We start from the raw sequence: 144,179 nt of genomic DNA, 5'->3' as shown, positions 1-144,179 counted from the left end.
GGGGTGAGCTGGGGAACCCGGCTGACTTCTTAGTTGCTTTTCCCTCCAAGCAATAGTGCTTAGTGGACCATCACAGTGTCCTCCCTGAGGCTCCACTCAAACCAGGGATTAGTTGCAGAGTGTGCCCTTTCCTCAGGTAAAAAGCTTTTGTAGTACCATTTCTCGGGATTGCAGACAATGTGCCCTGCACCTTGTTACAAGGGGAGGGAAGGCAAGCTTTGGAATGTTAAGGGAAAGTGGCCAGGTTCCGTGGCTTTGTTTCTGTCTGAAATGCCAAATGCCAGACAACCATGACTGCACCTCTGTGCTTTGTTTCTGCCCAGGTCACTAGGCTAAGCATACATAATCTTACACTGCCCACTTCTGTAGAAATGCTTATTAAATCTATTTGTTCCCCACAGCCGAAGGGGATGCCATCAATAACCTGTTTCTTCCCCTATCCAGGTTGAGCACTGCAGTTAGCTCCAGGCTGCAGTGTTGTATTCATGGGTGTTTTGAACTCTTCTCTTCTCTGCAGTTTGCCTCACTTGCCCACCTTTAGATGTTTAAATGCACAGATTTCTCAGACGTGTTTGTGCATTTAGTAAAGAACCCTTTGTTAAATTATAGCTGTTCAAATTATTAAAACTTCAAGGGAATGGACCCAGGGGTTCTCTCACACCACCATTCCTCTCATCAGGGATTTTCTAATACCACTATTTCTTCTACATCAGTAAGTTGTCGTTCTAACAGCATGGTTTATGAATTTTCATTTTTGCAGTTGCGTTATTCAGTGGTTTTAGTCAACTTCTTATGCTCGTGACATATTCCGATGCTCAGATTGTTCTATATTTGGCCAGTGGGTCCTCCTTTATACCAGCACTGTAACCACTTTTGACACATTTCAATCATTTTTTGAGCACCTCCCTATTTTCTGCCCCCACAAAATGTTCCAACCCATTTGTGTTTTCTCTGCTCAACACGGGTATATGGAGCCCTCTTTCTTTGGAGATCAGTGCTGGATAGTCTCATTGGTACTGGGATGTTATTGCTTCTATATCCTCCCAACTAGGAAACAGATATACCTGTATATGTTCATATATATATATATATCACATTTCTTCCTTTTTTCCAAATTGCAACTTCTTTTTCCATATTCTTCTCCAGCAATGTTAAACTTGGCTCCCATTATATTTACTTACTCCCAGATATTTACTTTTTTCCAGAATACATGAAGTAGTTTCAGAATTGTTCATCTATATCACTGTGTAAATCAATCTTACTCATTGAAATTATTTATTTACCGAGTTTTTTTCTGTCAGCCTGAGGGAATATGTCACATTGTTTTCAAAAGTTAATTAAGTTAGGGATTTTTTTCTATTTTTACTGTGGGGAAAATATTTGTTTTTGCTTATATTCCAACTTAGGGTCTCTCTCTTCTTCACTACTTTAAAAATATGAACCCCATAGTGAAAATTATACAAAAAGTTATACTCAGAAAAGTGTCACTTCCCCTATCCTTAGTACTAAAATTTATAGACTTTCTGTTCTATTCCACTGGTCTTTCCATGCATGAATGCCACATCATTTTGATTATAGTGACCTTTTAGTGTTTTAGGCCTTTTAGTATATTAAAATATCTGATAGGTCTAGTATTTCTTTGTGGCTTTTCTCTTTCAGTGTTTTAACCTGGTTATTGTTGTGTGAAACCTGTACTGTTACCACTATGAATGAAATGACTGACTGAATTGTTGCCCTCCAGTAATTCACCTTCCCACCATCTTTTTGCTTCATAGCTCTTATCAGTATCTGAAGTTTTCTTAGGTACTCACTGGTTGTCTGCTCTCCAGATGTTCCTGGAGATTGGGGATTTTAATATTCACTAGCATATTGTTGAAGCCTTGAGTACTCTGGCACACCGTAGGTATGCATTAGCCATTCTGATGGGTATATAGAGGTGTCACAACGTGGTTTTAATTTTTCTATTTTCTTGATAATTAATGAACTTGTGCACCTTTTGACATCTATTCTGGCCATTTGTATATCCTTTGAAAAAAAATGGTTGAGATTTTTCTGAATTTCCTATTCACTTGTCATTTATTGATCTGTAGGTATTGTGGATAAGTCCTTGGTCAAATATATATATGATAAATAATGAATATATTCTTCCACTCTGTGGTTTGTCTTTTCACTTTTCAAATGGTATTTATAAAAATATATTATTTATTTTTAGTGAGAGAGGAAGGGAAAAAGAGGGAGAGAAACAGCAATGCAAGAGAGAAACACCAGTTGGTTGCCTCCCACACACCACCAACCAGGGACCTGATCTGCAACCCAGGCATGTGACCTGACAGGGAATCAAACTGCTGACCTTCCAGTTTTCAGGATGATGCTCAACCCACTGCACCACACCAGTCAGGGCTTAAATGGTGTTTTTTGATGAAAATATATTTTTTAATTTAATATGGTAAAACTTACCATTCTCTCCCCATATGGTTAGTGCTTTTTGTGTTCTGTTTAAGAAATCATTGCTACTTTCAGGCTAGAAAGATAGTCTGTTTTCTTCTAAAACCTGTATCTTTTATCATCAGATCACTAACATATCTGGAATTGGAGTGTAATGTAAGGTAGGGGCCAAGATTCATTTATGAATACAAATATGCAACTGATTCGGTGCTAATTACTGAAAAGACCACCATTTCCCAACAACATTGCAAAAGAACTTTTGTCATGAGTCAAACGACCACATATTGAAGGGCTCTTTATTTTGTTTCATTGGTCTATTTGTTCATTCTTGCACTAATAACATACTTTCTTAATGACCAAACTACAACTTACCACATTAACAAATTCAAGAAAAACATTATATATTAATGCGCCAAAATGGCATCTGACAATATTCAGCAGGCATTTCTGATAAAAAATGAAAAGTTAATTTGGGACAAAGGAAACAATGGAGTTGCATAAAGCCTATTTACCTCAAATCTAGAGCAAACATTACATTAAGTGATTTCCATTAAACTGGAGAAAACAATTAGAAGCCTGCTATTACCATTAACCCTAAATCTTGTTCTGGAATTTTTCTCTATTGCAGTAAGATTATTAATAATAACTAAATATTCAGAAAAGAACAAAATTATATTTATTTGAAATTGACATAACTGATGGCCTAGAAAACCCTAACCCAAGTAAAAATAAATTTAAAATATTATTGGGTAATAATGAATACTATGATTATGTCCATATTTTCAATTTTAATGACAATATCACCATAAATTCATATATAAGCTAGGTCTGGGATAAGGTTAGTTTATCATTTATAATACTATGTAAAGGGTTATTATCTAAAATGGTATTATTTTTTAAAAATCCCACAATTCTTATATAAACATTCTTTTAAAAAATGGGGTAAAAACATGAAATAGCATATTATAGTGTTTACCAATAAACATGTAAAAGGATGCTCAACTCATTATTAACCAGGAACATTCCAGAAGTGGAGTTATAAGGAAATAATTTCTCCATGTTGAAGGGGTTGTAAATTAGCACCACAGTGATATATATTCTCCACTTCTCCAGGAAAACCTAATGAGCTTGCAAGTAAATATAACCTGTGACTGAGCAATCCCCCTTTTTGATAGAGAAACTTTTGCTTGTGTATAGCAACAAACACAAATAATCAGTAAGATATTTTTCAGTGAGAGATTGTATATAACTAAAAATTACCAGTAAAAGGTCTAACTACTTATGGTGTATTTATCTAAATAACAGGCTAGAAATTTTTTATTTTATTGAAAAGAACCATTAAAAAAATCTTTTTAAAAGAATTAGCTAGTTAAATAGCATGTTGAATTGCTTTCCTCGCTATAAAAATACCACCTGTCATAATGCTGACATCTCTATCCTTGAAGCCACCCTTTTTGGTTACAATAACATCTACCAAAGTAGAATCACATCTGCAACAGGTATTGGGAATGAGAGTGCTATACTAAAGTTTGAGATACATTGAATTAGATAAAATGAAACATTTTTGATAGTCTTTTGATAAAGATTTAATGTTAATTTTTCCTCAAGAAATATAGTATACATAGCTTCCATGCTTATTTGACCACAAAATCACTTTCAAGTACCATTATATACTATTGTTTTGTGGAACATACTTTCAGAAAGTTTGCATTAATGTACTGTCTCCAGAAGACCCCCCACATAAAAAAGTAACCATGGAGGAGAAACAAAATGATCTACTAGTAAAAGTTAATTTTATCATAGCACTTATGATACTCTTATTGACATTACATTTCTGAGCAAACATTATATGTACTGTTTACAAATGAAAAAATTTGAAACCATGAGTGGAAAATGTTTTATTCTAGATGGTGAATGATTTATTCAATGACATCTGCCCAGCCTGTCCATTCTGAGCAAAATGAATTTGTAAGTACAAGTCTTAATGTATGTTTGACTACAAAAACATTACAGAGATTTGGTTCAAAATGAAGTGTGTGGCAACACTCAGTTTTATTTATGGAAAGTTTTTAAAGGTTGAATAACTATTTTTTATATCTACTCTTCATTCCTTTTTTAATGCTGATAAAGATAAATGATAAGACTAACAATCTATTAGATATTAGGGCTGGATTATGTCACTTTTTCCAACTTTCTTACATTGCTTGTTAGGAACCCTAAAATCTGGATACCTAATTAAATCACAAGAGATCAGACCTCTGGATATTTCTGGTAGATCATTTTATGTTTCATGATCACTTTAATAGACTTTTGAGTTTAATTTACTAAACTCTATTTGGAATGCTTACATGTATCTTAATTGATACTGGTCCAGACTTTGTTTCTTAGGGGTTATTCTCATCTATTCAGATATTGCATTATAGGATGATCTGGCAAAATTTTGTTAGTGGTTATCTTTCTTTAAAACATTTTACTGCCTACAGAACTATTGATTCTGGTTTTCAAAAAACCAAGATCACAACTACATTAATTTTTTCCCCTTTGTTTATAGTCCCGTTCAGGCTTTTTATAGTATCTTGAGTGGACTTTGAGCATTTAAGTTTAAAACAACAAACTTTTTATTGTTTCTCATGACTTTGTGGGTCAGGAATTTGGGCAGGGGCTCAGTAGGACAATTCTTCTGTTCTACATACCATTAACTGAGGTCATTCAATGGCAATCTGCTGGTGTTTGATCTGGAGGATCCAGAACTATTTCATTCAACTGTCTGGTGTCTTAGTGGGCCTGTCTGGTAGACTGGGTACCTCTTCCTTTTTATGTGGTCTCTTCAACAGAGTAGCCAGACTTTTTTTAATGTAGCAGTTCAGGATTTGAACTTGAGAGAATATCCCAAGAGAAGTAAAATGTACCAGTAAAGTCTGGGTCCAGAACTGGCACAGCAGTACTTCTATATTCTACTGGTCAAAGTCAAAGTCTGCCCAGATTAAAGAGGAAAAAATGTAATTTCCACCTCTTCATGGGATGAATATCATTGAATTTGCAATGATTTTACTCTGCCTCAGAATTATATTACCATTTTACAAATGAATAAATTATAACAGTGCAGTTAAGCATCTTGTTCAATATAACACAAGTAAAAAAGTGGTGGGAGAGAGATAAGTGTCTTTCCCACATTTTTTATATTAATAAGATTAGTATTTAGAATGAACGTGAAGGTTATCAGATTTGAGTGATGGTAGAAGACAATAAATTGCCTTATTCTTTTAATCATATAAAACCTCTTATACCAAGTCAGTTGCATGTAAAAAGCATTACTTACTGTTGTACATTCATAGAGTGTTCTACAACACAGGACTGAAAAAGACTTACAGTTTTACATTATGAATTTTCAGATGATGGGTAAGGTGTGAATGTTGTCTAAAGGCCTTTTTACATTCCTTGCACTCATAGGGTTTCTCACCAGAATGAATTCTCAGATGTTGAATAAGGGATGAATTAAGCCTAAAGGCCTTCCTACATTCCTTACATTCAAAGGGTTTTTCACCAGTATGAATGCTCTGGTGTAAAGTAAGTTTTTGGCGCAATCTAAAGGACTTCCCACATTCCTTACACGTATAGGGTTTCTCACCCATATGAATACTTTGATGCTGCGTAAGTTGTGAGAGTAGTCTAAAGGCTTTCCCACATTCCTTACAGTCATAGGGTTTAACACCAATGTGAATGCTCTGATGTGAAATAAGTTGTGAATAACGACTAAATGCTTTCCAACATTCTTTACATTCATAAGGTTTCTCACCAGTATGAATTCTGTGATGAAGAATAAGATGATAACCACGACTAAAGGTCTTTCCACATTCCCTACATTCATAGGGTTTCTCACCAGTATGAATTCTCTGGTGGAGTGTTAGTTGTTGTCGCACTCTAAAGGCCTTCCCACATTCCTTACATTCATAAGGTTTCTCACCAGTATGAAGTTTGTGATGTACTCTAAGGCCAGAGCCACACAAAAAGGCCTTCCCACATTCTTTACATTCATAGAGTTTGTCAGCAATATTAAGCTTCTGATGTCGAGTAAGGTGTGCATACTGTCTAAAGGCCTTCCCACATTCTGTACATAAATAGGGTTTTTCACCAGTATGAATCCTCTGATGGAGAGTAAGTTGTCCACGTACTCTGAAGGCCTTCCCACATTCCTTACACTCATAGGGCTTCTCACCAATATGAATTTTCTGATGTACTCTCAGGTCTGGGCCACATATGAAAGATTCTCCACATTCCTTACATTCATGAAGTTTTTCAACTGAATGAAGTCTCTGATGTCGAGTAAGGTGGGCAGTCTGTCTAAAGGCCATCCCACATTCCTTACATTCATAGGGTTTTTCACCAGTATGAATTCTGTGATGAAAAGTAAGTTGCTGGCGTACTTTAAAAGACTTCCCACATTCTTTACATTCATAGGGTTTCTCAACAAAATGAATTCTCTGATGTGGCATAAGAGATGTGTGTTTTTGATAAGATGACATTTTTTGAGATGTAATCTTCACTTGATCAAAATATTCTACTTGTCCTTCAAATTTTCTTTTGGACTCCCAATTATTTTTTAACATAAGATTCTTAAGGCCATGGTTGTTAATTCTTTCCATTATCTTATGCTGGAATAAGTGCATTTCATGACAGTCATTTTCTAATGATAACTTCTTATTCTCACACGTGGTCTCTGAATCTGAAAGAAAACAAGAGAAAAAACATGTAGTTCCTTTTTCTAAAAGTAGTAAAATTTCTAAAGTAAAAATAAAAGATAATTAATACCCAATGAATCTGCAGAGTTATAAAATTTGAGGGCGAAAAAGCATAAAAAACAGCTGGAAAAATGAGAATTCATGTAAGAAAGTAAGAATGAAGATTAAGTATAGGCATATCTCATTTTATTGTGCATCACTTTATTGTGCTTCCCAGATATTTTTATGGCAACCCTGCATTGAGCAAGTCTATCTGTGCCATTTTCCCAACAATATTTGCTCACTTCATGTCTCTGTGTCAGATTCTGGTAGTTCTTGCAATATTTCAAAGTTTTTCATTATTATTATATTTGTTTTATTGATATGTGATCAGTAATCTTTGATGTTACCCTCCACCAGCAAAAAAATTATGATATGCTAAATGCTCAAATGATGGTTTGTATACTTTTAGCATAAATTTTTTCTAATTTTTTTAAATTATTGATTATGCTGTTACAGTTGTCCCAGTTTCCTTCCCCCATGCACCCCCCTCCCTCCAGTTGTCTCCCCCTTTAGTCCACATCCATTGGTCCTTCATATAGTTCTTTTCAACATCTTCCTGCCCACTCCACTGCCTCCCACTATGATTCCCAATTCCTGCACCATCTCCCTCCTTCTCCCTCCTCCCCCTCCCTGCTGACCTCCCCCCAATATGCTCCCCTTATCTATAATTCTTTTTCCCTTCTCGTTGCCTACTTAGTTTGCCCTTGCCTCAGTTCCCTAGCTTCTGCTGTTGGTTGTTGTAATACAGTTTTCATTTTAATGTTCATTGCCCTGATCCTCCTTCTAAACAAGTCCCTTTAACATCTCATATAACAGTGGTTTGGACCTAACAAACTCCTTCAGTCTTACTTTGTCCTCGAAACACTTTCTCTGCCCTTCTATCCTCAATGAGAGCTTCGCTGGATAGAGTAATCATGGTTGTAGGTTTTTGATTTTCATTACTTTGAATATTTCTTGCCAGTCCCTTCTTGCCTATAAAGTCTCCTTTGAGAAATCCGCTGATAGTCTAATTGGGACTCCTTTGTACATGATTCTTCTCTTTTCTCTCGCTGCTTTTAAGATTCTCTCTTTAATCTTTGACATTTTGATAATAATGTGTCTTGGTGTGGTACTCCCTGAATCCAGCCTATCTGGAACTCTCTGTTCTTCTTGGACCTGTAACTTCACCTCCTTCCCCAAGTTAGGGAAGTTCTGCTTCATTATTTTTTCACATAATTTTTCGATTTCTAATTCTTCTTCACCCTCTGGCAATCCGATAACCCGAATGTTCATTCTCTTATAGCTGTCCCAGAGGTTTCTGAGCCTCTTGTCATATTCCTCACTCTTAGTTTCCTCTTTCTGCACTGGTTGACTGTTTGTTCCCTCCCTATGTTCCAATTTGTTGATTTGACCCATGGCTTTCCCTTCCTCACCACTTGTTTTGTATGTATTTTTGTTCATTTCAGCAGGGCTAGCCTTCCTTCCTTCCCTGTCTTGATTCAGCCCCACTGTTAGGTCTGTAAGCTGTCTTATAACTATGGCTCTAAACTGAGCTTCCAAAAGTTTCACTATTTGTTCCTTGGTCAAGGCTTTTATTTGTTTTTTCGTTAGCTGTGTGATTGGTATTTCAATCATTAATTCTGCCATTCTGAATGTTTGGTTTATCTTTCCCTCTTGGGCGGGGTGCTGTCACACCTCTTATGCTGTATTGGGTGGAGCCCCATGGTCACAACCTGGTGACCTTTCTCACCACCCCATGGCACTTTGCGTGGGGGCAGGGGTCCAAGGTGGATTCCCACTGTTACTCTCCGCTGGCAAACAGGGCCGCCTCCCAATGGGGTCTGCCCTCTCCGCTGTTGGAATCGAGAGCCGAAGGATTGGGTCTGCAGCCGGGGCGGCCCCCAGGCGCCTCTCTCCTCCCCCCAAACACAGGCGTCTGCTCACCAGGTCCTGCCGTTTGCCACTTTGGTTGCCATCTCCAGCACAGTTCGATCTCTCTCAGCCACTGGCTCGCACTTTCTAGCCGTCCAGACGAGCACCACTTGTTTATGACTTCATATGTTAGACTTCCATGTAGCTTTATTTTCAGGAACTTCTTATTATTTTTAGTTTTGCATTAGCTGTAATCCTTCTCAGTTGTAGAGGGAGACAGAGCGTGTTGGTCTATGCCTCCATCTTGGCCGAAGTGTCCTAAAGTAATTTTTAATTAAGGTATGTACACCGTTTTTTAAATATATAATGCTATTGGATACTTAATAGACTACAAGTATAGCATACACATAACTTAATATGCTCTGGAAACCAAAAAAAAAGAGTGTGAATTTCTTTATTGTGATATTCACTTTATTTCAGTGGTCTGAAACCAAATCCACAATATCTCTAAGATATGCCTATAAACATTTTAAATCAATGGTTCTTAGGTTGAGACATGAATCTGAATCACCAGGAAACTTATTTTGAAGTTTAGATATCACCTATATCTCCCTGATTGAATTCTATAGTCCTGGGAAGTCCTGTTTTGATATTCTCCACATGATTCTGATGATGAAAGGAAAATTCATACTTAACTGTTTTTCAACAATTTCTCTGTATTCTTATAATAAAATCAAGCTCACTGTGGTTAAAATGCTTCTGCTTATAACACATTATTACCTCAACACTGGCCTCTTTACTGCTTCTTGAGGAGGCCTATTCAGATTATAGAACATGTCCCAAATTACTTCCACCTATTAGGACTTTTCAGTTTGCCCTATCTCCCACAAATTTTTGAATTGGGATTTTGCAAGGCCAGTTCCCGCTCATCCTAAGCTTAGATTAAAAGTCACTTCCTTTAAGGCTAGCTCTACCGATAGTATCTAAATTTATGTTGTTATTACATATTGTGTTGTCATATATGTATATATAATACACGAGGTCTGTCCAGAAAGTATCCAGCCATGTAATATGAAAAAAAGACATTGAAGAAGATTCAAGATACAATAAACATTGTACATAGGACAATGATGCCTTAGTCCCCTTCAAAGTAGGCACATTGGGACCTCACACAGTTCTCTCAGTGTCTCTTCCACTGTTTAAAACACTGTAGATTCCAGTAAAAAGGGCAGCATAGGTAGACATGCTTCGCCACCTTGCTCAACCAAAAGAAGGATCACAACTAACATCAAAACAAGCTTGGAAGATGGTGGCAGTATACTTAGCAGCCTGGTGGGTGTGCTCCTATTGCGGAGGGGACTTGGAGGACAGGGAGAGAGCAGAGAGCGGATGAGAGCAGCTTTCAGATAGGGCAAACAGTGACAGCAGTGCAGGAACAGCACAGGAGAGAGGAGGAACCCCAGCCTGCACTATCTTTTCTTTTTTTTAATATGCTTCATTGATTATGCTGTTACAGTTGTCCCAATTTCTTTTCCCTTTGTTCTCCTCCACTCAGTGACACCCTCCCTCCAGCTGCCCCCAACCCTGCTTAGTCCATACGCATTGGTTGTGCATATAGTTCTTCTCAACATCTTCCTATCTACTCCACTCCTTCCTACTATGCTTCTTAATTCCTGTACCATCTCCCTCCCTTTCCCTACTTCCTCTTCTCTTTTGACCTCCCCACCAAATATTCCCCATACCCATAATTCTTTTCCCACTCTCAATGCCTACTTAGTTTGCCTTTGTTTCGATTCCCTAGCTTCTGTTGTTGGTTGTTGTGATACAGTTTTCATTTTAATGTTAATAGTTTTGATTCTCTTTCTCCTAAATAAGTCCCTTTAACATTTCATATAACAGTGGTTTGGATCTGATGAACTCTTTCGGTTTTACTTTGTCCTGGAAGAACTTTCTCTGCCCTTCTAGTCTGAATGACAGCTTTGCTGGATAGAGTAATCGTGGTTGTACGTTTTTGCTTTTCATTACTTTGAATATTTCTTGCCAGCCCCTTCTTCTCTTTTGCTGCTTTTAAGATTCTCTCTTTATCCTTAATTTTTGACATTTTGATTATAGTGTGTCTTGGTGTGGTCCTCCCTGGGTCCAGTTTGTTTGGAACTCTCTGTGCTTCCTGGACCTGTAAGTCTATTTCCTTCCCCAAGTTAGGGACGTTCTGCTTCATTATTTTTTCACATAACTTCTATTTCTAGTTCTTCTTCTTCACCTCTGGCAACCTTACAATTCAGATGTTGGCCCGCTTATAGCTGTTCCATAGGTTTCTGAGACTCTCCTCATTTTCCTCACTTTTCATCTCCTCTTTCTGCACTGGTTGACTGCTTGTTTCTTACCTATGTTTCGATTCGTTGATTTGATCCCTAGTTTTCTTTCCCTCACCACGTTTCATATGTGTTTTTGTTCATTTCAGCAGGACTAGCCTTCATTCCTTCCCTGTCTTGTTTAAGATTTGCTCTTAGATCTGTAAGCATTCTTATAACCAAAGCTCTGAGCTGTGCCTCAGAAAGATTTCCTATCTGCTGCTCCGTTATATTAGATATTTGCTGTCTGGTCAGCTGAGTCACCAGGATCTCTATCATGATCTGTGCCATCCAGACAGTTTTGTGTTTACCTTTGCTTCCTGGGCAGGGCTGTCACACCTCCTATGCTATAGGGGGCAGAGCCCCATGCACTCGTCACAACCGGGCAACCCTTCTCACCACATTATGGCACTTTGTGTGGGAGCGGGGGTCCAAGATGGATTCCTGCCGTTCACTCTCTGCTGAGAGACTGGGAACCTCCTTCTCCGTTCCCATGCCCTCAGGCCCTTACAGTCAGAGGCAAGCAGGGTCTGCCTTCCCTGGAATTGGAATCACAAGCTGATGGGTTTGGTCTGAAGCTGGGGGTGCTCCCCAGGCACTTCCTGCCTCCCCTTAAATACGGGTGTCTCTGCTTACCGCCGTCCTGCCGCCATCACCGCAGCTGCTGCTGCCAGCACAGCTTGACCTCTCCACCTCGGCTTTGTCCCTCCTATCCGTCCGGACAAGCACTACTTCTTTATAACTTCATACGTTAGACTTTCATGTAGCTTTATTTTCTGGAACTTCTGGTTATTTCTGGTTTTGCGGTAGTTCTATTCCTTCTTAGTTGTGGAGGAAGATGGAGTGTATCAGTCTAGGCCTCCATCTTGGCCAGAAGTCCAGCCTAAACTTTCTAAGCGGAGTTGCCAGGGCCCTTACCCCAGCCCATCACCTCGGGCTGCACCAGGAAGGGACACTGGTGGGCCAGCTCAGTAGCTGGGGTCTGCAGGAATGAAGAGTGAAGATGGGGAAGTACAGAGGCCTGAAGGCTGAGCTCCCACCATGGGAGCCCTGCCCATCGATATCCGGGAGAGACTCAGTGAAAAGGTGTGCTGGCCTCATCCCAGGTCTGGAACTTAGGCTTAATTATTGAGAAATTACATGTATGATCAGCTGAACACTGGCTGGAGTTGAGCCTTGTGGCTGCAGGCAGACACATGAGGCTGCTTCATAGTGACCTGTTGGGTGTCTATCATGGAAGAGACACCGGCAGGAGTCCTGCGAGTGCCAGCCTGGTGCCCGCGGGCAGGAGCTCTGTGTGCGGAGAGGTTTTACAGCTCCCGGAAGATTTTCCCTGAGAGGTTTGAGGACTGCAACTCAGGCTGGGCACACTGGAAGAGCTGAGAGTAAGCCAAGTGGGATCTGGCTCTGAGAGGCATAAAATAACATTTTTTTGTTCATTTGTCTTCCATGACCTGGGAGGAATGGCTGGAAGTGTGGCAATATTCTTAAGGGGAGCACAGGCACCGGAGCATGGGAGTGTGCACTTGCCCCAGGCTCCAGCAGAGGTAGGGCAAAGTGGACTGGAGACACTTGAGCTGAGACTGGGGCAATGGTGTCAGTGAAAGAGACGGGGGAGATGATGAAACAGACCACAGTACAGACTTATTCCCAGTGCTGCGGGAGAAATTATTTAAGCAGATCACTCCCCTCCAAATGGCAACAGCCAGAAGAGAAGCAGTAGCCCTGCCTGAAGAAAGTACTCCGCCCTGCCCTATGGTGCTTAAGCCTTACTGAGGATTACACAGTGACTAAAGTAAAAAGTGAAAGAGAGAGACACAGGCAGAAGAGCACTGATAGTAACCATCAGGCTGCCTACATACAGCCTTGGCAACAAGCTGAGGTCAACAGGGGCAGATTCAAAAAGAGAAGAAGGTGGAAAATCCAGATACTATGGAGACAAGTTCCACTGTGATCTTCTACAGAAGTTGTCTCCTGCATATCCTCTCAAGTCATTTTTTTGTCCTCCCAGTATATGCATTGTAAGTAACAAGTCTATATTATAGTTTATTTTAAATCTCATATATTGCTCCTCCCTTTTCTCAATCAATTTTACCATCTGATTTCCTCCTTGTATTTTTGTTTTAAATTCTATCTTTTCTCTTACTACAACTAGTTTCCAACCTGCACTCATTATTTCTCATCTCTCCAGCCTCTCCATCCCATTTTTCTTGTCATTAGTCACCTCACATCTTTTTCCCATCATAAAATACACTTATTCTCCCTCCACCTTGACCAATCTGTGACATTCCTGCAATTTTATTCATAGATCTTCACTATTCTGGTATTTCAAATCTCAAATCTTACTGTTCCCTTCTCCTAATCCATTTGTACCTTCCTCCAGCCTTTTCCTTTCATTTTAAATTTGAATTTTTCCCTGTCTTAACCTTGTTTTCATTCCTCACTCTAAGTATTCCTTCTCCCTCTGTCATCTCAAATTCACTTCCCTTTCCTCCAGGCATCTCATAAGCATCTCTTTATTCCTTTTTTTACCTCTTACTACCATCCCTCCTATATTAATCATAGCTCATAGGTTACTGTTAGTGCTGTGGTTAAACTTTTTCTCTAATTTGGTGCCTATTTTTTTCTTCTCATCCATCTTCCTTAGTGTGTGTGTGTGTGTGTGTGTGTGTGTGTATTCTCTCACTCACACACACTATGTACATTTTTATAAATTATGTTTAACCATAATACTACACGTTTCCCCTCTCTCAATTGATTCCACCTACTTCTCTGTTTTTTATATAAGACATAAATTTTACTTTCTCTCATTGCCTTGTCCCTACTTGCTACTATTATTGCCCCTCCTCTTCCTCTCTCCAAAATCATTTTCCTTTCATTTAGTCAACCTTATTTGTTTTTCCTTTCTTAAAATAGTCTTAATCTTTTACATTCTTACTAAAAATACTGGCTCATTTGCAGTTGATTCAGTGATTGAGGGTGGGGGATATCTTTGTGGGTGTGGGATTCTTGCCTGGGCAGGTGGCTTTGTTTTAGCAGCAGCTCAACAACTGTTTATAAGATGAAGTAGGCTGAGTGGCTCTCAGGCACCAAAGAGCAACAAATACTATCTGAAATACTATCAGACAACCCAACTAAACGGCATAAAGTGCATACCAGGTGCATCAAGTTCAGGAGATTAAGGAGTCTGTACCACTGAATCTCACAGGACACCTACCACGTAAGGTCACATCACAAATGCAGGAAGTCAAAGCTGATGAATCTAAGAAGCAGAAACAAACAAAAGAGCCACATAAAATGTGGAGATGAAGAAACAGCAACCCATTGAAAGGAAAAGAGGAATTCCCAGAAGGAGGGAGAGATGAAATAGAAGCAAGCAAACAATCAGAGGTGGAATTCAAAACAATGGTAATAAGGAACTCAATGAACTCAACAAACTCAGAGAAAACTACAACAAACTCAAGGGGAACTACAAAGAATGCAAGAGAAACTCCAAAGAACTCCAAAGAAGCTACAAGGAACTAACTGAGAACTACACCAGCATTAAAAAGGACATAGAAACTATCAATAAGAGCCAGAAGGAAATGAAGAATACAATTTCTGAACTGAAGAATACAGTAGAAGGAATCACAAGCAGGCTAAATGAAGCAGAGGATTGGATCAGCGAGCTAAGAACAACGTAGAAAAAATTCCCAGACAATGCAAAAACAATAAAAAAACTTAAAAAATGAAGAGGGTTTAAGAGAGCTGCAGAACAACATGAAACATAATATCTGTATCATAGGGAAACCAGAAGGAGAAGAAGAGGGGCCAGGGATAGAAAACCTGATTGAAAAAGTAATGAAAGACTACTTCTGGCCAAGATGGAGGTGTAGACAGACATGCTGCAACTCCCTCCACAACTAAGAAGGAATACAAATACAACTACCTCAAACTAGAGACAACCATAAGTTCCAGAAAATAAAGCTGCATGGAAGTCCAACAAAAATATAGAGAAGAAATACTCATCAGGACAGGTAGGAGGGGCAGAGCTGGGGCGGAGAGAATGCAGTGTGGTGATAACAGCAGCGGCAGTGGCAGACCAGAGAGAAACACAGTCACATGCTTTAAAAAGTTGGGAGGGACAATTAAGGAGTGTTCCCAGCCCCAGACCAGACAACAGAGCTCACAGACCCAGCGCTGGGGAAAATCAAGCCTCATTGTTTCTGACTGTGCAAACCAGTAGTGGTTGGGGCGGAGGAAGAAACTGCCAATCTCTGCAGAGTCCACTTGTTTGCAAGGCCACCTGGGTCCTAGAATGTCCGCAGACCCACCCACTCTGAGAACAACAGCAAGAGCAACAGCTAGAGGCACCAGTCCCATAGAGAGGTGGGAGAAGAGCCTGGAAAAGGGGCGAGTGCAGAGCAAGGGGCATTGTCCCTCCCCCACACATAGTGCCACAACATGGTGAAATGGTTGCCCCATACTGATGAATATTTAAGGCTCTGCCCATTACAATGCATAAAGAGTGACAGCTCTACCTAAGACACAGAGGCAAACACAGGAGCCTGACAAGATGAGGAGACAGGGAAGTATGGCCCAAAAGAAGGAATGGATCAAGGTTCCAGTGGAAGAACTGAGCAACGAGGAGATAGCCAACCTAACAGATACAGAGTTCAAAACACTGGTGATAAAGATGGTCACAGGCTTGACCGATATGCTTGAGTATGGCATACGCATAAGGGAAGAAGTGAAGGCTATGATAAATGAAACAAAGGATTGACATAGGAATGTCTGGGATACCTTTAAACGTGCCAACATCCAAATCATAGGGATGCCAGAAGGAAAATAGGAAGAGCAAGAAATAGAAAGTTATTGTAGAAAAATAATGAAGAAGAACTTCCCAAATTTGGTGAAGAAAATAGACATACAAGTCCAGGAAGAACAGGAACTCCCAAACAAGCTAGACCCAAAGAGGACCACACCAAGACACATCATAATTAAAATGTCAAAGGCTCCAGGTAAAAAGAGAGACTATTAAAAGCAGCAAGAGAAAAGCAGAAGGGGGATAAGTAAGGGAAGGGTTTAATTAAAGAGCCTGTATAAAAGACTCATGGACATGGACAACAGGGAGGGATACGATTGCGGGAGAGGGGGTGGGTTGGGTGGGGGAGAGAAATTAGGGGAAAAGGGGACAACTGTAATTGAAAAACCAAAATAAAAAAATAAAATAAAATAAAAAAAAGCAGAGAGTTACCTACATAGGGATCCCTATAATACTCTCAGCTGATTTCTCAAAAGTAACTTTGCAGGCATGAAGGGACAGGCAAGAAGTATCCAAAATGATGAAAAGCAAGGACCCACAACCAAGATTACTCTATCCAGCAAAGCTATCATTTAGAATGGAAGGGCAGATGAAGTGCTTCCCAGACAAGGTAAAGCTTGAAGAGTTCATCATCACCAAGCCATTATTATATGAAATATTAAAGGGACTTATTTAAGAAAATCAAGATCAAAACTATGAACACTAAAATGACAACAAACTCACAACTATCAACAACTGAATCTAAAAAAAAAAAAAAAAAAAAATCCGAATAAGTAAACCAGAATAGGAACAGAATCATAGGTAGGGGAATCATTTGGAGGGTTATCAGCTGGGAGGGGGAAGGGGTAAAAATGGGAAAATGGTGCAGGGGTTAACAAGCATAATTGATGGGTAAAAAATAGACAAGGGGAAGTCAAGGATAATATAGGAAAGGGTGAAGCCAAAGAACTTACATGCATGACTCATGGACATGAACTAACGGGGGTGGGATTGCTGGAGGGAACAGCGGCACTGGGAAGAGAGGAGCAAAGGGAAAAAAATTGAGACTACTGTTAACAACATAATCAATAAAATATACTTAAAAAAAAATGACAGAAAACTTCCAGAATGAGATAAGAGGAAGTGTCACAAGCACAGAAAGTACAGGGAGCCCCAATGAAGATGAACCCCAACAGGCCCACTACAAGACACATCATAATTAAAATGGCAACATTCAAAGACAAAGAGGGAATCCAAAAGGCAGCAAGAGAAAAACAGCAAATAACATACAAGGGGGCTCCGATAAGGCTATCAGCTGATCTCTCAACAGAAACATTACAGTCCAGAGGGAATGGCAAAAAAAAATACTTCAAACAATTAAAACCAAATGCCTACGACCAAGAATACTTTACCCACCAAGGCTCTTTCAAAATGAAAGGTGAAATAGGGGGTTTCCCAGACAAAGTAAAACTAAAAGAATACATCTCCACCAAACCAGAATTGCAAGAGATGCTAAAAGGAATGCTTAAGAAAAAGAAGAAGAGAGAGAGGGGAACACAGGTACTAAAGGAAAAAGTCACAATGAATAAGTACCTATCAATAATAACCTTAGCTCTAGCTCAGTGGATTGAGCACCAGTCTATGGACTGAAAGGTTGCCGGTTCAATTCCCAGTCAGGGCATATGCCTGGGTTGCAGGCCAGGTCTCCAGTTTGGGGCCTTTGAGAGGCACCCAATCCATGTATCTCTCACACATAGATTTATCTCTTCCTTTCTAAAAACAAATAAAAGTATTTAAAAATAATAATAACCTTAAATGTAAATGGATTAAATGCTCAAATCAAAATACACAGGGTAGCTGAATGGATAAGAAAACATGACCCACATATATGCTGCCTACAAGACACCTACCTCAGATCAAAAGATCTACACAGACGGAAAGTGAAGGGATGGAAAAAAGTATTTCAAGCAAATGGACTAACACACAAAAAGCTGGGGTAGTAATACTTACATCAGACAAAATAGATTTCACAAAAAAAGGCCATAACAAGAGACAAAGAAGAACATTTCTTAATACTTAAAGGAACAATCCATCAAGATATAACTCTGGTTAACATATATGAACCCAACATAGGAGCACCCAAATTACAAGGAAAATCTTGGAAGACCTCAAGAAGCATATAGATAGCAATACACTCATAGTAGAGGACTTTAACACCCCATTGCGAACAATGGACAGATCTTTCAAGCAAAGAAACGCCAAGGATATTGAAGCATTGAACAACACTCTAGATCAAATGGACTTAATTGATATATATAGAATCTTTCACCCCAAAGAAGCAAAATATTTTTTTTTCAAGTGCACATTGAACATTTTCAAAGACAGACCACATGGCAAAACACAAAACAAGCCTTTAAAAATCCAAGAAGATTGAAATTATATCAAGTATCTTCTCAGATCACAATGGCTTGAAACTGGAAATCAACCTCAAGAAAAAGTCAGAAACATTCAAATTCATGGAGAACAAATAACATGCTATTAAATAATGAACAGGTTAACAATGACATCAAGGAAGAAATCAAGAAGTTTCTGGAAACAAATGATATTGAACATACAATAGCCCAAAGCCTATGGGACAGAGTGAAGGCAGTCCTGAGAAGGAAGTTCATACCAGTACAGGCATACCTAAATAGGATAGAAGAATCTCAAATAAACAACCTAACCCTACAGCTATGGGAACTTTAGAGGAACAACAACAAATAAAGCCCAGAGCAAGTAGAAGGAAGGAAATAATCAAGATCAGAGCAGAATTAAATGACATAGACACTAAACAAATAATTCAAAAGATCAGTAAAACCATGAGCTGGTTCTTTGAAATAATTTAAAAAAAAACAAAAAACTACAAGCCTTTAACCAGATTAATCAAGAAAAAAAAAAGAGAATCCAAATAAAATCAGAAAGGAAAAAGGAGAAATCACAACTGATACAATAGAAATACAAAGGATTCTAAGAAATTACTATGAACAACTGTATGAAAACATATTTGACAAGCTGGGGAAAACAGAGAAAATTTTGGAAACATATAATCATCCAAAACTGAATCAACAAGAGGCAGAAAGCCTGAATAGACTGATAACAACTAGTGAAATTTAAGCAGTAATCAAAATCTCCTGGCACACAAAAGCCCTGGACTGGATGGCTTCACAGTAGAATTTTACAAAACATTTAGAGATAACTAACTACTATCCTTCTCAAATTATTCCAAAAAATCCAAGAAGACAGAAGACCCCCAAACACTTTCTAGGAGGCCAGTATTATCCTAATTCCAAAACTGGGTCAAGACGCAACAAAGAAAGAAGACTACAGGCCAATATCGTTATGAATATAGATGCTAAAATCCTCAACAAAATTTGGCAAACCAAATCTAGCAACACATTAAAAAGATCATACACCATGATCAAGTGCGATTCATTCCAGGGATGCAAGGATGGTTTAATATTTGCAAATCAATAAACATAATACACCACAAAAACAAAATGAAAGACAAAAATCACACGATCATATCAGTAGATGCTGAAAAAGTAGCTGATAAAGTACAACACCCATTTATGATAAAAACACTCAGTCAAGCGGGAAGAGAGGGAGCATACCTCAACATAATAAAGGCTAAATACGAAAACCTGCAGCCAACATCAAACTCCACGGGAAAAAACTAAAAGCTTTCCCCTTAAGATCAGGAACAACACTTATATACAACATCGTTTTGGAAGTTCTAGCCACAGCAATCAAACAAGAAAAAGAAATAAAATGCACCCAAATTGGAAAAGAGGAAGTAAAACCATGATTACCTGATATTAAACTATACTACAAGGCCACCATAATCAAAACAGTCTGGTACTGGCATCCTCAACAAATGATGTTGGGAGAACTGGACAGGGACACACACAAAAATGAAACTAGACCACCAACTTACATCATACATCATAGTAAACTCAAGATGGATAAAACACTTAAATGTAAGCTATAACACCATAAAAGTTACAGAGGAAAATATAGGCAGTAAAATTTTAGATATCCAATGGAGCAATATTTTCATCAGTATATCCCTAGGGCAAGGGAAATAAAAGAAAGAATAAACAAATTGGACTACAACAAACTAAAAGAGTTTCTGCTCAGTGAAAGAAAACATCAGCAAGATGAAAAGGGAACCAACGGTACAGGAAAACATATTTACCAATGATTCCTCAGACAACGGTTTGATCTCCAAAATATATGAAGAACTTATACAACTCAATACCAATAAGACAGACAATCCAATTAAAAAATGTGAGAAGAACCTGGAGGACATACAGTAGCCCATAGGTATATGAAAGAATGCGCAACATGACTAGCCATTAGAAAGATGTAGATTCAAACTACAATGAGATACCACCTCACACCGTTCAGAATGGCCACTATTTACAAATCAACAAACAACAAGTGCTGGGGAGGCTGTGGAGGAAAGGGAATCCTAGTCCATTGTTGGTGGAAATGCACATTGGTGCAGCCACTATGGAAAATAATATGAAATTCCTCAAAAAACTTAAAATGGAACTTTTGATCCAGCAATTCCATTGCTAGGATTATACCCAAAGAATCCTGAAACATCAATTTAGAAGAACCTATGCACCCCTATGATCACAGCAGTGCTATTTACAATAGTCAAGTGCTAGAAACAGTCTTAGTGCCCATCAGTGGATGAGTGGGTCAAAAATCTGTGGTACATTTACACAATTGAATACTACGCAGCAGAAAGAAAGAAGGAACTCCTACATTTTGTGATAACATGAATGGAACTGGAGAGAATTATGCTTAGTGAAATAAGCCAGGTGGCAAAAGACAAATACCATATGATCTCACCTAATACAGGAAACTAATGAACAAAACAAACAAATGATCAAAATAGAACCAGAGGCATGTAAACAAGGAACAGACTGACAGTGACCAGGGACATGGGGGAGGGAAAGAAGGGGGGAAAGAAGGGGAAGGATCTAGTCAAGAAACTAGTACAAATGACACATGGACATGAACAACAGTGTGGAAATTGACTATGGGAACAGTGGAGAGCAATGGGGAAAAAATGGGACAACAATAATAGAAAAATAATTTTAAAAAAACAAAAATAAATAAAAATAAACTAACAAACAAAACAGAAACAGAAGCATAGATATACAGTAGTCCCTCTCTATATTGCAGTTCACTTATCGTGGCCTCACTGTATCGCGGGATTTTTAAAAATATTATATTTAATTATTTATCACAGATTTTTCGCTATATCGCGGGATTTTGCGGTACTGTATATGTATGTTGTTAAAGTTACATAGGTTTAAGAGTGTAGAATATGTTTAAGAACATAAGTAGTGTTTATAAAAGTGTGGAAAAGGTTAACAAGGGAGTGGGAAAGGTTAATAAGGGACTGGGAATGGTTTATAAGTGTGTGGGAAGGGTTTATAAAGCCTTAAAATATATATAAATACTAAAATAAATGTAGGGTTCCTATTTCGTGGATTTTCACCTATTGCAGGGGGGTCTAGAATGTAATACCTGTGATAAGCGAGGGAATACTGTACAGAACAGAGGGACAGGTGTCAGAAGAGAGTGGGGGGGACTGGATCAAAGATGGTGGAGGAATTAGCCAAAGAACATATATGCATGACCCACGGACAAGGACAAAGATATGGGGATTAACTGAGGGAGGGGATGGTGTGGTGCTGGGTGGAGGTGGGCAAAGGGAGAAAAAGAGGGAACAAGTGTAATAGCATAAACAAACAGAAAAAGGTATGGATACAGATTTAGTTTGAAGGTCTGCAATATGCATTTCAATTATGGGGACAGGGTACAAAGATCTGAAAATAATAAAATCTGATACCAAGGACTACTTCTGAGAACCAAAATTAATCACATCTTGTATAAGGCCACATCAAACAAACCTCACATTATAGTAATAATCATTTTTCTTATTTCACTCAGAAAATAGCAACAATAGAAGAATATGCTGTCCTCTCTCCACCACACTGACTAACTTACCTGGCATTCATAAATACAATGTTTTTTAATTTTATTCTCTTGTTTCCTGGATCCTATGTCTTTGATCCATCCTACCTCACGGATAATGCTCTTACAATTATGCTCTCTTTTGTACCAATTTCCCCCACCAGTAGAGTCATTCTCATGAACACACAAACATGCTCTAAAATTTCCTATTGTAAGAAACAAGGACATAGTGACTCCCAAACCAGTAGAAAGTCATTAGTAACAAAGGGCAAATGTAATTAAAGGATCTTAAGGGCAAATGTAATTAGAGGATCTCTGAGAAGGGAGTTGACAGCATTAGCATATTTATAAATCACAATAGGGGCATTTAGATGAATGCATTAGATTATAACTCTGGAGTAACCAGTAATGGAGAAACAGGGAAGGAGGAGAAGGGAGGGGGAGCTAATCCCGTTAGGGTGGGGAAGTTAATCAATTTCACTTTAGGGTGGCAATTTCAGGGTGGGGAAGCTTAAGACTATAAAACCAGCCATCTTTGTCTACTTGGCACGCACACTCTCCTGGCTGTGAGGGTGTGCCCGGCTCTGCAGACTCCTGAATAAATGCCTCGCTTTACTGCTCAAGTCCTGTGTCCCAGTTTTTACTGTGAGCATTTCTCACACTATCATAAAATACATTACTTTTAACCCATGTTTCCCAGCTTCCCTTCATATATAGTTCCTCTAAAGAGCTGTCTTACACTCATTCTTACCACTGCCTCACCTACCCTTCTCTTTAAGTCATTCCAGTCATGTTTTCACTCTGACTCCAGCAAAATCACCCTTGACAAGGTCACCAGCATTCTCCACCCTGCCAGAACCTGGAGTCAATCTCAGTCCTCATTCTCTATTTCTCTCATTTTGAAACATTTTCTTTTGTTTTTATCTTATATCAGTGGCTGTTCCTTCTCCGTCTCCTTTGTTGCCCCCTCTTTCAAAAATCTAAATGTTGGAGTGCTCCATTAATCAATCCTCAGGCCATTACTTATCTGCTTTCTTCTATCTGCATGCCTTCCTAGACCCATGAATTTGAATTCCAGTCGTAAAGACACCAGTTGTACATAAGGCCATAATCTCTCCCTGAGCTCCAGGTGTACATGTTCAGCTGCCTACTCAACATCTCAAACTTAAAATATACAAAAATGAAACTTTTAATGTCTATATCCCAACCTGTTCTTCCCCACCCCATAAACTGTGCTTCCATTCACCAACCTGCTCAAGTTAATACCCTTATCTCCTCTTGTGATATCACTCTTTCCCACTACTCCACTTACAATTCTATCAGCACATTCTTTTTTCACACTACCTTTATATGAATCTTGAATCTAACATCTTTTTTTTAATCATCTGTATATTGTATTGTGTATTTACCACCCTAAGTCAAGTCTCCTTTCATCACCATCTCTAACAGCTCCTTAAAAAAAATTTTTTTTTTTAATTTATTGATTTTAGAGAGAGGGAGGCAGAGAGGGGGACAGAGAGAAACATCAATTTTTGTTGTTCTACTTATTTATGCATTCATTGGTTGATTATTATATGTGCCCTGACTGGGAATTGAACCCAGAACCTTGACATATCTGGACAACACTAACCAACTGAGCTACCTCACCAGGGCTTTTTAAAAAAAATTTATTAACAACTTTTTACTACCTCCTATAGTTGCCTTTTTAGCCAAACCATCATTACTTCTAGTCCAAACAGCTGAAATTGCCTCTAAATTGGTTCTTCCATTTTTGTATTCAACCAAAGGGATCATTTTAGAACATAAAGCAGACTCCAGCCCCCAATTTCTCTTAATGATTACATTATCTCTGATCTCTTGCCTAACTGATCTCTCATTACTTTTTCCCTTCTCCTCCTCCCTGTTCTAGCCACAATAGCTTTCTTGTTAGTCCTCAAACATGTGAAACTAACTTCCTCCTTAGGTCTTTTCTATATGCTTGGAATGTTCTTCCTTTAGAGAGTCGCATGGCCTCAGTATTACTTCATGTCTCACTTAATATATTACCTCTTCGAAAAAGCCTTTCTTCACCTGTCCAATTTTCTGTATACATGTCATACTTCAATAAAATTTAAAAGGAAAAAACAAAAGAAAAAAAAATGATTTTCTTTAAAATGTCTAATTGAGTCGACAATTGTTATTTTAGCTAAAGATTTCCTAACTAAACTGATATTGTCATAATCACTTGGAACCTCTGCATTTCATTGCTTTTTTTTTTTTAGTATTAGTAGTTGTAAACATCATTTAATTACCTAAATGTGAATAAGTAAATAGGTTAGGATTAGGAAAAAATGTTTTTCTTTCCTTTGGTAGAAAGTAAGCCAGAAGATATAATATTTAAACAGTGTGGGCATTTAAATGGCCCTATTGTTACAAAATAAGAACTTTTAGCCTAAAATGAGACTTCTATATTCAGACCTGAATATACATAGGGTAAAATACAAAATGACAACACACATATGTCTCTGTTTAAAGGAATTTAAGGATATTTTTAAAATAAGAAATTCAAAGAGAGAGAAAAATAGAAGTAGAAGCTACACCAAGGGATCATTCTTCCTATAGTCTATCACATTCATATTTCTTCCTGATGCGAAGGCATATATATGAGGGGGACCCTCCAAAACCGAATTTCTTTATACAAAATTGCATATTTATTCTTACATGTTTAAACTTCAGTCACCTTCAAAGTACTCTCCATTTGATGCAATACTCCTATTGAAACGCTTTTTCCACTGCTCAAGACAGTTTTTGAACTCATTGATTTTGATGCCTTTTAGTGCTTCTACTGTTTTTTGTTTCACCTCTTCCACATCAGCAACACATTTCCCTTTGAGTTCTCTTTTTATCCAGGGAAACAAAAATAAGTCACACGGGGTGTGACTGGGTGAACAGGAAGGTTGGGGCATGGGGGTCATGCCACTTTTCGTCAAAAACTCCTGAACACTCAGTGCAGTGCAGGCAGGTGCACTTGTAAGTCACCCATCATGAAATGGGCAAACACGTTGAAAGAGTCTTCACAAAATTCAACCACAGCTGATGTGGTTCAATGGATTGAGCACCAGATTGCAGACCAAAAGGCTGCCTGTTCATTTCCCAGCCAGGGCACATGCCGGGGTTGTGGGCCAGGTCCCCAGTTGGGGGCATAAGAGAGGCAACTAATTGTTGTTTCTCTCATACATCATGTTTCTCTCCCTCTCTTTCTCCTTCCTTTCCTATCTATCTATCTATCTCTCTATCTATAAATAAATAAATAAATAAATTCACTAAAGCTGAATGCAGCCTCTCACAATGATACCAGCTAGTACACTAATACAGATGGATTCCTAGAACACTAACATAGCGGGGAAAAGCCTGTACTAGAAGGGACCTGCCCTCCAGAAGATAATTCCGGTTTTGGGGGGTTCCCTTTCATACATGCACAAATAAGAATGATATACTATGGGCCCTGGCTGCTGTGGCTCAGTGGATTGAGTGTCGGCCTGCGAGCTCAGTGTCGCTGGTTCGATTCCCAGCTAGGGCACATTACTAGGTTGCATGTCAGGTCCCCAGATGGGAGCACGAGTGAGAGGCAACCACACAGAGATGTTCTCTCCCTCTCTTTCTCCTTTCCCCTCTCTCTAAAAATAAAAAAATAAGTAAACAAACAAACAAATAAATAATTAAAAAAAAAAACATATACTTAAAAAAAAAAAGAATGATATACTATGATCTATGGATCTATCTTCTAGAGTGTTAACCTAAAAATAAAAGGCCAATGTAAGAAGCAACTAAGATACAAAAGAATAGTTATTTTGGATGCCCTGATTCAGGCAGAAACCCAAATAGTGTGAAGGCAAAGGATATTTATGAGAAAAGGAATAGGACAATTACATCAAAAGAAGAAAGAAGGAATTTTTATTGGTTCCGATACGCTGAAATAGTGATGCTAAATATAAAGAACATCTTCAATTTTTAGTCATAATGTCTGTTTTTTGTTAGCTTTGCAAACAGTTGTATGGAATACAAGGCTGCTTTAGACCCAGTCCAAAGGTTTGAAGAGTAATAGGTCTAAGGCAGTTCCTCTGGGATGGCAGCTTTGACACCATTTTGAAGTGGCTCCATTTATATTATTTTATATAAGAGTAAATTCATATGAAACCTTAATTGCTGATAAAACATACAGTATTGCAATGTCAAGTATATTATTCTTTATAGTCTTTTATTTCCCACTTAAAAATTTATGAGAAAAGTTAAGGGAAAAAAACTTGCCCCACCATAACTAAAACAGCCTTCCCATCTCTGTTCCCTTACTTTTCTTTTCCTTTTTTTTTTTAATCCTCACCTGAAGATATGCTTAGAGAGGAAGCGAGAGAGAAAGAGAGAGAAATATTGGTCCGCTGCCTCCCGTACACACCCAACTGGGGATCAAACCCACAATTTTGGTGTACAGAATGATGCTCCAACTGACTAGGCCACCCAGCCAGGGCTACTCTGCTTACTTTTCTTCATAGCACGTATTACCTGACATTATATTTTCTATTTAGTTACAGTTACTATGTTTCAGTAAATTCCATAGAGACAGGGGCTCTATTGGTTTTGTGCTACTGTATCAATAGTGTCTAACAGAGTGCCCAGCTCAGAGGTCCATCGGTCTCTCTTTCTATCTATCTATCTATCTATCTATCTATCTATCTATCTATCTATCTATCTATCTATAAATACAAAAGAAGCAATGGAATCAAAACAGATAGAATGGTTGTAAACAGAAAACAGAGAGAGCACCTCTCTATCCTTTACCCTCTTTTTTCAAAGGGGAGGAAAATTGGAGAGAACAACAACAAAAAAAATTGGTAAATGAGATAAAGAAGTAGTTCTATTAGTATCCCCAGCTAAGAGGTTAATTTGCTCCCCAGGTCTCAGACCTTTTCTCTTCAGTCCATGAACCTTTAAAAAGAGGACTTTCTAAACAACATCAGAACACTGTGCTTCTTCCAAGTAGTTGAGCAGTTTCCTCTCATGATGGCTTCCTACTCACCTGAATATAGTGTTATTTCTTTCCTCACAACTTTCCAGGGCTCTTTTCCTTGTTCCAATAAGAAAATCACATCTGGTTTAGAAATGAAGCATCCTAGTTAGAAGAGAAAAAAATAAGTAAGGTAATATAAAAATTAAAACTAAATTCAAAATTACTTTGATTTAGTCTTGGCTAAATTTGACTATCAGTCAAATGGTAATTGATAAAGCCTTTAGAATAAAAAAGGACAACAGTTTAAAAATATACACATTAAGGTTACATAATAAATAGAGGAAAAGGTCTTATTTTAATTTATATTTCATACAAATACTTCTTCTTGAGAGCCTATAGTAGTTGAGAGCACAGAATGCCTGGGTTCAAATTCTGCTTCTGCCACATCCCAGTTGGACAAGTTACCCACTTTATTTTCCTCATCTATAAAGTAGGCATAATAATAGTATCTATCTTACACAATTGTTGTGAAGGTTATATTAATACATATCTATTTCTAAACATTGCCTACAATATATATACTAAGTGCTATATGTATTTTATTAGCTATTATTTATTTCTATCTCTATTCTGCTGAGAGAAAAACAAGAAGCTTATTATTGAGGCATTTATTGTTATTAGGATATTCATTAAATGCAAAGTTCTCGGATATTTGACTTTCAGTCATAAAAGTAGGTAAAAGTGAATCTGTTTAATAATAAAATAATGTATTCTTGATTTGTAAAAAATTGTTAAATTGATCCAACTTATCACTACAAAAATTACCTGTGCTTTTGATAGCCAGAAAAAAAAGAAGAATCAAAGCGTAGCTATTTTCCTGAAAGATACAGCAACAAATAACAATATACCTATAGCAATTCTTAGTTCAAACACAAAATGAAACCTGATTTCTTTGACACTGATAAGGCTATAAATCACCCAGCTCTTTGATGATTAAAAAAGACCTAAAGGCCACTTAAGGAAAAGAAAGACGAAACGCTTAATAAAGGTGTTCATTTCCAAACAACTAAAGCTCAAACCATTCCTGTGAGAACAGGGAGCAGAAATTTAGATACTTTCTTGAAAAAAATACTGCTGAAATTTTCAGAGAAGAAAGCTGCCATCACAGAGAACAGGGTCTGTAATCACTACAGGCAGATGACCTTACCTAATGAGACCAAGTTGCTGTAGTTCTCCAACATCACGTCTCTGTACAAGGCCCTCTGGTGCAAGTCCAGGCACTCCCACTCTGCCTGAGAGAAGACTATGGACACGTCACTGAATATCACTGATCCCTGAAATGACAAACAATATAATACAAATGACAACCCATATAATACAATTAAAGAAGAAAAAAATTAAGATGGAAGGAGAAAGGATTGAAGAGATACTGAAGGAAATGGGCCAAGCAAGCAAACAGGCTTGAGCTGGAAGCCTATAACATAATTAGAAAATGATTGTGCTGGAAGTAGCATGCCTGTGTGTTCTTTGCTACAGACACAACTTCTTATATACTCTGGCATATCTTAACTATTCAAACATGTCTGGGAAAGAAAACAACAACCAGTTTTCCAATTAAATGAAATATACATAAGCCTTCTGCCTGCTATATGTTCTACTTGTGAATTCTCAATAATGTGAGTCCTTCTACCCTTTCTAAGAACAGACTTAAAAAATTTCCCTATAGTATCTATTAGAAAAGAATCTAAATGCAATTAAGGAATTTCTTCCAAGTTCATTGCTGAATATGATCATATCGTAAGCATTTTGCCATTAATGGCAGATCCTTCAATAAAATTAAAATAAAACTGGTTGTGTAATAGTCTATGCAATGGATATATGAGACTTAATCATTCTTCTCTACTTAAATGTTTTTGGTCTATACAAAATATTCAATATCCTCCTCAATTCTGAGGGTCTACAACTACTTAGGGCCTATATGATCTTCTTACCTGCTATCATTTTCCATCCCTTATTATATATTCTTTGTTCCTGAGTTAGAGGATCTTGATATAGATTCTGGATACTGGTGATCCAGAATTACAATGATGTCTTTCTAGATAAGCACATCCTGTTCCAGGTATACAAATCTTAGGGATTACCAGAAAAGATTCCTGACCTCTGCATGCAAGACCCAACCACATTCCAACCCAGTCCTAAATGAGATCTCACTATATACTGAGGCTAAGGCCAACCAATAGCAATTCTTATCTCATATACATGGAAAACTCAAGTATGAAAAAGTTCCGTTTTTTCATTAGTCAAATGTGCCCATTCTCTCAGCAACTCACTACACATGGTCAAACATCTCCCTCAAGGGATTTCATTTCTGCTCCATTGCATCTATTAGCAGGAGACTGGGCACATATAAGTGATGCTGAATGTTTGTTCAATGAATACATGAACAATGACTGGAAAAAAGAGGACTCATAAGATAGGCATTGCTCTATTTAGCCTCACCTGTCACTCGATTTAGAGGAACTGGGAGAAGGTTCTTAGATAGGTAGGAAGTTTCTGGATAAAGAAATGTTCATAGGACCTTAACATAACATTATGCCAGAAGAGAAAAAAAAAAGTAACTTACATGGGCCATAGTTTAGAAATTCAAGAACTGGTCAGTACTCCTTGGGGTATACTTGCATGGAGAACCAGAGTTCACAGAAGTCAGAGCTAGGAGGAGGAAAAGGAGGCCATGAGATCAGATAAGCCTCAGAACTCCCTAAATGACTCAAGTTAATATGTCCTTTGCCCCTCTTTAACTTCCCCACCACAAACACACACACATATGGATTTGAAGGAATCTGGACAAATCTCATCCACATATGTAAATTCCAGGGCTGATAAGGGGTCACATCCTCTAAAGCAAATCTCTTTCAAAGTCTTGTAGGCATGCTTTGCTTCATTTGATACAAAGTGAAATTCATAAGAACCAACCCTGGTAATCACCACTGTCAAACTGCTGTACTTGCAGTCCTGCATGTCTGCTGCCAGAACATTAACTTCCAGAACCTTCTGGATTCCTATTTTCTGTCAGAATCATCCATATCACTTTCCTGCATGACTTCATTGTCATTCTCTTTCTTACAACATAGGTAAAAGAGGTATGGATTTATATTCTCAGCAGGTAGATAACAGCATATCTGTTTATCAAGAACTTTCATGTGGTTTGTTTTTTATATGCATTAGCTATCCTCAGGATTGCTATGAAGTATAATAATTATCCTATCTATGCAGCAAATCAGAAAATTCACACTAAAAGAAGTGAAATCACTTGTAGAAATTCAGTTAGTAAGTAGCAAAGCTGAATTTGAAATCCTTATTTTTCTAACCACAAAGTCAGCTCTCATTCAGTGATAGCTCTTGCCTCTGAAACCCAGAATCTCTAGTTACAATAAAAGAAACATGAGCATGCATGACTGAGTAAAAAGTAGAAACACATCAAATCACCGAAAGATATTAAATCTTACTTTAAGAGTATTGATGCTCATATTAGCAAGTTTGTGAGGAAATGGACATTCTAACCTGCAAAGGATGTAAATTTAAAAGTTTGTACAAGAAGTATTCAAACCATGCAAACTCTCTGACTCAGAAATTCTACTTTGGGGGTTAAAGAAAATAACTGTGTATGTATACAAAGATGTAAGACTGTGCTGACAGACATTATGCTTAATGGAAAAAAGCTGGAAAGGACCTAGATGTCCTTCAGTAGAAAATAGATTAAATTATAAAGCATCCAAAGGGTAAAAATACTTGCCACTTAAAAATGATGATGTAGATCTTTAATTGGAAAGATAGAAATATGTTTACTACTTGTTGCTAAGTGAAGAATGCTAGTAACAACAGCTGTGGGTAGTGACATCTTGTATGGCAGGACACACACACACATATGGGCATAATAATCACTAAATGCTAACTTTACAAAATATTCTTTAGAAAATAAAATAAAATGGGCATCATGACTACATTTGTAAAGTATACATATATTAGCATAAAGAGGCATCAAAAGGCATCAACAGATTTAAAAATCTGCAAAAACTGCTTATTTCCACATTGCAATCTTTTTTAAAAATTATTTTAGAGAGAAGGAGGAAGGGAGAGAGAGAGAAAGAAACATCAGTTTGTCACTCCACCTATTTATGCATTCATTAGTTGACTCTTGTATATGCCCTGAACAGGGGATTGAACCTGTAGCCTTTGTGCATCAGGATGCTCCAACCAACTGAGCTACTTGGCCAGAGTCTTCACACTGTAATCTTAATTTTCTTTTTGCTTACATTATTTTTTATATGGCCATATATACTCTTAATATATATTTTTAATATTTTGCAAGTAGGAAACTTTTCTTCAAATAGGTAAAAAAGACTTGCTTTTTAAAAGTCCTTTAAAATTGGAGGGAAAAAAGCTGCTATGTTTTTATTTCAGCTCCCAATATGTGAACCAACTAATAATTTTCAAGTTTCTTCATATATGTTAGAGTTTGGCCTCAAAAAGAATGTTTGAACATCCGGCAACTAATGCTTTATTTCACTGCTTGTTGCCACTCATAACTTCCTGATCTTAGTTCTGAAATATTAATTTTAGCCATGATGACTTCCAAAGAGCTACTGGATCTTCTTGTTCTGTTGGTCTCAGTTTGCATCAATATTATGAGAAGAAAAAATTACGAGGCATAAAGCTTATTATATAAAATCTATTTACCTCCAAAGAAAGCCCATGGGTTTGGGTGTTTTTTGTTTGTTTGTTTTTTGTTTTGGTAGAGAAATTTTTTTTTTTTTTTAATTTTTCAATTTGAGTTGACAGTCAATATTATTTTATATTAGTTTCAGGTGTACGGCATAGTAGTTAGACATTATATAAGTTATGAAGTTTTCCCCCAATAAGTCTAGTACCCACCTGGCACCATATATAGTTATTACATTATTCCCTATGCTGTACTTAACATTCTATGATTATTTTGTGACTACCAATTTGTACTTCTTAAACCCTTCATCTTTTTCACCCACATGGGTTTGGTATCATTTGGTCACAATCTGACAATGCATGCTAAAATCAGATGATATCTCCTTTTTAGAAACTCCCATACCATGCCATCTGACCATTTTTTGTTTTGTTTTGTTTTGTTTTTTCCCCAAGAAGCCAGTACATTTATGGATACTTGTTCAAGTCCCCCAGGTCCTGCAGGCTTCTTGATCTCACCTCTTGTGGGGGAAGGAAGTCCAGACAAGGCAATACAGACAGTAGATAGTGCCTCCCAGACATGGCACCATGATCAGTCAGTACAGGATGTTGTTGGTTTCTCCTACCCCCCACTTCAAATGCACCAAGAGGTCATTGTCCTCCTGGAGGAGTTTCTGTTTCTCAGCTACTGGGTTCTCCAAGCGATTCCAGGCAACTGAGCTGAAGGAGCAAATCAGTACCTGGGAAACCTACAGGGGCTTGAGCTGGAATCACTTCCCCTTTGCCCTAACTTCTTCAGTGACCTTTATCACACTTATCTTAGTCCTATGCCTGTAGAGGTTTATCCACCTTGATAAATATTTAGTAAGCAACTTAAGGATAGCAACCATGTCATTTTAGTCACCGTATTTCCCCCAAGTACTAGCACGGGATCTGGCATATTGTATGTTATACATGTCTGATAATTCAACCTGGAAATTCCATCTCTAGGAATTTATCCTTAGGAAATATTTGTAAAAGTACACAGAGCTATGTAAGGAAGTTCCTCAAAGAATAATTTATAACCAAAAGCCAAAATACCTAATACAGGCAACAAATCTAAATAATGCTCCTCTATATGGTAGCATATTACACAATATTAATAATGATGATACTGGCTCATATTAATTAATGAAAGAAAAATATCCAAAATAAATTGCCAAGTATGACAGGCAGATTAAAACTGAACAATGTTGGGAAGTGGTCGACTCTCATATATGAAGAACACAGGCTTCGTGTCAGGATCCAGGACATGATTCTAAGCTCTGACAATTACCAACTAGGATTTTGGACATTTACTTAATTTTCAATGCCTCTGTCTCCACCTAGATAAACTGAACTATGGGGAGAGTAATAACAGTATCTATCTTACAGGAATTTTGTGAAAGTTAAGTAATATAATACATATGAAATACATACAGTCCTGGCCAGGTACATCAGTTGGTTTTTGTCTTCCTGATATGCCAAGGTTTCGAGTTCGAGCCCTGGTCAAGGCACATACAAGAATCAACCAATGAATACATAAATAAGTGGAACAACAAATCAATGTTTCTCTCTTTCTCTCCCACTTCCTCTCGCTCTAAAATCAATAAATTTTAAAAATGTTTTAATAAAAAAGTAAAAATAAAATACATATACTTAAATGGCTTATTTAAGCACTTAATAAAATAAAAAACATTACATGACCCTTGTCCTATTTATTAAAGAAAATTATCTTTAATAATTTTTAATTTAAGTGTTTAAACTTTTTTGATAAGTTAGCTTTAAAAACTTTCTTTAGTAATTTTAATATTAGGATACCTATCTCTTTTTTCTTAAGAGTAAATTTGTTGAGATTTTCAAGACTGCTCTTGTTTAAAACAACAAATTTTAGAACCAGGCTTGAGAATGTAATTTTTCTTAATAATATTAGGGGAAAAAATGTACAAAAATCAAGAAACAAAGCAAGGCCCACCTTGCTCTCCAACCCTAACAGCTCCAAAAGACACCATCTGGCATCATTAAACTTAGGAAATTTGATTTAATAAAGTGTGCTGAACGCAAAAAAAATTTGACTAAGTTCTTTTGTATAACATGTCTGAATATTTAACACTACTATCACTTTTTCCCCATTATTTTAAATCTGTATTTAGAAGTAATCTTGAACCACTAAAAACTCTAATTTTTAAGGGATATCTTACTTGATAATCTGTTTCCCTGAGGTGTAAATTCTTTAAAGACTTTTCAAATTAGAGGGGAAACCATTGCACTCCCTTTTACTCTGTACAGGAATAGAAATATAATAAATTCCATGACTGCTCTGGATTCCTTGTTCTAAGTGTTGGACAGTCTTTATCTCCTCAAATAATCTTTTTTGTGTGTGTGATTCTATTTTGCAAAGTAAACATGTACACAAGTGCACAGAAAAATATTTGGGGCTATGGGTAATTTAATTGTTCTTCTTTATAAGTTCTTAGGTCTCTGCATTTTTCTTTCTAAAATAAAACCTGCATTAATTTTATCATCAGAAACAAAAATTAAACTATTTCTATACAAATAAAATAAAAAACAGAGTTGGGGAGAGGAAGTACCTTCTAGTTTTTTAGATAAATGCGAGTCTATAGGCCTGTGACATGAATGGAGTATGACTTATTTAATAATTTCCTATTGTTAAACACTAATTTATATAAGATTATTTCAAAGAATATTCTCAGATATTATTAGTCTTTGATTCTAGGCCAGTGGGTCTGAATCTTTCTGGATCATATTTGATGACCTCATTAAATTATAATTTCTTCACAGAAAAATAGCACACATACAACAATTTTACATACAATTTCAAGGAGTTTCTGGTTCCCTGAAAGCCCCAAACAGATTTAAATTACCTATGGTTACAAATTACTGTTCTAGACCATTTGAGTATCTCATTTTTTTAAACTAGGAAATACCCAACACAATTAGCTTAATATTTTCATGTTTCCTGATCCATTGGAACAGATGGGGGAATTGCCCAAAATTATCATATAACAACAAATAGCTAATGTTTATTAAGTACTTAGGAAGAAGTATCAATCACTTTTCTAAGAGCTTTACACAGTTATAAAAAGAAAGTAACAGAAATTATCTCCAAATGAATATGTGCATATAGGTACTAAGGAGGGGTCCTAGGTATCAATTCAAAGAAGGAAGCAAATGCTACCATGTCCTAAAATATAAAAATGCACTTCACAGAACACGAGGAAATATCCACTAGCCTTGATCTTGACTTTTAAATGGGCAATAGAAATTCATTCCTCCTCCTTCTCCCCAGAGCCTTTTCTTCGAATTTGATAAGACTGAGGAAGCAGGGAATCTTAAGACAACAGGCTTTTTTCGCAGCCCAGCCTGCCTAAGTCAGAGTCCATCACAACCACACCTTTATCCACCAGCCACCATCTACACAAATTCAGAGTGAAGTAAGAGGGCGAGTACTTATTACCCTTAGAGAAAGGCCAAACCACGGATGTGCAGGACTGGAAACGTCATAGCAATTTCCTGGCGGGAACTCCATGGTACTGAGACCTGCAGTTGGGCCCCTCAGAGCTATAAGTGTCTGTGTCCGCGGGCACCAGAGGACGAAGTGTAGTAGGATTAACCCAGGGCCAACATTCTTATCCCACGACCGGGTCTTTTTGCTGGAAATCTTTTCACTGGCGCTCAAGTATCTGACTTGGGGGGCAACTTCTCTGCGGCTGGGCTCCTGCGGCTACAAGGCAGAGATTCAGCTGTGACGCTGAGAGCCGTAGTCACCCAGGCTGCGCCCACCTTCCGTCACACAAGAAGATCTGAACCCAGTTCAGCCACACAAACATCATCACGCACTGAACACTAGCTCACAACCGCACGTAGTGCCGATGCCACACCGGCCCTGTCTCCACAGTTCCATCACCGTGGTTCTCACGCACACTCGGACCTGACATGCGGAGCTCCCAACGCTCTGCGGTGCTGCGGCCCCTTCCCCTTCATCATCATCCTTCCGCAACGCTTTTCCTGCGGGAGGCCGGAACCCACCTTCCGTGCCAGGGCTGCTCACCTGGGGATCCGAACCCGGTTAACAGTACTGCCCAGTAGAAGCGAGGGCGCCACAGCCGCAGGAGCCTACTGGGCCTCACGCAGGGTTTGCTGGGAGCTTTGGCCGCACTCACTAAGTGCGCAGGCGTGACCAGCTGCAGCGGGTGGAGCATCAGGCCTTCCCCGGGTTGAATGAGCCAGGTATCTTGTAAGCGCCCCAGCAAAGGCAGGGAATACCACCTTTTTCTCCTAGGTATGGAGCGGTTTTGAGCGATTTATTTTCATCTGCAGGCCTTGGGTGTGAATCCCTTATTGTGTCTCTGAAAAACAGCCCACTTGATTGTATGATGAGTATATATGCGCTTCTAATATGTTCTTGCCGAACTGTAACAGTTGGCTGGATGACTTACGTGAACCAGAGCCTCCCTCTCCACAACGCTGAAGTGGAGAAAAGAATGTTGCATCTAGAAGTATAAACCTTACTTAAGGAATTGGTGAAAAAAATCTGATTTTTCTGGATAATTATGTATTTGTTTAACTTTTAATCTCAGGTTTATCGTGGAGAAAAATGTAAATAAGTATAACTTTAAAGATATGTTTTCAAATGGAATTCCTGCTGAGGAGTAGTTGATTTTCTTCTGCCCCAGATTCCCGTGAGTGGGCTTACCTTCTTAGTATTGAGGGGATTTTGTTGGGAAGATTTAAAAGTCCTAGACTAAGAGAAAAATATCTTTACATAAAAAGAAGCAGTATGACTTTTTCCCAGGTGGCTGCGAAGACGGTGGACATTCAGATGGAGCGTGCCTACCAAAAGCAGCCCACCATCTTTCAAAATAAGAAGAGGGTTCTGCTGGGAGAAACTGGTAAAGAGAAGCTACCACGATACTACAAGAACATCGATCTGGGTTTCAAGACGCCCAAGGAGGCTATTGAGGGTACCTACATTGACAAGAAATACCCCTTTACCGGTAATGTCTCCATCCGAGGGCGCATCTTGTCTGGCGTGGTGACCAAGATGAAGATGCAGAGGACCATAGTTATCCGCCAAGACTACCTCCACTACATCCGAAAGTACAACCGCTTTGAGAAGCGCCACAAGAACATGTCAGTGCACCTGTCCCCCTGCTTCAGAGATGTCCAGATTGGAGACATTGTCACCGTGGGTGAGTGCCAGCCCCTGAGCAAGACTGTGAGCTTCAATGTACTCAAGGTCACCAAGGCTGCTGGCACCAAGAAGCAGTTCCAGAAGTTCTGAGACTGGATACCTGTTCACCCCCCCCAAAGGAAATAAAGTTATTTTCTAAAAAAAAAAAAAAAAAAAAAGCAGTATGGCTATGAAACTGCAAAAGTCGGTGTTTGTGCTGCTGGCCACTACCACAACCAATAAGAGATAGGGATTGAATCTTTCTGGGTGCTTTATTCAGATGGCCTGCAATCTGAGAAAAAGGCAGGTTATGTACTCTAATAGATCATCTTAAATTTCCTTTCAAGCCAGCCTTTTTTATAAGGAGGAAAAACTGTAGGTAAGGGATTTGGAATTCAAAGGGAAAAATTGTAGGTAAGGGATTTAGAATTCAGGAAAGTGGTTAATCAAAGTTGCAGTTCCACAATTTCCCTAATATTCTTTCATCTGCTGACTGGTGATTTTTATCTGGGTCCTGTGTCCTGTGTCCTGTGTCCTGGGTGGCTGCCTCTCCCTGGAACACAATGGTTCAGATACCATCTTGATTGCCTACCGTCTCTTCTGGAGCATAAAGGTCTCCTGGAGTCAGGGTGGGCCTTACCTTCAGTTCCTGAAACAATAGCTTTTTGTATGCATTAACTAATAGGATTATTAATGATTACCTAAAACAAAGATTTCCCAACACTTGAGTTCTGCCATCACCTAGAGCAGACAATGCAGGATTAAGGGAATCAAATATCCTGGGTTCTAGATCTGGCAATCTTTTTTCTTTGTTAAAGGAGGGCAAGAAACTTGTTTAAGACTTAAAACATAAGTTCATGCTAACATTACTGGGTTTTATTCTTACCTTTTCTTTTTTATTTCTGTCTCTTTAACAATTTTTTTCTTTAAAAATCCTGGTACTAGTAATATTAACGTTTACTTCTTTGCATTAGCCTAGAGTAACCATAAAATAGTTTATAATTTCATTGCCAGTATTATTTCTAACAATAATGCTAGCAAATAATTTAATTATAGTTCTAAACCAGGGTTGGCAAAGTACAGCCTAGAGGCCAGATAGTAAATAACAGTGTCTATATTTTTAAATGGTTAAAAAAAATCAAAAGAAGTATATTTTGCGAGGTATGAAAATCATACAATTCAAATTTCAGTATCTATACATAAAGTTTTAAAAGTATATTTTATTGATCGTGCCGTTACAGTTGTCCCAATTTCTTTTCCCTTTGCTCCCCTCTGCTCAGTACCACCCTTCCCTCCAGCAATGTCCCCCCCACACACACCGTTAGTTCATGTCCATGGTTCATGCATATAAGTTCTTTGGCGTCACCCTTTCCTATATTATTTTTAACTTCCCCTTGCCTATTTTGTACCCACCAATTACACTTCTTAATCCCTGCATCATTTCTACATTTCTCTTCCTCCCTCCACACCGCACCCTGCCCCCCCCACCCTACCCCCCAGCTGAAGACCCTCCAAATGATCCCCTTACCTATGATTCTGTTCCTATTCTGGTTTGCTTAGTTGGATTTTGTTTTTATTTTTTATATTCAGTTGTTGACATTCATGAGTTTGTTGTTCTTTTAATGTTCATAATTTTTGTCTTTTTTTTTCTTAAATAACTCCCCTTAACATTTAATATAATAAGGGCTTAGTGATGATGAACTCCTTTAGCTTTACCTTGTCTGGGAAGCACTTGACCCGCCCTTCCATTCTAAATGATAGCTTTGCTGGATAGAGTAATCTTGGTTGTAGGTCCTTGCTTTTCATCACTTTGAATACTTCTTGCCAGTCCCTTCTTGCCTGCAAAGTTTCTTTTGAGAAATCAGCTGAGTGTCTTATGGGAACCCCTTTGTAGGTAATTTTTTGCTTTTCTCTTGCTGCTTTTTAGATTCTCTCTTTAGTCCTGGCTTTAGTGTGGCTCAGTGGATTGAGTGCCAGTCTATGAACCAAAGGGTTGCTGGTTTGATTCCCAGTCAGGGCACATGCTAGTGTTGTGGGCTGGGGCACATGAGAGGCACCCACACATTGATGTTTCTCTTCCTCTCTTTCTCCCTCCCTTCCACTCTCCCTAAAAATAAATAAATAAAATCTTTGAAAAAAATGATTCTCTCTTTATATTTAACCTATGGCATTTTAATTATGATGTGTCTTGGTATGGTCCTCTTTGGATCCAACTTGCTTGGGAATCTGTGCTTTCTGGACTTGTATGTCTATTTCTTTCACCAAATTTGGGATGTTTTCTTTCATTATTTTGTCACATAAGCTTTCAATTTCTTGCTCTTCCTCTTCTCTTTCTGGCACCCCTATGATTCGGATGTTGGTATGTTTAAAGTTGTCCCAGAGGTTCCTAATCTTCTCCCCATTAAAAAAAAAAAAATTCTTGTTTCTTCTTTCTGTTTCAAGTGAATGATTATTGCTTCCTTTTGTTCCAGATTGTGGATTTGAATCCCAGCTTCCTTTCCATCACTGTTGGTTCCCTGTATATATTTTTCATTTCACTTTGTATAACCTTCACTTCTTCCTTTATTTTATGGCCATACTCAATCATTTCTCTGAGCAACCTGATCACCAGTGTTTTGAACTCTACATCTGATAGGTTGGCTATCTCCATTTCATTTAGTTCTTCTTCTGGGGTTTTGTTCTACTCTTTCATTTGGGTCATATTTCTTTGCCTCCTCAATTTGGCAGCTTCCTTGTGTTTGTTTCTGTGTATTGGGTAGAGCTGCTTTGACTCTGTGTCTTGGTAGTATGGCCTAATATAGCAGGTGTCCTGTAGGATCCCGTGGCACAGCCTCCCCTATCACCCAAGCTGGGTACTTGAGGGCACCCTTTGTATGGGCTGACTACACCCTCCTCTTATAGTTGAGCCTGTGTTGCTGTTGGCAGATCAATGGGAGGGACTTACCCAGGGCAGTCAGATGCAAGGACTGGCTGTGACCACTGACCACCAACCTCCACCCTACATGGAGGGTCAGCTGTGCAGGGGCATGGTGGTGGTGCTCTAACATGGTAACTGTGCACTGGCTGTGCTGGCCCTGGGGTTCCCAGGTGGCACAAGTCAAAGTCAGTCCTCACCTGTGTTTTTCTTGGAGCACCCTGTCTAAACTGTAAAGCAATCTGAGATGGCTGCTACTTGTGCTGGACTTGGAGATTCCCAGTCCAAGCCAAGCTATGAATCTAAGCTAGTGCTGGGCCTGAAGCTCACTGAGGCCAGCTATTGCTTATTTGATAGGATTTAGGAAGTTGTGAAGCATGAGCCAAGACCAGCCATTCATATGGAAAAGCAGCTTGAGTGGGCCCATAAGTTGGGTGGGATGGAGTTTCTGGGGATCTCCAAGGCAGTTTATCCAGGTTGATGGAGTCTCAGATATGACACTGAATCTGTGTGTGTTTAGAAAAGAGACAGTGGTCTCTGCTTGCCTTGGTGCCAGACACTTCAGTTTCTCCCTGTATACCACTGGTGCCTTTTGAGCTTCTACCCTGGTATTGGCGCTCAGAGGGAATGAACCTGACTGGGTGAGTCCCAGTAGATGAGTCTATGTGTGGGTTATTTTAAGAAGAATTGCTTGAGGCTCCAGGAGTTTCTTCCTCCAACTCACTGCCTGCTGTTTTTGCAGTCAGAAATTGTGGGGACTTACCTTCCTGGCATTAGAAACCTGGGCTGGAGGGCCTGGTGTGGGGCTGGGACTCCTCACCCCAGAGGTATTCCTCTTGAATTTTTATCCACCATATGTAGGTGTGGGACCAGCCCATTTCTCACCTGCACCCCCCTACCCGTTTCAATGGATGTGGTTTCTTTAATTCTGTAGTTGTCAGACATTCATTTAACTCAATTTCTGATGGTTCTGGCTGATGTTTGTTCCATATTCTAGTTGTAATTTTGATATGGTTGTGCAAAGAGGTGAGCCATGTCTGCCCACCCCACCATCTGACTCTTTATATAAGTTATTTTGATTTGGTGACTCAGGATTCTTAGAGTATATTCCCAGCAGGAGAATCACTGGGCCAAAAGGTAGTTCCATTTCTAATATTTGAGGAAATTCCATACCATTTTCCACAGTGGCTGCATCATTCTGTATTCCCACCAACAGTGCACTAGGGTTTCCTTTTCTCTGTATCCTTGCCAGCGCTTGTTGATTTGAGGATGGCCAATTTGGCAGTTGTGAAGTGATATTGGTTTTAATTTGCATCTCTGGTGGCTAGTGATGTTAGCTATTTTTTCATGTATCTATGGGCCATTGGTTTGTCCTCCTTGGAGAAGTGTCTATTCAGGTCCTTTGCCCATTTTTTAATTGGATTGTTTGTCTTCCTGGTGTTATCATATGAGTTCTTTCTATATTTTGGTAATTAAACCCTTGTCCAATGTATAATGGGCAAATATGTTCTCCCATACAGTCAGTTCCCTATTTATTTACATAAAGTTTTCTTTAGCCATGCTGATGCTTTTTAATTTTAGTTCTATTCGCTTATTTTTTCCATTATTTTCCTTGCCCTAGGAGATATATCAGTGAAAATATTGCTATGTGAGATATCTGAAATTTTACTGCCTGTTTTCCACTAGAATTTTTATAGTATCACAACTATATTAGTCTATTATCTATTTTGACTTTATTCTAGTGTATGGTATAAGCTGATGGTCTAGTTTCATTTTCTTGCATGTACCAGTCGAGTCCTCCCAACACCATGTATTAGAGAGACTATTTTTACTCCATTATATGCTTGTGTCCCCTTTGTCAAATACTAATGAATCATAGAGACATGGGTTTATTTCTGGGCTCTCTATTCTATTCCATTAATCTATATGTCTGTTCTTATGCCAGCACCAGACTGTTTTGATTACAGTGGCTTGGTAGTTTAGTCTGATATCAGGTATTATGATACCTCCAACTTTGTTCTTCTTTCTCAAGATTGCTGGGCCTATTCAGGGTCTTTTTTGGTTTCATATAAATTTTTGGAATATTTGTCCTAGATCTGTGAAACATGCCATTGGTATTTATATAGGACTTGCATTGAATGTATAGATTGCTTTGGGTAGTATGGACATTTTAATGATATTAATTCTTCCAGTTGTGAACACAGTATATGTTTCCATTTATTTGTATCTTTCTTGATTTCTTTCTTTAGTGTTCAATAGATTTTTTGAGTACAGGTTATTTATCTCCTTGTTTAGATTCCTAGGCACTTTATTTATTTTATGTTGTTGCTATATTAAGTGGAATTTTTTCTTAGTTTCTCTTTCCGATAGTTCATGGTTTGTGTATAAAAATGCTGTTGAGGACTTCCGGCCAAGATGGAGGCTTAGACGGATGCGCTAGGTCTCCCTCTACAACTAGAGAGGAATACAACTACTTCAAAACAAAGGATAACTAGAAATTCCAGAAAATAACACTACACGGAAGCCCAACATATGAAGTTATAAACCAGCGGCGCCCTTTGGGCAGGTAAGGGGAGCGAAAGGGGGCGGTGCTGTTTGCGGTCGCACCTGGGACAGCGGCGGGGAGAACAACCCCGGCTGCAGTCGAACCCCCGGCAGTTCACGACCCCAACGCTGGGGAAAGCAGCCACCACATCGCCTTGAACAGTGAGGCCCAGGGGGGCGGGAGGACGGATCCCGGTCTCCTAGCGGAATAACTGTGTGAATCCATCTTGGACCCCCGCCCCCAAAGAAAGCGCCACAGGGCTGCGAAATAGGTCGCGGACAGGCACCGGTCGCTGGATTGTGACGACAAAGCACCACGGCACAGCAAGAAAGGCTGCCGAACAGCGCCGGTCGCTGGGTCATTACGAGTACACAGGCACTGCCCCCTACAGCCGGCCCAAGAAAACAAAACGCATCTGTCAAAATGAGGCAGACAACTATAGAAATACCGGTGGCACAGCTCACCAGGCAACAGATGGAGAACCTGACAGATGAACAGATAAGAAACCTGTCAGATGCTCAGTTCTGGGCCATTGTTATCAGGTGGCTTACAGAATTCACAAAAGATCTGGAAAAAGATGAGAAAGAAGTGAAAAACACTCATAACGAAAGGAACAAAACCACATACGAGACAGATGGTGAGGAAAAAAAATCCAGAGTTCATTTCAACAAACTGGAATATGGAGAAGGAACAAGCAGTCAACCAATGCAGCGAGAGGAAATGGGAAGCAACGATGAGAGGATCAGAAACCTCTGGGACAGCTATAAAAGGCCCAACATAAGAATCATTGGTTTGCCAGAGAGCGAGGAAGATGAACTAGAACTTGAAAAATTGAGTGAAAATATAATAAAGGAGAACTTCCCAGACTTGGGGAAGGGAATAGACTTGCAGGTCCAGGAAGCAAGGAGAGTTCCCAAGAGACTGGACCCAGGGAGAACCACTCCAAGACACATTATAATCAAAATGTCAAAAATTAAAGATAAAGAGAGAATCTTAAAAGCAGCAAGAGAGAAGAAAAGAATTATGTACAAAGGGGTCCCAATTAGACTATCAGCTGACTTCTCAAGGGAGACCCTGCAGGCAAGAAGGGACTGGCAAGAAATATTCAAAGTAATGAAAATCCAAAACCTAAAACCACGAATACTCTATCCAGCGAAATTGTCATTCAGAATAGAAGGACAGAAAAGTGTTTCCAGGACAAAATAAAACTGAAAGAGTTCATTAGATCCAAACCACTCTTATATGAGATGTTAAAGGGACTGGTTTAGAAAAAGGAGGATCAAGACAATGAAATCTAAGATGAAAACTGCATCACAAGAAACAACAGAAGCTAGGGAATTGAAACAAAGGCAAACTAAACAGGCAACGAGAGTGGAAAAAGAACTATAGGTACGGGGAACATATTGGGGGGAGGTCAACAGGGAGGGGGAATGGGGAGAGGGAGGGAGATGATATAGGAATTAAGGATCATGGTAGGAGGGAATGGAATAGACAGAGAGAGGTTGAGAAGAACTGTATGCACAACTAATGGACATGATCTAAAAGTGGGGGACAACTGGAGGGAGGGGGGCCACCGGGTGGAGGGGAGCAGAGGGAAGGGAAATTGGCACAAATGTAATATTATAATCAATAAAACACATTAAAAAAATGCTGTTGATTTCTGAATATTGACTTTGTATCCCACTGCTTTGCTGAATTCACTTATTAGGTTGAGTATTTTTTTGGTGGAGCCTGTAGGGTTTTCTATATACACTATCATGTCATCTGCAAATAATGACAGTTTTACATCCTCCTTTCCAATTTGGATGCCCTTTATTTCCTCTTCTGGTCACTGTGGCTAGAACTTTCAGTACTATGTTCAATAAGACTGGTGAAAGCAGACCATAAATGGGTGCTAGATTTTAGTAAATGCTTTTTCAGCATCTATTAATATGATCATGTGATTTTTGTCCTTGATTTTGTTTATGTAATGTATTACATTTATTGATTTGCAAATATTGTACCAACATTGCATCCCTGAAATAATTCCATTTGATCATGGTGTATGATCTCTTTAATGTACTACTGGTTCTGGCTTGTCCTCATTTTGTTGACAATTTTAGCATCTATGTTTTTCAGGAAATTGGCTGTAATTTTCTTTCTTTGTTTTGTCTTTACCTGGTTTTGGAATTAGGATAATACTGGCCTCATAAAAAGAGTTTGGGAGTCTTCCCTCTTCTTAAATTTTTTAGAATAGTTTGAGAAGGATATATGTTAGTTTTCTAAATGGTTGGTAAAATTCACCTGTGAAGGAATCTGTTCTAGGGCTTTTGTGTATCATGACTTTTTAAATTACTGCTTCAATTTTGCTAGTTGTTATCAGCCTATTCAGGTTTTTTACTTCTTCCTGATTCAGTTCTGGAAGATTGTATGTTTCTAGAAATTTACCCACTTTGGCCAGGTTGTCCAATTTCTTGGCATATAGTTGTTCATAGTAATTTCTTACAATCTTTTGTATTTCTGTGGTATCAGTTGTTACTTCTTTTTCATTTCTGATTTTATTTACTTGACTCCTGTTTCTTTCTTGATGAGGCAGGTTAAAGTTTTGTCAATTTTATCTTTTCAGTGAACCAACTTCTGTATTCATTCATCTTTTTTGTTTTTTAGTCTCTATGTCATTTAATTCTGCTCTGATCTTATTTCCTTCCTTCTACTCACTCTGGGCTTTGTTTGTTGTTGTTCCTCTATTTAGATGTAGGTAGGTTGTTTATTTGAGATTTCTCTGTTTCCTTTAGGTAGGCCTGTATTGCTATGAACTTTTCTCTCAGTACTGCCTTCACTGTATCCCATAGGTTTTGTGTTGTTGTGTGTTTATTTTCATTTGTTTCCAGGAATTTTTAAATTTCTTCCTTGATCTCATTATTAACCCATTCATTGTTTAACAATATGTTATGTAGCCTCCATGTATTTGAATTTTTTTTTTTTTGAGGTTGGTTTTTAGTTTTAAGCCATTGTCATCCAAGAAGATTATTTCAATTTTCTTGAGTTTGGTAAGTCTTGTTTTGTGTCCTACCATATTGTCTCTGAAAAAGATCCATATGGATTAGAAAAGAATGTATATTTTGCTTATTCAGGGGTGAAATATTCTGTAAATATCAATAAGGTCCATTTGATTTACAGTCTCTTTTAATGTCACTTGTTGATTTTTTGTTTGGAAGGCCTATCCATTGTTGACAGTGGGGTGTTAAAATCACATACAATGGCTGTATTGCTATCCACCTCTTTCTTAACGTCCTCCAGGATTTTCTTTATATATTTTGGTGCTCATATATTTGGAGCATATATGTTTACAAAGTTATATCATCTTGTTGGACTAGTCCCTTAAGTATTATGTCATGACCTTCTTTGTCTCTTCTTAAGGCCTTTTTTATAAGTCTATTTTGTCTGATATAAGTATTGCTTTTTTAAATATCCATTTTCATGGAATTTTTTTTTTCTATCTCTTCACTTTCAGCCTGTGTGAATTGTTTGTTCTGAGGTGGGTCTCTTGTAGACAGCATAAATGCAGATCGCTTTATTTCACCTTTCATTTTAAATGGGAACTTTGCCGGACATAGTAGTCTTTGTTGCAGGTCCTTGCTTTGTGCCAGTCTCTTCTGGCACATAGTGTTTCTGTTGAGAAATCAGCTGATAGCCTTATCAGAGCTCCCTTGTATGTTACTAGCTATTTCTTTCTTGCTGCCTTTGAGTGTCTCTCTTTGTCTTTAAACTTTGCCATTTTAATTGTGATGTGTCTTGGTGTAGGTTTCTCTGGATTCTTCTTTATTGGGACTCTCTGTGCTTCTTGAACTTTTGTGATGTTCTCCATCACCAATTTAGGGAAGCTTTCCGTCATTACTTCTTCAGGCATGTGTTCTGTCCCTTGCTCCTTTCTTCTTCTTCTGGTATTCCTATGATGCAGATATTGTTACATTTCATGTTGTCCCAAAGCTTGCCAAAACTATCCTCATTCTTTTTGAGTCTCTTTTTGTTTTGTTCTCTGACTGAATGGTTTTTTTTCTACCTTATCTTCCAACTTGCTGACTCAATCCTCTGCTTCACCTAAACTAAATTTAATTCTTCTAGTGTATTCTTTTTTCAGATATTGTATTCTTCATTTCCACCTTGTTTTCATTCATAGTTTCTATATCTTTTTTATGCTGATGTAATTCCCAACAAGTTGCTTGTAGTTCTAAGCCTCTGCATCTTTTTTTTTTTTTTTAAGTATATTTTATTGATTATGTTATTACAGTAGTTCCAATTTTTTCCCCTTTGCTCCCCTCTGTCCAGTACCCCCTGCTCCCAACAGCCTCTGCATCTTATAACCATGTTTTTGAACTCTATGTCTGACAAGTTGATTGCCTCAATTTTACTTAGCTCTTTTTCTGTGAATTCCTCCTTTCCTTTTGATTGGGGGTTATTTCTTTGTCTCCCCATTTTAGGTGACTTTGTTTGTTTCTTTGTATTAGATTGATATGCTTTGATTCCCTGCTTTAATGGGGTGGATTTCTGTGGTAGGAGTCCTGTAGGTCTCAGTGGTGCAGTCTCCTTGGTCTGCTAAGCTGTTATACAGGTGTTGACAGGACAAGACAAAACAGCACAGAAAACAAAATCCATATCAGTCAAAATAGCCCCCTCCCACCCCACGATAGCAATATTAATGACAAATGAGCAGAGATTAATAAGTGTGGACAGTGAATAAGAATATTATAAGGAAGGTAAAAAAGAATATAAGATGACTAAAGGAAAGAAAAATGGTTTTGAGAATGTAGAGGGAGGTGAAATAATAAGAGTAAGGGACAGAAATAAGGTGAAGAAAGGGAAAAATTAATTTTAAAATGAAAATAAGAAAAATAAAAAAGGGAGAAAGTAAAATGGAGTAAGAAGGGGAAGAATCAAAGCATGAGATTTGAAATAAGAAAAAGAGTGAACTAATAGGAACAAAATTGAAGAAAAAAGAATGTTAAAAAGCTATGCTGAAGAAAAAAACAATGTAACCAATGAAAAAGAATCAGGAGGAACTCATCTCAGTAGAGTCCAGTCCTTGCCAGCAGGCCTTTCCTTCTGCGTCTTACTCTGGCAATGTCAGACCCTGTCTGCATCTAGTGCTAGGCAGCATGCTCGAGGCTACAAACAACCCACAGTCTGTGACTGTCTCCTTCAACGGTGGCTACATCTATGATGGTCCTTGCTGCTCTTCCCTGCTGGTGTTTCATCAGCATAACGTCCAGGTGTGGGTTATCCAATATCCAAAACACAACAGGTATCACCTCTACCTGCCTCCATCTGTGGTCCTGCCATTAGTCTTAGCCTTGCTGTTGGCCCGTCTGTTTCTGAGAGGCCCTCTGGTGTGATCAGGAGGATGGGGCCCTTGGACCTCCCCTTAGAGGTGCTGTTCAGACTTCAGGGAAGATGGAGGGTGTATTCCCCCACCCCTGCACCACACACGGGCTGGTAATCTGGTTTGTCCCAGATTACTTCCAATAATGTATAGGTTCTGATGAATTTGCTGTCCATTTCATGTGAGGAGCCAGTCTGTGTAAGAGGGTCAGCTATTTCCTGCCTTGCACTGAGGGCAACTCTGTATAAGGGTTGGACAGCATGAGGCCCTGAATACCCCTTGCTGTGCCAATTTCTGCACTCTCTGCCCAGCTGTTTTCAGTGAAATAGTGCCTGAAGAACAAGCATGTCTTGATGTGGCTGAGAAAAGTTCAGAAAGGCTCTGCCTTGATGTCTCCCTTCCTTTCCCCTGGGGATATACACCCAGCACGTGGCTCCTGAGCCTGGCCAGACTGTTCTGCAGGACATGCCTTTCCCCTCCCAGATGTTTTCACTCTGTGCAGAATGGGGAGGCAGGGAGCTGCCTGGCTGCAAAGAATCTCTGGCACTCAACTCTTGCCTAACTTCCAGTCCATTGCCTTTGCAGGAGATGCAGTCCAGAACTCTGTGCTCTGTGCACTCCCCGGCCTGCTAGCTGAGATGGGTAGGGCCCAGAAAACCTCTTGTTGTGCAACTCTCTGATCTCCCTAATTAGCTGAGTTTAGTGGGAACAAATTGTACTTTCAATCTTGTCTCTATGCTGAAAGAGCAGCTGCATGTGAGTGTCTTTGCTCAGCTACATTTCAGCTCCTTTTTAAAAAGTCTCTATGGGTACCCACACCACAGTATTGAGTCACTGTCTGGTTCTCTGCATATTCCACCTCCACAAAATGTCTCTCACAGTCACAGCTGGCTGCTGGTGCCTCTGACCCAGGTGCAAGAACCTGACTGTTTTTGGAATTCCTATCTGGAACTCTCCTGGTTGGTGCTACCATTATGGATGTACTGCTCACTGTGTGTGTATAGCCTGGGTCTCTCTGACTCTGTATATCCTTCCAAGTCACTCCTGGTTAGGGATGGAGATCCTTGTGTGGGACTAGGGCCCCCTCTCTGAGAAGGGAGGGAACTTCAAAGCTGCTATTTCTGTTTGATCTCTCCACTGCTGCAGGGGCCACATACAGGGCATTTCCCCTTCAACTTATTACATCTGCTTACCAGACAGTATGAAGTACTTCTGTACTCTTGGCCTCAAAACTTCATATCAGCTAAGATTCCATTGGTTGTTCAGGTTAATTGTCAGAGATCAGCCAAGAGTTGTGGGCTAGAACAAGTGGACTCAATTTCCACCTACTTGGCCACCATCTTAGGGTAAATAATCTCTGAGAAAGACATAATATGCTTACTGAAGAAGTAGAAATATGAATAGATCCATAACAAAATAAAGACATTTAATTTGTAATTAAAAACTACCAAAAGAGAAAAGATTAGCTAAGATGCCTTCACCGGTTACCAAACTTTTAGGGAATTAATACCAATTCTTCAGAAACGCTTCCAAAAAAAGAACAGAAGGTAATACTTACCAACTTTGCTTTGAATCCAATATTAGCCTAATATCAAACCAGAAAAAGACATTACAAAGAATGAATCCTACAAACCAATTTGTTACAAATATAGATGCAAAAATCTTCAACAAAAACCTGCCAAACCAAATCCAGCAATGTATAAAATAATTATGTGCCATAACCAAGTAGGATTTATACCAAGAATGCAAGGTTGACCTAACATTCAAAAATCAACTAATATAATACATAATAAAATGGCATAAAGGACAAAAACCTCCTGATTATCTCAACAAATGCACAAAAATCATTTGACACAATCTAATTCGCTTTCATAGTAAAAAATACTTAGAAAAAAAAACAAGAATAGAAGTAAACTTTCTCAATCCAAATTCATCTACAAAAATTCCACAGATAACATATTATTTAATTCCAAAAGACTGGATGCTTTCCTCCTAAAATTAAGAACAATTGGAGGAGGTCTATTCATCAATTCTATTTAACATTGTATTGGAGGTTCTAGGCATAGCAATTAGGTAAAAGAAAGTGAAATTAAAAATTTTGAGATAACATGGTCTTATATTTATTGTAAATATTCCTAAGGAATCTACAAGAAACTACTAGACTAAATGAGTTCATTAAGGTTGCAAAATATTTGATCAATATACAAAAATCAGTTGTATTTCCACAGAGTTGCAATGAACAATCAAAAGTGAAAATTAGAAAAAATTCCATTTACAATAAAATAAAAAAATATTTAGGAATTAATTGAAGAGTATAAGTTTTAAACTTTTACTCTTTTTTATTTCTAAAGATTTTATTTATTCACTTTTAGATAGAGGAAGGGAGGGAGAAAGAGAAAGAGAGAAACATTGATATGCAAGAGATACATTGATCAGTTGCTTCTTGCATGCCGCCAACTGGGGGCCTGGCCCACAATCCAGGCATGTGCCCTGACTGGGAATCAAACCGTGACTTTTCAGTTTGCATGCCAACACTCAATCCACTGAGTCACACCAGCCAGGGCAAAACTTATACTCTTTAAACTACAAAGCATTGTTGAAAGAAATTATATTTAAATAAAAGACATTCCATCTCCACTGGTCAGAATACTTAATATTGTGAAGGTGGCACTATTTCCCAAATTGATCTACAGATTGAGTGCAATCCCTTAAAAATTCCACCAAGTCTCAAAATTCATATGGAAAGTCAAAGGACCTAGAATAGTTAAAATAATCTTGAAAGACAATAAAGATGGAGGATCACATTTCTCAAATACAAAATTTACTACACTATAGTAGTCAAGATAGTGTGGTAATGGTATAAGGCTAGACATAAAGATCACAGAAATAGAATTAAAAATTCAGAAGTAAACCCTTACATTTACAATCAACTGATTTCCCAGTAGGGTATCAAAATAATTCAATGGGAGAAGTAACAGTTTTTCAACAAATCATGTTGGGGCAACATGCAAATGAAGAAAGTTGGACCCCTACCTCACACAATATAGCAACTCAAAATTTATCAATAGCTAAATATAAGTGCTAAAAAGTATAACACAGCTAAAAGAAAAGATGGCTTTGAATCTTTGAGAACTTGAATTAAACAATGGTTTCTTCGATATGACATTGAAAACACAAGTAATAAAAGAAAAAACAGATGATTTGGACTTTACCAAAATTGAAAATAAAAACCTTTGTATTTCAAACAACATATGAAGAAAGTGAAAAGACATTCCACAGAACAAGAATAAATTTTTGCAAATTATATCTCATAAGAGACTTTCATCAGAGTCAGAATTACGTAAAAACACTTAAACTCAATAGTAAAGAGACAAATGATCCAGTTTAAAATGGGCAAAGTATCTGAATAGACAGTTCTGTAACGAAGATATATAAAAGGCCAATAAGCACATGCTCAACATCACTAGTCACAGGGAAATACTAAACTATAATGAGATACCATTACATACCCATTAGGATGGTGGTAAAATAAAAAAGATAATAACAAGTGTTGGCAAGTATGTGAAGAAATCTGAATCCTCATACACTGCTGGTGAAAATATAAAATGGAGACTTCCGGCCAAGGTGGAGGTGTAGACAAACACGTTGCATCTCCCTCCACAACTAAGAAGGAATACAACTACCTCAAAACTAGAAACAACCAGAAGTTCCAGAAAATCAAACTACATGGAAGTCCAGCAAACAAGGATATAAAGAAGAAATACTCATCCACACAGGTAGGAGGGGTGGAGCCAGGGTGAAGAGGACACGGTGTGGTGGCGGCAGCAGCAGTGGCAGTGACAGGCCATCAGAAAGTGCAGTCACATGTTTTAAAAAGTCAGGAGGCACACCTGGGGAACGTTTCCAGTTTCTCACCAAACCTTGTAGCTCACTGTCCCAGCACTGGTGAAAATCAAGCCTCATTGCTTCTGATTGTGTAGACCAGTGGGGGTTGGAGTGGAGGCAGAAACTGCCGGTCTCTCAGCAGAGCCCATTTGTTTAAAGGGTCCCCACAGTTCTAGAATGTACGCAGACCCACCCACTCGGAACGACAGAAAGGGCAGCAGCTTGAGAGGTGCTAGTCTGATGCAGAAGTAGGAGAGGTGCCTGGAAAAAGGGCAAGTGCTAGGCAGGCGGCATTGTTCTCTCTCAGACACCTCCCCCACATACAGCACCACAACGTGGTGAAACAGGTCACCCTGCACTGATGAATTCCTAAGGCTCCACCCCTTACAATGTAACAGAAAGTTAGCTCTACCTGGGATGTGGAGGCAAACATACACAGGAGCCTGTCAGAATGAGGAGACAGAGAAGTATGGCCCAAAAGGGGGAACGGATCAAGGTTCCAGTGGGAGAACTAAGCAATGAGGAGATAGACAACCTAACAGACAAAGAATTCAAAACACTGATGATAAAGATGTTCACAGGCTTGACAGATATGCTTGAGTACGGCAAACGCATAAGAGAAGTTAAGGCTATGCTAAGTGAAATGAAGGAAAATCCACATAAAACCAATGGTTAAGGGAAGGAAACCAGGGTTCAAATAAATGATTTGGAACACAAGAAAGAAAAAAAGAGTCAACCAGTGCAGAATGAGGAAGCATGAATTGGAAAAAATGAGGAAAACTACCAAATTTTGTGAAGGAGATAGAAATACAGGTCCATGAAGCACAGACGGTCCTGGACAAGCTGGACCCAGAGCGGACCACACCAGGACGCATCATAATTGAGATGCCAAAGGTGAAAGATAAAGAGAGAGTCCTGGGGGCAGCAAGAGAGAGGCAGAGAGTTGCCTACAGAGGGGTTCCTATAGGACTATCAGCTGATTTCTCAGAGGATACTTTGCAGGCAGGAAGGGACTGGCAAGAAGTATTCAATGTGATGAAAGGTAACCTGCAACCAGGATTACTCTATCCAGCAAAGCTATCATTTGGAATGGAAGGGCAGATGAAGTGCTTCCCAGACAAGGTAAAGTTAAAGGAGTTCATCATCACCAAGCCATTATTATATGAAATGTAAAAGGGACTTACTTAAGAAAAAGAAGATCAAAACTGTGAACACTAAAATGACAACAAACTCACAACTATCAACAACTGAATATAAAAAAAAAAAAAAACAAATCCAATTAAGAAAACCAGAATAGGAACAGAGGTATGGAGATATGGAACCAGGTATGGAGATCATTTGAAAGGTTATCAGTTGGGAGGGGGGAGGGGGGAGAAATGGGGAAATGGTGCAGGGATTAAGAAACATGATCAATTGATACAAAATAGATGGAAATTAAGAATAATATAGTAAAGGGTGAAGCCAAAGAACTTATATGCATGACCCATGGACATAAGCTAAGGGGGAGTAGGAATACTGGAGGGAAGGGGGGTACTGGGAAGAGGGGAGCAAAGGGGAAAAATTGGAACTACTGTAACAACGTAATCAATAAAATATACTTTAAAAAGAAAAAATATAAAATGGTTCAGCTATTTAGGAAAACAGTCAGGGAGATGTGCAAACTGGTAGACTTATAACCACATGTCCTAACAATTCCACTCATATATAACCAAGTGAAATAAAAATATATGCCCACAGAAAAATTTAATAAATGTTTATAGTAGTATTATTAATCATAGCCAAAAATTGGAAACAACCTAGATGTCTAGCAACTAAGGGCTGGATAAATTAAATGAGGTATATCTATACAACAGGATACTATTCGGCCATTAATAGAATGAAGTACTGACACATGCTACAGCATAGATGAACCTTGAAAACACATTATGTGAAAGAAGCCAAATACGAGAGACAACATATTATGATTATGTTTATATGAAATGAATAGAATAGGCAAATCTATAAAGACAGAAAGTAAGTTAGTGGTTACCTAGTGTTGGAAGGGATGGGGGATGCAGGTAAACAATCCCAAGTAATTAAAGTGTTTGAAGTCTCAAAAGCAGTGGGTGGGTGAATTTTGATATTCTTAAACTATAGAATATTTTAGTTAAAATTAATGAATTATATTGAACAATATGGATGAATTTTGGCAATTAAATGTTAAGAGGAAAAACTGAGTTCCTTAAGATTTTATGTACCATGAAACCCATTTCATGAAGTTAAATGTAATTAAGATAAAAATTAATCTTATCTAAGAGTTCTTGAGTTCCCAAATCTAAATTATTTTAAAATAAAAATATTAAGAATGAAAACCTTATGGATTATGGGGGAATATAATTTATCACTGTAGGTTCCTTATAAGCAGATTATAATAACCTGAACTACACAGACATCTTTTTTTCCTACCAAAGGAAATTTTAACTGCATGACAAGGTGGAACAATAAAATTAAGTTCTTTGTATTCCTTATGGATTCTTTACAATTTCCACTTACCTGAGAACAATGTTGAGTTACAAAGTTTGTAAAAATAGTCTGCAATTTGACTTTTAATGTTAATTTCTCTTCCTTAATTTTCTCAGGTAGTTTGATGCTAAAGTGGAATACTGATGATTAATTTTGACCACGACTATAGAAATTTTCACCAAAATGCTAGTTTTTAGAAACACCTATTTTTAAGAAGCAGAGGTTGTAGGCTTGGACATCTGCATGCAGGCACAGCAGCTCTGCTAAACAAAAATGCAGACTGGTGCTGCCGTTTGGAAGGCACATATAGACTTTCATAAGAAGAGCTGAAGCAAGACCCAAGACTTGGCAAGGACTCTAGGCGCACATGCCAGCTCGCTGGCATAGTAGCGCCGCTAAACAAAAGCAAAAAGGACTAGAGGGTGCCACAGGACCAAAGGGTGGGACCCAACCTGCATGGGACCAAACTCAGTGAGGCTCACAGAGGAGAACTGTGGTAAGGGGAAAGGTCAGCAGACCCACAAGCGAGAGAACTGCACCGTCAGCACCCAGTTAAATCTTCTCAAAGACAGGCAGCCAAAAAGGAAGATATGAAACCCATGGAACTTTGACTAGGAGCAGATCCAGAAGAAGAAAGCAGTAAAAACCAGATACTATTGGGACAAATTCCACTGCAATATTCTTCATGATTATTTTCTTGTACTCCCAGTTTATGCATTTTAAGTCACTAGTTGTTGTATTATAGTTTATTCCAATATCGTATTTTGCTCCTTTCTCTTATTCCACTTTAACAGCCAATCTTCTCTTTTTTCTTTTGTCTTAAATTCTATCTTCTCTCTTACTACGACTAGTATCCATTCTGCACTCATACTGTTCTTCCCCTTTACAGCCTCTCTCCACCTTGATCAATCTTTGCGCATTGGTTGTGGTATGGTGGTAGTTGTAGCATTACTGCAATTTTATTAATACATACTCACTCTTTCAGTATTTCAAATCTCAAATTCTATAGTAACACTCTCCTACTCCATTAATACCTTCCTCCAGCCCTTTCCTGCTTTCATCTTAAATTTGAAATTTTTCTTTCACTTAGCCGGTTTTTTAAAAATATATTTTATTGCTTATGCTGTTACAGTTGTTCCAACTTCTTTTCCCTCTGCTCCCATCCACCCTGTGACACCCCCTCCCTCCAGTTGTTACCCCTCACTAGTCCATGACCATTGGTTGTGCATATAGTTCTTCTCAACATCTTCCTGAATACTCCATTCCCTCCTACTATGCTTCTTAATTCCTGCGTCATCTCCCTCTCTTTTCCCCCTTCCCCCTCTCCTCTGACCTCCCCCTAATATGTCCCCCATACCTATAATTCTTTTTCCCCTCTTGTTGCCTACTTAGTTTGCTTTTGTTTTGATTCCCTAGCTTCTGTTGTTGGTTCTTGTGATAGTTTTCATTTTAATGTTCATAGTTTTGATCCTTCTTCTAAACAAGTCCCTTTAACATCTCACATAACAGTGGTTTGGATCTAATGAACTCCTTCAGCTTTACTTTGTCCCAGAAGCACTTTCCTATGCCCTTCTATTATGAATGAAAGCTTTGCTGGATAGAGTAATCATGGCTATAGGTTTTTAATTTTCATTACTTTGAATATTTCTTGCCAGTCCCTTCTTGCCTGTAAAGTCTCCTTTGAGAAATCTGCTGATAGTCTAGTTGGGACCCCTTTGTACATAATTCTTTTCTTCTCTCTTGCTGCTTTTAAGATTCTTTCTTTATCCTTAATTTTTGACATTTTGATTATAATGTGTCTTGGTGTGGTCCTCCCTGAGTCCAGTTTATCTGGAACTCTCTGTGCTTCCTGGACCTGTAAGTCTATTTCCTTCCCCAAGTTAGGGAAGTTCTATTTCATTATTTTTTCACATAATTTTTCTATTTCTAGTTCTTCTTCTTCACCCTCTGGCAACCCTATAATTCAAATGTTTGTTCACTTATAGCTGTCCCAGAGGTTTCTGAGCCTCTCCTCATATTCCTCACTTATTTTTTTTATGAAATATACATTTTAGCATTTATTTTATTTTTTAATGTTTATTGAAATGTTTATTTATTATTTATTTTTTTAATTTTATTTTTTGGTTATTCAATTACAGTTGTCCCATTTTTCCCCCATTATCCCCCCTCCCAGCCCATCCCTTCTCCCACAATTATATCCCTCCCAGTTGTCCATGTCCATGAGTCATTCATACACTCCTCACTTTTGTTTCTTCTTTCTGCACTGGTTGACTATTTGTTCCTTCCCTATGTTCCGATTTGTTGATTTGATCCCTGGTCCTCCTTTCCTCCCCACTTGTCTCATATGTATTTTTGTTCATTTCATCAGGACTAGCCTTCATTCCTTCCCCATCTTGATTAAGCCCCACTGTTAGGTCTATAAGCTGCCTTATGACTATAGCTCTGAACTGAGCCTCAGAAAGATTTTCTATTTGTTCATCAGTTAATTCACGTATTTGCTTTTTGGTGAGCTGCATGATTGGTATTCCAATCATGATTCCTGCCATCCTGTTTTTGTTTATCTTTCCTTCTTAGGTGGGGTTGTCACCCTTCCTACGCTATTAGGGGTAGAGCCCTGTGCACTCATGACTACCAGGCAACCCTTCTCACCACACTGTGGTGCTTTGTGTGGGGGCAGGAGTCCAAGATGGATTCCTGCTGTTTGCTCTCTGCTGAGATACCGGGAGCCTCCTCCTCTGTACCCATGCCCTCTGGGCCTCACAGTCTGAGGCAATGTGGGTCTGCCTTCCTTGGCATTGGAATCGCGAGCTGACGGGTCTGGTCTGCAACTAGGGTCGGTTCCCGGGCACTTCTCCCCTTAAATATGGGTGTCTGTGCTTACCGGGTCCCACTGCTTGTCGCTGCAGTTGCTGCCTCCAGCACAGCTTGATCTCTCCACTGCAGCTTCGCCCCTCCTACCTGTCTGGACGAGCACCACTTGTTTATAACTTCATATGTTGGACTTCCATGTAGCTTTATTTTCTGGAACTTCTAGTTATTTCTGGTTTTGCAGTAGTTGTATCCTTCTTAGTTGTGGAGTGAGATGGAGTGTGTCAGTCTAGGCCTCCATCTTGGCTGGAAGTCCCTAAGCCTAGTTTTCATTCCCCATCCTTAGTGTACCTACCCCCTCTATCATCTTAAATTCACTTCTCTTTCTTTAGACATCCCTTAAGCTTTTCTTTCTTTCATTTTTTTCCATTATTCCCATCCCATAGTATTGGAGAGAAATGTTTTCTCTAAGTTGTCTCATCTTTTTTTACTCTTATTCTTCTTTTGTTTTGTTTATGCTCATTCTCACACTAAATATATATTTTATAATTTTTGTTTAAACCTAATACTATATGCTTCCCTTCTCTTACTTCATTCTGCCTTCTTCCCTCCTTTCTTAACATATAATGTAAACTTTACTTACTGTCTCACATTGCATGTTCCTAGTTGCTACTATTATCGCTCTTCCACCTCCACTCTCAAAAATAATTTTTCTTTCAGTTAGTCAACTCTTATTTGTTTTTACTTTAGTACATTGGTCTTAATCTCTACATCTATATTAATACTGGCTCATTTGTTGTTCATAGCGTGATTGCAGGTGGGGGATATTTTTGAAGGAGTAGGTTTCTTATCTGGGTTTGTGTTTATGTTTTAATAGCACCTCCACAAAAGTATATTCAAGATGTGGTGGGTGGAGTGATTCTAAATCAGCAAGCCAGAAGGAAGGTCTCATCAAAAAGCAACACAACAACCACCAAAATTGAGATACAATCGAACCAACGAAATAAATGGCATAAAGTGCATCTCATGAGCATCAAGCTCAGGACATAAAAGCGACTGCCACACTGAATCCCACCAGTTTCCTATTACAGAAGGTCACACCATGAACAGGAAATCAAAGCAGACCAATCTAAGAAAACAAAACAAATCAAAACAAGAAGAGTCACCTAAAATGGGGAGAAAAAAACAACAACTCCCCAACAAAAGGAATGGAGGAATCTACAGAAAGGGTGCTAGATGTACAGAGGCAAGCAAACTATGAGACATGGAATTCAAAAGAATGGTTATAATGAAGCTAAATGAACTCAACAAACTCAGAGAAAACTACAACTCCAGAGGAATTACAAAGGACTCCAGGAAAAGTACAAAGAACTACAGGGAGGCTATAAGGAACTTACTGAGTACTACACCACCATTAAATAGAACATAGATACTATCAACAAAAGCCAGGAGGATATGGAGAACACAATTTCTGAAATGAAGAACATGGTAGAAGAAATAAAAAGCAAGCTAGAGGAAGCAGAGGATCAGATCAGTGTGCAGGAGGACAACGTAGGAAAAAATTCCTAGACAGTGCAACAAAACAAAACAAAACAGACCTCAAAAGAATAAAGAGGGTGTAAGAGAACTGCAGGACATGACATATAATAACATCCATATCATAAGGATAGCAGAAGGAGAAGAAGAGGAGCAAGGGATAGAAAACCTGATTGAAAAAGCAATGACAGAAAACTTCCTTGATTTGAGGAGAAAAAGTCACACAAGTCCAAGAAGCACAAAGGGTCCCAATGTACTTGAAACCAAAGAGGCCCACTCCAAGACACATCATAATTAAAATGGCAACATTCAAAGACAAAGAGAGAATCTTAAAGGCAGCAAGAGAGAAACAGCAAATGACATACAAGGGAGCTCCAATAAGGCTATCTGATTTCTCAACAGAGACACTACAAGGCAGAAGGGAATGGCAAAAAATATTTCAAACAATGAAAAAAAAAATGCCTACAACCAAGAGTACTCTCCCCAGCAAGGCTCTCTTTCAAAATGGAAGGTGAAATAAGGGGTTTCCCAAGGATAGCTAAAGGAATACATTTCCACCAAACTGCCATTGCAAGAGATGCTAAAGGGACTGCTTTACAAAAATGAAGATAAAGACAGACAGAGATTAGAACACAGGTACAAAGGGGAAAAAAATCACAGTGAATAAATACCTATCAATAATAACCTTAAATACATCACACTAGATCAAATGGACTTAATAGATATATACAGAACCTGTGACCCCAAAGAAGCAAAATATACATTCTTTTCAAATGTACATGAAACATTTTCAAAGATAGACCACATGATAGGACACAAAACAAGCCTCAACAAATTCAGAAAACTAAAATTATATCAAGTATCTTCTCAGACCACAATGTTTTAAAACTGGAAACCAAACTTAAGGAAAAAACTCAAAAACATTCAAATTCATGGAGAATGAATAACATGTCATTAAATAATGAGTGGGTTAACAATGACATCAAGGAAGAAATCAAAAAGGTTTCTGGAAACATATTATTATGAACACACCATAGCCAAAACCTATGGGACACAGCAAAGGCAGTCCTGAGAGGAAGATCATAGCAATACAGGCCTATCTAAAAAGGACAGAAGAATCCCAAATAAACAACTCAACCCTATAGCTAAATATTTTAGAGGAACGACAACAAACAAAGCCCCGAGGGAGTAGAAGGAAGGAAATACTCAAGATCAGAGCATAATTAAATGACATAGAAACAAAACAAACAATTCAAAAGACCAATAAAACCAGGAGCTGGCTCTGTGAAAAGATAAACAAAATCAACAATTCTTTAACCAGATTCATCATGAAAAAGAGAGACAGGATGCAAATAAATAAATTCAAAAACAAAAGAGGAGAAATCACAACCAATATCACAATACAAAGGATTATAAGAAATTTCTATGAACAACTGTTTCACAAGAAATCTGAGAGCTTGGGTAAAATGGTCACACCTTTGGAAACATATAATCTTCCAAAGCTAAATCAAGAAGAAGCAGAAAACCTAAATAGGCCAATAACAATCAGTGAAATTGAAGTAGTAATAAAAGACTCCAAACACACAAAAGCCCCAGACTGAATGGCTTCACAGTTGAATTTTACAAAACTATTCCAAAAAATTCAAGAAGAGGGAAGACTCCCAAACTCTTTCTATGAGTTCAGTATTATCCCAATTCCAATAACAGGTCAAGACACAACACAGAAAGAAAACTACAGGTAATATCCCTGGGAACACAGATGCTAAAATCCTTAACAAAATATTGGCAAACCAGATCCAGCAACACATTAAAAGATCATACACCACAACCAAGGGGAATTCAACCCAGGTATGCAAGGATGGTTTAATATCTGCAAATCAAGTAACAATACAGCACATAAACAAAATGAAAAACAAAAATTACATGACATCAATAGATGCAGAAAAAGCAGTTGATATAAAGTACAACACCCATTTATGGTGAAAACACTCAGCAAAATGGGAATAGAGGGAGCATACTTCAATATAATAAAGGCCATATACAAGAAACCTGCAGCCAACATCATACTCAATGAGAAAAAACTGAATGCTTTCCCCCTTAGGTCAGGAACAAGACAAGGATATCCACTCTGTCCATTTATATTCAACATAGTTTTGGAAGTTCTAGTCACAGCAGTCAGACAAGAAAAAGAAATAAAAGGCATCCAAATTGGAAAAGAAGAAGTAAAACTGTCATTTTCAGACAACATGATGATGTACATAGAAAAACCTATAGACTCCACCAAAAAACTACTCAATTTAATAAGTGAATTTGGCAAAATAGTAGGGCACAAAATCAATATCCAGAAATCGATGGCATTTCTGTACACCAACAATGAAATATCAGAGATATAAGCTAGGAAAAAAATCCCATTTACTACAGCAACAAGAAAAATAAAGTATTTAGGAATAAACTTAACCAAGGAGGTAAAAGGCCTGTACTCTGAAAACTAGAGAACACTGAAGAAAGAAATTAGGGAAGAACAGGTGGGTGGCGGGGTGAGATGGTGGCAGAGTAAGTAGCAGTGTTGTCTGCTTGCTCCCATCATGGAAGGACTTGGGAGTACAAACATAGAGCAGAGTGAGTGAGTGCAGCTTTCAGACAGGGTGAACAGGAACGGGAGCATGGGAGCAGTGTGGGAGAGGGCAGACAACACAGCACACAATCTCCAAGCAGAGTCACCAAGCTTCCCAGCCTGGCACCTCCACTGCACCAAAAGGGGCAGCTGCTGACCAGATCATTAGCTTGGATCTGTTCGGAAACTGCACTCCTGCTGTAGGCGCCCTGACCAGTGAAGTCCTGGAGGGAGTCAGCAAGGTTTGGTTAAACAGCCAGAGGTGTGGGAAGACAGAGAATAGCCTGGACTGTGAGAAACTGTGTGAACTGAGTCTTGGTGGGAAACTCCTGGGCTGGCAACCCTGTGCCCATGGGCATGTGCAACAAGGCTCCACCAAACAAAAATGCAGAACTGAGCCATGCAGAGGGGCCCACATGGGAAAGCTACGGTGGAACCCGACACTTGGTCGGGCTGACAACTTTGTGCACATGTGTGCACACGAAGGCTCTGCCAGGCAGGCATGCGGGCCAGTGCTGCAGTTTGGAGGCAACACAAAGACTTTTTGGAGGAGTAGCAGAGACAGGACTCGAGGCTGGGCAGGGACTATGGGCCTGTACACTGGCTTGCAGGCAGAGTAGTGTTGCTAGACAAGCACAAGGAGTGCTGGAGAGGGCCGCAGGACCAGTGGCGGGCGACCCAGCTCAGTGCGGCTCACAGTGGAGAGCTGTGGCAGACCCACAACAGAGAGAACAGCAGCCCCAGAATCCAGCTAGATCTCCTCACAGACATCCTGCCAGAATTGAAGACATGAAACCCATGGAATTTTGACCAGGGGCAGATCCAGAAAGAGAAGACAGCGCCTAAAGTTTGTACAGGGAAAAGCTCTTTCTTTAATCTGTTTCCTACCTTCTCTCCCTCTTCTTCTTTAATTTTTTTGTTTGTTATGTTTATTCTCCCACTTGCACTAAATATATAACTGCTGTATAAAACGAATACTATATGCTTCCACTTTCTCACTTCATTCTGCCTTCTTCCCTCTTTTTAAACATACAATGTAAATATTACTTACTGTCTTGCATAGCCTTGTCTGTATTCACTACTATTATTACTCATTTACCTTCCCTCTCAAAAATCAACTTTCTTTCAGTTAGCCAACTCTTATCTGTTTTTCCTTTAGTATAATAGTCTAAATCTCTTTACATCTATATCAATACTGGCTCATTAGCTGCTGATAGTGTGATTGTGGGTGGGGAATATTTTTGAAGGTGTGGGCTTCTTGCCTGGGTTGTGTGTTTATATTTTAACAGCATCTCCACAAAAGAATTCAAGACGTGGTGGGCAGAGTGACTCTTAATCAACTAGCCAGAGGGAAATTTCTACCAAAGAGTAACACAACAACCAAAACTGAAATACAACCAGACAGCCTAAACAAACAGCATGAAGGCATCCCAAGAGCATCAAGCTCAGGAGATCAAAGAGACTGCACCACTGAACCCCCCAGGTCTCCTATTACAGAAGGTCACTACATGAAGGTGGGAAATCAAAGCAAACAAATGTAAGAAACAAAAACAAACAAGAAGGGGCATCTAAAATGGGGAGACAAAGAAACAGGAAAAAAGGAATCCCCAAAATGAGTACTAGAAGAAACAGAGGCAAGCAAAGTATCAGATAAGGAATTCAAAAGAATGGTTATGAGGAAGCTCAATAAACTTGACAAATTCAGATAAAACTACAACAAACTCCAGGAAAAGTACAGAGAACTCCAGGAAAACTACAAAAAACTCTAGGGAAACTACAATGAACTCCAGGGATGCTACAAGGAACTTACTGAGAACTACACCAGCGTGAAAAAGGACATAGAAACTATTGATAAGAGCCAGGAGGAAATGAAGAATACAATTTCTAAACTGAAGAACACAGTAGAAGGAATAAAAATCAGGCTAGAGGAAGCAGAGGATCAGATCAGTGAGCTGGAGGAAAACATAGAAAAAAAATTCCCAGGCAGTTCTGTAAAACGAGAAAAGACTGCAAAAGAAAGAAGAGAGTTTAAGAGAGCTGCAGGACAACATAAAACATAATAATATCCATATCATATAAATACCAGAGGGAGAATAAGGGAAGCAAGGGATAGAAAACCTGTTTGAAAAGGTAATGACAGAAAACTCTCCTGATCTGAGGAAATAGTAACACAAGACCAAGAAGCACAGAGGGTCAAAATGAAGACAAACCCAAAGAATCCCACTCCAAGACACATCATAATTAAAATGGCGACATTTAAAGACAAAGAGAGACACAGAGGCAAATAAACACAGGAGCCTGTCAAGTTCAGGAGACAGAGAAGTATGGCCCAAAATGGGGATGGATCAATATTCCAGTGGGAGAACTAAGGGACGAGGAGATAGCCAACCTAACAAACAAGGAGATAGCCAAACCAACAAATGAAGAGTTCAAAACACTGGTGATAAAGATGCTTACATGCTTGACAGATATGCTTAAGTCAGCAAATGCATAAGGGAGGAAGTGAAGGCTATGCTAAATGAAACGAAAGAGAATCCACACAAAACCAATGGTGAAGGAAAAAAAACCCAGGGTTCACATCAATGATTTGGAACGTAGGAGGAAAACAACAGTCACCCAGTACAGAATGAGGAAACAAGAATTGAAAAAAATGAAGAGAGGCTTAGGAACCTCTGGGACAACTTTAAACATGCCAACATCCAAACCATAGGGATACCAGAAGGAGAAGAGGGAGAGCAAGAAATTGAAAACATATGTGAGAAAATTAAGAAAAACTCCTCATATTTGGCAAAGGAAATAGACATACAAGTCCAGGAAGCACAGAGAGTACCAAACAAGCTAGATGCAAGCGGACACCACCAAGATACATCGTAATTAAAATACCAAAAGTTCAAGATAAAGAGAGAATCTTAGAGCAGCAAGAGAAAAGCAGAGAATTACCAACAAAGGGGTGCCTATACGACACTCAGCTGATTTCTCAAAAGAAACTTTGCAGGAAAGGGGCAGGCAAGATGTATTCAATGTGATGAAAAGCAAGGACTCACAACCAAGATTACTCTATCTAGCAAAGCTATCATTTAGAATGGAAGGGCAGATACAGTGCTTCCCAGACAAGGTAAAGCTAAAGGACTTCATCATCACCAAGCCATTATTATTATGAAATGTCAAAGGGACTTATTTAAAAAAATAAGATCAAAACCATGAACATGAAAATGAAAACAAATTCACAACTATCAACAACTGAATATAAAAAATAAAAACAAAACCCAACTAAGCAAACCAGAATAGGAACAGAATTATAGGTATAGGGATCATTCAGAGGGTTATCAGCTGGGAGGGGGAAGGGGGAGAAATGGGGAAATGATGCAGGGATTAAGAAGCATAATTGGTAAATATAAAATAGAGAGGGAGAAGTTCAGAATAATATAGGAAGAGGTGAAGCCAAAGAACATATATGCATGACCGGTGGATATGAACTAAGGGAAGTGGGATTGCTGGAGGGAAAGGGGGTACTGGGCAGAGGGGAGCAAAGGTGAAAGAACTTCAAACTACTATAACAACATAAACAATTAAAAAAAAAAAGACAAAGAGAAAATCCTAAAGGCAGCAAGAGGGAAACAGCAAATAACATACAAAGGGATTTCAATAAGCTTATCAGTGGATTTCTCAACAGAGACATTAAAGCCAGAACAGAATGGCAAAAAATATTTCAAGCAATGGAAAACAAAGGCCTACATTGAAGACTACTATGCCCAGCAAGGCTCTCATTCATAATAGAAGGTGAAATAAGGAGTTTCCCATATGAAAGAAAGCTAACAGAATACATTTCCACCAAATCAACATTTCAGGAGACACTAAAGGGACTGCTTTAAGAAGATGAAGAGAGAAAGAGAAGAACACAGGTACAAAAGGGAAAAAATGACAATGAATAAGTATCAATAATAACCTTAAGTGTAAATAGATTAAATGCTCCAATAAAAAGGATTAGAGTAGCTGAATGTAAAAACTGACCCACATATATGCTGTCTACAACAGACACACCTGAGAACAAAAGATCTACACATATTGAAAGTGAAGGGACATAAAAAATTTTCAAGCAAATGGACATGAAAAAAAAGGGAGAGCAATACTTCTATAAGACAAAATAGATTTCAAAACAATAGCCATAAAAAGAGACAAAGAAGGGCATTTCATAATACTTAAAGGAACAATCTACTAAGAAGATATAACACTGTTAAACACATATGCACCCACATATGAGCATCCAAATATATAAGGAAAATCTTGGAAGACTATAAGAAGAATATGAACAGCAACACACTGATAGTAGGGACTTTAAGACCCCATTGTCAACAATGGACAGATCTTCAAAGCAAAGAACCACCAAGGATATTGAAGCATTGAACAACAATCTAGATCACATGAAATTAATTGATATCTATAGAAACTTTCACCCCAGAGAAGCAAAATATACATTCTTTTCAAGTGCACATGGAACATTTTAAAAGATAGACCACATGGCAGGACACAAAACAAACCTCAACAAAGTCAAGAAAATTGAAATTATAACAAGCATCTTCTCAGATCACAATTGCCTGAAACTGGAAACCAACCTTAAGGAAAAAACTAAAAAACATTCAAATTCATGGAGAATGAATAACATGCTATTAAATAATGAATGGGTCAACAATGACATCAAGGAAAAAATTTTAAAAGTTTTTGGAAATAAATGATTATGAACACACAACAGCCCAAAACCTGTGGAGCACAGTGAAGGCATTCCTGAGAGGAAAGTTCATAGCAATACAGGTCTACCTAAAAAGGATAGAAGAATCTCAAATTAAAAAATCTAACTCGACAGCTACAAGAGCTGCAGGAACAACAATAAACAAATTCCAGAGAGAGAAGAAGGAAGGAAATCATCAAGATCAGAGCATAATTAAATGACATAGAGACAAACAATTGAAAAGATGAATAAAGCCAGGAGCTGGTTCTTTGAAAAGATGAACAAAATTGACAAACCTTTAACCAGGCTCACCAAGAAAAAAAGAGAGAGGACCCAAATAAACAAAATCAGAAGTGAAAGAGGAGAAATCACAACAGATACCACAGAAACACAAAGGATTGTAAGAAATTACTACAGTCAACATATGACAAGAGATTTGACAACCTGGATGAAATGGACAAAGTTCTGGAAACATATAATCTTCCAAAATGGAATCAAAAAGAAGCAGAAAGTCTGAATAGACTGATAACAACTAGTGAAATTAAAGTACTAATAAAAAACACCCAGCACACCAAATTCCCTGGACTGGATGGCTTCACAGGCGAATTTTACAAAAGATTTAGGGAAAAACTATCTCCTATCCTTCTCAAACTATGCCAAAATATCCAAGAAGAGGGAAGACTCCCAAACTCTTTCTATGAAGCCAGTATTACTCTAATTCCAAAACCAGGTCAAGACAGAACAAAGAAAGAAAACTACAGGCCAATAGCGCTAATAAACATAGATGCTAAAATCCTCAACAAAATATTGGCAAAACAGATCCAACAGTGTATTAAAAAGATCATACACCATACTTCCGGCGAAGTGAGGCACAGACAGACATGCTGCATCTCCCTCCACAACTAAGAAGGAATACAACTACTTCAAAACAAGAGACAACAAGAAGTTCCAGAATACCAAGTTGCATGGAAGTCCAACAAAGATATAAAGAAATACTCATCAGGACAGAAAGGAGGGGTGAATCCGGTGTGGAGGGAACCCGGTGCGGTGCTGGCAGCAGTGGCAGCAGCGGCAGGCCAGTAGAAAGTGCGGTCACAAATTTTAAAAACTAGGCAGAAACACCTAAGGAGCACTCCCAACACCAGACCAGACCACACAGCTCATGGTCCCAGCATCAGAGAAAATAAAGCCTCCTTGCTTCTACGTGTGCAAACCAGTGGGTGTTGGGAATGAGGAAGAAACTGCTGGTCTCTCAGTACAGTCTGCTTGTTTAAAGGGGCCTCACAGTCCTAGAACGTCCGCTGACCCACCCACTCTAGGAACGACAGACAGGGCAACAGCTAGAGAGGCGCCAGTGTCATATAGAAGTGGGAGAGGTGCCTGGAAAAGGGTGAGTGCTGGGCAGGCAGCACTGTTCCCTCTTGGACCCCTCCCCAACATACAGTGCCACAATGTGGTGAAATGAGTCGCCCATACTGATGAATGCCAAAAGCTCCACCTCCTACAATGTAACAGGTGGGACAGCTCTGCTCTACCTAAGACACAGGCCAACAAACCCAGGAGCCTGTCAAGATCAGGAGATAGAGAAGTATGGCCTAAAAGAGGGAACGGGTCAAGGTTCCAGTGGGACACTAAGCGACGAGAAGATAGCCAACCTAACAGATAAGGAGACAGACAACCTAAGAGATGTAGAGTTTAAAACACTGGTGATAAAAATGCTCACAGACTTGACAGATATGCTTTAGTACAGCAAATGCATGAGGGAAGAAGTGAAGACTATGCTAAGTGAAATGAGGAAAATCTACACAAAACCAGTGGAGAAGGGAAGGAAACCAGGGTTCACATCAATAATTTGGAACATAAGGAAGGAAAAAAGGCAAGTAGTACAGAATAAGGAAACAAGAATTGAAAAAAATGAGGAGAGGCATAGAAACCTCTAGGACAACTTTAACATACCAACATCCGAATCATAGGGGTTCCAGAAGGAGAAGAGGAAGAGCAAGAAATTGAAAGCTTATGTGAAGAAATAATGAAGGAAAACTTCCCAAAATTGGCGAAGGAAATGACATATAAGTCCAGGAAGCATAGAGAATCCTAAACAAGCTAGACCAAAAAAGGACCACACCAAGATACATCATAATTAAAATGCCAAAGTTTTAAGATAAAGAGAGAATCTTAAAAGCAGCAAGAGAAAAGCAGAGAATTACCTACAAAGGGGTGCCTATAAGACACTCTGCTGATTTCTCAAAAGAAACTTTGCAGGCAAGGGGCAGGCAAGGGGCAGGCAAGAAGTATTCAATGTGATGAAAAGCAAGGACTCACAACCAAGATTCCTCTATCCAGCAAAGCTATCGTTTAGAATGGAGGGGCAGATAAAGTACTTCCCAGACAAGGTAAAGCTAAAGGACTTCATCAGCACCAAGTCATTATTATTATGAAATGTCAAAGGGACTTATTTAAGAAAAAGATCAAAACTATGAACATTAAAATGACAACAAACTCACAGCTATCAACAAGTGAATCTAAAAAATAAAAACAAAATCCAGCTGAGCAAACCAGAATAGGGGCAGAATCATAGGTAGGGGGATCATTTGTTGGGTTATCAGCTGCAAGGAGGAAAGGGGAGAAATGGGGAAATGGTGCAGGGATTAAGAAGCATAACTGGTCGGTACAAAACAGACAGGGGGAAGTTAAGAATAATATAGAAAAGGGTGAAGCCAAAGAACTTATATGCATGGCCCATGGACATGAACTAAGGGGAGTGGGATTTCTGGAGGGAAGGATGGTACTGGGCAGAGGAGAGCAAAGGGGAAAAAATTAGGACTACTGTAACAACATAATCAATAAAATATACTTATTATTTTTTTAAAGATCATATACCACAATCAAGTGGGATTCATCCTAGGGATGCATGGATGGTTTAATATTTGCAAGTCAATAAATGTAATATACCACATAAACTAAATGAAAGACAAAAATCACATCATATCCAAAGATGCTGAAAAACCATGTGATAAAGTACAACAAACATTTATGATAAAAACAGTCAGCAAAATGCGAATAGAAGAGCATACCTCAACATAATAATGGCGATATACAAGAAACCTGAAGCCAACATCATATTCAATGCGCAAAAACTGAAAGCATTCCCCCTAATATCAGGAACAAGACAAGGATGTCCACTTTCTACACTCCTATTGAACATAAGTTTTGGAAGTTTTAGCCACAGCAATCAGACAAGATAAAGAAACAAAAGGCATTCAAATTGGAAAAGAGGAAGTAAAACTGTCATTATTTACAGATGACATGATAGTGTACACAGAAAACCCTATACACTTCACCAAAAAAAACTACTCAACCTAATAAGTGAATTTGGCCAAATAGCAGGGTACAGGGTCAATATTCAGAAATCAAAGGCATTTCTGTACACCAAAAGTAAAATATCAGAGATAGAAACTAGAAAAAAATCCCATTTACTACAGTAACAAGAAAAATAAAGTACTTAGGGATAAACCTAACCAAGGAGGTAAAAGACCTGTACTTGGAAAACTACAGAACACTAAAAAAAAAAAAATAAGAAAGATACAAATAAATGGAAGCATATACCATGTTCATGGATGGGAAGAATCAATATCATTAAAACATCCATACTACCAAAAGCAATTTAAAGATTTAACATAATCCGTATTAAAATACCAATGACATATTTCACAGACCTAGAACAAGTAATTCAAAAATGTATATGGAACCAGAATATACTCCAAATAGCCACAGCAATCTCGAGGAAGAAGAACAGCAATCTAGGAGGAATCACAATACCTGATATCAAGCTATACTACAAGGCCACTGTAATCAAGAGTCTTGTACTGGCATAAGAAAATACATATTGTTCAATGGAATAGAATATAGAGCCCAGAAATAAACCCTGGTCTCTATGGTCAATTAATATTTGACAAAGGGAGAAGAAGCAAAAATGGAGAGAAAATAGCCTCTTAAACAAATGATGCTGGGAGAACTGGACTGGGACATGCAAAATAATGAAACTAGAGAACCAGAGTGCAGCCACTATGAAAAACTATATGACATTTCCTCAAAAAACTAAAAATGGAACTGCCTTTTGATCCAGCAATTTCATTGCTAGGATTATACCCAGATAATCCTGAAATACCAATCCAAGAGAACTTATGCACTCCTATGTTCATAATAGTGCTATTTACAGTAGTCAAGTGCTGGAAACAGCCTAAGTGCCCATCAGTGGATGAGTCGATCAAAAACTGTGGTAGATTTACACAATGGAATATTATGCATCAAAAAGAAAAAGGAACTCCTACCTTTTGCTACAGCGTGGATGGAACTGGAGAGTATTATGCTAAGTGAAATAAGCCAGGCTGTGAAAGACAAATACCATATAATCTCACCTAATACAGGAACCTAATGAACAAAACAAACAAGCAAAATAGAATGAGAGGCATGTAAACAGGGAACAGAGGGGAGAGGGAGAGAGAGAAAGAAGGAAAGAAAGGGAAGCATCTACTCAAGGAACTAGTATGAATGACCCATGAACATGAACAACTAAATGGCGATGGACTGGGAGATGGGCAAAGAAAGGGAGAGCAAAGGGGGATAAATGGGACAACTGTAATAGGAAAACAATAAATTTTTTTAAAATTGCAGAGGTTGCTTCTCACTAAACTAAAAACGCATCCCAATTTCCCCAGGAGCTAACGCACAAGGTTGGAATCTAGGCATTGGCACTCAAACATACCCATCTCAGAACAGCAAGGTGATGATACAAAGGAACAGACTGTGGGAATTCCATCTGGGTGATGGAACCTGTGTAAGTAACCCTGGATAGCAGGAGCAGGACCATCCAGAATCCAGCATCTATGATGCCACTAGTGTAAGCTGGAGAGTCTAGTCTGTGTTTAGCAACTACTGTGGTAACCTCAGGACACAAGTTATCTGCCGTTACTTGCAGTATTTTTCCTAGCTCATATATTTATTCCTTAGCACTCTAAGATTTTGTTTCGGCAACTTAATATTCTTTCAACAAATTTCTTATCTACTCAAACAAAAGTAGACCATATCAACTGTAACCAGTCTGTGTTTTCATTAAAATACAAAAACAAAAAACAAAAAACAAACAAAAAAAATCCCAAGGTGGATATAGTAGGAACTATAAATCATAGTTCTCTCCTTATTTCTGCACAAATGGAGAAATACAGCATTTTTGTTGGTAAAGCTTTACGGAGGCAGCTTAAATCTGGAGTTAAAATGCATATTCTAACACTTTACTTGAACTCTAGATATTGAACTATATACAAGCAGACAGGGCCTGCAGAATAAGCATAGATAATCACAGCCTGCTGAAGGAAAAAAATTTAGAGTCAAATAAAAGAAGGTAATTTGTTTTAACACATTTCACCAAGGCAATACATTATTTACCTTATGACATACACACAGGAGAAGGGGTAAAAATAAAAATTATCCTTGAAAACCAACCCTCAGTCTGCAAAAGTGAGGGGAAATGTAAAAAGTCCTGGCCAACACCCACTGTCATCAGGTCTGCAACATGAAGGCAAGAAAATTAAATAGGCTTAAATACTGTGATATGGTTATATGACTTAATTTGCAGATTTTAAAAGATCAAAGGGATCTATCCCTTTAAAATAAAATAAATAAAAAATGTAAAATTTCAAAATTTACTAGCATATTTAAAAAGTACTACGAAGCACCATTACATTATAAAGATATTAGAAAGTAGAGGATGAAGAGTTGCCCAAGAAATTTCATTTTTGGATACTCTGTATTTAAGATGAATAACATTCAAAATATAATCCCATGAGTCTTTTATTGATAAAAATTCTAATGAAGAAACATCTTTGTTTACAAATAAAAACTGTATATTAATAATGTACAAGTCTTTATTTCCAAGTAATAAGTTACTGAAAGTTATAATTCAAAGATTGCTGGAAAATAGAGCACAGAAATAGATATGAGGAGAAGCACTTAGTATATGATAAATATATTTTATTCAGTAGGAGAAAGATGAATAGTTTAATAAGTGGTACTGAAATAATTGGCTTTAATTCTGGATATAAGTAAAGCTGACAATCTATATCACACCATATACAATACTTAATCCAAGATGGACTAAAATGTTAAATCTATATTATGCATACACACCCACATAAGCACACATAAAAAACTGGAGTATTTTCCTTTATTCTCTTGCCCTCTAATATTTTCTTTAAGCAAGGCCTTCCTAAGAAACAGAAAACCTGGAAATGGTTTGGAAAACATATTTTATAGAAATAAAATGTATAAATATGTTTATTACAACTTTTAAATTTCAAATAGGAGACAAACTGAAATATCACAATTGAAGAATAGTAGGTATTGGTACGAGCATATTGTGAAATATACTGTAACCATCAAAATCGATTGCCTTGAAGGAAAATTCAAAATGTACAAATGTTAAAAAAGTAAGTTACAGATAATTGTATAGTGCATAATTTATTTTTGCAAAAATACACTAAAATAACTGACTGATTAATGTTTAAGGGCAAAGAAATATATGGGGGATATACACAAGGTTTAAACATTACTCAAAGAAAATGGAAAGAGGGGAAGAGTGAAGAATGAAGGGGATGGAGATATTTTAGAAAATGTATTAGCATTGTTTCATTGGTTTGGATGCCCATGCATTTCTTCTGTAATTTTAGATGAGAAACTTAATGAATGGCTTCAAATATACTAATAAAGAAAATTTCATTTAGAAATACTCATTTTGATAGTAATGCAAACCTTTAGAACACAAAAGCATCTAATAATTCCCATTGGTATTTTTCTCATTCTAATATTCTCAAATCGATTATGAAATATGCCTGCAAATAAAGTAACCCAATGTTAAAATAAACAAAACCCTTTTAACATGGTATCTCAGAAAAAAAGGGAGCAGGGAATGAATGGACGGCATAGTAATTTTGGATATGTGATTTTCCTTTCCCAGAATACTATCCATGCAATGTAGGAAGCTTGTTTGATGAGCATGAAAATTGAGACACAGAAAAGAACACTAACCTGTAGAATATTTATTTTTAATTTCAAATTTTCTAAACCCAGGACTTTTAGTAGCCTTCTACACTATAATGGCAGAGTTGAGTACTTGCAACAGAAATGGTATGGTCCAGAGAAGCTAAAATATATACTATTGGCCTAGAACACAATACGTAAGTCCAGTGATAATTTGTTGCTAGTGCAAAATTGTGATGCTCTGGCTATTTTTTCTCGTTTATTTTTCAGTTGTGTGTGTATACATATATAGCTTACCAAAGGGATATAAAACATAAAATAGTCATGCCCCACAGAATGATGTTCAGGTCAACAATTGACTGCATATACAATAGTGGCATATTGTAAAGCCTAGATATATGGTAGGCAATGCCATTTAGGTTTGTGTAAGCAGACTCTATGTTCGTGCAACAATAAAACTACACATTTCTCAGAACACATCTGTTGTTAAGTGGCACATGACTGTATATCCTATTTAACTGCACAACACTTAGAATAAATTTTAAGACATGTAGAAAAAAATTTATACTTGGAGGTTAGCTACTTTATCTCTGTATTTTTAATCTAACACTGCTCACATCTAAGAAATTCAGTGTAAATTATTTGGTGCTGTACTCACCCCTAAATTTCCTTGGTGCCAAGGGATTTGCACTATTAAAAACTCCTACAAGTCCTTCCCGTAGTCACTGCTCTAGAGTCCAGAACAAAAGTAACCCATGGGCTACTTGCTACTTGCAGTTGATATATCTTTGTCTTCATGGTTTATTTTTAAATCTGAGCTGTCATTTAAAAATCAAGAGCCATCATACACTTTTAAAAATGTAGATTTCTGGATCCCCTGGAAGTCAGAAGAGCTGGCAAATGGGGCCTGATTTTCTTCACAGCATCAATTAGTTGGAACTGGCTAATTGACGGGCATCCTTTTTTAACTACTATCCCAATCAGGTTTATTTGTTATTCTTTTGATACTAACAGTTTTCTAATTTCTTTAGTATGCTCGCAACAACTTCATGGGTGATAGTGAAAAATAGCTTCCTTTTTTGTGTGTTCTCCTAATGCACTTCTAAAATCAAGATTGTTAAAAGTTTGTACTTCTCTATAAAAACTGCCACTTGGTAATGTTTTGCCTGAAAAAAAAAAAAAAAGGACTTGGTGCTTTGTCAATAGCTATTGTATTCACGTATAAATTTCCCTTTTCCTGTGTTTGTAAGTCTTCCAAGAGTTCTGATTTTCTTTAAGTCATTTTTACCTTCCTAAACAAAAAATTTGTTTAGGTTTTCAAATACATCAGAAAGGATAGTATTCAGTACAGCATTTTAAAACAGTAACTATAAAGTTTCTTTATATTCATACGTTTATTCATTTTTTTTCAAAACTATTGCTGTTTGGCTTCTCAACTTTTTCTTCAGAAGTATCACCAATGTTTTGTCTATATTCTTGTTTGTTTTTATAGTAGGTATTATAAGTAGTTAAAAGGATGCCAGTCTGAATAAGGTCCTTCTCATCCATTACACACATTACCTTCACCACCAAATCCCAAGATTATTTCTCATGTTCCATAAGAAATAACCGACGATAGAAATTTTTCATATTTCATTTCCCTCAATGGGTCATTCTTCAACTGCCTGTTTTGCCTGATGTTGAGTAAGGTCGGCAGAAACAGCTGTCTTTCAACATATAATACTAATAACAGTGACTATAACAAAGACTAACATTCAGTGAGTATATTTATTATGACATGCACAATTCTAAACACTTTGTCTTATTTGATCTTCACAGAAAATTATGAGGTATTATAATTATCTCCATTTTATAATATCTACAAAGACACATATGTATAAAAACAGGAAAATTCTCAGGAAGGTTAAATACTAAACAGATAACAACTATCCTTCAGGAAGGAAATGGGTATAAGGATAGTGGTCAAAGTGTATGTTTGTCTTATTTGTAACGTTTAAATCTTTTATAAGGAAAATATATTCATGAATTATTTCTGCAAGTAAAATAAAGGACATGGTGAAAAAATATGCCAAGGGATAATGTCCATCAGGGTACTATATATAATGGCAAAAACTCTGGAAGAAACTACAATGTCTATCAATAGGGATTTGATAAAATAGTATTACAGCAACACAAGGAAACACCATAAAGCCATTAAAGGATCTCTATTTACTGAGTGCAAAGTTGTTTGTGTTTTACAGTAAGAAAGCCTAAATTCTGTAAAGAGCAAAAAAGTAAGTCATCTTCAAAAATAGAGGTCACTTCTGTTATTAAAGGTATTTTTAAAATAAAGGTATTTTACAAACCATGATGTAAACAGATGGACTTTACAGTCATATAAATTTAAGATGCCTCCCCACACATTTCATATACCCTATGGTTTATCACCAGTATAAGTTTGGATGTTGAATGACTTGTGAGCCATAATTAAAGGTCTTCCCACATTCCCTATATTCATAGGGTTTCTCACCAGTATGAATTCTGTGATGACTAATAAGTTGTGAACTCTGAGAATAGGCTTTTCCACATATCTTACATTCATAGGGTTTCTCACCAGTATGGATTCTCTGGTGTCGAGTAAGGTCTGAACCAGAACGAAAAGCCTTTTCACATTCCTTACATTCATAGGGTTTCTCACCTGTATGGATTCTCTGATGTTTAATAAGTTGTGAGCTCTGACTAAAGGCATTGCCACATTCCTTACATTCATAGGGTTTCTCCCCTGTATGAATTCTCTGATGTTGAGTAAAGTTTGAGCCACTACTAAAGGCTTTCCCACATTCTTTACATTCATAAGGCTTCTCACCAGTGTGAATTCTCTGATGTCTAGTGAAGTTTGAGCCACTACTAAAGGCTTTCCCACATTCTTTACATTCGTAAGGCTTCTCACCAGTGTGAATTCGCTGATGTCGAGTAAGGTCTGAGCCACAAATAAAGGTTTTTCCACATTCCTTACATTCAAAGGGTTTCTTGCCAGTATGAATTTTCTGATGATGACTGAGTCTTGACGGATGTCTAAAGGCCTTTCCACATTCCTTACATTCATAGGGTTTCTCAATGGTGTGAATTATCTGATGTGTAGTAAGCGGTGAGCCATGTCTAAAGGTTTTCCTATAGTCCCTAGTTGCACAATATTTCTCTTTATTATGAATGATTTGCTGTAATGTTAAGGATGAATGCTGACTAAAAGTGGACAGATCTTCATGGGTGTATATTGGTTGACTGAAATACCGCTTCTGAGAGGCATGTTGTTTCTCAAACTTGTCATTACTTTCCCAATCATCTCTGAAACTAGAGCACTGAAGGTCATGTCTTGTAAGTCTTCCCATTATCTCCCATTGGGCTGACTCTATTTCATAAATTTCCTTCTTCAGAAATAATTTCTTGGCTTCAAATCTTGATCCCAGGACTGAAAGAAAATATGAAAGCAATCACTCACATTTTTCTTGTTTGGAAGAAATAAAACTTTCAATTAAAATGGAAGAATTAAACCATATTTTTTTAAACAGACTAGAGGAGGAGAGATGATATAGATAAGGACAGAAAGTAAGCCGTTGGTTTCCAAACATTGCTACAATAGGAACTACATAGGGGAGCTTGCTAAATACACAGATACTTATTCTTATCTCCTTTGTTATAGGATAACTTTAATCATACACACATATACACACACACACATTCATGTAAGAATATGCCATAGTGTAAAGTGTAAGGTAAGGAAAATGATCATAACTACTTAACAGAGTTGACAGGATAAATTATGTCAAAGGAAAAATTCTAAGGGGTTGGCAAACTATGCCTGCAGCACTGTAACAATTTTTATAAGTAAAGTTTTATTGGAACACAGCCACACTTATTCATTTATGTATTGTCTATGGCTATTTTGGGCTACAATGGCAGAAGCGAATAGTTGCAATAGAGACCACATTGACTGCAAGTCTGAAATATTTACAATCTGACCCATTAAGAGAAACTTTGCTGCCTCTTGGTTAGATACGTGTTGTCAATTACAGTAGATACTAGCATATTACCTATTTAAATTGAATATAATTAAAATTAAATAAAAATTCAGATTCAGTTGGCACTATTCACATTTCCAGTGTTTAACAGACAAATGTGGTTTGTGGCTACCATACTGGAAATCACAAAAATAGAACATTTCCATCATTGTTGAAAGTTCTATTTGACAGCACCTAACAGTCAGTAACTGGAGGCCCAGGGTCTCTTTAACAAATGATAAAGAAATAGAGGGTAGTAGTAATCCAGATGGGAGAATAGTTTAAGAAAAGTCAAAAGTTGAATTAATCTAGAATGAATGGTAGCAGGGAGGATTCTTTTGTGGCTAGATATATGTTTGAGGTTTGATGAAAATATTATTTGCCTTGGAATTCTGTGATGCTAACCTTAGAAGAAAAGAACATAACACATGTAAAAGTACTATAGTGGTGCTGACCAACTGACAGGAAGAGCATTTGTAGGTTCAAAGAGAAGAAATGAAAATATAATGGAAGTTAGTATACTACTATTGTAATATCAGAGGTATGAGAGTCAGCTACATAAGTTTTGGACTCAAACTCAGTTAATTATAAGCACTGTTTTCTTGGGTAAATTAGTTCATCCTGCTGAGCCCTCATTTCTCTGTCTATACAATAGAATTGATAACAATCATTGTGAGAATTGGGAAAAATATATGAAAATTATTTGATATAAAATAACTTTTGTATTTGAGAGGTAATATTATGAAAGAATTTCTCTACAAATATGGGAATGTTAGGCAAGTGAGGTATTTTGAAGAGCATACTATGAATCCAGAGGGAAAACCTCAAGCCAAAGAAGTGAAAATTATTCCAGTACCATGGTCTTTCTCTTCCCTTCATATAATGATTCAGCAAATACTGTCTCATCTTGTCCTAAATATAGCTTCAAACTCTTCCCTCTATCTTTACTACCTAAAATGAAATCCCCATATCTCATACTACTGGAATGGCCTCCTACCTAGTTGTTCTCACTTAAGGTTTACAATCTTGAACTCTCATCACTAGAATGACATTGCCTGCCACTGTTCTGCTTACAATTTTTCAGTGAATTGCCATGATATTGCTCTTACAATAAAAGTTAAGCTCCTGAGGAATTCCGGCCAAGATGGAGGTGTAGACAGAAATGCTGCGTCTCCCTCCACAACTAAGAAGGAATACAACTACCTCAAAACTAGAAACAACCAGAAGTTCCAGAAAATCAAGTTGCATAGAAGTCCAACAAACAAATATATAAAGAAGAAATACTCATCCAGACAGGTAGGAGGGGCGGAGCCGGGGTGGAAAGGACGCTTGTGGTGGTGGCAGCAGCGGCAGCAGCAGCAGGCCATCAGAAAGCGCAGTCACAGGTTTTAAAAAGTCAGGAGAGACACCTGGGGAGAGTTCCCAGCTTGTCACCGGACCTCGCAGCTCACGGTCCCAGCATCGGGGAAAATCAAGCCTCATTGCTTCTGACTGTGCAGACCAGTGGGGGTTGGGGTGGAGGCAGAAACTGCCAGTCTCTCAGCAGAGTTCGCTTGTTTAAAGGGCCCCCATGGTCCTAGAACGTCTGCAGACCCACCCACTCTGGGAACGATGGCCAGGGCAGCAGCTAGAGGGGTGCCAGTCCGGTGCTGAAGTGGGAGAAGTGCCTGGAAAAGGGGTGAGTGCTGGGCAGTCGGCATTGTTCTCTCTCGGACCCCTCCTCCATATACAGCGCCACAACGTGGTGAAACAGGTCACCCTGTACTGAGGAATCCCTAAGGCTCCACCTCTTACAACGTAACAGGAGTGACAGCTCTACCTGGGATGTGGAGGCAAATAAACACAGGAGCCTGTCAGAATGAGGAGACAGAGAAGTATGGCCCAAAAGAGGGAACGGATCAAGGTTCCAATGGGAGAACTAAGTGACGAGGAGATAGCCAACCTAACAGATGAGGAGAAAGACAATCTAACAGATGCAGAATTCAAAACACTGGTGATAAAGATGCTCACAGGCTTGACATATATGCTTGAGTATGGCAAACGCATAAGAGAAGTGAATGCCATGCTAAGTGAAACAAAAGAAAATCCACACAAAACCAATGATTTGGAACATAAGAAAAAAACAGTCAACCAGTGCAGAATAAGGAAGCAAGAATTGAAAAAAATGAAGAAAACTTCCCAAATTTCACGAAGGAGATGGGCATATAGGTCCAGGAAGCACAGAGGGTCCTGGGTGAGCTGAACCCAGAGGGGGCAACACCAGGACACATCATGATTGAGATGCCAAAGGTGAAAGATAAAGAGAGAGTCCTGGGGGCAACAAGAGAGAGGCGGAGAGTTGTCTAGAGTGGGGTGCCTATAAGACTATCAGCTGATTTCTCAGAAGACACTTTGCAGGCAGGAAGGGACTGGCAAGCAGTATTCAATGTGATGAAAGGCAACCTGCAACCAGGATTACTCTATCCAGCAAGGCTATCATTTAGAATGGAAGGGGAGATAAAGTGCTTCCCAGAAAAGGTAAAACTAAAGGACTACATCATCACCAAGCCATTATTATATGAAATGTCAAAGGGACTTAAGAAAAAGAAGGTTAAAACTATGAACACTAAAATGAAAACAAACTCACAACTATCAACAACTGAATATAAAAAATAAAAACAAATCCAACTAAGCAAACCAGAATAGGAACAGAATCATAGGTATGGGGATCATTTGGAGGGTTATCAGCTGGGAGGGGGGAGGGGGAGAAATAAGGAAATGGTGCAGGGACTAAGAAGCATAATTGGTTGGTAGAAAATAGACAGGGGGATGTTAAGAATAATAAAGGAAAGGGTGAAGCCAAAGAACTTGTATGGACAACCCATGGACATGAACTAAGGGGGATGGGATTGCTGGAGGAAAGGGGGGTACTGGGCAGAGGGGAGGCAAAGGGGAAAAAATTGGAACTACTTTAAGAACATAATCAATAAAATATACTTTAAAAAAAACAAAATAAAACAAAACAGTTAAGCTCCTGAACATGGTCTACAAAGCTCCAAATGATCTGGTTCCTGTCTGGCTCTTCAATAAAATCTCATACTATGATGCCTTTTGGTTTCTAAGCTCCATCCACACTGGCCCTATTTTGCAGTTCTTCAAATACTCCTAGCTCTTAGTCCCTCTTAAGGCCTTTCCAACTACTGTTATTTATATCTTAGAAGATGTTTTCTTTCACTGTTAGTCTTGATCACTATTACTCATTTTCCAAATCTCTACTGAAAGGACATACTTCTGGAGGTCTTCCCTGATCCCATTACCAAATTATACCCTCCTTGTAATTACCTTTTTAGCACTCTATTCTCTTCCTTAACAGGATTTTCACAAATTGTAATTAAATATTTTTAAAGTCATTTAATATTCTTTTCCCTCAATAAGTCTTAAGTTTTGTGAAGGCAAGAAAATGCTGAGCACAGTATCTCCCACATATTGGAAGCCCAACAAATATTTGACTCATTCAATTAGCATGTATACTCTTTAATAATAAAGTCTAAAATATTTTTCTAGAGAACAAGGACATACTCTTTTCAAACATGGCACACTGAATATACACAATTGTTACTATTCCTTCTAAGTGATAGTAATGAGATTAAATGAAAGAAGAAATCCCATTAGGACACAGAGATAGGGAGAGGAAAGAGGAGCAAAAAGATTTTGGAAGCTAGAGAGTATATGGAATAGTAATAAACAATGTATCAACCATAAAAAACTAAAAAACAAAAACAAAAAAACCTAAAACCAAAGTTGCAGATTGGTCCTATTATAGAATCCCAGATATTTTCAAGAACTGAAATCATTAGGTACCTTTGAAAAGTAGGGTGCATGTGGGGCTGCAAACAGGAAGATTAATTGAAAATCTGTATGAAACAGGCAGATCAGATTCCCAAACCTACCTCATACAGCCAGCTGATTTGCCATCTTACTATAATCCAGTAAAGTCCCAGAAATTGTCAGCCAAGCTTATTTTATTAATTCCCAGAAAGAATAGAGGATTTCATTCTGGAGAAAGCCAGCCCCAAAGAAAAGAACTGATAGCTGTTCTCAGCCAATAAACTGTTCTAGGCAGATCACTCCCAATAAACCTACACATCTCAATCAGCTTCTTAATGCCACAGTGTTTTATATGTAGATAGCTGTGAGTCACTAGCTATTTCAGGAAAAATTTAAATATAAGAGATTAAAATAAATAAGGAGGAAAAAAGAACTCAGGAAAGAGAGACAGTAGAGAAAAAAAAATTAAACTCAAAAGTAGAGTACTTCTAAAAACAACATATAACAATCCCACAAGAAACTGTCAGAAAAAGAAATATTCAAAGAAGAAAAATATTTTTAAAAAAAATTAATTCAGCCCTGGCTGCTGTGGCTCAGTGGATTGAGCGTCAGTCTGTGAACCAAGTGTCACTGGTTCGATTCCCAGTCAGGGCACATGACTAGATTGCACGCCAGATCCCCAGTTGGGGGCACGTGAGAGGCAACCACACATTGATGTTTCTCTCTTTCTCCTTTCCCCTCTCTCTAAAAACAAATAAAATAAAATAAAGGAACCTTGTTAAAAAAAATTTTTTAAACATAAAAAATAAACAATAAAAAAATTAATTCAAGGATGAGAACGTAATAAAATCCCACAGAAAATACAACATAATAAAGAGACATGGAAAATAAAAAAATTCTAGGGCTAGGAGAAGAAATTTAAGATTTAAATGACCAATTTCAATCATCCAAAAATTTAATGAGTGTTTCCTATGTGTCAGGCACTGAATATAAAAAGTAAATAAAAGTTTAGAACATAGAGAACAGAGAAAATGATGGGTGACAAATATCAAGAAAATTTTAATTATTTAAAGTTTCCAGAATAAAATTTCTGTGTGTGCCCAGCCAAATGAAAAACTAAAATCAACATCATGTATCTCAACATGAAATATTAGAACATCCTACATAAAGAATACATTCTAAAAGCTTCCACTCGAAGAGATTAAACAGGTCACATAAAGAATTAAAAGCCTAAATGTGTTTTTGACTTCTCGAAAACACCAGATGCTAGATGATTTTAGAAATCCATAAAGCAATGCCATCAATATTTTGACGGCAAGTTTTTCCACCTATAATTACATCTCCAGACAAATTATTAATCAAACATGAGGATGAAATGAAAACATTTTCAGACACACAAGGATCCACAAAATACATTTTCTATTTACTTCTCTTAAATACTTGACTTGGTTGTTTTTATAAGATGCGCTTCAGGATAATGAAGAAATAAACTAAGAAAGAGGAAGGCAAGAGATCCAACAGCCAGGGTATACAAAAATACAGAAGAGAGACAAAAGGAATTTAAAGGAAAGAAGTAAAGGGAATCAATAGAATGATGTTAAGGGAACCCATATAATAATGAAGGAAAATTCTAAAATGACAACTATGTAACAGTCTCAACTGGGGCAGAAGAACAGAGGGTTAGAGAGATGTCTTAGTTAAAAAATAAACTAGTTACCTGATGTGTCTGAAGAGTTAGATTAGTAAACAGATATACAGAAAACTAAGGACCTCTCAATGAAGACAAGGATTAACAGCATGGAAATTAACAGAGCTCAGGAATGAAAGCCATTTACCTAGTCATTGAGTGAAGTGAATGACTGAATTAAAAAACTGTGGCCCTAGCCAAGTGGCTCAGTTGGCTGAGCATTGACCTGTACACCAAAAGGTTGTGGGTTCAATTCCTGGTCAGGGCACATACCCAGGTTGCATGTTTGATCCCTGGTCAGGACACATACGTGAGGCAACCGATCAATGTTTATCCCTCACATTGAGGTTTCTCACTCTCTTTCCCCCTTCCCCCTCTCTCTAAATATAAATAAAATTTAAAAACTGATTATAATTATATTTGGAAGATGAGGAAAGAGGCTATAAAGTAAGCTATTATCTTCAAATTCCACAGTGAAAAGTCAATCATCACTAAAACTAGATGTTTTGAAAAATTCTCAGAGGAGAAAGAATAGATATGGTGATAAAAAAAAAAAAGGTGACATATAGTTATGGGAAAGGAAAAATATATAGAAAACAAATGTGAAATATGACTCCCAGAAGAATAGGGAGGTAATACAGAACCAAAAATAAAACAGATTTCCAGAGCTGTAGAACGCTTAGTAATTGGATGGTTCCCTTCTGTGCTCAGCAGAACTTATGAAGAAAGATTTTAACTACATATATCTTGGTAGAATTCCTGAGATTCAAAAGAAAAAGAAGACTCTATAGAACTAAAATCCTAGATGAATCAGGTTGTATTCTACTCCCATGTCTGTATTCGGTATTGCCCCCAACAATTCTCTAAAGGTTTGCATAGTTACCAGCCTTCGGCTATCAGATTTAAAAAAGAAATGGATTTCAGGCTTTCCTGAAAGACTGGATTATCTGGCATCACTGGGCCTCCATTCTCACATGACAGCTGTCTCCTGGCCTTAAGTGCTTACCTTTTTGAGAAGGGTAGATTGCTTCTCTCTCATTAGCTACCATCTCTACTGCTGCCAAGTCCCACATAAAGCCTCAGCACAAAGTCAGTTGCCACGTACATCTGCAATATTGCTTTCCTTGTTTTCACCTTCATTCCTGAAGAATTTTTGCTGGATATAGAATTCTGGATCGACAGTTCTTATGCACAATAAAGTACTGTTCCATTTTCTTCTGGCCTACATGATTTATGAAGCAAAATCCATTCATTCAAATCAGTTTCCCTGACTAATGCATTATATGCCTATATTTCTTTCAATATTTTTTTTGTCATTCATTTTCAGCAATTTGATTATATGTCTGAACACGGATTCCTTTAGGTTTATCCTGTTTGGGGTGGTTGAGCTTCTTGAATTGGTGTATCTTTCACCAATTTTGGTAAAGCATTGTTTCAAATAAAATTTTTCAGTTCTAAACTTTCTCTTCTCCTTTTGGGACTTGAATAACAAAAATGTTAAACCTTTGTTACTGTAGTCTTACGTCTCTCTGAAGTTGTATTCTTTTTAAGTTTTCAATCTTTTTCCTGTCATTCATATTGGCTAATTAATTTTGATCTAAAGTTCTCTAATTTTCCTCCAATACCTTATTCTCTGAGCCTATCCAGTGGGTTAAAAAAAAATGTGACCATTCTATTTTTCAGTTCTAAAGTTTCCATTTGTTTTTTTTTTTTTTGTTTTTTTTTTTAATCTTCACCCAGGGATGTTTCTTATTGATTTTAGAGAGAGAAAAAGAAGGGGAGAGAAATGTCATGTGAAAGAGAAACATCATCAGTTGCCTCCTGTATGCTAACTGGGGATCAAACCTCAACTTACTAATGTGCCATGACCAGGTATGGAACCCACAAGATTTTTGTGTATGGGACAATGTTCCAGCCAACTGAGCCACCAGGCCAGGAATATGTTTTCTATCTTTTAATTATATTGCTTGGTTTTCTGCTATTGAGTTATATGGGTTCTGTGTATATTTTTTAGATATTAAACCTTTATCAGGTATATGATTTGCAAATATTTTCTCCCATTCCAGAGGTTGCCTTTTCTTTTTCTTTGCTGTGCAGAAGCTTTTAGTTTGCTTTTTAGTCCCACTTTATTTTTGCTTTTGTTGCCTTTGCTTTTGCTATAAAATCCAAGCAATCCAAGGCTGATTTCAAGGAGCTTACTACCTATGTTTTCTTCTAGGAGTTTTATGGTTTCAGGTCTTTTGTTCAAGTATTTAATTCGAGTTAATTTTCTGTGTGTGATGATAGTGGTCACAAAATTGTTTCGAATGAAGTTAAAAACAACTAAGCACTACCTGAGCCATTGTACAGAAAAAACGTAATGGATTTTTTGGCCAACCCAATAGAAACAGTTTTACTTCTTCCTTTACAGTTTAGATGGCTTTCATTTCTTTTTCTTGCCTAACTGTTCGGCTAAGACTTCAAGTACTATTTTAAATAACATTGGCAAGAATTCTTGCCTTGTTCCTGATATAAGAAAAAAACTTTCAGCTTTTGCCACTGAGTGTAATGTTAGCTGTGGGCTTGCCATATATGGCCTTTAATTATGTTGAGGTATGTTCCCTCTACACCCTCTTTGTTGAGTTTTTATCATAAATGGGTGCTTTAAAAATTCAACATTTTAAACAAAACTTTACTTAATGTAATTTTAAAGTTCATATGGAAGACCAAAAAGGCAAGTATAACTGCATACTTCTGAAGAGAAAGGTGGAGAGATCTGTCCTACCAGAGAGCAGAATGTTTTATAAAAGCAAGAGTAATTAGGACAGAAATAGATAAAAAAGCCAATGTAACAAGGGCGAACTATGTATATACGGAATTTAATATATGACAGAAGAAACTCTGTGGATCAGTGGAAAACAGGTAAGACTTTTTATTCAGTAGGGCATAGATAATTTGTTCTCTGAATGGAAAATAATTATAACATATCTCAATTTCACATCTTTCATAAAAATCAATTCTAGTTACATCAATAGGACTTTAATAAGAAAGTCAAAACATAAAACACAGGTGAAAACTGGCCTAGGGAAAGGTTTCTTAAGACCTTCAAAGGTATGAAGCATACAGGAAAAAGGTAGAATTTTAAAATTATTTTATTTTTATTTTTTCCATCACTATTTATAAAGCAGAATTTTTATAAACTGTATTATAATTTAACTAATAATTATATAATTTAACCATACTAACAGAAAATTACTATCCATCAAAAGATAACATAAAGATACTAAATAAAAAAGCCACAACTGGAAAAGACATGTATAAAACATGTTATTGATCAAAAATAGGTATCCAGAAAATATATAAGAAATTCCTGTCCTGGCTGGTTGTGGCTCAGTGAACCAAAGGGTTGCCAGTTTGATTTCCAGTCAGGGCACATGCCTGGGTTGCAGGCCGGGTCCCCAGTTGGGAGTATGTGAGAGGCAACCACACACTGGTGTTATAAAATCTTTAAAAAAAAAAAAAAAAAGAAGAAAGAAATTCCTACAACTCTTAGGAAAAAAACTAATAGCCTAGTACAGAAATGATAAAAGTGGCATTATACAGGGACTTCCGGCCAAGATGGAGGCTTAGACGGACACGCTAGGTCTCCCTCTACAACTAGAGAGGAATACAACTACTTCAAAACAAAGGATAACTAGAAATTCCAGAAAATAAAACTACACGGAAGTCCAACATATGAAGTTATAAACCAGCGGTGCCATTTGGGCAGGTAAGAGTTAAAGAGGGCAGTGCTGTTTGCGGTCGCACCCGGAGCGGCGGAGCGGCGGGTGGCGAGGAATCCCGGCTACGCAAGCCACTGGCGGTGCGCGACTCCGGCGCTGGGGAGAGCGGCCACCGCATCGCCTTGAACAGTGAGGCCCAGGGGGACGGGAGGACGGATCCCGGTCTCCTAGCTGAATAACTGTGTGAACCCATCTTGGACCCCCGCCCCCAAAGAAAGCACCACAGGGCTGCGAAATAGGTCGCGGACAGGCAGGCGCCGGTCGCTGATTTGTGACGCCAAACGGCGCCGGTCGCTGGGTCATTACGAGTACACAAGCACTGCCCCGGACAGCCGGCCCAAGAAAACAAAACGCATCTGTCAAAATGAGGCAGACAACTATAGAAATCCCGGTGACACAACTCACCAGACAGCAGATAGAGAACCTGACAGATGAACAGATAAGAAACCTGTCAGAGGCTCAGTTCTGGGCCATTGTTATCAGGTGGCTTACAGAATTCACAAAAGAGCAGGAAAAAGATAAGAAAGAAGCGAAAAAATTTCATAACGAAAGGAACAAAACCGCATACGAGATAGAAGGTGAGAAAAAATCCAGAGTTCATTTCAACAAACTGGAATATGGAGAAGGAACAAGCAGTCAACCAATGCAGCGAGAGGAAATGGGAAGCAACAACGAGAGGATCAGAAACCTCTGGGACAGCTATAAAAGGCCCAACATAAGAATCATTGGTTTGCCAGAGAATGAGGAAGATGAACTAGAACTTGAAAAATTGAGTGAAAATATAATAAAGAACTTCCCAGACTTGGGGAAGGGAATAGACTTGCAGGTCCAGGAAGCAAGGAGAGTTCCCAAGAGACTGGACCCAGGGAGAACCACTCCAAGACACATTATAATCAAAATGTCAAAAATTAAAGATAAAGAGAGAATCTTAAAAGCAGCAAGAGAGAAGAAAAGAATTATGTACAAAGGGGTCCCAATTAGACTATCAGCTGACTTCTCAAGGGAGACGCTACAGGCAAGAAGGGACTGGCAAGAAATATTCAAAGTAATGAAAATCCAAAACCTACAACCACGAATACTCTATCCAGCGAAATTGTCATTCAGAATAGAAGGACAGAGAAAGTATTTCCAGGACAAAATAAAACTGAAAGAGTTCATTAGATCCAAACCACTGTTATATGAGATGTTAAAGGGACTGGTTTAAAAAAACAGAAGCTAGGGAGATGAAACAAAGGCAAACTAAATAGGCAACGAGAGTGGAAAAGGAACTGTGGGTACGGGAAGCATATTGGGGGGAGGTCAACAGGGAGGGGGAATGGGGAAAGGGAGGGAGATGATATAGGAATTGGGGATCAAGGTAGGAGGGAATGGAATAGACGGAGAGAGGTTGGGAGGAACTGTATGCACAACTAATGGACATAATCTAAAAGGGGGGGACAACTGGAGGGAGGGGGGCCACCGGGTGGAGGGGAGCAGAGGGAAGGGAAATTGGCACAAATGTAATATTTTAATCAATAAAACACATTAAATCTGAAAAAAAAAGTGGCATTATACAAAAGACACACTAATGGCAAAATAACATATGGAAAGATAATCATCTTCAATGGTAACCACGACAACTTAATTTAAACCAGTGAAATAAGATCTTATATTCATCAATCAGATTGTTTAAAAAATGAAAAATAACCTTACATATCAATTATAGGGATAGAAGGTAATACAAACACTTGAAAAAGAGTTTGGCATTTACCCACTAAAGCTAAAAAAGTATGTATGCTAAGACCCAGCAATTATATTCCTAGGTGTATTTCATAGCAAGTCTCTTACATATGCAAATCTCTTGATTTACATTTCATCTTATAATGTTATGTTAATTATGTTTTATACTCTATAGTGTATATTAACTAAATTTTATCACTGTACTATTTTTTAAATAAAAAATAAGGTAGAAGAGCCAAAAGCTCATGGCTAAAGAATATATTAGTGAATCAAAAGAAATCAAGTCAAGAAATTCTATGTAAAAGCAGATGAAAAACAGATGAAGAGTAAAAGATAGTGACAATGATCCAGATGTTCTAATGTTCATTTAACAGAAGCTTAAGAGAGAAAAGAGGAAATGGTAGCAAGGTAACATTTGAAGAGATGACTGACAAGGACTTCCTAACATCAAAACAAGATGAGTTCTCAGATTGAAAAATATACCAGAAGTACTGCTGTATTTCTCCAGGACTCTGCACAAATGTCAACTTAACGGAAAAAGTTTCTTTTACGATGTCACATAAAATAGCACCCTCTATCCCCTCTTTCCACTTTGTTTTTCTTTTTAGCACTTACTACCACTTAATAAATTATATATTTATTTATTTATTTGTATATCTATCCCTGCACTGGAGGGTAACCGCTGAGAATAAAGTTTTCTCGTGTTCTATTCGTTACCGTAACCCTCAATGTTAAGAATAGTGCTGGGGTCCTGACCACTGCGGCTCAGGTGGTTGGGAGTTGTCCTGCAAAATGAAAGATCGCCAGTTCAATTCCCGGTCTGGGCATATGCCTGGGTTGCAGGTTCAATCCCTGGTCAGCGTGCGTGCGAGAGGCACCCATCAATCTCTCTTTCTCTCTCTCACATTGATGTTTCTCTCTTTCTCCCTCCCTTCCTCTCTAAAAATAAATAAATAAAATAAAAAGAATAGTGCTGGGTGTACAATGTGTACTCAATAAACACACTGAATGCTGTCCCATTTTTCCTCCTTCATACTAAATCTCTTTATCTTTGTCAGCTCTAAGTTCTCAATGGAGGCAAAGACCCTTTATTTCCAATATTCTATCTAAAGTCAATGACATGGATGCTCAAATCTTCTCTTCTGACTGCTATATGGATCAATTTCTCTTCTACATCTTTAGCTCCCACTTTCTGCTGAGCTCCCTATTTTAACCTCTCTTATGGTGGTTCTACTTTGCAGAAGTTATATATAGACCTAGTCTAGTACGTCTCGTCGGCAGCCGTCCGTCTCGAGAGACGATGGTGTAGCTTCTTAAGAGTCTATCTGCACCGCCGAGAATGGTTGTGCAGTCCGACTCGGGAGTGACACGGTATCTGTCTCCTCCCGTGTTGAATCGACATCTTGCGATGACGCTGGAGTGTCCTCTCCAGTGGAGCTGAAGCTACAGAGCCTGGGCAGGGTGATATGGAGGGTCTGCTGTTGCCCATGCAGCAGACCCCCCCTCTCTTCGCAGCTGAAGGATCCAAGGGAAAGACGGAGTCAATACATCTTGGCTTCAGGTGCGCCGCAGGAGTTGCCGGTGTTGACTACAACGTCAAACCGCCTTAGGGACTCCGGCTCCGGATTTTCTGTCGGGGTTTACTCCCTTAGCCTTTCCCCTGAAGAGGTATGCCGCAAGGCAGCGGAGGTTTTTTGGAATCAGAGTTTTCCTTCTCTGATACTACGTCTACTAAGCTATAAATTCTATAACTGCTTATACCTTTTAAAAATATCCCCAAACCTAGAAGAGTACCTCATATACATTAGAAAATCAGTAAATGTTTGTTAAAAGTATGACTGAGTCAATGAGTGTATGAACTACTGTATCTAAAACAATTCTAAAATAGTCTTTGGCAATGTAGAAAAATATACATTTCAGGAGACAGTGGTGCTTTTTTAAGGCTAATACAAAAGAGAATGAGAAGCTGATAAGAAATGAGATCCAAAATATGGATAAAAAGAAATATCATTAAAGAGGGTGGAAGAGGGCACAGCTAATTAGAATTAGGAGAAAAGTTTAAGAGGAAAAGAACAGGCACTGTGTTAAGTAAGGGAAAAAGGTGAGGTCATTTGAAAGCTCATACAGAAAAGGCTTACTTTTGCACAACAGGCCTAAGGCTTTTGAGGGGAGCTTCCCAGATAGCAAGGTGTAGCTTCTCCACTGAACAACTGGGTGGTTACTGTGATGCCTCACTTACCTGGACACTGGCCTCCTGTTACTTCTCTGTCAACCAACCAGGGCTCCTTCCCCTGCTCCAAGAAGGAGATCACATCTGGTTTAGAAATAGAATGTCCTGCTTACAAAAGAAGTAATGAGACATGTTTATGATAAGAATGTCCCAGAATTCAAATCAAGTTCCTTCATTAAGAAAGAGTCAAAGAAAAGTATAACAGATTTATGGAACATAATAAGGATTTGAAACTTCCTCCATAACTCAACACAGCTTCTTCTTTCTCACTCTATAATATTAAAAACATTCCTCTGGGAACTGGATTAGAAACCTAATTGGTTACTTGAAAGGTAGGGGAGTATTTCACCTGGGAGAAAGTAGACCTTCTGAGGGCAGAATCTGAATTAACATGGACAGACGTCCTTACCCATTGAAACCAGGTTGTTGTAATTCTCCAACATCACATCTCTGTATAAATCTTTCTGATCATCATTCAGGCATTCCCACTCCTCCTGAGAGAAGTCTATGGACACATCACTGAACATCACTGACTCCTGGAACAACAATCATGTATACGACTTGATTAATTTTTAAAAATTGTTTTTTTGTGAAGGAAAGAGAGAAGAAAAAAATAAAAGTAGAGGAAGAGAAAAACAGCAAGCATATAGAGAAGGTCTGGATGTCTGAGTTGCAAGTAGAGGACTGTAAACAAATAAACATGACTAAATCAACGTGCTTGCATGTCACTGTGTTTCCTCCAGACAAAACTGCTTGTGTATACTGGAACACTTCCAGTACATAAATCTGGGGAGGTACAAAGTCTACTAAGAGAAGTTTCATAATGAAATAGTATATGCAAATGCCTAACACAATACTTGTCATACGATATGTGTGTCTTCTTCTTCCTTCCTCTTTTTCCAAATACTAAAAGTAAAATCTCAGAAGTGATAAAGACATTAAAAGCATCCAGAGAAGAGCAGATCACATAAAAGACAACAAGAATCAGAGAGGCAATGGGGTTCTTCTTTACAACACTACTAAAAATAAGAAATAAGAACAATTCTTCAATATTCATATAAAAAAAGAAATTCTGACGAAGAATTCTATAATTGAACTCTCATTGTGTTGTAAGGGTAGAAAAAAAAATCCTAGACATAAAGGACAAGCACAATTTCTTAAGAAACTAAGAGACGATGTGCTCCACCAAAAGAGGGGAGTAAAGCAGAAAAAGAGGAAGACATGAGATTCAAGAAATAGGTAAATTAACACAGGAAAATAGCGAAGGTAAATCCCAGGAAACAAAAAAAGAGAAGTCTCAGGAAAACTGCAGCAGGCCTAGAGAGTAACCAGACTTGATGGGAGCAGGGCCAAAAAGGGAATGAGATGGAAGTTTCTACATGTTCAAAAGGGATGATGTGTTTGATCAGACAGAAAAAATATTAATTGGCACATGACAATGATTCTGGAGATTTTGAATAAAAATACACGGACAACTAAAAAATGTGGGGGACAAAATTAATTTCAGGAAAAATTAAAAATTGTAATAGGATAAAGCCAAGCTAGCTCAGGAGTGAGTGATATTTACAGTACTAATAGTCCACACACTATTTACTTAGGGAAAAATTATAATATAATAACAGAATCAGAGGAAATGAAGGGTGCAATAGGAAGTACAATGTTCTTTCCAATGTGCAGTAAGTCAAGAGATAATGAGTAAAATTGATTCATCAAAAGATAGCAATTCAACCATATTCAAGAGTTGAGGGAGCAAGTGAGTGGGAGGCTTGGTGAAAAAGGTGAAGGGATTAATACAAATCGCAATTACAAAATAGCCACAGGGATATAAAGTACAGCATAGGGAATATGGTCAATAATATTATAATAACTATGTATGGAGCTAGGTGAGTACTCAAAATATTGGGGGGGTCATTTTGTAAATTATATAATTGTCTAACCACTATACTATACACCTGTGACAAATATCAAATAATATTCAAAATCAACTGTAATTAAAAAATTAAATAAAAAAGAGTTGAGGGCAGCCATCTTTTAGAAGTGGAACTGGTGATAAGACTGGAATAGTACTACTTTACTTGTACACATGTGTAAAATGACTTAAAAATATTTTATCTTAAAACTGTTACAGAAAGGGAGGTGTCCAAAACCCCCCCAGAGTTTGCAGCTGCAGGATTGGGAGAAGGAAGCAGTTTTCAGGATGCCTTCACATGCCTGAGGCTAGGGTCTAGTGTCTTTGTTATGCAAAATGGCTTTAATGCATCCAAAGCCTCAGGTAAATGGTAGGGGTCTTGGACCGTGGGATGGTATGGAGAAAGCACACAGAGCCTACGTGGGGTTCTGTGAATGGTCAGAACTGGGGACCATGCTGACTGCATCACAGGACGCAGTCAGGGATTTAAAAATAAGCAGCAGACATTTTAACTAGGTAGGTCTGACCATGCTGCTTTGAGAAGGACTGACTGACCATGCAGTTTTAACTGGGGAGACTGACCATGTGGTTTTGTGAACTGACTGACCATGCGTTTTTAAAAAGTTCTCTCCATGAGGATTACAAAGGAGGGTACACCATGCTGCTTTAAGAAGGGAAAACTCCATGCAGTTTACAAGGAGGCTTGGAATTCACACGGCTCTGGATTAAAAGCTGGCAGACACCTTAACACAGACAAGGTCTCCCCAATCAGAACTGAATGATTGGCAGCTACTGGTAAAGCTGAACTGTGTTTAGAAAGTAAGGAAACAGTATCTAACTTTTCTAAAACTAGCCTGGTTTGGTAGGGGGAGGCTCAATTATGTGTTTGTGGGTGTTTTAAGGAACATAAGACTTAACAGCAGAAATCTGCAAATCTAAATCTATATAACTATTAAAGAAACAATTCTTTTTCTTTTCACTGAACTCTGGCATTGAGAGTTATAATTCTGGCGGCCGGCAATCAGGCCCCAAACAAAACAGCCCGTGGGTTCTGTTTCAACTGGAGCAGCCCAGGGGTTCTGTAACAGAACATTAAATTCACATATAATTCAAGACTAAACCATTAAAATGTCAAACTATTATATAACAAGTTATTCCTTGTTACAACAAATCCTTTTCATAAGCATATTTTTCACTGAATAATACTCTATTATAGAGATATAAATGATAATTTTTCTTTTGATTTTAGACATTGAGACTATAAGGTAATCTTTAAAGATTGCCCCAACATTAGTCAAATCTTATTTACAACCTTACCCATTATTCAACTGTATATTCCCTTTGTTCCTGAGCTATGGGAAACTGATGGAAATCATTCCATTATTAAAACTGAAATCAAACAAAATCTTATTCCACATATTTTCTCATTGGAAACCCTAGGTCTATGGAGATGATCAGGGTTTTTCCTTAGGAGATGCCCTTACGCACTTATTTTAATCTTAGCAAATCACCATCCAAGCAAATTGGATTCATTAACAAATGAATCAAGATTTCTGGCAGAAGTCTAAGATAGAATGCTAAAGTACTTAAAAAAAAATGAGTTTGTAAACACTGTTTAAAAGAAGAAAGGAGAACTGGGAGGTGAGGCACTGGATTTTTTAGGAGGAAATAGGGGTCAGTTTCCTGAAGTGGGGCAATTTAAAGCAGTGTAAAAAATTTTTTTCCCAAACCTGGTCCCAGTAAGACCGTTTTCACATTACATAATTTATAATGTCTTTGTGGAAACAAGTCTTCTTGATGAAATTCATAAGGAATTTTCTGATAAATTTTAATCTGATTAATACCTCTTCAGAGAAACTTATCCAACCCCTTGACCCTCTAACAATTATCTGCAAGAGTGTAACAAAAGTTCTTTAACCAGACAGTCTTTTCTTTTTTCCAACGATTATTGAATCAATGATTTTTTCTATAACTCTCTCCACACAGAAATATTTAAATTGGCTTATTAGAGACTTTTTTCTTCAGAGCAAAGGTGAGAAAACTTTGGCAATGCCTATAATGAAACTGTCTGAAAGTTCTTTGTTTTTGTTTTTTAAACACCAAAAAGCATCATGTTAGGAAAGCAAGTGTTTACATGTACTAGGGATAAAACTGACTCCATCTGAGCAAAAGAAAACATCATCTCACCTGAGCCATGGCTTTGATATTTGCAGAAAAGGACCAGTCCACCTCTGGGCTCCTCTTTGGGAAAAAGAGCTAGGGGAGGCAAAAGAAGCTACATAAGATCCCACTTGCCTTATAGCTTCAAAAGTGACCATTTCCCCTCTGTTCATTCCACACCAACACTTGAGGGGTTATTAGTGAGAAGAATAAGCAAATATTTCATTATGCCCAACTCCAGAAACCTCAGGCTTTAACTAAACCAGAATAGATTTGAACAACCTAATATAGCTTGAAGAATATACATTGTATATATGCACCTATACACACAAAGGTATAATTTTTTCCACAAATTGTAGCATATTATACATACTATTATACATATTGGCTATTTTAAATTAATGTATCTGACAGCCTTGCTTCTCACGCCATCCCCCCCGCCCCCGCCTGCCTGCAACTGTCTGGGAGTTTCGCATGATAGTGGGGTACATCAACCCAAGCTCAGTTTGGCTTGATGCGCCCTAGACTCACAGCTGCGAGATAACGACTGAACTCAATAGTTTCTTTTTTCTTCCCCCTATAAAACAGCCTCTTCTTCCCTAGGACCCCAGAGTCGGAGCCATTCGCTGCACGGCTTCCTCCCCGCTTGCTAATTCCCTCAATAAACTCCTTTTCTTCTGCTCACTGCCTCCTCATGGTTCTCTGAGTGACATCTTCTTATAGTATCTTGGACTGGCTCCCTACTAGTACATACAGAAGTACATAATGCTCTTAGCTAAACTGTATATCATTAAATGCGTATGCTTTATTTAACCAATCTGCTGCTGATCATTTGAGTCTTTCCAGTCTTTCACCATAACCATGTTGTACTATAACCTTTGCACATATCATTTTACCAGCATATGAATTTTGAATGATTAATTTCTAAAAGTTGATAATAATTTTGGTTTGGATATACAATGGCCAAACCAGTTTTCAATGATCTTGGATTGGACAATCAGGCTCCAAGTTCTGAGCAAGAACAACTGGTTGATAAACCTGATCCTTTAATCCTGCCTTAAGAGTCTTGCCTTACCTGAAATCCAGAAAAACAAAGTAATGTTACTGAAATCTCAGCAAGATATTAAAATTAGCATAACAATAGGGAGTAAGAATGTAGAAATTATGTAGAAATTGACTATATCTACATCACTGATGCGTCAGAATAGCTTTTACTTTATGTAAATGAAGTAATAATTTTTATAATCATGTATATTCTACATGCCTCTTAAGATGTTTAAAATGTCCAAAAGAGCCCTGGCCAGTGTGGCTCAGTTGGTTGGAGCATTGTCCCATAAACCGAAATTTGGTGGGTTCGATTCATGGTCAGGGCACATGCCTAGGTTGCGGATTCAGTCCCTGGTCAGGGCATGTACAAGAGGCAATCCGTCGATGTTTCTCTCCCATCAATGTCTGTCTGTCTGTCTCTCTCTCTCCCTTCCCTTTCCCTCTCTCTAAAATCAATAAGCATGTGCTTGGTGAGCATAATAAATAAGTAAATAAATTAATTAAATGTCCAAAAGAATAAGTTATACTAAAATACTATAGGAGTCTAAACTGTTTAAGAAGAGTAACTGATTTGTGACCTATGTTTAAACTTTTAAGAAAAAATATTTTTTGCTTATTAGATATAGGGATATAATAAACCGAGCATTATAAAATTATAAGGGACAGTGAGTATTCCTATGTACAAAGCCCCTTAATTATTAAACAATTTATCAATAATTTCATGTAAAACAAAGCACCTAGGAAGCAGCACTATGTTGTCAATTATTTAATGGCTACTGACTGCATTCCCCAGGGTATATACATGTCCCAGGAAATTAAAACCAAAATAATCCATGTCTCTTCCTTAAAACCTGAAAGCACTCCTTTTTTAAAAAAAGTCCTTACCCAAGGATATGTCTATTGATTTTAGAGAGAAAAGAAGGAAGAGGAAGAGAGAGAGAGGAGGATGAAAGAAGAAGAGAAGAAGAGAGGAAGAGAAGAAGAAAGGAGGAAGGAAGAAGAAGGAGAAGGAGAAGGAGAAGAAGAAGGAAGAAAGAAGAAAGAAGAAAGAAGAAAGAAGAAGAAGAAGAAGAAGAAGAAGAAGAAGAAGAAGAAGAAGAAGAAAGAGAGAGAGAGAAATATTGATCAGTTGCCTCTTGTAGGTGCCTGACTAGGGAGGGACAGAACCCACAACCCAGGTACCTGACCGGGAATCAAACCTGCCAACTCTTTGGTGTATGGGATGACGCTGCAACCAACTGAACTACCCAGCCAGGACCCAAAAGCACTCCTTTTAATATTATTACTATTTATTAAGCCCCTAGTATTCTTTTACCAGCCACACAGCCTATGCACCAGGTATTGTACTAAATACTATAGACTCAACAGTAACCCAGAAAGACTTGGAAACAAAATTCCTTCTCCCATACTCCTCTCCTTTTATGTCTTCCTTTCTGGCCTTTCCTCCTGGCCTTTCCTTGGTTAAAGGGACATCACTGAGGGCGGCACCTTTCAAGTATTACAGAACGAGCAGGGAACATTCTTACTTCAATACCTCCTTCTATCTTTGTCACATTCCCAAACCTCTCATCTTTGTCCTTATGGGGTATCCTCACAGGCTGAATTCTTATATCTTAGGTATCTGCTCCTTTTTAAAGCCAATCATCTCTATAGCCAAGACTACAGATATATCGTTGGCGGCGGCGGCAGCCGTCCGTCTCAAGAGACGATGGTGTAGCTTCTTAAGAGTCTATCTGCACCGCCGAGAATGGCTGTGCAGTCCAACTCGGGAGTGACACGGTATCTGTCTCCTCCCGTGTTAAATCGACATCTTGTGATGACGCTGGAGTGTCCTCTCCAGTGAAGCTGAAGCTACAGAGCCTGGGCAGGGTGATATGGAGGGTCTGCTGTTGCCCATGCAGCAGACCCCCCCTCTCTTCGCAGCTGAAGGGTCCAAGGGAAAGACGGAGTCAATACAGCTTGGCTTCAGGTGCGCCGCAGGAGTTGCCGGTGTTGACTACAACGTCAAACCGCCTTAGGGACTCCGGCTCCGGATTTTCTGTCGGGGTTTACTCCCTTAGCCTTTCCCCTGAAGAGGTATGCCGCAAGGCAGCGGAGGTTTTTTGGAGTCAGAGTTTTCCTTCTCTGATGTGCCCTGACTGGAAGATCAAGTACTTACCCTGGCTGGTTTGGCTCAGTGGATTGAGCGTCGGCCTGCGAGCTAAGTGTCGCTGGTACAGATATATAGTATGCTTGCAAAATGACCACACCGGGGGTATGGAGCATTGCAAAAAGATATCACTACAGAGAAGTCTGTTAAAACCAGGTAACTAACTTACATTTTTTTAGTATTTTGTATTCTTCGAAATAATAAACCTAACCCTGGCTAGTGTGGCTCAGTTGGCTGGAACCTCCACGTAGACCGAGGGATTGCCGGTTGGATCCCTGGTCAGGATGCTTGCAAGAGGCAACCAGTAGATGTCATTCTCACATGCATGTCTATCTCCCTCCCTTCCCTTCACTCTAAGCATGCTCTCAGGTGAGGATAAAAAGAAAGAAAAAGAAGAAAAAATAAAATAAACCTGTCTTTTAATAAAAAGATCATTACTTCACTTACAGTATGTTTTAAATTATTTCCAGCATTATCCTGAACATTTCCTATATAACAGAGATCTGAAAAGCATTATAAATTTTGTTTTATAATGAGAAGGCTAAAAGTAGATAGTGGCTGGCCACAGTTGTTTCAGATGCAATATCTATCATACAATTAAAAATTACTAGACATGCAAAAAAGGTTAAAAACAGAAAATAGGAATATCACAGACAATTCAGATACTGGAGCTGGCAAACAATTTAAAATAGCAATAATTTAAATTTTAAAGACAACCAAGGGGAAAAAAGGCAAATGGATAGGATGAAAAAATTAAATAGAACTGAAATCTCTCAAAAAAAGAATCAAATACACAATCTAGATCAGCAAAATAAGAAATAAAAAGTCATTGAGCAGTTTTAACATGAGACCAGACAAATAGAAGACAGAATTACTGAACTCAAAAACAAGTCAAAATATATATCCACATTGTAAGGAACAAAGAAACTGGCGACTCTCAAACCAGTAGGAAATAATTAACAGCTAAGGACAACTGTTATTGAATCTTGAATCAGGGGGGTCAGTGTCTGAGTCAACAGTAAAACAAAGGGAGACTATTAGTATATAGTATTCCTTCACTTATCATGGGTATTACGTTCTAGACCCCCCCGACCCCCCGTGATAGGTGAAAATCCATGAAGTAGAAACTTTACATTTGTATTAGTATTTATATATATTTTAAGGCTTTATAAACCCTTCCCACACACTTATAAATGGTCCTCAGTCCCTTATTAACCTTTTCCACACTTTTATAAACACTAATGTTTTTTTTAATATGCTTTATTGTTTATGCTATTACAGTTGTCCCAATTTCTTTTACCTTTGTTCCCCTCCACCCAGTGATCCCCTCCCTCAAGTTTCCCCCACTCTTAGTCCATGTCCATTGGTTGTGCATACAGTTCTTCTCAACATCTTCCTATTTACTCCACTCCCTCCTACTATGCTTCTTAATTCCTGTACCATCTCCCTCCCTTTCCCCACTTCCCCCTCCCCACTGACCTCACTCAAAAATGTTCCCCATATCTATAATTCTTTTCCCACTCTCGTTGCCTACTTACTCTGACTTTGTTTCAATTCCCTAGCTTCTGTTGTTGGTTCTTCTGATACAGTTTTAATTTTAATATTCATAGTTTTGATCCTCCTTCTCCTAAACAAGTCCTTTTATCATTTCGTATAACAGTGGTTTGGATCTGACAAACTCCTTCAGTTTTACTTTGTCCTGGAAGCACCTTCTCTGCCCTTTTGTTCTGAATGACAGCTTCGCTGGATAGAGTAATCGTGGTAGTAGGTTTTTACTTTTCATTACTTTGAATATTTCTTGCCAGTCCCTTCTTGCCTGCAGAGTTTCTTTTGAGAAATCAGCTGGGAGGTTTATTTGGACCCCTTTGTATGTAATTCTCTTCTTCTCTCTTGCTGCTTTTAAGATTCTCTCTTTATCCTTAATTTTTGACATTTTGATTATAATGTGTCTTGGTGTGGTCCTCCCTGGGTCCAGTTTGTTTGGAACTCTCTGTGCTTCCTGGACCTGTAAGTCCATTTTCTTCCCCAAGTTAGGGAAGTTCTGCTTCATTATTTTTTCACATAATTTTTCAATTTCTAATTATTCTTCTTCACCTTCTGGCAGCCCTATGATTCGATGTTGGCCTGCTTATAGCTGCCTGATAAGTTTCTGAGCCTCTCATTTTCCTCACTTCTCGTTTCCTCTTTCTGCATTGGTTGACTGTTTGCTCCTTCCCTATGTTCTGACTTGTTGATTTGATCCCTGGTTTTCTTGCCCTCACCACTAGTTTCGTATGTGTTTTTGTTCATTTCAGCAGGACTAGCCTTCATTCCTTCCCTGTCTTGTTTAAGATCTGCTGTTAGGTCTGTAAGCATTTTTATAAGCGAAGCTCTAAACAGAACCTCAGAAAGATTTCCTATCTGCTGCTTCATTAGATTTGATATTTGCTGTCTGGTCAGCTGCGTCACTGGGATCTCTATCATGATCTGTGCCATCCTGACCATTTTGTGTTTACCTTTGCTTCCTGGGCAGGGCTGTCACACCTCTTATGCTACAGGGGGCAGAGCCCCGTGCACTCGTCACAGGCGGGAGACCCATCTCACCGTGCTGTGGCATTTTCTGCGGGAGTGGGGGTCTAAGATGGATTCCTGCCGTTCATTGTCTGCTGAGACCAGGAGCCTCCTCCTCTGTCCCCACCCACTCCGGTTCTCACAGTCCAAGGCAATGGAGGTCTGCCTTCACTGGCTTTGGAATCGCAAATTGACAGGTCTGGTCTGCAGCCAGGGGTGCTCCCCAGGTGCTTCTCACCTACCGCTAAATACGGGTGTCTGTGCTTACTGTTGTCCTGCCTCTGTCGCTGCTGCTGCTGCTGCTGCTGCGGACAGCACAGCTTGAACTCTTCTCCCCGGCTTCGCCCCTCCTACCTGTCTGGACGAGCACCACTTCTTTATAACTTCATATGTTGGACTTTCATTTATTTTCTGGAACTTCTGGTTATTTCTGGTTTAGCGGTAGTTGTATTCTTTCTTAGTTGTGGAGGGAAACGGATGTCAGTCTAGGCCAGTAGTCTCCTGTGTTTATTTGCTTCCGCGTCCCAGGGAGAGCTGTCGCTCCTACTACGTTGTAAGGCGCAGAGCCTTAGGGATTCATCAGTAACGGGCGACCTGTTTCATCATGTTGTGGCGGTCTGTGCGGGGGAGCGGTCTGAGAAGGAACAGTGCCGCTTGCCCAGCACTTGCCCCTTTTCCAGGTACTTCTCCCACTTCCACACTGGACTGGTGCCGCTCTAGCTGCTGCCCTGATGGTCGTTCCCAGAGTGCGTGCGTCTGTGGATGTTCTAGGTCCATGGGGGCCCTTTAACAAGTGGACTCTGCTGAGAGACTGGCAGTTTCTGCCTCCGTCCCAAACCCCACTGGTTTTCACAGTCAAAAGCAATGAGGCTTGATTTTCCCTGGTGCTGGTACAGTGAGCTGTGCGGTCTGGTGAGGAGCTGGGAACGCTCCCCAGGTGTCTCTCCTGACTTTTTAAAACATGTAACTATGCTTTCCTCCAGCCTGCTGTTGTTGCCGCTGCTGCCACCACCACACCGAGTCCTCTCTGCCCCGGCTCCGCCCCTCCTACCTGTCTGGATGAGTATTTCTTCTTTATATCTTTGTTTGCTGGACTTCCATGTAGTTTGATTTTCTGGAATTTCTGTTTTTTCTAGTTTTGAGGTAGTTGTATTTCTTCTTAGTTGTGGAGGGGGACGCAGCGTGTTTGTCTACACCTCCTTCTTGGCTGGAAGTACTACTTATGTCCTTAAACATATTCTACACTCTTAAACCTACGTAACTTTAACAACATACGTATACAGTACCGTAAAATCCTGCAATATAGTCAAAAATCCGCGATAAATAATTAAATATAATATTTTTAAAAACCCCGTGATACAGTGAGGCTGCGATAAGTGAACCGCAATATAGAGAGGGACTACTGTACAAGTCAGGAAGTGACATTCTGCAAGCTCATCACAAATGTCCCTGAGATCAAAAGGGGGAAGATATTCATCACCAAACACAGGGAAATGGGAAATGTAGCTAGACAACTCAGCAAATAAGTTAGGGAGACTTCAAAGGAGAGCTGGAGACAGACCTATAACCAGATTACCCTTAGTTTATCGCAGTAGATTGTAACTCTGGAGTATCCAGTTAATGGAAGAACAGGAGTGGGGGCTACTTGCGTTAGAATAAAACCAGTTTGTTTTGTCTGCTTCAGCGTGCATGTCCCTGCATGGCTGTGCCCAATTCTGCAGACTCGTGAATAAATGCCTCGTTTTGTTGCTGAAGTGCAGTGTTTTATTATGAGCATTTCTCACAACATGAAGTGCAGACAAAAAAACAAAAAACAAAAGTGAATATAAAAGACACATGGGACACAGTCAAAAGAGCTACCATACATGTAAGTGGAGTCTGAGAAGGAGAAAAGAGATTGGAGAGGAATTAACACTGAATAAATTAATTAATCAAATGCTTCAATGAGTTTCAAGAGCTCAGCAAACCTGAAGAATAATAAGTATAATGAAAAGTAAAACAAAAAGCAAAACCACAACCATAGTCAAATTGATAAAAATCAAAGAAAAACAAAAAAAGCTTGAAAGTACCCAGAAGAAGAAAAGAACATTAACAAGAGTACTGATGAACAAAAGAGAGGGTAACTACAAATGAACAATATCAGGGATGAAAAGTTAACATCATTACAGATGCCACAGACATTAAAAAGATAATAAAATATTAATAACTTTATGTTCTTAAGTGTGGAAGCTTAGGTAAAAGACAAATTCCTTTAAAAACATGCCCAAACTGACATAAACAAAACAACAGAACATCTACAGTGTTAGATTGATTCAATAATTTAAAAACTTCTTATCAAGAAAAAGTTAGAGAAAAAACATAGACAATAAAATCTCAGTCCTGGCTGATGTGGTTCAGTGGAGTGAGCACTGGCCCGCAAACCCAAGTGTTGCCAGTTCGATTCCCAGTCAGGGCACATGGCTGGGTTACAAGGCCAGGTCCCTGATTAGGGGCATGTGAGAGGCAACCACACATTGATGTTTCTCTCCCTCTCTTTCTCTCTCCTTTCCCCTCTCTAAAAATAAATAAATAAAAAGAAAAAAAAAAAGAAAGAAAAAAGTAGGCCCAGATAGCTTCACCAGTGAATTCTTCCAAATTTAAGTAACAACTTTATTTTTATATGTAGTGAATAGAGAAACATGGGGAATTCTTCCCAGTTCATTTTATGAGGCTAATAGAAGCCTGACACCAAAACTTAACAAAGACATTAGAGGAAAAGAAAACTATGAGCCTATATATCTCATAAACATATATACAGAAATTCTACACAGTTTTAGCAAATTTAACCATGTAGAATTTTTAATAAAAGGTTTAATACATTATGGCCAGGCAGAATTTACTTCAGAAGAGAAAGGTTGGCTCGACATTTGAAAATCAACACAGTTTACTACATTTGTATATTTAATAAAAGAAAAATCATATAATCCTCTTGATACACACAGAAAATGCATTTGTCTAAATTCATCCTTGATTAATGTAAAAGTCTTAACAAATGAAAAAGAGAACTTCTTCAACTTGATAAATAGCATCTACAGTAGATGTTTCATATATGCTTGATACAAGGACAGTATACAAAAAGCAACTATACTTCCAGCAATAAACTACTGGAAAATTTTAAAAATTTAATACCATTTAGTTTCAACAATAAACATCAAATAACCAGGTATAAATCTAACAGATGTGCACTGGCAACTACAAATTGCTGAGAGAAATGAAAGACCTTAACAAATGTAGACATATATCACATTTATTAGTTGAAAGATTAAATATTGATAAAATGTCAGTTTCCCCCAAATTAACACAGAGATTCATAAACAAAATCCCAGCAAGGGCTTTTCTTTTTTGGTGAGAATTCACAAGTTGATCCTAACATCTATAGAAATGGAAAGGACATACAGTAGCCAAGACAGTCTCAAAAAAGTAGGAGTATTAATACTACAGAGTTCAAGATAGTGGCATTGACAAAAAAGATAAATAATAAAACAGAATACAGTCCAGAAAAAGCCACATATATAATAATATCACCTGATTTATGATACAAATTCCTTGTAATTCAGATGGGAAGGATGGTGTTTTCAATCAATAATGCTAGAACAACTGGGTACTTGAATGGGAAAAAAAATTAACCTTTATCCCTACCTCTCAAAAATTAATTCAAGATAGATCACATACTTAAATATAAGTGATAAATCTATAAAGCTTCTAAAAGAAGACATAGGAGAATTTCTTCAAGATCTTGGAAATAAGCAAAGATTTCTTTTCAAGATACAAAAAAGCACTAATCATAAGAGACAAAGGGCTAAAAATCTAGAAAAATGGGCAATGTCATAAATAATCTAAAAGAAGATTTAAAATGTTCCTGCACACTCATATTTAAAGAAATAAGAAAACAACACTAAGATACCATTTTTCATAGATTGGTAAAAACTAAAAAGCATGACAAGGCTTTTGTTGGCTATGCTCTTGGGGGTGAGGGGATAGGTACTCATACATTGCAAGTGGGAATGAAAACTGGTACAGCAGTCCCAAAGGGGAATTTAGTGATACCAATCAAAACTGCATATGTACTTACCTTTGACCCAGCAATCCCATTTCCAGAAATCTACCCTGAAGATATGCCTCCAAGCAATACAAAAACATACATATACAAAATTATTTATTGCAGGACTGTTTATAGTAGCAAAATATTGTAAATGACTTAAATGTCCATAATTGGAGAGTGGCTGAATAAACTATGATAAATCCATATACTGGAGTATTTATGATGTAACTATATAATGATGACATGTTAAAAGACATAGGAGTCTCTTTGAATTATGATGGAGTAATGTCCAGGATATATCATTTAGTGAAAGAAGCAATGCTCAAAAGAGTATGCTATTTTTAATACAAAAAAGAGGTTATTCAAAAGAATACATGTACCTGCTCATTTGTACAAAATAGCAGAAGAAAGCAGAGGCTAATGAGGTTAATTACATACAGGGAGTAGGCAGGAAATACATGAATATTTTCATACTCAAAATATAATCAGCCAGTACGTGGGGAACCCAAAGTATAACACAAAGCTAAATGTATGAAAAATGAGTAACAAAACTACACTGAAGAGGTTGGCAAAGAAAAGAACTAAACTGAAAATAGTTTTTGACAATACATCTGTAAGGTTAAAAAAAAAAAGGTGCACACAAATATTTACTGTAGTTAATAAATTTGTTTTTTTATATGAATATAAGTTAGCAATTCTGAAACTACTTTACATTTATTCTAGGATATTAGTAAAAAAAAAAATACTGACACTAGAAACAGGTTTCTTATTGTTGGAGAAAGAATTTACAAATAAGAAAATGGCCAAATCTGATGCAAAACAATTCTCCTTGGGCCTTGTATGTTTCTGCAGATCCTGCCATTGAAGGCACTAAGTGCTATTATTGTGTACTATTTCTCCAGGATGTTTATATAGTGAACAGCCTTGAAAGACAGATATTCTCTCTCTAGAGCAAAGGGCAAACATGCTTATTACCCATTATATAAGATTCAGGTTCCCTAAATTCATGGGAGCACGCATATACTTGTGTATTTGTATCACCCTATGGGTGCAAGTTAGCCAGTGCAAGAAAATATTGATACTTTGGCTGTTATGAGCAATAAACTGTCTTTTATCTCTGAACCCAAAGTGATGTGTCTTCTGCCAGCATCTGTGAAACCGTGGCAAGCTAACTTGTTAACTTACAAGTAGAGTAAAATCTCAGACACTTCACAGTTCTTGACAGAATCCTGTAGCACTGGATTAGAATTGAAAGTATGAGTATGAACTACTGTTTTTTTAATGTATACAAATAGGTAGATACATAAATACAGATGTGTATACAGACATTTGTATATTTTCTAGCTCTGTCCATTAACAAAAACTAGAGCAATTACACAAAGATAGCAATGAGCAAACCTAGTGACCAGAGCTTGGTTTATAAACCTACTCTGCAATAAAAGAAACCAGGGCTCCTCAAAAAATTGCTGATTCCAGGGCTGGAGGAGAGAAAAATACAAGATAAGCCTGGAACATTTTGGTTCCAGAAAGTAAGAAAGCATTCAAACAATGATAGCATGTTCAGTCAAGATGGAGGCGTAGGTATTCATGCCACGCGTCCTCGTGCAACCACAAGAATTACAACTAACCTCAAAACAAAAAACACCCAGAACTGCCAGAAAATCGTACTATATGTAAGTCCAACAACCAAGGATTTAAAGAAGCCAAATTCACCCAGACTGGTGGGGGAGGGGGTATACGCAGAGTCGGTCAGAGAGGATGCGGTGTGGTGCAGAACAGCAGGCAGAATGGGCAGTCCCATACCCACATGTGGTGGATAAGATCGGGAGAGGTACCTTCGGAGCGAGGGATCCTAGCCCCAGGCCAGACCAAGCAACCCAGGGTTCCAGTACAGGGAAGATAAAGCCTCACAGCTTTTCACTGTAAAAACCAATGAGGGTTGGAGCAGCGGAAGAAACAGTGGTCTCTCAGAAGAGTCTGCTTAAAGGGTCCACATGGATTTAGAACATACACAAACCCATCTATTATGGAAACTGTCACCAGGGCAATGGCCAGAAGGCCTCCAGCCAGATACGGGAAGTGGGTGAAGTGACTAGAAATGTGGCAAGTACCAGGCAAACCTCCAGAAGCCAGGCAGTGGCACTGGCCCTTCTCCAAACCCTCCCCACCTCACAGAGCCAAAAAGTGGTGAAGCAGGTTGCCTGGCCCTGGCAAATACCTAAGGCTCTGCCCCATACAACTTAACAGAGGTACTAAGACAGGGAGTCAAAGCAGCTCTACCTAACACAGAAATAAAGACAGGGAGTCTACCAAATTGAGGAAACAAAATATATATAGCCCAAATGAAAGAACAGAACAAAATCCCAGACAAAGACTAAACGAAACAGAGATAGCCAACCTATCAGACACAGAGTTCAAAACACTGATCAGTATGCTCAGAGAACTCATTGAGAACAGCAAAAAGATAAGGGAAGAAATGAAAATTACACTAAGTGAAATAAAGAAAAATCCACAGGGAACCAACAGGAAAGGGAAGGAAGCCAGGGTTCAAATCAATGATTTGGAACATAAGGAAGAAATAAACAGTCAACCAGAACGGAATGAAGAAACAAGAATTCAGACAACAAGGATGGTATAAGAAGACTCTGGGACATCTCTAAAAGTGCCAGCATCCAATCATAGGGGTGCCAGAAGGAGAAGAGGAAGAGCAAGAAATTGAAAGCTTATGTGAAAAAACAATGAAGGCAAACTTCCCAAATTTGGCAAAGGAAACAGACCTATAAGTGCAGAAAGCACAGAGAGTACCAAACAAGCTAGACCCAAAGAAGATCGCACCAAGACATATCATAATTAAAATGCTAAAGGCTAATGATAAAGAGAGAATCTTTAAAGCAGCAAGAGAAAAGCAGAGAATTACCTACAAAGGAGTTCCCATAAGACACTCAGCTGATTTCTCAAAAGAAACTCTGCAGGCAAGAAGGGACTGGCAAGAAGTATTCAAAGTGATGAAAAGCAAGGAAGGACCTACAACCAAGATTACTCTATCCAGCAAAGCTATCATTTAGAATGGAAAGGCAGATAAAGTGCATCCCAGACAAGGTAAAACTAAAGGAATCCATCATCACCAAGCCATTACATAAAATATTAAAGGGACTCATTTAACAAAAAGATCAAAACTATGAACATTAAAATAACAAACTCACAACTATCAACAACTGAATCTAAAAAACAGAAACAAAAACAAACTAAGCAAATGAGAACAGGAACAGAATCATAGATACGGAGATCATATGGAGAGTTATCAGCTGACAGGGGGAGAATGAGAGCAAAGGTCCAGGGATCAAGAAGCATACTTGGTAGGTACAAAATAGACAGGGGGATGTTAAGAATAGTCTAGGAAATGGAGAAGTCAAAGAACTTACATGTGCAACTCATGGACATTAACTAAGGGGAAGGATTGCTGGAGGGAAAGGATATACCAGGCAGAGGGGGGGATAGGGGGAAAAAGTGGGACAACTGTAATGGCATAATCAATAAAACATACTTTAAAAATGATGGCATGTTGAAAGGACACAGAAGTCAACTTGAAAAGGTTCCTAATGGCCAAATCTGGTACAATTTGTTACAATAATAACAATGAATTAAACCTCAGAATAAAATAAATGTCCATGAGTTCATAAATAATCGAATAAATACATGAGAATAATGAACAATTCTTCCTTACAGTAGAATTCAAATTAATAAATGTAGAAGGAATGACAGAAAGAGAAAATCACCACTTGGCAAACATCAGAGTAATCATTATTTCATACAGGAATTACCAATAAATTTAAGGGGTGAAAGTATGATGAAAAATATTATTTTTACAGTCTTAAAGCATACCCCCACAAGATACTAATTAAAAAGGGGAAATAGTAATTCAACATAAGAGAAACATGGCATCCACCACCAGTTAATTTCTAATAACCAAAAACTGGAAACTATCAAATGTCCATCAACAATGCAATCAATTACTAAATTGCAACATATCCCCAAATGTAATGAGCACTAAGTACAATTATACACAACAGCATGGATGACTCTCAGACATAATGTGGAACAAAAGAAGCCAGGCATAAAAAATACACATTATATAATTTCATTTATAAATTAAATTTAAGAATGAGTAAAACTAACTAATGGAGACAGGTTTCTGATTAGTGATTCTGGGAAAGAAATAATTAGAAAGGGGTATGAGGGAAACTTTTGGGAGTATGGGCAAAGTCTTTTATATTGATCTAAGAAATTGTTATACAGCTGTATACTTAAATTTTGTGCACTTTACTGAATACGAGTATATGCTATATCTCATAAAAATGTTTTAAAAACTATCAGAACCATGTTTTGCTAGAGCTATAGAACAATAAAATGTTTCAAACACTGTTGTGCAAGTATAAGTTTGTGCACCCACTGTGGTAAATATTTTGGTATTATTTAGTAAAGTGGAAGACCCAGCAATTCCATTGGTAGATAGATACTCATGCACATGTAATTATGTAAAAGGATGCTTATGGCAGCATTGTTATAAAGTAAAACAAACTAGAAATAACTCAAATGTCCATCATTATTAGAAAGGATAAGTAATAGCAGATCAAAGGATGAATACAACATAGCAAAGAAAAATGAACCACTATTAGAGTTAATATGGAAAATTCTCAAAAACAGTTGCACAAATAAGCAAAAACAAAAGATAAAGGACAGCATTCATATAGTTTAAAAAACAGGGAAAACTACAGCATAATGTTAAAGAAGTATACATAAGTGAAAAAAACCCTCATACATTTATCCAGTCACAAAAATCACAGAACCACTACGGGAACATAAAGCTAGAGGTAAGCCACTGTCAAAGCAACAGGGCCGCATACCCAGGGCCGCATAAGGTCACAGGCATCGCATACCAGTGTTCACAGGTCCCCCACCTGCACTACAGCACACGTTCACACAATCACATCCCTACGGGGTCCAACGCTACCACATCCACCGAGTCAGAAGCTCCCCACACCCCCTTCCAAAGCTGCACGTGCCCGATCCCCCCGCCCCAAACCGGGTACTGCCCAGTCACAGCGGCAGTCCCAGACTGCGCTGCACACGGTGATTATTGGTGCAGGAAGTCACAACCACACGGTCAGTCAGCACATGCAACCACACAGACATAACCACTGTTTGAATCTGAGCTCCCCTGTCCAAAGCCGAGGCTGTGGCTTCAGCTCCGACTCAGTCTCCGGCCCCGCCCCACCCTGCCCCCACCCTCACCCCCACCTCCACCTCGTCCTCTCTTCAGGCCTTCAGAGCTTCCGAAGCAGCAGCGGAAGCCTCCTCCACAGCACTGCAACAGCTGCAGGTGTAAACCTAAGGGTCCCGGCAGCGCGTGACTTTGGGCTGAACTCACGCGAGAATCACGTTATGCCGAGGAGTCCTCTGGGAAATGCAGTCAGAGACGTACCGGAAGTGGGTAAGATGGCTCTTGTCGTAAAGATTCCTGTCAGAGCTTAACTGAGGCCAACCGAAAACGGTTGCTCTTTTTCATCCAGCTGCGCGCCAGAGGCCTCATGGAGCCCGGCTCAGCCTCGGGCCGTGCTTTTGAAAAAGGCTATTCCCACGCGCCTAAAATGGACGTGGTTCCCTTAACCTCCATTCCACCCACAGCAGTTGGACAGGCTCAAGAAGAGAAGGGCTGGTTTGCCAGAGAAGATAATACGCACCGCCCACCCCTCAGGGAAACGTAGCTGGGGCAGTGAACGCGGTGCAGGCACCATTTTGATTCTTCACAGCCTCCGCCTATCTACATCCCGGAGATTTCTGGGAGTGTCACTGCAACCACGGAGTACACAGCTTTCCGAGTGGCAGTGTGGGCCGTTGTTCCGGCGTGACTTTGGCTTGGGGTTCTTCGGTGCAGAAGAGTTGTGAGACCTAAGCTTCTGAGTCCCAGAGCCGGTCCGGGAAGCCGAAAGCGAGGAGACTGGGGACCTGCAAAAGGATTGGGAAGGCTGGTGGGGAGCAATGGCTAAACTTGAAACCGGATGGGGCAGACGAAAGGGGAAGGGTTTCCGAGATTGTGAAAGGTGTTGGTACGCTAAGCTACTCACTTGTGTGAATGTCCCGGCCTACGGATAAGGCGACTGTGAGTCAGGCTTTGCAAGAAAAGAGGAATTCAGAGCCTGGGTGTGTGTAATAGGGTGTTGGGGGTCATGTAGAGAGGGAGAAACTATTCAGGATTTTGTGTATGGGTGTGTGTGTGATTGAAAGTTTAAATGAGTATTTCTGTATATCACTGGGATTGTATTTTGAAGAGTAATCTTTGAGCCTCCTCGGTAAAAACAATAACAAGGATAGCTCTTCATGGAGTATTCTTTTGTTTTTGTTTGTTTTTGAAGTTTGATGGGAGAAAGGTTACATAATTGAGCTAATAAATATCATTTAAAACGACTTTTATAAAAAACCAGAAGCACCTTCTATGGAATAGAAATAAAGTGTTGTTTTCTTTTAAAATAAAGCCAAATAAAAAAGACTTTAAAATGGGTGCTTGCTCTTGCTTAGAGCTCAGACCCTGGAGATTAGAAACGTTCAATCGTATGGGTTCTCTTTGAGTCCTGGGAGAATGGTGTAGGTCTAAGGGATGTTAGTCTAAGGTTTACGGGAGCTGATTTGTGAAGTCCTGGACTAAAAAATAACTTCAAAGTTTGAAGAGTAGTGTCTACCATGGCAAATATACAAGTGACATAGCTCACAGAGATCAAGGGATGTAAGTTTGAAGTTACCCAAGGGCACTCTTCAGATCAACTGATTTACTAACTCTCTCTGGTTACCTCCAGGCCAGAAGAATTGTGTCAGGTATAAAAAAAAAATTTTCTAACTGCAAAGATGCTTTCTCCAAATATTTTACTGCAGTTTCTTTTAATGTAACTTCTAAAATTGATTTGAGAGGGAAACATTGATTTAGCGTTCCACTTATTTATTCATTTATTGGTTGATTCCTATGTGTAGTCTGGTAGGAGGTGAACCCGCAACCTGGGCCTATCCCATGGACACTAACCAACTGAACTACCCAGCCAGGGCCAATGTAATTTTAAATAAAGGGAGAAAGTAAGATAGTGGGTATAAAATTCGTGTAAATAAACTATATATACAAACAAAACCTGAAATAGTATTAAATGCTTAAGAATAATTTTAGCAATAAATTAATTAATGAAAATTTGAAACTACTGAAAAGCACAAAAAAACCTTAGTAAATGAAAATTATACTATATGCTTGAATAAAAATCCTTACCATAAACATTTTAAATTTTATGAATTTAATATCCCATTTAAAAATATTTTTTTTTAAATAGGGATTTTTCTAAAGTTCCAGCAGAAACAATAAAGGTAAGAATAGGCAGTATATTTGGAGTAAAAAGCAGTATGGGGCGGTTGGGGCTAGTCTTACCAGATAGTAAACTGGTAAGACTTAAAAAATTGAAATTTGGGACTCATCTGACTGGACAGACCAGTGGAATACGAGAGAATCCGAAAACAACCAAATAAAGAATTTTAGCGTATGGTGAATGAGGCATTTCACATCAATTGGGAAAGATGGACTTTTCAAGAAAGGTTATAAGGGACAATTTGATAGGCTTTCTGAAAAAATAAGAGAGAGGATGTAATACTAGTGTTTTGTCTTGCTTTGGTATCAGAGTAATGCTGACCTTGTAAAATAAATTAGGGTAAGTTCACTTCTCTTTAATGTTTTAGAGCAGTGGGTCTCAACCTTCCTAATGCCACGACCCTTTAATACAGTTCCTCATGTGGTGACCCCCAGCCATAACTAAAGCATAGTGATTAATCACAAAAACAATATGTAATTATATATGTGTTTTCCGATGGTCTTAGGCGACCCTTGTGAAAGGGTTGTTCGACCCCCAAAGGGGTCGCGACCCACAGGTTGAGAACCGCTGTTTTAGAGGAATTTGAGAAGAATGGATGTTGGTGCTTTAGATGTTTAATCGAGCAGTGAAGCCATCTGGTCCAGGCATTTCTTTGTTGGGAGGTTTGATCACTGCTTCAATTTTCTTGCTAGTCATAGGGTCTACTCAAGATTTTCTATTTCTTCATGATTCAGTTTTGGTAAGTTGTGTGTTTCTTAGGATTTATCTATTTCATATAGGTAGGTTATCCATTTGTTGGTGTACAATTGTTCACAGTATTCTCTAATAATCCTTTTTATGCCTGTAAAATTGGTAGTAATGTCCCCACTTTGATTTTTAGTTTTACTAATTTGAGTCTGTTTTTCTTACTCAAATGTTCCCTCCCCCCAAATAACTTCTGGTTTTATTGATCAAATTGTTTTTCTAATGTTTTATTTATCTCTGTTCCAGTCTTTATTTTCTTCCCTTTGCTACTTTAGGGTTTAATTTCCTCCTGGTTTTCTAGTTCCTTAGGCTGTAAATTTGGTGATTCAAGTTTTATGTGTTTAAACTTTAAACTTTCTTCTTAGCACTGTTTTTGCTGCATCCCATAAGTTTTGACATGATCAGAATTCATTTTCACTTGTTTCAAAGTATTTTTAAACTGTTCCTTGTGATTTCTTCTTTGACCCTTGTGTAAGAGTGTGATGTTTAACTTCTACTTGGAATTTTCCACTTTTTCTGCTGTTATTGATATCTAGTTTCATTCAATTACATACGATTTGAAATTATATTTTGTATTATTCAGCCTTTTAAAACTTATCAAGATTTGTTTTGTGGCCTGATATTATCTATTCTGCTAAAAGTTCCATGGGAAAATTTTTTATTCTGCTGTTGCTAGGTGCAGTGTTTTCTATCTGTTTGGTCTAAATGGTTTATACTATTTTTAAGTCTTTTATATCTTTATTGATTTAACTGTTGTTCTATCCATCACTGAGAACAGAGTACAGTCTCACACCACTTAGTGATGAGGATATGTTCTGAGAAGTGCAGTTAGGTAATTTCGTCATTATGTCACCATCATAAAGTATACAGGCATACCTCACTTTATTGCACTTCACAGATACTGTGTTTTTTACAGATTAAAGGTTTGTAGCAACCCTATGTTGAGCAAGTCGATTGGTGTCATTTTTCCAATAGGCTCAGATGATGGTTAGTATTTTTAGGAATAAAGTATTTTAAATTATGGTATATACATTTTTTAGACATAATGCTTTTATACACAGTAGACTATAGTACAAATATAACTTGCACTGGGAAACCAAGAAGAATCATGTGACTCAGTTTATTGTAATATTTGCTTCATTGTGGTGGTCTGAAAATGAACCCACAGTATCTCTGACGTATGCGTGTAATTACACAAACCTGGATGATATAGCCTACTATACACCTAGGATATGTAATATACAGCTATATCTCCTAGGCTACAAAACTGTACAGCATACTGTAGGCACTTGTAACACAGTGGTATTTGTGTATCTAAACATAGAAAAAGTACAGTAAAAACAGCATAAAAGTTAAAAAATGGTACACCTGAATAGAGCACGTACCAAGAATGGAGCTTATAGGACAGGAAGTTGCTCTGGGTGAGTTGAATTATTAGTGCTGACTTAATGTAAGGGCCTAGGGCATTATACACAACTGTACCTTATAAACATTGCATACTTAGGCTATACTAAATTTATTTACGTTTTAACACATGAACATTAGCTTAATGTAACGTTTTTACTTTACAAACTTTAATAGTACATTGTACAGCTATACAACAGTATTTTTTTCTTTACACCCTTACTATATAAGCTTTTTTTCTTTTTTAATTTAAAATTGTTGGGGACCCCTGACCCACAGAGATCCCCTGGTGTCACGGATGAAACGAAGACTTCCCAGGCATCTTGTGCTGGGGAAGAGATGGCCGGCAAATGTCTGAGAGACAAATGCCTCGATTGCCTTCCTTCAAGGTCTTTTATTGAGTGCAGTAAGCTTAAGGGCATATTGCATGCATGTAAAGCTCAACAGTCAATGTTAAACAGTGCTGATTACAGAGAAGAGATAATGTTCAGGGATAACAATTGAAGGAATATTGAGATTCCCCTCAGGTCAGGGTGTGTTGGACACAAAGACTTCAGGTGGCTGTTAAATAGGGAGGGTGGGTTCATTTTGAGTTAAACCCCTGCTGCTGGTATAATAAAGCGATCATACAAGGTAAAAGAACAAGGCAAGCTTCAAAGGACATAAAGCATTTTCTCATGACCTGATTCCCACCAGGGCCCACTGGCTATAGCATTGAGGCACATATGCACCCACCTTTCCCAGTTTTCCAGTCAAGTCTTAAGGGCTCATTTTCTTCGCCTGCCTTGCATGGGGCTCCAAGTCTTGATACTTTCCCAGGGGGACCCTGACATAAAATGTTTAACTTTTTAAACTTTTTTGTTAGAAATAAAGACACAAATACACACATTAGCCTAGGCCTACACAAGGTCAGGATCATCAATATCACTGTCTTCCATCTGCACATCTTGTCCCATTGAAAGATCTTCAGGGGCAATTATCTGCATGAAATTGTCATGTTCTAATGATATAGAGAGATATGATTAGGATCATTGGGGAGAAATAGGAGGGGCTGTAGGAGGAGTTTGCTGAGGCAATGGGAAGTAGTCTTGGACAGGATTGACTGAGAAGCTGAATGCCTCTAGAGCCAATGGAAATAAAAAGAGGGCTGGCTCTTTGGCTCAGGAGCTTTTCTGACTCCTGGGCTGGCTCTCTGTGGCTCTCAGGCTCTTCTTCATCCTCGTGAATGCCTGGATGATTGTGCTGCAGCTGCCTGTATTTTCCAATGGACATTTATTTTGTATGGGAGGAAACTCCAGACACGGCCTAGGATTGGGCTGGCCTGGCACAGAATGTCAGGTTTATTCTTTGGGTGTTCTAGAGGGGACAGGCTCTGAGGCAGAAGCCTGCCAGTCTTCTGTAATCGCATAGCTTTTGTGTATTATGTTGTTTTAGTTTGTAAGCCCTCTAGAAACTAACAGGAAAAACTAGGAGAACTCAGGTGTTAAAAGAGTTTACCCTTAATTGATAGGTTTAAGTAACTAAAGCTGTGACTTGATAGGCTTAAGAACTGTTTTGAATAAAGATTCCTTGCCTTTATCACCAAACCTTTGCCTCTAGAATTTTGTCTAGGGTGTAAGGGGTAGTGGGACCCCAATTGCTGTTAGGTAACACTATGATAACAATGCCTTCTCCTGGAATCCCTCATGAGGTACCTGCCTGAGGCTCTTCTTGATGTGTCACTTTTTCCAAAAATATGTCTATGGTAGTTTCCTTTTTCTTTTTTTAAATCATAGATTTGCTGTTAAGCAGATAATGGGCCATGAACATCCCTTTCTATTAAAGAATACTTTTTGGTGTTGGGGTCCATGTTTTCAAACATTTTACGAAGCTTACTGAGGTCTGCAAAAACCTGCCAAACCCTTTACTGTTCATTTTCTTCAGGTTCTCCTTTTCTTGCAGTTTTATTTTCACTTGCCTCTTCTTCAGCTATGCACTCCACTCCAACATTATGACGACAGTGTTACTAGGTGTTAGAAAATGTTCAGCCCCATTATAATCTTATGGACGACTGTCATATATGTGGTCCATTGCTGACCAAAACGTCATTATGTGGATTTTGACTATTGAAATATCCAACTATTGTAGAACTATTGCTCCTTACAGTCCTATCAGATTACTTCAAAAATCTTTAGGCTCTGATGTCTGGTGCATTTGTTTTTAATTCCTATATTTCTTGGTTGATATACCATTTTCTCTTGTAAGTTTTTTACTCAATGTCACTTTTCTGATATTAGTATAGCTACTTCAGCTCCCTTTTAGTTACTATTTGCATGGACTTTTTCCATCCTTTAACCTTCAACCTGTGTGTGTCTTTAAAGTATCTTTTTTTTTTTTTTAAAGATTTTATTTATTTATTTTTAGAGAAAGGGGAAGAGAGGGAGAAAGAGGAAGAGAAACATCAATGTGTGCTTGCCTTTCATGTGCCCCCAACTAGGGACCTGGCCTGCAGCCCAGGCATTCGCCCTGACTGGGAATGGAACTGGCAACTCTATGGTTTGCAGGCCGGCACTTAGTCCACTGAGCCACACCAGCCAGGGCTTTGAAGTGTCTTGTACACAGTGTATAGTTAAATCATTTTTAAAAATCCATTCTGGCCATCTCTGCATTTTGATTGAAGAGTTGAATCAATATACATTTAATTACTGGAAAGGAAGAATTGCTATTTTGCTGTGTTTTCCGTATGTCTACACAGCATTCCCCTCTCATTTTTTCCATTATTGCCCTGATCTGTGTTTAGTTATATTTGTAACATTTGCTTCCAATTTTATTTAGTGTATGTCCTATGGATATACCTTTATAGGTACCAGGGGGATTGCATATAACATCCTAATTTTTTAACAATCTGAATACCAATTTACCTACAATCACATTAAAAAATTTACTAATTCTCTTTGTTACTAATATCAAAATGTTGCATTATTTTACAGTGTGTCCAATAACAAAGATAATTATTTTTATGACTGTCTTGTAAATTTTATAGAAAAGTGGAGTTACAAACTAAATTACCCTACATTTTCCTCCTGATCAGAGATTATCTATTGTGTCTCCACCAATTATCTCTTGAGCCAGTTATCTATGAGTTTGTAGTCCACCTGTAACTTTTATGAGTAGTGCCTGCTCACTTTCCCTCCTGCATGCTGATGCATGCAGAACAGATGAGTGCCTTATATCAGTCCTTCATGTATCCTCAAGAAAGGTTAGAAAAGATGTACAAATAATTTGTAAGCATGGCCTGCTTTGCTCCCTCTAGTTTGAAGCAGAACTGTGTTGCTGCCTGCTCAATACCAAGATCACTGCCATACTGGGGAGTAGGAGGCAAGAGTGAAAATGACACAAAACTTTATTAGTATTTGAAGATGGCTTTTTCTTGATTGGGCATTTGCTTGTTCCTATAAACCTTTGACTGATTTTCAGGGGTAGTAAAAAGTTAGTTCAGAAAACTTGTTTTTTCATTTTGTGGGGAAACAATAAATTGGAGCTTTTTAGCTCAACATTTGGTGATATCATTCCAGGAATTATATTTGACACGTAACATTTCCTGTTTCAACAGTTCATATTTTAAACTGAAGAAATTGAGGCTTAGGAAATTTTATAAATTTCCCCACATTACAGAGCTTGTTAATAAAATTGGGATTGCACTCTCCTAATGAAAAGTATCTTTGTCTTATTTACCATGTATTAGGAGCACATAGTAAGCATCCGCTTACCTCATATGAAGCTGATTAGGGTAGAATTAAGCAAGAAATGGATTGTCTTAACTTGTTCTATTATAACAAAATACCATAGACTAGAAGGCTTGAACAACAGACATTTATTTCTTAGAGTTCTGGAAGCTGCAAAGTCCCAAGGTCAAAGTACTGGCAGATTTGGTTCCTGGTGAAGGTCCACTTCCCGGCTTGTAGACAGCTGTCTTCTCATTTTGCTCACATGGCCTTTCCTTGGTGCATACACATGAAGAGATGTCTTTTTGTCTCTCTCTTATAAGAGTATTATTCCCATCATGAGTGTCCTACCCTCTTAACCTAATTTAAACGTAATTACCTTCCTACGGCCACACCTCCAAATACCATCACACTGAGGGTTAGGGCTTCAACATATGAACTCTGGGAGATGGCAATATTCAGTCCATAATAGGGATTTCAGTTCATAGGTCAACACTCAATTCACTGAGGCACACCAGCCAAGGCTAAGATTTTATTTATTTTTTTAAAGAGAGGGTAAGGGAGGGAGAAAAAGAGGGAAACATCGATGTGCAAGAGAAACATCAATCAGTAGCCTCTCATACACCCTCCAGTGGGGAACCCCCGCAACCCAGGCATGCGCCCTGACTGGGAATCAAACGGGTGACATTTTGGTTCCCAGGTCAGCATTCAACCCACTGAACCACACCAGCCAGGGCATATCCTATTTTATTTAGTGCACTCATGTTAAACATCTACTGTGTACCCAATATTGTGACAGAAGTAAGACAGGGGATGTAAAATAAATAAATAAATAAATAAATAAATAAATAAATAAATATATTATTGCAATTATCCCGATGATTCCCTGGCTGGTTTGGCTCAGTGGATTGAGCGTCGGCCTGCGAGCTAAGTGTCGCTGGTTCGATCTTCCAGTCAGGGCACATCAGAGAAGGAAAACTCTGACTCCAAAAAACCTCCGCTGCCTTGCGGAGGGAGTAAAGGCTAAGGGAAAGGCTAAGGGAGTAAACCCCGACAGAAAATCCGGAGACGGAGTCCCTAAGGCGGTTTGACGTTGTAGTCAACACCGGCAACTCCTGCGGCGCACCTGAAGCCAAGCTGTATTGACTCCGTCTTTCCCTTGGATCCTTCAGCTGCGAAGAGAGGGGGGGTCTGCTGCATGGGCAACAGCAGACCCTCCATATCACCCTGCCCAGGCTCTGTAGCTTCAGCTTCACTGGAGAGGACACTCCAGCGTCATCGCAAGATGTCGATTCAACACGGGAGGAGACAGATACCGTGTCACTCCCGAGTCGGGAGTGACTGCACAGCCATTCTCGGCGGTGCAGATAGACTCTTTAAGAAGCTACACCATCGTCTCTCAAGACGGACGGCTGCCGACGACGACGACGAATAGGGATTTCTCTTTTTCACTCAAATATTAAACCTTTCTTTAATATGGTAATGAGCAGAGATGGGCTTCAAATTGTTTTGTTGAGAGTCTTTATGCTGAAGGACGTGTATCACAATTTGAATAAATGCAAAGGCATACTATGTTTGGGGGCAGAATGACAATATCATAAATGTTGCTTCTCCCAAAATAAATTTATAAATTAATGCACTACAAATTACAGTACCCAAGGGTTTTTGTGATGAGAAAACTATCTTCATTTATGTAGAAATAAAATTAACTTAGTGTAAGAATTAAAGAGAACAAGGGGGGCTTACTCTTACTATGCAGTATCAAAATCCTGCAATAAGGCTAACATTAAACTAATGTGGTATTAGTATAGGAACAGAACAACAGATTAGTGAAACAAGATAATGATAGAAATGTCTTGGTATAAATGAAAATACAAGGTACTTTTCAGTTGAATGAGGAAAAGATCATATGGGTAAATGATTTACATAGCAAAGTTTCAGTTCAATAGGAAGAGGATGCTACCCATAAAGATTTAAGAACAGGTCTTTTGACCTGGCCCCTGGCCAGGTAACTAGTTGGTTAGATCACCCCTATAAGTCAGGGATGTGGGTTCGATCCTGGGTCAGTGCACATGCAGGAGTCAACCAATGAGTGCAAAGATGGGTGGAACAACAATTTGATGTTTCTCCCCCTACACACACACGCCCCTCCTCAGCCTCTAAGATTAAATTTTAAAAGGTTTTTTTCCCACTGACCCATGTCTGGAAAGATGACCTTACATTTACCTTTCTACCACAGCTTCCTTGAAGAAAATTACATTCTAAATCTCTCTTTTGCAGCCTTTATCTGGATGGGGAGAGCTGAGAATTGGCACATGTACATTGACAGCCTATGTGACTAAGCCTTGGGGAAACCAAGGTAGTGGAGTGGCTTCCCTGTGCCTAAGTAGATATCAGTCTTCCAACTGAGTGTGCCCCATGTGATGGTGGCACACCATGCATAGGCACTGGTGGATTATCATGAAATGTCCTGTAATGAGAATGTTAATGTTTCCCAGTGCTGAGGTCCTAGAAGCTGTGCTTGCAGAACTGTAACAAACATATTGTGAAAGTGTTTCCTTGTCAGGACAAACCTGCCAATTAAACTAATTCAGGGTTAATGCCTATTCTGTTTGATTGCCAGTCACATCTGTGATTGCTGCTAATGTCAGAGCTGTGTGACTGGCTGTCGAACATATAAATTATTTTAATGAATTGTGCTTGTACAGTGGAAACCCATCTGGAAGAAAATAACAATGAACCTCATTTTATATGACATTAAAAATTAAATTCTACATGAATTAAATATTTACATATTGAAAAACCAATAAAGAGTTTGCAAGGCAACCTAAGAAGTAATCTAGAGGTTAAAAATATATTCCTAATTCATAAGCTTAAAAAAATAATGCATATTTGGTTACATAAAATTTTTAAATATTTTAATGGGAAAAGTCATTTTCTTAAAAATTAGACAAATTCCTAATATTTAATATATGAAGAGGTCTTCAAAATTGACAAAAAGATAAAAAATATAGGGGAAATGGGTTAACTATCAGAATTTACGAAGAAGCAAATTAGGAGTAGGAGAGGTTTATGTTCATCAGACAAGCATGAATTTGAGTAGTTTAATACCATCTATTCCTAAATGTCTTTTTAAATTAAATTTATTGGAATGACATTGGTTATAAAATTGTTTCAAGTGTACAATTCTTTGTTAATGGTCTGTATATTGCATTGTGCATCCACCACCCAAAGTCAAATCTTCAGTCACCATATCTTTGACTCCCTTTTCCCTTAACTACTCACCCCTGTGTGCTCCTTCCCTCTGGTAACCACCATAGTTGTCTGTCTTGTTTGTTCATTTGTTACTTTCAGTTTTATATCCTATATATAAGTGAAATCATGGTTATTGACTTTCTGACTTATTTCACTTAGCAGATATTCTCTAGATCATCCATGTCACAAATGGCAGTATTTCGTCTTATGATTAAGTAGTCTTCCATTGCATATATGTACAATCTCTTTAAAATTGACAGTACCTATTAAAATTTAAAAATAGCACATATCCTTTGATATGTCTAGCAATCTCTTTTCTATAATCTATTCACCAGCAATCAAAATACCTAAAATGTAAGGACCAATTACAAGGGTGTTTACTGTAATGTTGTTTGTGGTGGCAATATCTAGCAACAAGATGAATCAATAGGGAGATGGCTGAATGAATTTACAGCACATAACATCACAGATACTGTGCAGCAACTGCTCATCTTACTTTTATCTGATTATAATTATTCTTATTGCTGGGTCTCGGCACTGGCCACTCTTAGGCAGCAAAAGGTAGTCTTCTTAGTTTGGCCTGACTTAGGAGTTCCTAGTTCTTCTGGTGACTTCAAAGGTAACAAGCATAAGGACAGAACATTTAAGGATTAAGAGAGAATGTTTCCTGAATAATGAAATAGAAGAGAACTTAGATTCATGTCAATATATGTATATGTTATTTGTGTACACTACCTCAGAAAATGAACCACTTGTATTTATAATCTTATCACAAGACTAACCTTCAAAAATGCTAATAACAAGCAGTGCATTGCTTAGTTATATTAGTATTTTGAGTTTAAAAGAAATTGATATATGTGAAGTCAACATAAGGCTTAAATGTTGTCATTTTTATCACTATTTACAAAGTCCTAGGACTAACAGCTTTCTACATATTAGGTTGTTGTGCAAAGAGATCAAGTACCCCTTTCAAAAATAAAAAATAAAAAGATTTGCTCCAATAAAATACTGTTCAGGTCCATGTCTCTTTTCAGTGCCCCTTTCCCCAAGAAAACAAATGAGGTAGAGGCGACGTTGATTATGTCTGGCAGACAAGAGAAAAAATTAGTCTGAGGTTAAAATTGAGGCTGAAATGCAAGAGTGGGTGTTTTACTCAGTGCCATATTAAAAATTTTAAGAGTAACATGGTTTCCTCATTTTAAGGTCTAATCTCCATTGCCAATACTGGTTATATGTGGTATTACAATTTCTGATGTTTCACTGAAAATGAAATGTTGGTGTATTATTAAATATGATCCTTAAATGTATGTGATATAACCAATCTGTTGCAAAATCCTGCTGTAACTTCTGAACAGAAACCACATACAGATGTGATATGTGAGAGTAAATTTAAGTTGGTTCTTTTAAGCTACCATCACAATTTAATTATTTCATATTTTAAATATATAATTTTAGAAAAAATTTAATAAAATATTAGCATCTGACTGAGAATGTGAGTCCATTTAAATATGTACTTCATGTACAGCTTCCCTATTCCTGTTCCTATCTTTTTTAATTTTCAGAAGTTTAAAGAAAATAGCACAGAAATAAATTAGCACATGTACTGCCATAACCTAGAATTAACATTTTGTTAGGTTAAACTGAAAATTTTCTTTTTAATAGATATTTAGATACAAAACTGAAGTATTCTTTAACTACTATACTTGACCCATTTCTCTTCCCCTCCCTTCTTTCTAAAGGAAACAACTTTTGGAAACTGAGTGTGTATCCTTCCGACCATTCTTCATAGTTTTACATTAAAATGTTCATCTATAACCAGTGCTTAATACTGGTGTTGGTTAGTGGTGATTTAATTCAAATTCACACTGGTATCATTATAATATATTCATCACTTTCATTTTTCTTCACTCTACAGGATTCTTCAGATTTTTCCTCGTTAATAGCTATGTATTTAACCACTAGAGAATATTCTAGTGTGTGACTATAACATTTTATTCAACCATTTCACAAGAGACAGACATTTATTTCCACTATTTTGCTAATATAATTCATGCTGCAGTGAACATATGATTCCCTGGTTACATGTATCAGTTTCTTGGGTATGTGTAAATATACTTAAAGGGAGTATTCTGGAATCAATTTTAGTTCTTTCCTACTCCAAGGATTTAAAAACATTCTCCTATAAAATTCTTAAATTACTGTTTTGCATCCTAGTCTTCAATATTATTGCATTTCATAATAAATATTTTAATGTATGATGACAGCACATATCTAATAATTTTCCATATGAAGAGTCAATCACCCTGAGACCATTTTTGACTCATGCATGATTTCCCTACCAACTTGTGATACCACATCTGTCAATTACAAATTCCTCATAAAAGCATGCATATGTTTCAGGATACAATCTGTTTTTTAATGACTGGATCAAGAGCAAATAATCGATGATTATGCATATAGCAAAACGTATAACATGAATAACAAATTTCTCTCTTAATATAAATCTTTATACCGCTTATATTTTTGTCTCAGTGCATCAGTTGATTAGTGTCCATGACTGGAGCCTTCCGTCAATGAGAATGCTCCTAAAAGGTACAGCATTAAAAATGCTTCTTGTGGGGACTCTAGAAGTGTAAGTTTTCATAACACTATGCTTTTATTTAAAATCTCAGGATTTTAAGTTTGAGTTGCTGAAGGATTTTCCACATTCATGTTACTTCATTGTAAGATGGATTTTCTAATATGCTATAAAGTATGAATTCTGTTAAAGGTTTCCCTAAATTCAAGGCATTCATAGAGCTTTAATGAGTATGAATTCTCTGGTGTCTAATGTGATGTGACTTCTGGCTGAAAGCTTTCCCACACTGACTACATTGATAAGGCTTTTCTCCAGTATGGATTCTCATATGCAGAGCAAGAGTTGAGAACTGAGAGAAGGCTTTCCCACATTCATTACAACCATAGGGCTTCTCACCTGTATGGCTTCTCATATGCACAGTAAGAGATGAGCTTTGACAAAAGGCTTTCCCACATATTTTACATTCATAAGGTTTATCACCTGTATGAATTCTCACATGTACAATAAGTGATGTAATTCGAGAGAAGGCTTTTCCACATTTATTACATTCATAGGGTTTCTCTCCAGTATGAATATTGTGATGCTTAATGAGGTATTGCTTCTGCCTAAAGATTGTTCCACATTCATTACATTTATAGGGTTTCTCTCCAATATGAATTTTCTCATGCTCAGTGAGATTTGATTTGCCACTGAAGGCTTTCCCACATTCTTTACATACATAGGGTTTCTCTCCTGTATGACTTCTCTGGTGTCTAATGAGGCTTGACTTCTGAATGAAAGCTTTCCCACACCCTTTACATTCATAAGGTTTCTCTCCAGTATGTATTCTTTGATGGATAATGAGGTTTTCCTTCTGGCTAAAGGCTTTTCCACACTCATTACATTTAAATGGTTTCTTTCCGCTATGAATATTTTGATGTTTAATCAGGTATTGCTTCTGGCTGAAGGCTCTTCCACATTGATTACATTCAAATGGTTTCTTCCCCATATGAATTTTCTCATGCTCAGTGAGATATGACTTGCCATTGAAGGCTTTCCCACATTCCTTACATGCATACAATTTGTTTCCAGTATGACTTCTCTGGTGCTTGGTAAGATTTGTCATCTGAATAGAACCTCTCCCACATTCATAAGGTTTCTCTTCAGTATGATGTTTCTGATGAAAAAGGATGTTCCCCTTCTGGCTAAAGGCCTTTTCACATTTACTACATTTATATGGTTTCTTTCTTGTGTGACTTCTCAAATGTAGACTAAGAGATGAGACTTGAGAGAATACTTTACCACATTCATTACATTCATGTGATCTCTCTTGCGTTTTCTTACGCTCTATGAAGTTTTGCTTCAGACTAAAGGTTTTTCCACATTCATTACACTCATAAGTTTTCTCTCTAGTATGGATTTGATCATGCTGAAGGATATCTGATTCAATCTGAAGGCTCTCCAACATTGTTAACATGCAGATATTTTCTCCAGCAGGACTTCTTTAGTATCACTTGATGTGTCGCATAGATGAAAGCTTTTCCACTTTCACTAAATCCACATGGCTTTTCTCTAATATCAATTCTCAGGTATCTCATAAAGTTGAATTTACAATGGAAATATCTTCACATTATTATCCTGAGATTAGGTGATTACTAAAACAATGAAATATAGCATTCTCATCATATTCTTAATGGTTTTTCTTAGTTTCTATCATATTTAAGTATAAATTATGTTACAGATTTTTAGATTGAGTCCCATCCATATAGTTGTAGTCTTAGGAATCAATGTCTGTAATCAGATGAAATACTTTAATTTCCTAGGTGTTCTGAGCTTTTCCTTAGCTTTCATGGAGAAGTATGAGACTTTACAAGATGTCTTTCATGATGTATCTTTATAAATTTCTCAGGTATCTTCTAAAAGGGAGTATAAAAAAAATCATCATTGAAGAGTTAGTAAATGTAAAATATTTAGTGTCTGGCATGTAGTAAACATCCATTAAAGCAGCTATCATCAAAATCAGTAAACTTGTGAATTGTTCCACTATTATTAATATAAAAATTTTAAATATGCTATTATAAGTAAACTTTATTTCAAACCTACCCTCCAGTTTAAAAAAGCTCAAAGACAAATGTCATTCACAGGTGCATGTAGTTTTAACTGTTTTTAAATATAATCTCACATGCTTCATAAATTAGTAAAATAAGAGAAAACATCTTAATATGGCAGATGATAGGATGACAGGGCAAACAAGACTGGGAGAGCCTAAAAAGGATGTGTGGTTAAATAAGATACAGCCATGCCCTGCGGTCAATGATGGACTGCATATGACAGTGGTCCTATAGGTTATATAATATAACCTAGGTGTGTAAAAAGCTATACCATCTAGGTTTGTATAAGTACACTCTATGATGTCCATACAATGATAAAATCACCTGAAGCATTTCTCAGAATGTATCCCCACTGGTAAGTGGCACATGACTGTATTTATTTCTACTTCTTCCTTTTACTCCATTAAAATGATAGTGGGGGCAGGGGAGGAAACACATACTCATAAAAACTAAAAGGTTGAGGCGAAATCAGTGGTTGAAAAGTATTAAGAGTTTTAAAAGGAAAACAAAGGACTGTAAATTAACTGCAGAACTCAGTGGCTTAAATAAAAAGCCAGCAGATGAGGATGACACCTAAAAGTAAGGTAATTTAGTCCTGGCAGGGTGGCTGAGTTGGTTGGAATGTATCCCGCGCACCAAAAAAGAAACTGCAGGTTCATGCTGGGTCAGAGCACATACCTAGGTTGCAGGTGTGATCCCCAAGTGAGGGCACATATGGGAGGCAACCAATCAATGTTTCTCTCTCACATTGATGTCTCTCTCTCAAAATAAATAAATATATCCTCAAGTGAGGATTAAAACATAATATATAAATAAAGGCAAGGTAATTTGTAATACAGCTGTCAACAGAAGGGCTCTATAACTGGAGAAATTGGGTGAGAGTGAACAGTGAGGCTTAAATAAAATGATTATAAAAAGAACAGCTGATGTGTTCAACCCTCCTATCTGGAAGGAAATAGGAATTTATTATCCAAAGTATAATGAAGTCTCCAAATTTAGTAATGACATGCATACTGAAAAGAAGGGGGTGAGTAAATGTTTATATATAGAAGAGGGTCCCAACCTCTTTCTACTGCTAAACTCCAAAAGTCCTGATGGTTACCAAGTGTCATGTGACAGAAAGGTTCTTTTCTGAAAAAAATGAGATCTTGAGAACACCTATAGGTACTGACATTTGGAGTCATATAAAGGAAACACCTAGATATCTGTCTTAGTGCTGTACAGTGAAGCCTACCTTTTCACAAGTGCTACCCATGCAAACAGATTACAATAATCTTTCTGGTCCTAGTGTTCATATTAATGTAGAGCTACAGATCCCAAAAACTGATGAAAGACCTAACATGAAAGGTAGATCAAAACAAAAGGAAAAAACAAGGCAAGAAACAGAACACTCACATTCAGATGATACAATACTATAATTAGTATCACAGAAAACTAAAGAGATTATATAGCAATGAAATATTAACAGAGTTCTATAAATAAGTTCTTTAGGAAATAATATGCTGCTGAACTTAAAAATTAATAGTTGAAAAAAAATTCCAGGAAATCTCCCAGATTAAAAAGAAGAAGAAGAATGTAAGGAAGGTGAGGAAAAATGAACAAAAAGAGTAATGCTCACCCTGGCCAGGTGGCTCAGTTTGTTGGAGCCCAAAAGGTTTTGCGCACACACCTACATTGTGGTTTCATTCCAGATCAAGGCACCTATGGGAGGCAACTGATGCATCTTTCTCTTTCTCAAAATAAATAAATAAAATCAATAAACAGTCCTCAAGTGAGGATTAAAAAAAAAGTAATGATTGGAAAATTCATGTACTTTTGGAGGAATCCAAGAGTTTCAACATATCCTAAAGGAGTTCCAGAGAAAATATGAAGAAAAATAAATGCAGGAAGCTTTATGAACCACATCTTTCATATCAGAATGTTGATGTTTAAAATTCATTAAATAAAAATTAGGTAAAAGTCATATCAAATGTGAGAATAAACACCATTAAACACAGTTAAATGAGTGTAAGTGGTTACTTCTGTAGTGTGGGAACTATGGGTGAGAAGGATGGAGCAAGAATAGCTATACTATAACCCTATTTGGCCTTTAAAATTTTTAAAAGCCCCTATTCATTATACCTACAAAGATGACCTTGAAAACATGAGCCTTAAATTTATTTATCTATCTATCTATCTATCTATTTATTTATTTATTTAATAGAGGAAAGTAGAGAGAAAAAGAGAAAAATATCAATTAATTGCTCCGCCCACTTACGCATTCATTGGCTGATTCTTGTATGTGCCCTGACAGGATATGGAACCTGCAACCTCTGGGCATAGGGACGACAGTCCAACCAACTGAGGTCCATGGCCAGAGCCAACTTGATTCTTTTAACTTGAGCCAATCTATAACTAAAATAACTATAGAAAGTGCTCTTTTTACCTATTGGTAATTGAGTTTCACGGCTAAAAAGCAAAGTACACATATATTTAATACTAGAAAATAAAGTAGGCCAGAAAACAGCCATCTTTGCTTCCCAATCATACTGTAGTGTTTTGATTACTGATACTATCATTTTTGGATATAGAAACTGTCATTGCCATCGATTTCAGTTTTCACTTATTTTTCTGTTTGATTATGCCTGATACACTGGCACCCAAGCTCTTCTCTTATAGACAGCTCTTTTCTTGGCTTCTCTTTAAATCCTTCCTTTTATCATTGATTTCCATCCTTTACAACTTTATCCTGATCTATAGCTCTCAAAATTTTATGCTCACTTAAAAACATATATTTTTATTGATTGATTTTGAGAGAGAGAGAGAAGGAAACATCACTTTGTTGCCCACTTATTTATGCATTCATTAGTTCATTTTTGTATGTGCCCTGACTGGGGATCGAACCCACAACATTGGCATATTGGTTCGATGCTCTAACCAATTGAGCTACTCGGCCAGGGCTATGCTCATTTTCTTATAAGTCATTCAAGAACCAACTCCGCTGTCACTCAATCAGTGCTATAATTTCCATAATTAGGGGAAAAATATGTATTAAAACTATTAAAAGAAAAAGTGGTAAAGCAGACTTCATCAAAAATTAAGAACTAATGCCCTTTAAAAAACACAGTTAAGAAAACAAAAAGGAAAGCCAGACTGGGAGAAACTCATAAAGGGATTGTACACAAATTATACAGAACACTTGAAACTCAATAATAAAAAGATAAACAATATAATTTTTAAAAATGGACAAAAGACTAAATACATATTTACAAAATAAGATATATAAATGGCCAATAAGCATATTAAACAGTTTATCTTTACTAGTAATCAGGAAAGTGCATATGCAAAGTCCAATGAGGTAAGTAATACACACACCCTTTAAAATGGCTAAAGTTAAAAAGGACTGCCAATACAAGTATGATAGCATAAAGCCAAGTAACTCTCATACATTGTTGGTGGGAATGAAAAATTGTACAGCCACTTTGGAAAACTATTTGAGAATATTTTATAAAATTAAATATACATTTACTATTCTACCCATCAATCCCACTCCTAGGCCTTATTCAGAAAAATGAATACATATGTTCACAAGGCTAGTACGAATATTCATAATAGCATTATTCATAATAGTCAAAATTTTTAAAAAATCAAATGTCTATCAACTGGTGAATAGACAAAGCGTGTCCATACTATGTAATGTCAGCCATAAAAAGAAACATTAAGATATACGATATGAATTAATCTCAAAATATAAACTAAATCAAAGAAATTAAATGTAAAAGATTATACGCTGTATGACTATATTTATATTAAATTCTAGAAAAGGCAAAGCTATAGTGACATAAAGCAGATTAGCCTCACCAGGGATGGGGGAGAGTATGTGGCTCAACTGCAAAAGGGGACAAAGAACTGATTATGGAACTGTTCTATATCTTGATTTTGGTGTGGGTTAAGGGACTATATGATCATCCCTTGGTATCTCGTCCCATCCCCACCGTGTATATCAAAACCTGCGGATTCTCAAGGCTCAAGTCCCTTATATAAAATGCTATACTATTTGCATATAACCTATACACACCCTCCCATATACTTTAAATCATCTCTAGATTATTTATAATACCTAATACAATGTAAATGCTATGTAAACTTTCTACACTGAATTGTTTAGGGAATAATGACAAGAAAAAGTGTCTGTACATGTTCAGTGCAGATCTAACCTTTATAAGCCTAACTACAGACATAACTCAAACATACTGCAGGTTTAGTTCCAGACCACCACAATAAAGTAAAGATCACAATGAAGTGAGTCACACAAGTTGCTTCCCAGTGCATATAAATGTTATATTTACACTATACTGTAGTCCAGTGATTTTCAACATTTTTTATCTCACAGTACACACAAAATAATTACTAAAATTCTGCGGAACACCAAAAAAATATTTTTTTCCAATCTAACAACAACAACAAAAAAGTATAATTTTGACTGATTTACACCAGACAGATATCATTGTGTTGGCTGTTGTCTTTTTTTTTTTTTTTTTTAATTTGACAATCTAAGGGAAAAGAGGTCAGTGCCCCTGACTGAAGAGTCAGGTATTGCATGTTTTAAAAATTCTTGCAGAACACTGGTTGAAAATTGCTGGTATAGTCTATTAAGAGTGCAAAAGCATTGTGTGTAAACAAAATGTACATACCTTAATTTAAAAATACTTTATTCCAAAAAAAAAAAAAAAAAAAGCTAACTATTATCTGGCCCTGTTGGAAAAATGATTATGATAGATTTGCTCAATGCAGGGTTGTCACAAACTTTCAACTTGTAAAAAAATGCAGTATCTACAGGGTGCAATTAATCAAAGTACAATAAGACAAGGTATGCCTGTACACATCAGAAACAGTATGTTTTTTTACCAAATATTTTTGATTCAAGGTTGGTTGACTCCTTCGATGTGGAAACCAGATATGAAGAGCCACCTGTATACAATTACCAAAATTTATCGTATAACATACTTAAAGAGGGTGACTTTTATTTTATATAAGTTTACCTCAATAAAGCTGAAAAAAATAAATCTTTCCACACTGAAGCTCTACAACATAATAAATTTTATCTTGTTTGTGCTGAAGACTGCAGGCAAAAAAGATAAAATACTGGTTGATTTCTGCCAATGAGCTTTAACGTATGTCTTAGATATCAAAGTGAAAAATAAAAATATAAGAGAATATATACTTAGAATCCAAGTTGCTCATAAACTACAATATGGGATGAAGAGATTGGAAGACTGAGAGTGATAGAGACATTTTAATTAAAATTAAACTCAATATTAGATATTAGACAACTTTGATAGATGGATCACTGCACAAATAAAGGCAAAGATGCAAAGAATTTCATAAATATGAAGGGGGAGGTATGAAGGATGTAACTGATCCTATTTCAAGCTGCAATAATAATCACAATCACCAAGTGTGTGGTGAGAAGAGGGAGACTGAAAATATACTCATGTATAAAATATACATTATCCATAATGGAGATTAAACAGATATTGTCTAAAGAAATCAAGGAAGAACTATGAAAGTTATGGATGTAAAGGCAATTAAGAGAAAGGAAAAATACACACTTTCCATATTTCAGAAGGAAGGACATATGTACTCAAAACAAAGAAATTAAGATCTTATGGTAAAAGATTAAAAGGAGATAAAATTTTAAACAATGTATAATATTAAATAAGAGAACCAATATCAGCTATATTGGTTCTGTCAATAAATGCAAGTAAAATAAATATAACTATTACAAGAAAAGGACTATGATAATAGGCTTTTATGAAAAATTCTCAGGCCCTCAGCCAGAACTCCTGAATCAGAAATTGTGTGGCTGGGGCACAGCAATCTGTATTTAACAAGCCCTCCAGATTATTTTGAGGTAGCTAAAGTTTAATACTTATATAGCAAAACCCATCTAAACTTTATATATGCAGATATGCATCTAAAACAGTATGTATCAGAAGTGAAAATAATGAATAAAAGTAAAATAAAAATAATCATGAGTATATAAACTACAGAAATCCAAGATATAAAAACACATTAATAACTGAAAAGACCACCTCTCTCAACCTGTGATCAAATCCATAAACTATGTAAATATGTGATAGGAAAATAAAATATATACTAATTTATAACATATAACTTAATCAGTTTATTTCATATCTTGAAAATAGGTAGTAGACCATCTTTTTAAATGCTCAAAGAACAGTTCCCATATCCAGCCCATATAAAACTTCAAATATTCCACAAACTAGAAAAGGGAGAGACAAAATATTATGACCAAAAAAAAAGCCTTAAATTAGAAAACAAAATCTTTCATTTGTAAAATTCAAAATTTACGGGCTTGAGCTAACTCTTTAGTCAGAGAAAATTAAAATAAATTACAGAACATTCGGATATTTTAGTCAGAAAACAATGTGTATCAGAACCTATAAAACACATTTGAAAAAAATGCTTGTGAAAGTTTTAGCATAGGTGTTTACATTATTTTTAGAAGAAGTAAGAGTAATAAAGTAAGCATTCAAATTAAGGAATTACAAAAAAGTAAACATAATAAAAACAAACAGTACAGATAAGAAAATAAATTAGTATATTACAAACAAAATAGAAATAATAAATTCATGAGTTGATTCTTAGGGAAAAACAAAAAGGGAATAAAAGCAAAATTATGAAAGAAAATCAACTATTTGGAAATAGTCATAGATAGAAAATAATGAAAAAAATACGGCAGAAGTTATTTTACTCAACGCTAAACAAATTAATTTGAAAACCTAGCTATTACAACCTATGAAAACTGAAATCACAAGACAGAAAAGCTAAACAGAAAAATAAACATGGGAAAAAAAAGAGATAATTGTTAAGGTGTTTCATCACCCCAAAGCCCACCACACAGATGGCTTAGAATGTGGATTTCACTAAACTTTTTACAAATTACAGTAATACTATTTATTTAAAAATTTCCAATTGATTCTTTATTAAATTTTCAAAAGCATGACATACAACACATTGGGACTTAAGCTACTGAATTCCTAATAAGCCAAAAGAAAATACAAAAATTACATCTCCTTCATAATTAAAGCTCCTTGTATTCTTATAGGATTTACATCAACACCCTTCAAACATACTTATCAGAATTGAATTTTTCGTACTATAACATGACAATCCTAAACTGAAGTAGGCAGCATCATTCGAACACAAGGCAAAAAGATCCTTTCAACAGAATTTATCTTGTGATTCAAAAAATATTTTCAAAATATAAATCGAAATGCAATAATATCAAGCAAACTACTTTTGTGCTATAATCCCTGAGTCAATTAGCTGCAATAGAGACACTATGGACTACAAAGTCTAAAATATTTACTATCTGGCTCTTTATAGAAAGTATACTGACCCCTGCCTAAAGTGGTAATTCCTTCCTCCTCTACCTGATTGGAACTAGGATACATTGTTGCTCCAGGTCCAATCTGGATCTTAAAAGAGCACAAAGACTAAAGCTGCCATGCAGTTGACAACTCAGCATGTAACTGTTATGTGACCAAGAAAGGACTTGGAAGTTATTGTTCAGGATCAAAGCAGATTTCAGGCTAAGCCTTTAAGACTATCAAGAGACTTTAAAGAATATGGAAAACGCAGCTCCTGGGGATAAACAAGGAAGCTGGCCTATGAAAAAGATCAAAGTAATGATGACCCTTTTGCTTAGAAGCTGGAGTACACACATATGAGAGGGGACCCAAAAAAACCCAGAATTTATTTATTAAAAAAAATTGTGTATTTATTCTTAACATGCTTAAACGTTAGTCACCTTCAAAGTACTCTCCGTTTGATGCAATACACCTATCAAGACATTTTTCCCACTGCTCAAAACAATTTTTGAACTCATTGATTTTGATGGCTTTTAGTGCTTCTGCATTTTGTTTGTTTTACCTCTTCCACAGAGGCAAAACATTTCCCTTTGAGGGCATTTTTCATCTCGGGAGACAAAAAAAGGCACTTGGGGGTGAGACTGGGTGAATAGGGAGGGTAGGGCATGGAGATCGTGCCGCTTTTGGTCAAAAATTGCTCAAGACTCAAGTGCAGTGTGGGCAGGTGCGCTCTAGTAAATCACCTATCATGAAATGGGCAAATGCATTGAACAAGTCTTCAAGAAAAATTCACTGAAGCCAAACATAGCCTCTCACAACACGAGCTGGTGGTACATTGATACAGACAGTCACCTAGTGGGAAAAGTGTGTACTACAAAGGGCCTGCCCTCCAGAAGATAATCCCAGTTTTGGGGGGGGGGTACCCCTTCATACATATGAGCGCATGAAAAAAATATTTGTACTCTGCATCTGAAGCCATACCCATCATACAATTTAAAGGCTGCACACTCATTTCAGAAACGGGACACAGAAAGTAGCTTATTTGCATAATTTAGATTATACAGAGAAACTATGAGACTGAGTTACGAGAGTTCTCCAGAATCACAACCCATACAGGTACTTTTGAGCAGGTGTCATTTGTGGCCTTGCTCCTTATTGAACAGTCACAGTTTTGAATATAATTTTCTCCCATACCAACTCTTTTCTCATAAATGTGAAGTCACCAACCTTGAGTGATATGAATACAATGTAAAGGAAGTTATTCTCATATATTTATGGCTGAGTTCTTAAAATTTTAGCAACCTCTAGGAGAAATTAAATAGTATAAGTGTCTTACAATTATATGGTCATTCATTGATTTTGCAAACATATATATTTATCATTTATTAAGTGTGATAAATAGACCAGGGCCTTGAATTTTTAACAAGGTGTGACAGATAAAACAAACTTACTCAGATGTAAGAGGCTTAGCATCTGACTAGACTGTGTTATGAACTGATGAAATAGATAACATAGAAGGGATAACGGGTGGAGACAAACTGTAGGAGGAAGGAGTTATGACATTTTGGAAATAAAGAGTTTGAAGTTCTCATGTAACCTCCAGGTGGACTGTCCATTGGGCAGCTGGATATATGGATGAGCAGCTTAGGACAAGGCTCAGATAAGAATGAACATTTGTTACTCAGTTGTCAGCTGAAACCATAATGGAATGCTATTGCTCGAGTTCTTTGAGGTGAAAAAAGATGGTCAAAGTCAGAAACTGAGTAATACTAAAACAGAAACATAAGTCACTAATGGAGTTGGGGAGGGGAGGGTTTGCTCCTTGGTTTTGACTGGAATCATAAAAATGAGAGTAGTATGAAAGTCAAGGAAACATTCAAGAATGAGGCAACAATAAACATCTAAAAAGCAATGGAATGAACACAGAAATCTAATTCCTGCACCCCAGTTAAAACAAAACAGGCAAGCAAAAAATTGTGATTCTTACCCCTGCCCTGGCTGCTGCATCTCCCTCCCCAACAACTGTCCTTATTTTATGTGTAAACTTCAAAAGTTTCTTCATGCAACTATAAATACACATTCTTATGTCCATTTACTCAAAAAAGTAGTATATTACACCAAACACTGTGTACCTTGCTTTCTTCACGTAACAAAATATCTTGTAGTCTTTTAAAATCTATCTAAAATATTATATATATTTCCATTTACTTAAGTCTTCTTTTGGGTCCATCATTAACATTTAAAAACAATCTAGGCTTTAAACATTTCTTGTTTATCCCTAGGTGTATTATCTGATTTGTTGCTTTTGTAAATAAAGTGCCATCTTTTCTACAACTGATTATTTTTTGTATATATCGAAACTATTATTTTTGTATGTGAACTTTTGTACTGTGGTACTTTATTTTCATTTTATTGAAAAATATGTTGCATGATAAAATACTGGAAGAAAGTATTTTTGCAGATAGAAGGAAATTTGTTTCACTACATTTACAAAGGCCATATTGTAAACCAGGTCAAATTAGGAGTCTGACTGCCATCATTTACTTGATCTCTCTGCACCAAAAGCACAACTTGTAATTGTGTTGTCTGCACAAGTAGAAATTGCCTGTTAAAGCTATTCCTTAGTCCAGGGCTTCTCAAATCAGCCTCACCAAAGTTCCTTCAAAGAATTAATAAGAGTACCTAAGGAGGAGTCTAAACACTCAATTAAAAGTTTTTCGGGAATCGTTCCCCTTTTTAAAAATGCTGATTTTTGTTTCTACACCACAACTAGCTAGCTTTTATGTAAAATCGCTTTAAAATTACTTATCGCTCAATTGCTTAGCCTTCTCCTTTTATCTTTCAGAAAAACACATGCTCCAGAAAGATGCATTCTTACAATCATTATTTTAGAAATGGAAAAAGTAAGGTTTAGAGTTACTACTACCCCACCAAACTCACATGCCATTCACCCTCACAAACTTGGAACCACACAGTGTCTCACACATGTTGTAATTCTACCACCCTCTCACAGCTCCTTACACTCTCGGTCATCCACCCACGAGCCCACCCCAGTTTCCCCTTGTACCCTTGCCCTTCCACGTAAGCTTTGAACACTATACATCACAGGAGGCGATTCGTCCCCCTCAGCCCCTCCAACCCTGTCGCAGACGCCGCGAACCCTCCCCTACAGCCTCTCAGCAGGATACTGAGCCCAGAAACGCAAGTCTCATGGACAGATTCGCGCTCGGCTGAACCAAAACCAAACTCACCAGCAAACAAAGACTTCGATGGCGAGCCAGAAAGTCTGCGCCTGCGCCTTCCTTGGGCTGGTTAGCACTCCCAGAGGCCTCTTGGGCTCCGCCAAGCCAGGCTCAGTACCGGATGGAATGAGTCAACGTCGTCAGGTCTTCCACTCTGCTGACTGTGGACTACATTTCCCAGAAGTTCCAGGGGCTCGAATCTCAGAACTCTGTTAACTCTCTGTGTTAACTCTCCCTCTTGGGGAAGACGGTGCTGTGCTTGGGTTTTATAAGTTCAATTCAAGCACGCCGCGCTGACTCCAAGTAGGAGTCACAGTCGAGACAACCCCAGAAACTCCAGAGGACTCCTGGGCGCGGTTCTCTGCTTTCTTTGGCAAGGTTCAAGCCCAACGCCATGCAGTTTACCTCGAGGACTTTGCTGAACTACAGTTCCCAGGGGGCGCCACGCCTGCCTTCTCTCCATTGGGAAGTGGAACGTCTGGCAGAGCATGAACTGGACCCGGGTACCGGAACCTGAGTGGTTCCGCTGGCCGCTAACGCGATTCGTGGGAGCCCGAGGGTGAAACATGCAGAGGGGAGGATGGCGACTGAAGTCTGTTTGGGCGGAACGGGCTGAGGAGAGGTGATTGTAAAATTGTGTGTGACTGTGTGTCCCAACGATATGTTTGTGATTTTGATTGTGTGATACTGTGCGGAGGTGAGGAGCTTTGTTGTGGCTGTGAGTCGCCATAGTACGATTGTTAATGTTTGACGGTGTGTAACACTGCGGGGGTGTGGAATACCTGTGACTTTGTCCCTGTGCTGGGTGTGTGATTGTGAATATGTGACCGTGTAGTCCTCTTTGCGTGCAGTTACAGAGAGCTCCCCTGGCTGTTCTTCTGTGACCTCCGTGACTCAGCAGCACTGGGTGGGAACGGGAAAGAATTTTTGTGACTGAGGGTGTTACATGGTGTCAAATGGTGAGCGGTGAGCGGGTGACTGCAGCAATCCAGTTCTATTGCTGAGTGTGTGTCACAGAGTCATATGTGGGAGCACAGGAGGGCTCTGCCCCTAAACAGTAAAAACTATGACACTGAGATTGAATTGGAAACTGTAGTCTCACCTGATAGCACTCTCCTGGTGGGGGGAGAAAAAGCAGAGCATCTGAGCCCCACGAAAGGTCTAATGTCTGGCTTCTCAGTTCTATCCTCCGAGTGAGTTCTACAGAAGAGGAGGAAATAATTGTCATGTGTAAAAGTCATGTTTAAGGTGCCTTGGTATTTTCTCTTTGTTCCCAAAATACTCTATATTTTTCAGGACATGATTTTCGTTCTTGGTATATGCCTAACAAAGATCCATCGAGTGACCTGGAACCTACTGTTTGTTTTTGGAAATATCTTCCTGGCACTTTCTAATTTTCTCTTCATTAGTGTGGCATATGATTCAGGTTGTCTTGTGTGCTGTTTTGGTTTTACATGTATACACAATTAAAAACATGTAGACATTTCTGTGTACATATATACATATATTTTTTGTATTTTCATTTAAGTGATATTATAACTTCTTACATAATTGAAGGATCTTTGAGAGTATTTTTAATTATACTTTATTAATTATGCTATTACAGTTGTCCTGAATTTTCTCCATTTGTCCCTCTCTCCACCCAGCACCTCCCACTCTCTCAGGCAATCCCCATACCATTGTACGTGTACATGGGCCATGCATATAAATTCTTTGGCTACTTCATTCCTATGCTGTATTTTACATCCCCATGGCAACTCCGTAACTACCTGTTTGTATTTCTTAATCCCCTCACCTCTTCACCCATTCCCCCACATCCCCCTCCCATCTGGCAACCATCAAAATGCTGTGAATATTTTTATTATTAGATACTGTTAGTTGTTTTGTCACATGTCACTAACACAATATTTATTCTCTCAGTTTTTAAATTAAATTTATTGGGGTGACATTAGTTATTAAGAGTACATATTTAGGTTTCAAGTGAACATTTCTCTGATCTTTATATTGCATTGTGTGCCCGCCATGCAAAGTCAAATCATATTCTGTCACCATGTTACTGAGTAAACCATGGCTTGTTCACATGGCACCTTGGTGTATGACCCAACAATTAGTGTTGAGAAAATCAGGTCTTTATTTACAATATTCCAATCTTGGGTGGGCTGGGAGCACTTATGCTCAGAGCCCTGTTCTTCCGTGACAGCCAATACTCTCCTTGCTCCCCAGAGGCTATAAGCCAAAACCAAGCCCAGTAGTTCCCCATTCCTTATCTGTCAGCTTTCTCCTTCAGAACCTGGGATATTGTTAAGGCTAAAGATTGACATATTGCCTGCTCCGCCACTTGTAGCAGGCCTTGCAAAATAGGCTACAACACAGTGGTCACTGTGTTCTCAGAAACTGGCCTGCAGTCACACAGGACCTGAACCACCATCTCTCCTGAAATAAAGAAGGTATGCATCACCAGCCATACACCCAATCATGAGGTTCTCCCCATTGTCAGAGGCAACTGAGGCATAGCTGCAGGTGTCCTGCTGAGAACTAGTACACCCTCATTGCCCCTTCCCCTCTCCCTTAGACATTTCCCAGAAACAAGGACCATAAGTCTCCTGGCAGCCATCCCTAATCAGAGGATGTTGTTGTTTTGCAAATACCTATACCCTGAACTTGAGCTGACCAGCAGGATAACTCATCTCCTGGGTGTCTGCTCCACACCCTTAAACATCCCTCTACCCCTTCCCTTGGTGCTTTAGTCCTCTTGGACTCAGCCCACCTGCTTAAACATCCTTCAATAAAGTCTTCAAACTGGTCCACCTGACTCCTCCCTTCTTCTGGGCACAAATTAACATTTCGGTGTCGAAACCTGGAACATTTCCTACAGCCTCCTGAAACTTGTGACTAGGGGAACAGTGGGCATCAGAAGCTCGACCCAGGTTAACCCCCTAACACTGTCTCTGTGAGGTTCGGAGGCCCGGAAGCCAGACTTAAGGAGACCCAAGGACAACCATTTGCCTGGCCCTCTGCATCTACACCAACTGGTCTCTACAAGAGCAAGGAATTTGCCTTCTCCCCATGCTTCCAGCCCTTCCTTTGCTCCTGTTGTCACTGGACAACATTCTGGAAAACCCAGCACAGGGTGAAAGGTACTACTGGGTCCTACGTCCTTGGGGGGTGAGAGGACTGAGGGATGCTCTCTCCTCTACCTTCTTCCTCTGTTGTGGCTCTGATGGCTCACAGGGCAGGATGTCCCCTGAGAGGCCCACAAGCTGGGAGACAGGTCTTACTCCTCACCCCTTTCATATTTGTTGTCCTTGTCAATAGGGGTTCAGGTCAATCCAAACCCTCACGGAACACCGCCCTATGGTGTCTCCTGAAAAGACTCAAGGACTTAGGCCTTGAAATAGACCTCAAACCTAAAAGATTGATATTTCTCTATAATACTGCCTGGCCTAAATATAAATTAGACAATGGGTCTGTTTGGCCCAAGAACAGAACACTTGACCCCTTATTAACTGATCTTGACAACTCTTGTCACTGCCTGAGTAAGTGGAGTGAAATTCCCTACATTCAAGCCTTTTTTTTGACCTACGCAGGAGCCCCTCCATCAATCCTGTTCCACTTACTGAATCTTCCTTCTCCACTGCCCTCCCCAAATCTAGCCATTCTGACCTCACTGATTCCACTGTTCCCTCTCTCACTCCTGAGACCCCATCAAATCCTCTAGAGGACTGCTTCCTCTCCGCTCCCCCTCCCTATGCTACTCCACCTCCTAATCCCCCAGGGACAGCTGGCCCCAATCGCTCTGTTTTCCCAGACTCTACGTTACGAGATAATTCCTCATTCCCCTTTGTTGCCCAGCAGAACTAGGTCCTCCTGGCTCCAGTCTCCCTCCCAGCCTCAACCCATCCTCTAGGACAGGTTGCTGGGCCCCAAGGACCCATTCAGGTTCATGTTCCTTTTTCCGTCTCTGACCTCTGCCAAGTAGAGCAATGCCTCGGTTCCTGCTCCACCGATCCAACCCATTTCATTAAAGAATTTCAATATCTGCCTGTCTCCTGTGACATCAGCTAGCAAGGTCTCTTTGCCATTCTGTCCATCTAGTGAGGAGAGGGAACATGTGTGGCTGGCAGCCTAGACTCATGCCAATACTCTTAAACAGACAGGACCCCAACAATAGTCCAATTGGGGCCACAGCTGTCCCTACAGAGGAATCCCATCGGGACTACCAGGATTGCAGACCTAGGAGACAGGCCTGTAAGCATATGATAGTCTGCCTCCTAGCTGGATTACAGGACAAATTAAAAGAAATATCCCAAGAACCCAATGAAAATCCATCAGCCTCCTAGCCAGGTTGTGGGAAACCCTCCAAAATATACCAAACTAAAGCCTGACTCATTGGAGGGCAACCTGCTTTTACATATGCATTTTATCTCTCAGACATCTGCCGTAAACTCCAAAAATTAGAGACAGGCCCTAAAACCAGTCAGACTGAATTAGTTAACCTGGCCTTCAAGGTCTTCAACAATTGAGATGAGGAGTATGCCCAATCATGAACTCAGGCTTTCCAATTACTGGCTTCTGATCTAAAAGAGTCCTGCAAACCTAACCCATCAAAAGGTAAAAGTCAGACCCCTCCAGGGGACTGCTTCAAATTCAGCAAGCCTGGACATTGGTCGAAACAGTGCCCAAACCCATGAACCCCTCTGGGTCTGTGCCCGCTGTGCAAACTAGAGAACAATTGCAAGTCCAACTGCCCCCGGGCCTCTCAGGACACAGGGATGTCAGTTACCCACCTGGAAGAGACCCCTGGCCTTGACCTCCCATGGTTTCTTGGACTAGCAGCGGAGAACTGAAGCTGCCCAGGGACCACACGAGACCCATGCCTATCTCCAGGATGGAACATCAGGTAATTCTTATCAGTGGCAGGTAAGCCAATATCTTTTCTTATTGATACACCGGGCCACTTGCCACTTTCTCAGTCTTGATTGTTGGGGTTGACAGCATAGTCTCGCAACCATCTGCTACTTCCCTCTTTCCACACTCCTTGGAAGAACATGTTTTGGGGTTAGATTTTCTAGTTAAACCTGAAGCCCAGATACTCCTTCCCTCTCCTCAGAGCTTGCATGGCATTTTTCTCCTCACTCTGTCCACCTACCACTATCCACTCTCTTCCTTCCTTTATTTATGGAACATAGTGAGTATGGTCTCTCATCTTTGAGGTAAAGGAAATGCTGCACTGTGGAGGTGGGGCATTCAAACATGCTAGGCCTGTGTTTGGAGGTAGTAACAATGAAATCTGAAATGAGCGCTCGGGTTCCGCCATGCTTCAAAGATAAAAGAGGTACTTCCTCCCTCTGGCCCCTACCTGAGTGGGGGTCTCATGGAAGTGTCTGGGGTCAATCCTTAAGATACTCAGGGGCCTCATAGGGAACTTCCATCACTGTAATGTAACTGTGGCTTGTCTGGGGAGTGTAAAATAAGGGCTGGTCACCCAGCACTCAAAGCCTCACTGACTATTTTAGACAGTCAGGAGAGAAACTGAGACACATAAGAGAGTTGGAGATGACCAAAGGTATAATGGCCTTTAGGAGCCCCTCTCACAAAACAGCACATTTTGACCCACCACATGGATTCCTTAGCCTTTTCTGTCTCTAAACCTGTCTGGGAGAAAAGCCAGTTTAAGTCATTGGAAGCTTGCAGCATCTCTCTTCCCCAGGTGACTTCTAGCAACTCAATTTATATCTGAATACGCCTTGCAAGGAGGGGCAATATTACATTTACCAGGTAAATATCTTGCTCTCTCTAGAAATTGCTGCACCCTGTGGGCATGGATAAAGCACATTGATGTTTCTTTCTCTTTCTCCCTCCTTCTCTCTTTAAAAATAAAATAAAATAAAACTTTAAAAAAACATTTATTCCTGACTTCCGGCCAAGATGGAGGGCTAGACTGACACGCTCCATCTCCCTCCACAACTAAGAAGGAATACAACTACTGCAAAACCATAAATAATGAGACGTTCCAGAAAATAAAGCTACATGGATGTCCAACATATGAAGTTATAAACAAGTAGTGCTCATCCGGACGGGTAGGAGGGGCGAAGCCAGGGTGGAGAGGTCAAGCTGTACTGGCAACGGCAACTGTGGCGATGGGCGGTGGGACAGTGGTAAGCACAGACACCCGTATTTAAAGGGAGGCGAGAAGCGTCTGGGGAGCATCCCTGGCTGCAGACCAAACCCATCAGCTCTCGATTCCAACGTCAGGAAAGCCAGACCCCCATTGCCTCGGACTGTGAGGGTTGGAGGGCATGGGAACGGAGGAGGAGGAGGTTCCCGGTCTCAGTGGAGAGTGAACGGCAGGAATCCATCTTGGACCCCTGCCCCCACACAAAGCGCCACATTGTGGTGAGAAGGGTCGCCCAGTAGTGACAAGTGCACAGGGCTCTGCCAACTATAGCATAGGTGTGACAGCCACGCCCAGGATGCAAAAAACTGTCTGGTTGGCAGGGATTATGATAGAGATCCCAATCACACAGCTGACCAGACAGCAAATATATGATCTATCAGACCAGCAGATAGATAATCCTCCTGAGGCTCAGTTCAGAGCTATAGTTATAAGAAAGCTTACAGACCTAACAGTGGATCTTAAACAAGACAGGGAAGGAATGAAAGCTAGTCCTGCTGAAATGAACGAATACACATACGAAATAAGTGGTGAGGGAAGGAAAACCAGGAATCAAAACAAATCGGAACATAGGGAAGGAACAAACAGTCAACCAATGCAGAAAGAGGAAATGAAAAGTGAGGAAAATGAGGAGAAGCTCAGAAACCTATGGGACAGCTATAAGCAGGCCAACATCTGAATCACGGGGTTGCCGGAAGGTGAAGAGGAAGAACTAGAAATTGAAAAATTATGTGAAAAAATAATGAAGCAGAACTTCCCTAACTTGGGGAAGGAAATAGACTTACAGGTCCAGGAAGCACAAAGAGTTCCAAATAAACTGGACCCAGGGAGAACCACACCAAGACACATTATAATCAAAATGTCAAAAATTAAGGATAAAGAGAGAATCTTAAAAGCAGCAAGAGAGAAGAAGAGAATTATGTAAAAAGGGGTCCCAATAAGACTATCAGCTGATTTCTCAAAGGAGACTCCTCAGGCAAGAAGGGACTGGCAAGAAATATTCAAAGTAATGAAAAGCAAAACCCTACAGCCATGATGACTATCCAGTGAAGCTCTCATTCAGAATAGAAGGGCAGAGAAAGTGCTTCCAGGACAAAGTAAAACTGAAGGAGTTCATTAGATCCAAACCACTGTTATATGAGTTTTTAAGGGACTTGTTTAGAAGAAAGAGGATCAAAACTATGAATATTAAAGTGTCGCTGGTTCGATTCCCCGTCAGGGCACATAACTAGATTGCACGTCAGGTCCCCAGTTGGGGGCGCAAGTGAGAGGCAACCACACAGTGATATTTCTCTCCCTCTCTTTCTCTTTTCCCTTTTCTCTAAAAATAAAATAAATAAACAAACAAATTAATTAATTTTTTTTAAAAACTATGAACATTAAAATGAAAACTATTACAATAACTGAAAACAGAAGCTAGGGGATTAAAACAAAGGCAAACTGAGTAGGCAAAGAGAGTGGACAAACAATTATAGGTATGGGGAACATTTTGGGGGGAGGTCAGCAGGGAGGGGGAAGGGGGAAAGGGAGGGAGATGGTGCAGGAATTAAGAAGCATAGTAGGAGGGAGTGGAGTAGACAGGAAGATGTTGAGAAGAACTATATGCACAACCAATGGGCATGGACTAGTGAGGGGGGACAGCTGGAGGGAGGGGGTGGTCACTGGGTGGAGGGGAACAAAGGGAAAATAAATTGAGACAACTGCAACAGCATAATTAATAAAACATATTTAAAAAACAGCTCACTTTTGAGCACTGTGTATATCTGCCAACAGGATGAAGTTTTTTCCTATACTTGTCTGAAGTATTAATCAGATGCCTGATTAACATTTAAAGAAAATTTATCTCTTTTATTTTAGAATGTGTCTTGCACAAAGGACTATGTATGTTGCAGAAGGATTGCTTATATTGCAGAGGGTTTGTGTAAGTTGTAGACGGTCTGTATAAGTTGAAGAAACATTGTGAGGGAGCAGAAAAAGAAAGGAATTAGAAAGTG

General features: G+C 38.3%; 3 protein-coding genes, 3 long non-coding RNA genes and 1 pseudogene across 10 annotated transcripts; 3 read left to right on the top strand and 4 right to left on the bottom strand.

Moving 5' to 3' along the window:
- Positions 1-4,326: 4,326 nt before the first annotated feature.
- ZFP82 (ZFP82 zinc finger protein) lies at positions 4,327-36,103 on the bottom strand. 4 transcript variants are annotated; one of them, XM_090260679.1, is made up of 5 exons: positions 36,035-36,103; positions 29,852-29,937; positions 28,436-28,562; positions 27,298-27,390; positions 4,327-7,168 (listed from the first exon to the last, which is right to left on the bottom strand). In XM_090260679.1, exons 2-5 carry the CDS (start codon positions 29,858-29,860, stop codon positions 5,811-5,813), a joined length of 1,587 nt encoding a protein of 528 aa, XP_090116805.1. In that variant the 5' UTR covers positions 29,861-29,937; positions 36,035-36,103; the 3' UTR covers positions 4,327-5,810. The 4 variants fall into 4 exon arrangements, with proteins under 4 accessions (XP_090116805.1, XP_090116808.1, XP_090116807.1 ...); XM_090260682.1 differs by lacking the exon at positions 36,035-36,103 and adding an exon at positions 35,915-36,028; XM_090260681.1 differs by lacking the exon at positions 36,035-36,103 and adding an exon at positions 35,441-35,908.
- A 667-nt stretch (positions 36,104-36,770) lies between these two features.
- LOC149994571 (small ribosomal subunit protein uS17 pseudogene) lies at positions 36,771-37,284 on the top strand (annotated as a pseudogene).
- A 35,528-nt stretch (positions 37,285-72,812) lies between these two features.
- Positions 72,813-110,269, bottom strand: ZNF566 (zinc finger protein 566). 2 transcript variants are annotated; one of them, XM_090260694.1, is made up of 5 exons: positions 109,522-110,269; positions 94,418-94,486; positions 90,731-90,857; positions 90,331-90,429; positions 72,813-76,528 (listed from the first exon to the last, which is right to left on the bottom strand). In XM_090260694.1, the coding sequence occupies exons 2-5, from the start codon at positions 94,424-94,426 to the stop codon at positions 75,504-75,506; spliced, it is 1,260 nt and encodes a 419-aa protein (XP_090116820.1). In that variant the 5' UTR covers positions 94,427-94,486; positions 109,522-110,269; the 3' UTR covers positions 72,813-75,503. The 2 variants fall into 2 exon arrangements, with proteins under 2 accessions (XP_090116820.1, XP_090116821.1); XM_090260695.1 differs by having other exon boundaries at positions 90,331-90,426.
- A 7,334-nt stretch (positions 110,270-117,603) lies between these two features.
- LOC149994569 (uncharacterized) lies at positions 117,604-120,807 on the bottom strand. The gene is made up of 2 exons (XR_016507776.1): positions 120,755-120,807; positions 117,604-117,744 (listed from the first exon to the last, which is right to left on the bottom strand). It is a non-coding gene; the product is annotated as an uncharacterized LOC149994569 (long non-coding RNA).
- A 2,402-nt stretch (positions 120,808-123,209) lies between these two features.
- ZNF260 (zinc finger protein 260) lies at positions 123,210-136,186 on the bottom strand. Its single transcript, XM_090260696.1, has 2 exons — positions 136,020-136,186; positions 123,210-125,197 (listed from the first exon to the last, which is right to left on the bottom strand). The coding sequence occupies exon 2, from the start codon at positions 124,756-124,758 to the stop codon at positions 123,526-123,528; it is 1,233 nt and encodes a 410-aa protein (XP_090116822.1). The 5' UTR covers positions 124,759-125,197; positions 136,020-136,186; the 3' UTR covers positions 123,210-123,525.
- Positions 136,187-136,240: 54 nt separating this feature from the next.
- Positions 136,241-138,815, top strand: LOC149994567 (uncharacterized). Its single transcript, XR_016507775.1, has 2 exons — positions 136,241-136,632; positions 138,358-138,815. It is a non-coding gene; the product is annotated as an uncharacterized LOC149994567 (long non-coding RNA).
- A 2,032-nt stretch (positions 138,816-140,847) lies between these two features.
- On the top strand, positions 140,848-142,740 carry LOC149994566 (uncharacterized). The gene is made up of 3 exons (XR_016507778.1): positions 140,848-140,910; positions 141,721-141,788; positions 141,939-142,740. It is a non-coding gene; the product is annotated as an uncharacterized LOC149994566 (long non-coding RNA).
- Positions 142,741-144,179: the final 1,439 nt, after the last annotated feature.

Source organism: Furipterus horrens, unplaced genomic scaffold (assembly GCF_987537825.1).
Source record: "Furipterus horrens unplaced genomic scaffold, mFurHor1.1.pri manual_scaffold_13, whole genome shotgun sequence".
NCBI classification, from domain to species: Eukaryota; Metazoa; Chordata; class Mammalia; order Chiroptera; family Furipteridae; genus Furipterus; species Furipterus horrens.
This window is presented reverse-complemented; position numbering and strand designations above follow the sequence as displayed.

What these genes read in the sequence shown, in the direction of transcription:
- ZNF566 (XM_090260694.1), bottom strand. An exon ending in CAACAACCTGGTTTCAATGG is followed by an intron (nt 90,430 to 90,730) that starts GTAAGGACGTCT and finishes TTCTTTTGTAAG; the next exon opens with CAGGACATTCTATTTCTAAA. An exon ending in AACAGGAGGCCAGTGTCCAG is followed by an intron (nt 76,529 to 90,330) that starts GTAAGTGAGGCA and finishes ATTTTCTTTCAG; the next exon opens with TCCTGGGATCAAGATTTGAA.
- ZFP82 (XM_090260679.1), bottom strand. An exon ending in CAGCAACTTGGTCTCATTAG is followed by an intron (nt 27,391 to 28,435) that starts GTAAGGTCATCT and finishes TCTTCTAACTAG; the next exon opens with GATGCTTCATTTCTAAACCA. An exon ending in AGAAATAACACTATATTCAG is followed by an intron (nt 7,169 to 27,297) that starts GTGAGTAGGAAG and finishes GTTTTCTTTCAG; the next exon opens with ATTCAGAGACCACGTGTGAG.
- ZNF260 (XM_090260696.1), bottom strand. Translation starts at nt 124,758, where the DNA reads ATGTTAACAATGTTGGAGAGCCTTCAGATTGAATCAGATATCCTTCAG.